This window comes from Adiantum capillus-veneris, chromosome 16 (assembly GCF_014529385.1).
Source record: "Adiantum capillus-veneris isolate H3 chromosome 16, ASM1452938v2, whole genome shotgun sequence".
Classification (NCBI taxonomy): domain Eukaryota; kingdom Viridiplantae; phylum Streptophyta; class Polypodiopsida; order Polypodiales; family Pteridaceae; genus Adiantum; species Adiantum capillus-veneris.
Genome location: NC_140946.1, coordinates 21,874,606 through 22,018,784, shown reverse-complemented (window position 1 = coordinate 22,018,784; position 144,179 = coordinate 21,874,606). Strand labels below are relative to the sequence as shown.

The window sequence follows — 144,179 nt, the reverse complement described above, 5'->3', positions numbered from 1 at the left end:
TATAAGTTGTATCATCTGCAAACAAAGCGTATTCTGGTTTCACGGGATGTAGTATTTGTGGAAGATTCGGTTCATTCCTTGTTGTCATGTACTAGAGACAGTAATGTAAGCTCACACGACATATATGACTCTTTGTTGCCTCTTTTTAGTGGTGGAAGTTTGAATGTAAATTCCAATGACGCAAATGTACAACCTATAGGGGTTTTCAAAAATGTTACAGATCAGCCTATTACTTGATGCATATGTACATGATATACTTGATGAGGAATAGGTTGAAAATGAGCAGGCTATGCCAAAATGGTTGGTGCATACATTGCGTGACACTAAATTGGATGCACCTTTGTCTAGTCATATTCGTTCAGGCTCTCACCATGCATCTTATGCATCAGATTGTTATGCTTTGGATGTGTCGAGCGTACATGATGTTGAGGAACCTCTCTCTTTTGATGAAGCACAAAATTCAAAAAATTGGATAGCTGGCATGCAATCAGAATATAATACACTTATGGAAAATGACACATGGACTTTATGTGATTTGCTTTCTGGCAAAAAGGCCATTGGTACAAAGTGGGTTTTCAAGTTGAAATGCAAGCCGGATGGTGAGGTTGATCGCCATAAGGCTCGACTTGTTGCAAAAGTCTATGTGTAGGAAAAAGGCATAGAATATGAAGAAACTTTTGCTCCCACTTGTCGTATGACTACTGTTCATTTTCTTTGTGCATTGGCAGCTCATTTTGGTTGGGATGTACATCAATTAGACATTATTACTGCCTTCTTGAATGGTGACATATTTGACGATGTTTATGTAATGCGGCCTCGTGATTCTGTCATGAAAGGACAAGAGGACAAAGTGTGAAAATGAAAGAAGGCTCTGTATGGGTTGAAGCAATCTCCTCATGCTTGGTATGAAAAAGCTGACACTCACTTGGTCAAACGAGGCTTGCGTAATAGTCCAACAGAAAGCACATTGTACGTAAAGCGTGAGGGTGATGTACTTCTCATTGTGGTTCTTTATGTAGATGATTCGTTAATCACTACACCAAATGAGAGACATATTGCTGAATTTAAGGCTGATTTGAATGCTACTTTCAAGATGAAAGATTTGGGGTTGTTGCATCATTACTTGGGTATACAGTTTAAGCAGTGTGATGGTGGTATTGCCTTGTGTCAGAAAAGTTACATAGAGACAGTGTTATGTAAGTTTGGACTTGAGGATTGCAAACCTATTGCCACTCCCATGGAAACAGGTTTGAAATTGAGTCTTCATGATGCTGGTGATCCTGCTGATGTCACTCTTTACCAAATTGTTGTTGGATGCCTCATTTATGTATGCAACACGAGGCCGGATATTCAGTTTGCAATCTCACAGGTCAGCAAATTTATTCATAGCCCAACGTCTAAGCATTGGCAGCGTGTCAAAAGTATTTTTTGCTACCTTAGTTGCACTTTACATCTTGGCTTGTTTTATCCCAAGGGGAGATCATTGCCGCCAGACTTACATTTTTGGACTCAAATTGGGCTGGTGGTTTTGACACCCAAGCATCCACAAGTGGTTTTTGTTTCATGCTTGGCAGTTCATGTGTATCATGCTTGAGCTACAAGCAACCTAGTGTGGCCACTTCGAGTTGTGAGGCTGAGTACAGGGCAGTCTTCACAACTACGGTTGAGTGTGTATGGCTCAGACGCCTTATGGCTTATTTGGGTGTTCTCAAGAGAACATTGCCAACACTATGTACACTGACAGTCAGAGCACATTGGCAGTTGCGAGGAACCCAGTTTTTCTTGCTCGCACAAAGCACATTGAGGTGTATTACCACTATGTCAGGGAGAGGCTCTCAGCAGGAGAGATCAGCTTGGCTTATGTACCAACACAGGACAACCTTGTAGATCTTTTCACAAAGGCATTGTCTTGTGAGAAGTTTGAAGCTTTTCGCAAAGCTTTGGGCTTACTCCCCTTTGTGGATTGATCATGTCCTCAGGCCATGGCACTTCCCTTTACTCATGTGCCAACTCTCGTTCACTGTATCACTCTAGGGGGTATTTGTTACCATATACATGTGGTAGTGATGTGTGTGAACACACTAGGACCGTCGGGGTATTTTTTCCCTCTTTAGGCCCTTCACTCTAGGGCTATCTATCTTTCCATTGCACACTAAGGAATACACTCTCGATTGTGTGCCTTGAGCTTCCTTCGTCTTCTCCAATCTGTGTATGTATTCCTGAAACCTAATTCCAACAGGGTCAGCTTCTTTGAAGACCTCCAAAGGTTAGTGCTAAAAGGTCCTTTGACCTTAGGGAAGCTAGGACTGATCTTGAGGTGGGAACCCGGCCCAAGCTTGAGGTGCTTGTCGTTCTTGATGCCTAAGGTGCTTGAGGTGCTTGTCATGCTTGATAAAGTGCTTAAGGTGCTTGTCGTGCTTGCTGAATAAGGTGCTTGAGGTGCTTGCCGACTAGGGAGATTGAAGTGCTTGCGGGAACATTACCCAAGCTTGAGGTGCTTTGTCATGCTTTCTGACTAAGGTGCTTGAGGGTAAGGTTTCCACAATAGTCAACAACTATCCCTACAAGGAGGGATAGGTGCTTGTCAACAATCTAAACACATTATATGTGTGTACGCACACACATTTTCAAACAAAGAAAAAATTGGAAAAAAAATGAATTTTGTTATTTTATGAATTTTATTATTTAAAAATCATCATTAACAAAGAAAGATAATGAAATTTGATCATTAGAAAAATATTTATTTTCATTTAGGTCATTTTATAATTAGTTTTGTTATTTTTATGCAAATTAATTTAAAAATTAATAAATTATGTTGTTTTTTTAAGTTATGACCTGTCGTGGGTGTTAAAAATGTCAATTAGAATGTGTTTAGTTAAGTTTTAGTGTTAGGTTTTAATTACCTTTGATTAACTTACTTATGGCAAATCGATGTTGTTATGTCAATCGGACGTAGTTGCCCGCTCTGGGTTAGCCACACGCTTAGGGTTGGCCGCTTAATTAGGGTTAGAGCTTAGGTATTCAGTCCCTTAGACGCTTAGGACGAGTTTGTATTTAGGCCGTTGAAGGCTAGCTGCTTAGGGCTAGCCGCTTAGGTATTCAATCGCTTAGCCATGCTGTTTTGGCCTACCCGCTTCGTTATTTAGTCACTTAGGGCTAGTCGCTTAGGGTTAATTGGTATTCAGATAGCTTAGGGATTGCCGCCTAGGGCTAGCCGCTTAAGTATTCAGCCACTTAGCATCGTCACTTAGGCCTACCTGCCTTGTTATGTAGCCTCTTAGGGCTAGTCCCTTAGGGCTAATCGATATTCAGACCGCTTAGGGCTTGCCACTTAGGTACTCAGTCACTTAACCGTGCCACTTAGGCCTACCCACTTTGTTATTTAGCCGCGTAGGTATATTTTAGTTGCTTAGCCGCTTAGGACTAGCCACTAAGGGCTAGTCGATATTCAAGACGCTTAGGGCTAGCCCCTTATGGTTAGCCGCTTAGGGTATGCTAGGATAAGCAGTTGGGTTGTTTTAGTCCACTTAGGGTTTAGGTCTTAGCTAGGGCTAGTCTCTTATGTGTTAGGTCTTCGCAATCTGGCTATTTCAGGTCGCTTTTGTAAAGCAACGTTAACTTTGTCCGCTCGTAGTTGGATACTTAGAGTCATGTAGACGTGGGTGTGTACTTATGACGCACCCTCGAATATAGGCATTGATCAATAAAGACGAAAGTATTACCCGGTGGTCCTGATCTCCGTGCACCTCTAGGCCAAGGTGTGTGGGGATCGCGCATGTCTAGAGAATGTGAGGTAGTTAGAGCTAGCGAAAAATGGTTATCACCGATCCATCTTTGGCCATACGAAGACGCTTAAGGTTTGGTTGCTATGATGTGGCTGTGTTTGGGCGGTTAAAGTAGAAAAACCACAAACGAAATTGAGAAACAGCTTGTACACTTCAGAATCGTAAACGGACTTTGACAAACGAAGTAAAATAACACAAATGGACTTCAATAATGCAAACAGGCTTCAAAAATGCAAACAGAATTCAATAACGCAACTTAAAAAACGCAAACCGATTCTAGAAACGCAAACGATCTTCAGAAATGGTAGTCTATATTAGATCGGTCCAATTGATCCATTTAAGTAATCCATATGTACTAGATTAGGGGTTGTATTGAATCTACATGCATTGTCATGTAGACATGGATGTGTACTTATGTCGAACCCTTGAATATAGACAATGACTAGTAAAGATGAGATTATTACCCGGTGGTCTTGATCTCCATGCACCTCTAGACCAAGGTCTAATGAAAAAAAACGGACTTTAGAAACACAAACAGGCTGCCTTCAAAAACGCAAGTCAGTTTGGCCGTTTTCTAGTCTGCTTAGGACTTCAAAAATAACGCAAACTGACTGCAAAAAATGCAGTTTTTGTTACCATATACATGTGGTAGTGATGTGTGTGAGCACACTAGGACCGCCGGGGCATTTTTTCCCTCTTTAGAAGGTTTTTTCCCCCGTGCATTGTATATACGCCCATCACTCTAGGGCTATCTATCTTTCCATTGCATACTAAGAAACACACTCTCTATTGTGTGCCTTGAGCTTCCTTCATCTTCTCCAAGCTGTGTGCATTTCTCTGCAACCCTAATTCCAACAATTGGTATCAGACCAGGTCACGTCCTCCCGGGCTTAGTCGCCAGCTGCTCCAGCACACGCCTGCTCACTTTCTCCGATTTCAGTGAGCTTTGGCGAGCGTTCGCAGGTCGACAAATACTTTAGGAAATCTCAAAGAGCTTGGTCTGCTCAGATTTTCAATTCGGGCTCATTTCGGCCTCCGTTCCCACTACAGGCAGTACTGCACAAGCTATTTCGTCATTTTGTGCAGAATTTCTGTCAGTGCCGTTTTCTGCATAATAGGTGCCTTATAGTCTTCTACGGTTTGTGCTATATAGCACGTGTCGTTCTCACTCCATTTCTCCTAGTTTCAAGAAGTTTTCACATCAGGTGAAGCATTTGCCATGGCTGACAACAACAACACGGATGTGTTCAAGATGTTTGCTGATGAGGACAGGTTGGATGGGGACAACTACCCTATGTGGGCTTATATGATGCAACATGTACTTGTGTCAAAGGGCATCTCGAACATTGTGCAGGGCATTGATGTACGTCCTGGTTCTGAGGATGTAGGCGATGTTGAGGATGTTGCAGGTCTTGCTGCAAGGATTGCTACTGTTAGAGTTGTTTTGCCTACGACAGAACAAGCTCATTGGGATGTTAAGGATGCGCAGGCTTAGGCATTGATTGTGTTGTCTGTGAAGCGCACCATTGTTCCTCACATCCGTTTAGCGAAATCTGCAAAACAGGCTTGGGATATTCTAGCAGGTCTTTATGCAAGCCACAATGAGGCTAAAATTGCTTTGCTGCGTAAAGAGCTGGAGTCAAAGATTATGCATGAGGAAGATGATATGGACACTTTCCTTGCTAGTTGTCAAGGATATCAATGAGCAACTTATATCTGCAGGTGAAGTTATTTCAGACAGTTCCCCTCTGCAGACTGTTCTTGATGCCTTACCAGATTCTTACCAGACTTTTGCTAGTACTTGGGACTTATGACCCAAGGAAATCCAGAAGTTGTCAAGTTTGATGCATTATGCACATTGTTGTTGCAAGAGTCACTTTCCAGAAAAAACAGGACTAGACAACATACAGTTGAACAGGCTTTTATTGCTTCGCAAAGAAAGGGTGGTAACAGCAATGCAACCACTTCTTATGGTTCTACTGCGAGTGGCAAAAATTTTGTTCCTAATGCTTCTGATGGCAGCAATTCGTCTGGAAATTCTGGTGATAAGGGAAAAAAGAAGATGCGTTGCCATTATTGTAAAGCTAATGATCACTTGATCAAGTCGTGTCCTAAGTTGAAGTCCAAAGAGGCTAAGAAGAAAGAGGGTGGTTCCACTGCAAATGCTGGTTCCACTACAAATGCATCCATTGTTGAGTCTGCTGTGAAAGGAGACTGTGTTGCTAATGTTGATGCAGAATGGGCTTTTAGCACAGAGTGCACTTACAATCCTGTTGTCCATGATGCATGCTTTTTAGTTGCTGCAGATTCACATGTGTGGTATTTTGACAGTGGTGCTACAAAGCACGTTACCTCACATCGTGAATTGTTTACCTCTCTCGAGTCTGTCCCTCATGGGAATTCAGTCACTTGTGCCAACAACGACTCTTATCCAATTCAGGGAGTTGGAAAGATTGTGCTCACTGCTGCTAATGGCAGTTCCTTCACACTTGTTGATGCACTTTATGTACCTGGGATCAAGAAGAATCTCTTGTCTGTATCCGCACTTGCTAGACTTGGACTTGTAATCAAATTTGTGGATGACAGATGTACAGTTCATGATCTCAGTTTTGGTGATCAAATTGTTGCATCTGGCCTTTTGTGTCGTGGGCTGTATAAGCTCACTTTGTATGACAAGTGTGGACAAAATTTTGCAAATGCTGTTGCAAATTCAAGGGCTATTTCAGATGCAAAACTTTGGCATGCACGTTTTGGTCATCTGAATTTTGCCAGTTTACTGCGTTTGGAGAAATCTGATATGGTTGCTTCTTTGCCGCCTCTTGAAGCACCTATCAAACACGTTTGTGAAGGATGTATTTTGGGTAAGATGCAGCGTTCTAAATTTCCAAAGGATGGTTCAGTTCGGGCCACATGCAGGTTGCAGCTTGTGCATAGTGATGTTTGTGGGCCCATGCAAACTCTCCCTGGGCAAATACCTATACTTCGTAACTTTCATTGATGATTATTCCAGGCATACATGGGTATTTCCGCTTAAAGCGAAGTCCGAAGTTTTTATGTGCTTCAAACAATTTCTGGCTATGGTTGAAAATGTCTCGAAATGTACTATGGGCACCCTCCATTCCGATCGAGGGGGGGAGTATATGTCTCATGAATTTAATGCATTTCTGGCTAGTCGTGGGATAAAACACCAATGTACAGTGCCTTATACTCCTCAGCAAAATGGTGTTGCTAAGAGGAAAAACAGGTCACTGACGGAAATGGCAAGATGTATGGTCAAAATTCAAGCTTTGCCGCATTCTTTTTGTCTTGAGGCCATCATGTGTGCCACTTATGTACTTAACAGGTGTCCTACGAAAGCTTTGCAGTCTATTACTCCATATGAAGCATGGCATGATAGAAAGCCTTCTATTGAGCACATGCGTGTTTTTGGTTGTTTGGCATATGCTTTGGTGCCACAAGTGCAACGCAGAAAATTGGATGATAAGGCTGTCAAATGTATTTTTGTTGGTTATAGTGCTGAAAGCAAAGGTTACAGGTTGTATCATCCGCAAACAAAACGTATTTTGGTTTCTCGGGATGTAGTGTTTGTGGAAGATTTTGTTCAGCCCTTGCTGTCATGTACTAGAGACAGTAATGTAAGCTCACAGGACATTTATGACACTTTGTTGCCTCTTTTCAGTGGTGGAAATACGAATGTAAGTTCCAATGAGGCAAATGTACAGCCTATGGGGGTTTCTGAAAATATTACAGATCAGCCTATTACTGATGCAGATGTACATGATGTACTTGATGAGGAAAGGGCTGAAAATGAGCAGGCTAGAGGTATGCCAAAATGGCTGGTGCACACTTTGCGTGACAGTAAATTGGATGCACCTTTGTCTTGTCGTACTCGTTCAGGCTCTCGCCATGCATATTATGCATCAGATTGTTATGCTTTGGCTGTGTCCAGCTTACATGATGTTGAGGAGCCTCTGTCTTTTGATGCAGCACAAAATTCAGAAAATTGGATGGCTGCCATGCAATCAGAATATGATGCACTTATAGAAAATGACACATGGACTTTATGTGATTTGCCTCCTGGCAAAAAGGCCATTGATACAAAGTGGGTTTACAAGTTAAAACGCAAGCCGGATGGTGAGATCGATCGCCATAAGGCTCAACTTGTTGCAAAGGGTTATGCACAGCAAAAAGACATTGATTATGAAGAGAGACTTTTGCTCCCACTTGTCGTATGACTACTGTGCATTTTTTATGTGCATTGGCATCTCATTTTGGTTGGGATGTACATCAATCATACATTGTTACTGCTTTCTTGAATGGTGACATATTTGAGGAAGTTTATGTAACACAACCTCGCGATTTTGTCATAAAAGGACAAGAGGACAAAGTGTGCAGATGTAACAAGTCTTTGTATGGGTTGAAGCAATCTCCTCGTGCTTGGTATGAGAAAGCTGACACTCATTTGGTGAAACGAGGCTTAACAGTCCAACAAAAAGCACATTGTATGTAAAGCAAGAGGATGATGTACTTCTCATTGTGGTTCTTTATGTCGATGATTTGCTGATCATTGGACCAAATGAGATACATATTGCTGAATTTAAGGTTGATTTGAATGCTACTTTCAAGATGAAAGATTTGGGACTGTTGCATCATTACTTGGGTATACAGTTTAAGCAGTGTGATGGTGGTATTGCTTTGTGTCAGAAAAGTTACATAGAAACATTGCTATGTAAGTTTGGACTTGAGGATTGCAAACCTATTGCCACTCCCATGGAAACACGTTTGAAGTTGAGTCTATATGATGCTGGCGATCTTGCTGATGTCACTCTTTACCAAAATGTTGTTGGCTGCCTCATTTATGTATGCAACACGAGGCCAGATATTCAGTTTGCAATCTCACAGGTCAGTAGATTTATGCATATCCCAGGGTCTAAGCATTGGCAGCCTGTCAAGAGGATTTTCCGCTACCTTAGTGGCACTTTACATCTTGGCTTTTTTTATCCCCAGGGGGGATCATTGCCGCCAGACTTACATGCTTTTTCGGACTGAGATTGGGCTGGTTGTTTTGACACGCGAGTGTCCACAAGTGGTTTTTGTTTCATGCTTGGCAGTTCATGTATATCATGGTTGAGCAAGAAGCAACCTACTGTGGCCAGTTCGAGTTGTGAGGCTGAGTACAGGGCAGTCTTCACAGCTACGGTTGAGTGTGTATGTCTCAGACGCCTTATGGCTGATTTGGGTGTTGGACAGGACACTGCCAACACTATCTACACTGACAATCAGAGCGCATTGGGAGTTGCGAGGAACCCAGTTTTTCATGCTCGCACAAAGCACATTGAGGTGCATTACCACTATGTCAGGGAGAGACTCTCAGAAGGAGAGATCAGCTTGGCTTATGTGCCAACACAGGACAACCTTGCAGATCTTTTCACAAAGGCATTGTCTCGTGAGAAGCTTGAAGCTTTCCGCAAAGCTTTGGGCTTACTCCCCTTTGTGGACTGACCATGTCCTCAGAGCATGGCACTTCCCTTTACTCATGTGCCAGCTCTCGTTCACCGCATCACTCCAGGGGGGATTTGTTACCATATACATGTGGTAGTGATGTGTGTGAACACACTAGGACCGCTGGGGCATTTTTCTCCTCTTTAGGAGGTTTTTCCCCCCGTGTATTGTATATACGCCCATGACTCTAGGGCTATCTATCTTTCCATTGCATACTAAGAAACACACTCTCTATTGTGTGCCTTGAGCTTCCTTCGTCTTCTCCAAGCTGTGTGCATTTCTCTGCAACCCTAATTCCAACAGTTTTTTGTCATTTTCTGGTCTACTTAGGGTTAACTTCTCTAGAGAGATGTTGCTTTAGTTAGAATCTAGGTGTGTTCTAAATTAGAGTGCTCTAAAATATAGCATTTTGAGTTAGGTCTTATGACAAGAGTGATTTGTTAATTTGTTGCATCATTGGCAGATTCATTATGCACGATAGGATGGTTTGTCCTTGTGTGCGATGCAAGCATCAGATCTTTCAAAAACAAAAAATTTGTGATCAATTTAAACACAATAACAGTCTCTTTTTCATAAACAAACTACAAGATCTTCATTATCGATCTCATGATCCGAAGGCCCCACAAATAGATATTTCTCCATTAGAAGGTGAATATCAAACGAACAGCCACCGGTGGAGTTTACCCACCAAGACTCGATGTCACATTCCAAGAAGTTGAGATGAAGAAAATGTTGGATGTGTTCTTTGACATGGACCCCATCATTGAAAACCAAGGTGGTGACAACATTCAAGGCAACATTGCGAATCAATCTTAGTCATTCCGTTCATATCGACGGCATGAGAGCAAAGATAAAGAAGGTAAGATAATGCAGACTTTTGCACGTATGCCACTTTACACTAATGCAAAAATCTCAGTTCTCCGTACCGCTTTGGTAATGCTTAATCTACAGTCTGTTTATGGGTGGTCTGACACTCCGAGTATCAGAGATATTTTTAGGTAAATATATTGTATCCTAAGTATCAACCTAAATTAAAGGTTAATAATATGATCGTTGTGTTCACTTGTTGGATTACCTAAATCCAAGACCTAACTCAATATGTGGACATGGACTCAGCATGGATTACCACAAAATACATGCATGCCCTAATGATTGTATACTCTTTTGCAATGAGTATGAAAATTTGGAACATTGTCCAAACAGGTATAGAGAGGATACACAAGGAAAATTTGTCCCTGTAAAGATCCTTCTTGACACTTTCCTATTATTCCAAGAATAGAGAGCATGTTCACTTGCAAGTTGTTCTTTTATAGATTTTTTTTTTATTTTTTTTGTATTTGTGTTATTTGTGTATATGTAGCCATGGCCAATAATGATGATACATACTCCCCTAGCTTTAGTTTTCTAGTCACTCCAGACATGTCATTAGAGCAGATGGGTTCGAAGCAGGTTGCTTACGCACAGAACCTTTGAGAAGTTGGACCTATGATAGCCAGCCCTACGCCTAGGACAAGTGTGCCTCCTACACCGACCGGCCCTACATCTCATTAGAGTGTGCTAGTTACACTCACAGCTTGTTCTTCTTTGAGACAAGATAGGCATCGTTCTGGAGGTGGTGATTGTTGTGGTAGCGGTTCTACCGATGCGTCCACACCACCGAGAGTGTCCACCACTCTCTTCAGTAGATAGTTCACCGATTGGCACACCACGTGCACCTTGGAAATCACATGAGCATGATCCTAGCAAAATGTACAAGACCAGGGATGGGACTGTTGTCATGGTGGGTAGGGTCGAAAAAACCATGTGACAGAGAATTCAATAGCTCTGTACAATTCAGTTTGGCCACTTTGTGATGGATATTTGGGATGATCAAGATGATGACAGAAGGAATTACATTGTCGAGGCCATTCAAAGAGAGTACATGCCAAGAGAGGGGTATGATCCATTCTCAAATGACTAGATCTTGAGCATAACAATTTCCACAATGTCACATTGTTGGTGAGAGGCGAGAGACAGGTACAAAGCCGATAGTCCAAAGCCAGCATGGTTGGATGCAAAGGAGTGGACGGGGATTGTACAAGAGACACAAGACAATCCTCAAAGATTTCAACAGCAGAGAGATGCAACTAGAGCACGTTTGGAATCTTCTGGAGCGTCACGTCTTGGGAGTGGGGGCTACGACACTCTTCGGTATGAGTTTGTAAGTATTATGCGTAAGTTTTAAATTGTCGAATATGTATGTGTTATCTTAATATTTATCTTATGGTTCATTGATTTTTTTGCAAGAAGTTGCCATGAAGCGCCCTCTGACACGTCAAGATGAGAAGTATAGGTACAAGCATCAACTTGTGGCTCTCTTGACCCAGCTTCAGGAGGAGGGAGAGGCCGTCAACTGGGAGGCATTACCATGAGGGTGAAATCCTCCATATATGCTTTTATATAGTTGTGGTGTCATAAAATCTAATATCTAACTAACCCAAATAATTTTCTCATATGAAACTGATCATTTAATGTGGGAGAATAAACGAGAACAAGAGTTAGAGTATAGATATGTGCTTGTGGATCTATCTCAGCACACGGGACCAAATTCAATGGGTCCAAATGAGAGATGGTCTGTCAAAGAGCAATGCTAGCTAATGGAGCTTTTGAAGACCTTAGGGTTAGATTCATTAAAGACCTCAAAAGGTTAAGGTTAGTGTTAAAAGTCCTTAGACCTAGGACCTTAGGCAAGCTAGGGCTAAGCTAGAGGTGGGAACCGTGCCCAAGCTCGAGGTGTTGTCATGCTTGATGACTAAGGTGCTTGAGTTGATTCTCATGCTTGATGACTAAGGTGCTTGCGGTACTTCTCATGCTTCATTATTAAGGTGCTTGAGGTGCTTCATTACTAAGGTGCTTAAGGGGCTTGTGGTGTTCCAAAGTCAACATGATCCCTACAAAGGATGGGGAGAGCCCTAAAGCTAGGGACATGAGAGAGAACACACACACACACACACACACACACATTCAAGGAAAGCCCAAGGCTCAAGAGGTAATAAGGACACATGTCAAGCACCTACACATGCTGCCCTCATGTAGTGCCTAAAGCCTACTGGTTGAACTCTAAAGGGGTCCAATGAGAATTTAGTTTATTTAATTAATTGTTTATAGCACTTTTCAAGCCCTCTCTCTTAAAGGGGAAAGGAGGACACTTGTCCAAATGCTACCATGGTTTTTTGATATGCACTACACATGTGATTGGCTAGTCTTGCAGGGGTCCAATCAAATTCAGGGATAAGCTACAGGGAGGGGTCGACCAAAGCAGGCTGGGGGTGTGCTTGGGAGTATACTCTCTCTCACACACACACTCACATGCTCTGATTCTCACTTGGTGAAAGTGCAAGAACTCCATCTCCTTCTCCAAGCTTGAGAAGTTGAGAGCCTACACAAACACTCTTGGCTATGGAATGCAAATCCAACCAAGAGCCATGCTTCAATGCTATGCTAGCCATCTTCTTCATATCCATTACTATGCTAATATGCTATGCTAATCTCTATGAATAATAGTATAAGAGGACACTATTTCTTTCTCGTAAGAATACTTCTTCTTCCTCTTCTAGCCTCATTCTCTGCTAGCTCTCTCCACCTTTGAAGGTGTTTGAGGTCTTGGGACTGAGGCCGGGGACAAGTTAATGCTTTCATTTAGCTAAGTTACAGGCATAATTGTGGTGCATGAAGCTCTCTATCTTCATTGCACCATCAAGGTCTCAAGGAACACAAAGCTTGTAATGTACCAAGTCTCTCTTTATGGGAAACGCTATAATACAAAAGCCTTTTGGAGGGGGGACCGGCTCCACATAAATTCGATCCACAGCTGTTGTCAATTTCTCTGATTCTCTCTCTTGCAAAGTATTGTTCATGCCAAGTTAATTAATTATAATGGTTATGTTGCTACCTGTAATCAAGTTCACCCTCTATTTTCTCAAAATATTCTCATAAAAATGCTCACTACAATTTTCTTAATTCCGTTATTCTCAATGTACATAGTCCATTTACATTACATATGGTCACCCTGATGATCATATTCATGTTTTAGTTTCCTCTTCCACTCCTCATTTGAATTTGAACTGTTTGAAAATCTCCAGGGCTACACTAGCCTAGTTGTTGAACTTTTCAGCTTACACTCTTAAGGGCAGGCGTGATTTGGCCATTATAGAATTTACTCTTTCCAGCTTCACTCTGGTGATGTTAAACTCTCTTTGGAGTGACGTTTCTGACTTCAATCTATGATTCTGCTTTGAAGCAACGTTTGCTCTTTTGTTGGGCACGAGCTTTTGTTTAATTGCAAAAATATCCAAGCCACCAGCCTGAGTCATTCAGGAAAAAAAGTAATTGTGGAGGGGCTCCAGAGTCCAAATAGGATGGGGACTCGGAAGGGAGATGGAGCATTAAGGGAGATGCACGTATGTAGATTGAAAACAATGTTGGATAAGTCAATGGACAAGAGACGAAACTTAGGCTGGGTTCAGGGGCAGGGCTAGAAAAACACATTTTTACTAACCATAAGAGCAAACTTGAAACTCTTACCGGTTTTAGGTCAAAATTTGAAGCTTTTGCTGGTAATTACACTAAAACTTGTGTAAATTTGCCAGTTTTCTTGAAGAGAAGCTCAAAATCTAACGGGGACTTTATAATTTCAGCCGGCTAGAATACAGTTCTTTTCTAACACTGTGAATCAGGGGTGTGGAATTCAACGCCTTTGCATGTGCATGATGGCTTGTCTGCATGTGAGGGGAGGTTGGTATTACTGTCCTCAGCCATCCTCCATGCCACTAGTTTGAGTTTCATCTCGATCAATTCATATTTGCATTGCCACAATATAATATGCCGGCTCTAACCCCGCTCTAACTAGCTATAGGTAAAGATGTGAAATGTCTTCTTTCAAATCATGCTTTTGCTTTGATATTGACCTGCGGCATTGAATCTTACGCTTCATGCTTTTGCTTTGATATTGACCTCCGGCACTAAATGTTATGCTTCATCCTTCTCTTTATGTCCCTCTGTACCACCTGCCCTACTCGCTTCTTCTCTGCGACACCCTCTCGCGTCCCAATCATCCTTTTATTCTCACGCTGCTCGTGCCCATCATGCTTAGATCTTTCATCGTGCTCATCGTCCGTCACTCTCGCTATCTTGGAGAGCATCACCACCTTCATCGAATCAGTTTAACCTCATTTCATCAACCCACTACAACTCTATCCATGGCCATAATTTCAAACATGCCTCATTCTTAGTCAAACGCCATCTTCCCCTCTGCGAGCCCTCTTACATACATGCTAACGCTATCCTCCTCAAATTTTCTCCCTTGCATGCAGAGACACACCCCTTAACTCCTACCTCCCCGCCATATTTGCTAACACCATCGACGTCAACCTTGTCCCCATCTTCTTTCCTTGCACCCTCCACCTTCAATTCAAGCAGTCATCTTATGCTTCCTCTAGTTTCGCCATCTCCACCTAGGCGCAACCCTAATGAACCGTAAATGATGTTGTCCAATGAAAATGGTTGGCTATAAACCGTAAATGATTTCACGGGTTCATTAGGGTTGCGCCTAGGTGGAGATGGTGAAACCAGAGAAAGCATAAGATGGGATGCTTGAATTGAAGGTGAAGGGAAAAAAGATGGGGACAAGGTTGATGTCGATGGTGTTAGAAAATATGGCAAGGAGGTAGCAGTAGAGGGGGGTGTCTCTGCGATCAAGGGGACAAATCTGAGGAGGACAGCGTTAACGGGTATGGCGTTGAGTAAGAATGAGGCGTGTCTAAAACCATAGATAGAGTTGTAGTGGGTTGATGAAATGAGGTTAAACTGATTCGACGAGGTGGTGATGCTCTCCAAGATAACGAGAATGGTGGATGATGAGCACGATGAAAGATCTAAGCACGTTGGGCACCAAGAGCGTAAGAATGAGAGGATGAATGGGACGCGAGAGGGTGTTGCAGAGAAGAAGGGACTAGGACGGGTGGTGTAAAAGGGACATGAAGATAAGGATGAAGCGTAGGACTCAGTGACGCAGGTCAACATCAAAGCAAAAGCATGGTTTTAGAGCCCACACAAGCGCTTCAAGAAAGAGGCGTCGATGATACCATGTAGAAATATAGAGAAGCACTTATATAGGCTTCGTATCCGCCATGGCCGTCATACACAGAGACACGAGCGTATAGTTAGAACGATATTATGTTTATTCACAAGTAGATAAAATTATTTATAATATTTGATAGTGTCTATTCCTGTGTCGTTTATGTATTGTTCACATGCACATGGAAGTGAATAATACCACTATAATACCAGTAGCCTCACCTGACTATGGGTTCGTGTGTTGACATGTTCACTCTGATACCATGTAGAAAAGTAAGATGCAGGTACAGATAAATAGACAAGACGATACACACAGAGCGCAGAGATAGGCAATCAGTTATGTCACTTCATTTCTTTGTGTTTGATTTATAGGACTGCAATCCGTGACCTTTTGGTTCACGCTGCTTCCTTTGCTTATATGTAAATATTATTTGTGAGATTTTTTAATGCACCTAGGGTTGTATAAAAGCAGTGCACAAGAAGTTTTGGACAAATTCTCACAATAATTCCCACATTGTGACTTACCTCAACATCATGAGCTTCTGTGAGGGAGGCACTGCATACCTAGCTAAGTACGATTGGGGGTAGGGGACCGCCAGCCCGGTGGAGGGGCCGGTGGTCCCCTGCCCCCAATCGTACCTAGCTAGGTATGCGGTGCCTCCCGAGCAGAAGCTCATGATGTTATTCATTATATGAAAAACACTCGAAAAGACTCCGTTTTTCTACATGAGAAAATTTATAAATCTTCTTGTGGTGTTTGGAACACTCGAGGTGGTTTTCGATACTAAAGCTCCCACAAATGTATTAGCATGGAATTTGTAACAGTCTACCTATCGTTCTGGGTAGTTATGGCTTTGGTGAATTGATTTACCAAAGTGGCACACTTAATCCCTGTGTAAAAGACCTTTTTAACAGCTGACACGATAGGATCTTCTTTAGAGAGATTTTTTCTTAGGAGGATAGTAAGTGACAGGGACACCAAATTCACCTCCAATTTCTTTTGACAGTATTGGAACTCAGCTGAACTTTGGTATTGCTTACCATCCAAAGACCGATGGCCAAACTGAGAGTGAATCAGGTCATATACAGATATATTGAAAATTGAATTGCCACCTTCTGGATGGAAAGCATTAGGCAGAGTCATCCTAGAGGGGAAGCTAAGACCAAAATGAGTATTCGGTGGCTCTGAAAACTAGAACTCTGTTTGAGGGCGTTTGTCAATAGGCTTGGTTATAGATAGCAAGCAACTAAGTAAATACTTCAAATTAATTAATTGCTTGTCAACCATTTATGAACATGGACTTAATGTGAACAATGGGAGTGATTTAGATCGGACAAAGTAGCTGATGAGGAATCTGAAATAGCAAATGATATATTGTTCAAATGCTGAAACAAGACCAAAAAAACAAAAAACAGAATTTGATTTAGGGCCTTCGGTACATCCTCGATCAATTCTACCTTGCATTTGTATGATTTCCACTGGCAGAAAGAAAGACCAACGTGCATAACAGGTTTCGTAGCACATGATAGCAAAACACTGACAGCTTAATTCTTTGTAAAGACATTGAAAGTAATAAGAATCAGTTTTGAATGTAAAGATCAGTTTAAATGTCTGTTAGGGGGGTTGGTTCTTGGTCAGCTGATTCTGTTCTAAAGAAAAACCCCCGGTAAGTAGATTTGGGTGGGGCATTGCAGACCTATGTTTGGGGACATGCAGGTAACATGCTTGGAATGCCTTCTTGCTCTGTGTGTCCAATAGTTGCAGGCTTTTGATCTTCCAAACAGTGCCTGTGGCTGTTTTTAAAACTCTTTCTTCATCCATGGATTCCTTCGCAAGTTACGTAGGCAACACTATGCTTTTTGAGTTGCATGCAAGGATTTTGGGGTTAAAACTCATTCTGCATCCATGGATTCCTTCACAAGTTACATAGGCAACACTATGATGGTTGAGTTGCATGCAAGGTTTATGGGGTTACAGATGCTCTACGTGTATTAGATTTCAATTGTCTGTAAATGGTTGCTACATTTTCCTCTATTTGACGGTTGTACGAGTTCAGTGCTTAGCATGCCTCTCTGTCCTGTTTGACGGTTGTACGAGTTTAGTGCCTAGTATACCTCTTTGTCCTGTTGATTATTCCTGTTGGTGAATACTTTCCAAGCGATTGTATGGTATGTAACATTTCAGCTCTAGGCTAGGGAGTGAGCAATGTGAGAGTTTCCCCTCATGATAGCAGGCCGTTCTCATACCATTCCTTTATGGTTGCCCGCAATGTATGATTAGGAATTAGATTTTTGTGGCTGAGTGTCAAATTTGTCATCGGGGAGGTGTCGTGTCCCTGAAGCCACGCCTTAACAGCATCGTGCTCATAAGTAAAACCATCAGCTGCCATGTGTGGGCTCTCCATGATTTCCTGTTTTAATGCCATATTGCACATTCAGAAACTTGTTTTTGTCAAATTTTCAGTAAATCAAGAGACAAAGACCTAGCATGTGGAAGCTCATTGCTGACAAGCGGAAGAGTAAAAGCACCTGTGAGATAGGGCAGAAGAAAAAACTTGGAATAATGGGCTTCTGCTTGGAGGAAGGTAGCCTTGTGAGCCCCATGCTTACTGCAGCCATGCCTGCAACACTTTGAATTCTTTCCAAGTCAGGAAGTATCTTGGTTTCTAGATTGGGTCGATGTCTTCTTCTCGGCTCAGCACACTGCATGCTCAAGCAAGCTAGAACCATTGCTTCTGATAGAGGCCAATCACCAGCTGACTTGTCAAGGACATCCTCAATATGTCCGCTATCCACTGCCTCTTCCACCAGATCAGCAACTCCAATGGCTGGCCTGCCCGTCAGTAGCTGCAACATGATAATACCCAGAGAGTAGACGTCAGTTTCACGGCTTACAACCCCTGTGCGTTGATAGTCTGGATCGATGTAGGCGATGGTTCCCACAAGTGTGCTTTCTTTGTACATTGCTAGACTGTTGGGTACTAGTTTAGCAAGACCCGCATCACCAATTTTACTGACAAAGTGGTGATCGAGTAATATGTTGCCAGGTTTGAGATTCCGATGGACTATAGGCTGAGGGCGTGAATGAATGAACAGCAATGCTGTGGCAACGTCCAAACAGATTCTGAACCTGACATACCAGGGCAAGGGAGGAGTTCCATCCTTGCAATTCAGACGGTCCTCAAGGCTACCATTCGCCATGTACTCATACACGATACAGCTTTTTTCAGGACAAGCCCCAAGCAACATTACCATATGTGGGTGATGAATACGACTCAGAAACTCTACCTGAAATGCATTAAACGCAGACAAGTTCAAAACTGTACTCCTTGATTCAGAAACATGCATGTGAGTGATGTAAATGTTTACCTCTTTTTGGAAATCGGCATGCCCTTCTGAGCCTTGTCTAGCTAAAACCTTGATTGCAACAGTAGTATTGTACAATTTTCCCTTATAAACTGGTCCATATCCGCCTTCTCCCAGTTTATTGTCCTCGGAAAAATGATTTGTAGCGGTCTGCAGCTCATGGAAGCTGTATTCTGAGAATTTCTGCTGTTCTTTCCGCAAGGCCATGACTGCATCCAGTTTTGCAATAGCCTCTTGGGAAGCCTTCTCCTCTGCTTCTTTTCTAAGTAAGCTTTCCGACTCCAGCTTTTTGGTTACCTCTTCAAGCTTCATAAGCGTTTCCTCAGATCTCCTCCTTTCTGCTTCTGCTTGCTGCTTTGCAAAGTTTGCCTCAACTGCATAGTTGTCAATCATCCTCTTCAGATTCTCAAGCTCTGCTCGAGTTTCTTGATTCTTTTGGGCCTCCTCATCTATCCTTTTTTGTAGTGTCTCTTGATCTTTGAGAACGGCTATTGCTTCCTCATACCGCTTCGATTCTGTTGCGGCTTTCTGGGTTGCAGCGCTTACTTCTTTCAAAGCTTCATCCCGCTCTGCAAGCTGCAGAAACAATATGTTAGTTTTATTGAAAGAAAGTTACTCAAAAAATTGGTTGAACAAGTTATGTACAAGCAGCACCATTTTCTTGGCAAAAGCAATCACTTCTTCAGTCTTCCTGAAATTGATTGCTTGCCTCTGTGCTTCTCTCTGTGCCAATCCTGCAGATTGCTTGGCTTCTTTCAACAAGAAATCAAAATCAGAAGCCAGTTGACCCTGCATTCACACCATGCCCCAATCAGAGCACGTCTAGACGCTTCCTTCTCTGCATATCATGTTGCCAAACGTTCAACAATGTTGAAATAGTCAAGTACGGGAATTCGAAAGGATTATACTTGCAAAGCAAGTGCATAGCTTTGCACTTGTGCTGCAAATACAGGGGTGCCAAGTCAGTGCTGCCTTTGGCAAGACAGGCTTTTGGTTGTCAACAATGGGCACCCTTGCTTTTTTGAAGCACAAGAAGTTTAAAATTGTCATCAAAGCTGTGGATTAGTTTGCACATTAAGTTTTTGAAATTCTACCAAAACATGTCGAGTTAGAAATTTATAAGGTTTTTGTTTGGCAAGCAACAGCTTGTAGAGGATCCATGAACATCAGGAAGGGGGGTAGGTTGGCTTAAACAATCTCTTCCTTGCATTGCATTTTTCGACGGGCTGGAAAAGCAGTAACTTAAATTTTGGCATTCAACACCATTCTGCCAACAACATGTGTATTGACAAAGTTCTTTGGAATCTTCTTTAAATGTAGAAGCTTTGCTTATGCTTATTTAGGCCTTTCTTGCAGGTTATATTGAACTTCCTTCTTGACCATCGCGAGCAATCCTTGGAACCTTCACCAGTACAAGGCGTAAAATTTTCCAAGTATCTGTAAGGTGAGGGAGCTAGCCTAAATCACTAACTGATGAAGCTAGCCTATGAAAGGGGTGTGACACATTTTTCCAGCATTTTAGAAATGCAGGCCTGCAGAAAATAGCATTCACATGTTTCATAAAAGTAGGCCGGCAAATACCGCCGACTTCGTCGACCTAATGCATGATTGGAGATCCTTTTAAACGACCTTCTTAAGTTTACATCCTCTTGAGTCATGCAAGATATGCAAGACAAAAATTTAACTTCAACCAGAGCCTAAGATGTGACCATTTTTACCTCATTGTTGGAAAATGCCATGGTTGAGCTAACATCCCTCTGTTCCGATGCTTGGAGTGGCCTTTGTCCTGATGATCCTTCACTGATGCTCAAACTAGTAGACCTTTCAATGTCAGTGTTAATTTGGGAAAGACCATCAAAATTCGGATACAAAGTTATTTCAGAGTCATCCATAGTCATGTAAATGCTAGCCACTGATGATAGCGAATCTCCAGAGCCCCTTGGATGCTCTGCTGGGGTGATGAATTCCTGCACTTCAGCACTAGCATCAGGGTTATTGTCGTTGGCAGATTGTGAGTCACGTGCCGGTGTGGATGCGTGGCTTCGATTGAAGCTGAGACTGAATTGAGTGTTGGTGTAATCGGGTGAACTCCAAGGTTGGCGATAGTTTGTGGCCGATTCAGATTCAGGTGACCTGCCTTGGCGGTAGCTTGTGGCTGATTCCGATTCAGGTGACCTGCCTTGGTGGTAGCTTGTGGCTGATTCTGATTCAGGTGACCTGCCTTGACGGTAGCTTGTGGCTGATTCCGATTCAGGTGACCTGCCTCGTGTCGGGCTTGAATGCGTCCTCAACATTGATGGGAAAGCCGGACTCTCATCTCCACAACCGTTACCATTCTGTGAAAGCAAAAATCTATTAGAGCCTTCTGAAAAATCCACTGATGAGCTTTGCGAATGTCTGACATTGCTGTCATCGTCCTTGACCACAGACCACAAGCTTCTCTCCTCCTCATCAATGTGTCCACTTGTTCTTGCTTCATCTGCAAAAAGCTCCCACTAATTCAATACACTCTTAAGGTACTTTCAAGGGACATTTGAAGATCGACTTGTCGAGATACCTTGATTTGTGTCAGCACTCGAAGCACTGGTCTCACTTATTTCTGAGGTACTGACATCAGTTGCGGCTGAATTAGACGAGCGTGTGCTGGAGGGCATTATGTGTGTTTGTGTCGCATCCTTTATAGAATACAGTTTTCCTTTGCATACAACCATCACCGTGCAAAACTTAGGAGCATGTTTGGATGTGGAAGTTGGAATATCCTTTTTTAGAGCTCTGCAAAGTCACACAAAAGCTTTTACTTAACTGTGAATTTCCATAAAATTACCCCTTTTCTTTCCAAATTGGATTTAAATACCCCTCATGTTAAGAAATTCCAGTGAATTTATGCACTTTATTTGTATTTCAAACCCCTGCTAATGAATGCACGTGGTATACTTACATATAGGGGGGTGGACTCCCCTGTTTGCTCTGATGCTTACCTCGTTAGAGCATTTTGTTGAGATTTTCCAAGAATCAGGTTTGTGATCCCAAGCTTATAGATTTGATCCACCAGTCCGTTCTGGACAGTACTGTGCTCTATGTAATAAGCTTCCGCCCTGATCTGTTGTCAAAATCGCAAAGTCACATTTTCACCGTCAGTCCATTCCGATGCCAGACATGCATAGTACGGAGTTCAACAGAATGAGTGACATTACTTAATCAGCATACCTTCCTTTTCTCACTTAAAAATTTGCATTCCTTCATGATCTTCTCCATCTCTTGAAAAAGCTGTTCTTTGTATTTTCTGACCGTCTCCGGACTCATGTTTTCTATTGGGTATTTGCCTCCAACTGAAAATGGAAACTAGGAGGCTTAACAAGATTTGAAACATCTGGTCTTCTTATGGTTGCTACTAATCACTCATGAGTAAGTTTTGAGGTCATTGCATTGAAAATACCATGACCTCGTGCAAAAATGTGTTGTAATTAATAGTAAGACCAGTAAGGTTGGTTGTGACTCATGCGATGAGGCACCAACTATAGATTAATAGACCTTATGCCGTTTGATGCAACTCTGTAGCGCTTGAGCAATGAATCAAAAAAGTAGATGTTGTCTCTATCTCCAGAGTATTGTCCTCCTCTTAACTCCATCTCTATCACATGATAATGATGATGATGTATTAATATAATGTCTTAATCACGTACTAAGACTACTTTTCGTCGATAATTAGGTATATACATACTTCATGTACATTTATCCAAGAAAGTTATGTATATTGCAAGCAATTTTTGAGACCATTCAGCATTTAGCAGACTTACTTCCATTGGGTATGGACCGCAGTGGTGTTTGCACATGCAGGAGGCACACCAATGCCTGCGGTGGTATCGCCTTGTCCAGAGCCCATTTTAGGGCTTGCCTTGCACTCTGGCCTTTGTTGATGGCAATGCCGAATCGAGGGGCTTCTGCCATGGTTGCATCTCCATCTACTTCCTCTTTAATTTCCGCCAATATCTGCATTGCTTCTCTTGTTTGGGGCTAAATGGGTTGCTCTTGCAATGAAGATTATTATGTGGGTGATTTGGGCAATGGGCTCATGAAACAGAATCTGTGCTATTTTATGTTAGCCTACTGAAAAGGGGAATGTGGGTACTATTTGGTACGTAAGAGACTTGTGTGGGTGTTTGGGCAAATGCATGTTTGATGATGATAAGTGGATTGAGTTTAGCTGCAGAGAGACCGGGAGAAGCGGCTTAACAACAAAGTGACGGGCTATTTGTTTACAAGGCGAAATCTGCAGAGACGAGCTTCGAATGCGGGTCATTGACAACGGAGGGCGGGCCCGTGTGTGTGTGTGTGTGATACTGTCTGTGTGTGAGTGAGCGCGTGTACATGTGTGTGCACGCACAACCCACCATCGCGGAAAGTCAAAGTGTCTCCAAAGGGCAGCTTCCCAGAATGAAGGTCCCTCTAGGCGCCGCTCCCGAACGACTCCAGCTTCCAAGTTCTAAAATTTGCAATTGTTGCTGTTTCCATGCAGAAAAGCTCATCTTTGTAGGGAACCAATCCTTCATGCAAAAAATAATAGATTTCGCTTACATTTTCCCTATAGTTTGGATTATTCCAAAGTTTCATTCTATGCTTTCAGCTGAATTTTTATTCCTTATTATTTTTGAAGCCTTGCATTTATGGATAATGGGACCGCCATGCTATTTTGAAGCCATGGGAGCACAAGGGATCATCCAAGCATCTTGCTTGGGTTCCATATGGCAATCAATCCTAAGAGCCCCTTTAGATGCCATAATCAGTGATCTTCTTTGTGACCTACATATATGACTTCTCAAGAAGACCAAACTAACTCATTGGAGAACCACATAACAAGAAGTGTAGGCCCTAGAAGCTCATTTCGACGCACACATCGAAGACACTCACATTGTCTATCTAAGCAGAGGGTGTCTAAAATTTTCACGTGCATTCGGTGCTAGAAGAAATTCATTTTCTTAACCATACACAATTCCAATGTATGATTTTTTTTCACAAGGAAATTTTAAAAGTTTGAGCTACTTTTAACTATTTCTACAATTTTCCTCAAAATCCGAGGTAGATTTTTTTCTTTAACTCTTGCTCTTCATCTTCCTTCATTCTTGAATCTTGGCACGATTGTAAGTTGAGACACACTTCTTCTTATGTAAAATTGGTATAATTTTACCGGTTTTCTTCAAGGCAAGCTTCGAGTCTAGCTAGAATTTTGCAATTTAGCCGATTAGAAGCACATTAAACCCCAGTTTTTTGCGATCACTGCAAGGTAGCATTCCTTTTAGCTAGGGGAAGTTTAAGGGACATTAGTATGGTCAGTCTGGTCTAGAGTTTTTGGCTAGCTAAAACATGTTGTTGTGTGCCAGCTTTGTTCGAGTGTCTTGGTTGAAATAATTGCATCACCTTTTTTGTGTTTAACATTTCTCTTTATTAATGAGATATTCTAGAGATTAAATTAGTGTGCCATGATTCCTTTGCAGGCAGCAGTTCAAAGTTCAACTCAATTCACAATTATTCATGAGCATAGTAATGGTATGCAAAGGTCACTTCCTTTGGAGAAATTATCTCATGCTGCATTTGCATAATATTCTAGAGCAAAGTGATCACCTTACCCTTTTAAATTTTGTTTCGTGGTCATAGCATTCCACATTTGCCATCGCACCTACTTCACGCCTCTCCTTTGCCCCCCATCGCTCGTGCATGACCTCCTTGAGCTCCTCGTTGATGTGTGTCGTTGTTGCCATATCTTGCCATGCAATGCGCCGTACTCGGTCCATTAGTTGTGCTACATCTTTGTTATGCCAAGCACCAGAGTATCTTTGCTTCAACCATTCCTCTATCCTCATTAGTACTACATAGTTTAACACTTGTTGGGCTCCACATGGAACACCCTTGTTTCAACGTTGTGGAAAATGGGTCATAGCAATCATGGTAAAAAATCTTTGTTGCCAACACTTCATACAACAACAAAGAAGTGGAAACCTAGAGTGAGCTCCACGAGGTGAAGGAAGGATAAGAAATAAAAATGGGATAGAATACTTGCAACATGGGTCTCGTCAAGGAAGCGGAAGAGGGAGGAATTCCTAATAAATCAAGCTTCTTTCCACTTCTACTCTCACTCTTGCATTCTTGTTTCCAATAGAGAAACAAGAACACTTGCAACATGGGTCTTGTCAAGGAAGCGGAAGAGGGAGGAATTCCTAATAAATCAAGCTTCTTTCCACTTCTACTCTCACTCTCGGATTCTTGTGTCCCTTCATCATCCTCGTGGTCAAAGTGTTGTCCCTGCAATCCCTCACAATGCATCTAAACTACTCCATCTTCTGACACAACTTGGCATTGAGCCCATCACTCAAGTACAATCATCGTTAATGTCTATTATCAGCTTACATCTCACCAAGCAACACCACAAGACCTCCACCACTCGTTCCCTCTATATCACCACATAATTTCACAAAGAGCTCCATATCGTTAGTTCAAGAGTACACCACCTACTCACATATATGCATGCCTACCTTGCCCTTGTGTCCACATCGCATGATGGGTGGTAGTATTCTCACACCAAATTCAAGCACGCCATGCAAAGACCCCAAGTTCAACAATCTAAGAGGCCTAAGAGAGACTATACTCTTGAGTTTTAGAGGGTGCAAATTTGCTAGCAATGTGGAGGACATGGGACATGGTGGCAAGGATATGGGTGAAGCAGGAGGAGGCAGCACCCCCAACTATTTCATATAGTCGCAGCCTTCCATACCTTTAAGCTTCAGATACTCCTACATCATAAGTTATCTCATACACAACAGGGCACACCGGGAAGGCATTTCTTCTAATAATGGGCACATAAATATGGACAACCACTGAAGATTCGTGAGAAATTATAGCCTATGCAAGCGTCTTAGATTGTTAAACAGATGAAGCAATCATCTTGGAGTGTGTGAAGATGTGCTATCCGATCCATGTCTTCCAAGAGATCCACATCACATAATCATCTTGGAGTGTGTGAAGATGCTCCATCTCATTCATGTCTTCCAAGAGATCCACATCTCGTAATATAAGGACATAAATATGGTCCATGCTACATAATCTTTCTGTTGCATTCCTAGGTCAACCAAGGATGAAATTCCAATTTTAGCCTCTCATAGACAGATACCTTTTCGTGCAGCCATCTCATAAAACATACTCAGCTTTGTCAATTCAACAATGTTATCCAAGTCCACTCGCTTTAATGGTCTATTGTGGGAATTGGATTCATCCACCCAATATTATTGCAGGCTGAGTTCCTTGAGATTTGTACAATGCACGAGGTTGAAATAGCATTCACTGCATGCATCCACTCAACACTATCAAAGCTTTCCCAAATCACGCACTCGCTGAGTCAAAATTGCCAATGAGGGTCTTAAGCTTGGGCAATCTAATACTGTCAATCTATTTAAGTTGAACAGCTAGAGCTTGAAATGTCCATCAAATCTAAACACCGCATAACTAAGAGGCATTCCAACATTTTGCAGTTGTCGAAGCCAATCAAGTTTGAAAAGCCTCTTGTAGTAGTGGCCATACAAAGACTAAAGACTAGGAAGAGACACATCAATGCATTACTGAATTATGCCATATTTTGATACAACTTGGCATTGAACCCCTAGTAGTTGTCATTCATGTTTGTTGCCAGCTTACACCTCACAAAGAAACACCACAAGGCCTTTGCCACTTGTTCCATGTGCATCACCACATAATTTCATGAAGAGCTCCATATCTCTCTTTCAAGCTATCAAATCCAATGTCAAGATTCACTCTCACCAGCTTTGCACACCACACCATATCAAGTTACTACATCATCACTCATCTCAATTGCGACCATTACAACAACAAGTCCTTCCCTAAAAAGGCTTATACTTTAATTTTCTCTAGCACACTGGTCTTGACCTCGCTATATTGCAGCTACCCCAATATTTAAAGGTTTTATGATTGCTTCAGTAACCCAAAAAGGCAAAATGTTTGTATTGTTCTTTCATGTGCTTCATCAAGGATGAAAATGGAATACCCTTTGAGGTTGTGTCAATTACAATCTTAAAATAGAACCACCATTTTAGCATAAAATGGCCATTCTTGTATTTGCAGCTACGCCTAGATAGGTATACTTTGCTTGATTTCATGACATCATATTCTCTCTATTTTTATTGCAAAAGCACACAAGTAATATTACAAACATGACACAGCATATGCAAAGGCTTTTATAATCCTTTTCTACAAAGATATACCTATTGGAGTAACAAACCGGAGCTCTATTACATATGTAAAATATAGGAAAATTTACCGAAATACCCCTAGAAATTGCAAAATTCCCAAAATATGCCTCAAATCTCAAAAATCCCCAACATACCCCTCATATTTTCCCAAAAAAGTCCAAAAATTCCCTTGAATTTTTCCAATATTCCCGAAATACCCCTTGTTAATCTCATAAACATCTTCAAAGATTTCTATTTTGGCAAGTCTTTATAGTAAGATTGGCTCTTAGCCAATAGAAGATGATAGAACTAGAGTTTTTTGTGGTATTATGGGCTCTCAAGATAGCTCATTATTGGTAGACAAAGTGCTTCTATTTGCAAGCTCATTAGTGTTTTTTTTTGTCTACGATAAATAAAAGAAAGATATTGATGGTAAAAACGAATAAACAATGAAAAACATGGGGCAATCCAACAAAAAGCAACACAAACGTATTTTTGAAACCTAAGAAAAATTTTGGAATTTTCATAATTTTTAGGGTTATTTTGGTAATTTTCCCTCAAAGAAATATATTTTAGTGTGGATAGCTTCTCCAGAGAGGAAAGAAAAATTGATTCGTTGGTATGTATGTATATATATGTATGTATGTATGTATGTATGTATGTATGTATGTATGTATGTATGTATATATATGTATGTATGTATATGTATGTATATATATGTGTGTGTGTGTGTGTGTGTATATATATATATATATATATATATATATATGTATATGTGTGTGTGTGTGTGTGTGTGTGTGTGTGTGTGTGTGTGTAATTATTTTTTTAATTTATTTATTTAGTTAGTTAGTTATTTAATTATTTATTTATATTTATATTTATATATATCTCCCTCCCTCTCTCTCTCTATACCCTCTCCCTCTCTCTCTCTAGATCATGGTCAAGTGAGATCTCTCTCTCTAGATTGTGAGAGAGAGAGGGTAGAGAGAGATAAAAAATATATATAAATGGTAAATAAATAAACGTATATATATATATATATATATATGAGAGAGGGGGGGGATGGAGAGAGAGAGAGAGAGAGAGAAGGGAGAAAGCTCTCTCCACGAGGGAGCTTTTTCTTAATTTGCTACTACAAGTAAAAATCAAGAAAAATGCAATCTCAAAAAGCTCTCTCCATACCTCTACTCGAGTGAGTTTTGCAAGTCTAAATGTGGATGATTACTCTTCTTTCAAAAGGGGATTATGTCAAAAATTGTTGATGTGGCAACCTCGAAAGATGGAGGGGTTAGGATTAATATCCTTTCCTTGACCAACTTTTAGGAGCTAAAGACAAAGAGGGTTAGTATTAAAATCCTTACCAGCTTATAGGAGCTGAAGACAAAGAGGATTAGCATTCTACCTTGCCAAGAAGCTGAGCAAAGTCCCAAAATTAAAGGTAATTTTGAAGTTCCAAGAGAAGATTTTGAAAATTAAAGCTAATTTTAACCAATTTAACACTACTTACCTCAAAATGTAGGCAGGATTTTGCATTTTTCATCTTCCTCTCAACAGGAGTTCTTGAATTTCAAAGCGGCACGATTGTTAGCTATGCCACATTTTTTCCCAACAGTGCCACCACTCCATATCTCTCATGTGGATTCTCTCTGTGTTTCCCTGTTAGTTGTTTTGAAGTGTCTTTGCAATTTATAATCATCTATGTTGCATCGTGATGTGTCAATCATAAATGTTCCAAATCGGGTGAAATTGCTTGGGTATGTGATCTTAGTGCGTCAAGACACCCCTTTAAAGATCAATGTGATCTGGGTGTGATGGCTAACTTTTCTCCAATACGAAATTGGAATATTGAATGACCCTTGAATTTTTCAACTAACTTGATTGATTTTTGCAAATCTAGACGTGGATGGTTACTCTTCTTTCAAGAGGGGGTTATGTCAGAAACTACTAATGTTGCAACCACTGAAGATGGAGGGGGTTGGGATTAATATCCTAACCTTGACCAACTTATGGGATCTGAAGACAAAAGCCTGAACCAGACCAACTTACAGAGCTGCCGAGGGGGCCTAAAACCCCAAAAGATAAGAAGAGACATAGATTTGTGTAAATATGCTATTGTGGTGGACTGCACAGACATGATCAAAATTTTTGTTGACTACTGTAAGAAACCCTGATATGTGCTGATTGCTTTTGGGGACCCAATTTCAGCATTTTAGCTTTTGGATGTGTTGCTTTTTATGTAACTGCTTTTGGGGAGGCCTTTCCCCTTTTTCTACACTGAGAGAAATAGCAAGAGCACATGCATTACACAGCCGTTAGAAAGTTTTTCCAAGCTTTCGTGGAGGATGGGGAGGCTCTTGGCCTTCCCCCTTTTATTGCACTAGGAGATAGCGAGAGCACATGCACTCACATGGCCACCATTAGATTTGTTTCAACCATTTGTGCATCCAATCAGCTAGTGGACATGTAGTCTGAGTGCATGTGCGCGTTACCCCCAAGTATTTCTAATTGGCAAGAGCCCCAGTTTCTTTCTAATAAGCATGTGAGTGCCTGTGTGCTCGTTGTCTCTCTTAGTGCAAAAAAAAGACGGAGGGCCAAGAGCCTTGAATGACCACATGTTCATCAAAAGCGAGCAATAAAAATTGTAAAAAATGAGCAAAAATGGTCCTTTTTTTTTTGTTTAAACATGGGCATCATAGCCTCCTCCATCGTATGTGTGCCTTGAATAACCTGATGTTCATCAGTAGTGGAAAACACATTTGCCAAAAAATTGGTAAAAATGGCAAAATATTTTTGAATTAAAAGGGGGCTAGAGCCCACCGGTCATCCATGTGCATGCGGATGATGGAGGTGAAGTCGCGGAGCGGAGCGTGGATCGACTCTCACACACACACACACAGATACACAGAGATCTTACACAGTACGTAGAGAATTCTGTTTGAAGGGTTATCTCCCAAAACCTTATTATCCACAAAAGTATAAGTGAGTATATACAAAGAGTTAGTAATAAGTGAGTTAGGCGGCCGGCCGGCCATATCCGTATAAGAGGCCACTTGGGCTTTAACCCCAACAACCTCCCACTTAAAGTCCAATGTGGCACTTTAAGTAACTGTAAATCTATGAACATAAATGTACAAAGATTTACATGGCTGCCATCTATCCAATGCCCAATAACTCACGACAATGCACAAAGCCCTCTCCTACAAGTCCTTTTGTGAGTAGATCAGTAGGATTGTCCTTGGTGTGGATCTTCAGCAGTTGTATCTGCTTGTCTTCAAGTACTTCCCTAATGAAGTGATATTTCACATCAATATGCTTAGTCTTCGAATGGAACACTGGATTTTTTGCCAATTGTATAGCACTTTGACTATCACAATATAACTCTGGCATATCTACTTTGATTCCCAAGTCTGCTACCAATCTCCCAAGCCAAATAGCTTCTTTGCATGCCTCATTTGTTGCAACATACTCAGCTTCTGTAGTAGACTGCGTAACACAATCTTGTAATCGAGATCGCCATGATATGGCACCTCCAGCCAATGTAAAGACATAGCCTGATGTAGATCTCCTCTTATCCAAGTCTCCTGCATAATCTGAGCCAGTGTATCCTCTGACACTCAAATCCTGACTACCATAGCATATGTGCATACTCTTTGTATGTTTTAAGTATCTGATGATACCTTTCACTGCCTCCCAATATTTCTTGCCGGAATTTGACATATATCTGCTAACCACTCCCACTGCAAATGCAATATCCGGACGTGTAGCAATCATTGCATACATCAAACTATCCACTGCAGACGCATATGGAATCTTATCCATTTCAGCCTTTTCTTCCTCAGACACAGGACAATCTTGTTTGCTAAGTTTCACATATGGTGGCAATGGAACACTCAATGCCTTTCCCTTCTCCATATTGAAATGTTGCAAAACCTTGTCAATATACTCTGTTTGAGATAACCAAATCAGCTTCTTTGATCTGTCTCTCTCAATACGCATACCAAGTATATGACTTGCCTCACCCATGTCTTTCATGTCAAGCGATTTTGTCATCTTTGACTTCAAAGCTGAAATTTCTTCCAAGTGTTTGCCAGCAATCAACATGTCATCCACATACAAAATAAGGATCAGCCAACTGCCATCCTTAGCCTTCTTTGTATATAGACAGTGATCGCACTCACTACGTTTGTAGCCTTGAGAAAGCATAAACTGGTGGAACTTATGGTACCATGCCCTCGGTGATTGTTTTAAGCCATAAAGACTCTTTAACAACTGGCATACCAAATCTTCCTTGCATTTCTCAACAAACCCTTTTGGCTGCTGCATGTAAATTTCCACATCTAAATCACCATGCAAGAACACTGTCTTGACATCCATTTGGTGCAACACCAAATCCAATATGGCAACCAATGCAAGAAAGCATCTCAATGTAGTCATCTTGACCGCTGAAGAGAAGACTTCAAAGTCAATGCCTTGTTCTTGCTTAAAGCCCTTGGCAACAAGCCTTGCTTTGTACTTTGGCTGACTATCATGAGCGGTGATCTTATATCTGTAAACCCATTTACAAGGTAGAGCCTTTTTGCCCTATGGTAATTTAACTAGCTTCCATGTCTGGTTTTTATGCAGAGCTGTCATCTCTGACTGATGGCCAACTACCATTTTTTCGAGTCAACCACTTGTAATGCTTCCTTGTAACAAGATGGTTCTCCGCAATCTGTGAGCATGACATAATTTAGAGATGGCACATAACAATCAGGTGGTTTGGAGACACGCTCAGAACGTCTCACCACAACTGATTCTCCCTCTATAGCCACTATAGGCTGTTCCTGAGCGTGACCATGCTATCTTGATGTGCTAGCACTAGGTCCATCTTCCTTGAAGACAACTCTTCTGATCTCCTCTGTCTTCTCTGGCTTAGCGTGAAACTTGGCTTCATTGAAATGCACATCATTGCTACGAATAAGCTTTCTGGACTCAGGATCCCAAAGCCGGTAACTCATCTCGCCCGATTCTCCGTAGCCAAGAAATATACACTTCTTGCTCTTTGGTTCTAACTTATTCATGAACTCCTTAGGAATATGGCTATAAGCTTCACAACCAAAGACTCTGAGATGCTTATACGAAGGTGCCTTGCCTGTCCATAGCATCTCGGCCACTGCACTCTTATCCAAAACCCTACTAGGAGACCTGTTGATCAAATGGATTGTTGTAGCCACTGCTTCTGCCCAAAATCCATCAGGCAACTCAGCATTTGACAACATGCTTCTAACCTTCTCTTGTATGGTCCTATTCATACGTTCTGCACTCCATTTTGTGAAGGATTGTATGGTGCAGTAAGTTCCCGCTTTATCCCTTTTGCTTCACAAAAGTCTTGAAAAGCTTTGGAAACGTACTCTCCACCATTGTCAGTTCTCAAGCACTTCAGCTTCTGACCACTCTGATTCTCCACAAGCTGCAAGAATGTCTTAAAGACCTTGAGCACCTCATGCTTGTGCTTCAATAAGTAAACCCATACTTTGCGAGAATAGTCATCTATGAATGTACAAAAGTATGGTGTTCCCCCTAGTGACAAACTATGCATTGGTCCGCATAGATCACCGTGCACAAGAGCTAATTGTTTGTCCCTACGATTCCTCTTTGATCTGTGCGGTTCCTGTGTTTTCTTACCATAAACACAATGCTCACAAAACTCGAAATCTTGAAATGAAAAGCCAGGCAAATAACCATAATGAGAAAGTATTTCCATTCCTCTTTTTGACATATGTCCCAGCCTACGATGCCACAGTGACACACTTGGCTACTCAATCACATTAATTACATGGTTTTTAACCTCTGAAACATGTAAAGTGTACAGAGTTCCTGACTTACTGCCATGTGCTACAGTCATCGAACCTTTGGAGATCTTCCAAGCGCTGTTCCCAAAAACTGTCACATAACCCGCATCATCCAACTTCCCTATACTGATCAAGCTCTTTCGGATTGCTGGAACATGTCTGACATTCTTGAGCCATAAAGAAGAGCCATTCTGAAACTTCAACTGCACATCTCCCACTCCAAGTATGTCACAAACCTGCTCATTGCCAAGTCTGACATAATCTTTAGTAGTCACATATGATGTAAACCACTCTTTGTGCGGAGAAACATGTAAAGATGCCCCTGGGTCAATAATCCAATCACTCATAGCATGTCCATCCTCTGCAGTCAAGAAAACAGAATCAAGATTGCTTGTGAGGAAGATGTCACCAGCTGCTACACCAGAATCACTGTGTGAACCAGATCTTGTGACATTCACCTCTTCAATCTTCACTGAACTCTTCTTTTCATCTTGCTCAGAACTCTTTGTTTTGCCTTTTTCTTGTTTCCACTTCGTATAGTCTCTCTTCATGTGACCCTTCTTGCCACAATGGTAGCATTCTATGTCATCCTTTGACTTCGAGTCACGAGACTTACTTCGGTTTTGTGCCTTCTTACCCTTCTTCTCTTTAGACTGTTGTCTCCCTCGAACGACCAAAGCACTATTGCCTTTGCCTTTGTCAATGTTCTTCCTGTTCACTTCCTCTGTGAGCAAGATGCCTTCTACATTGGCACTTGTAAGACCTTCTGGCGTGACAGAATTACTTAACGATGTACGAAAAGTATCCCAACTGTCTGGCAAAGTGATTAAGAGAAACATAGCCTTCACTGAATCTGGAAAGACTATCTCCTATGCTGTTAACTGGCTGAAAATTGTGTGAAATTCATTGAGATGATTTGACATGGTTGTCCCTTCCTTCATCTTCAAATCCACCAATTTCTTGAGCTAGTAAATCTGAGAAGCAGCACTTTGTTTCTCGTACATACCACATAGCTTTTTCCATACGCCATACGCTGTAGTCTCTTCTACTACGTTGAAGTAAACATTTTTTGCCAGTGTCAGCATGATTGTGGAACAAGCTAATTCGTCAAGCTCTTCCCACTCATCTTCAGCCATACCTTCTAGTCTCTCCCCTTTGAGCTTCAGTGGCTTCACTTGTTTTTTATACACCAAAACCTGCCAAATCTGCTTCTTCCATAATGGAAAGTTTGTACCATCCAGCTTCTTTATGTTGTAAAGAGTCTCACTCTGAGAAGATGCCATATCTACCAAACTGTTTACTTCTGGGAAAAATCCGACAGAGTTTCCCCTGTAAACTAGCCTCTGTACACAGTAAACAAGTTGTAAACAACAAGCTGAACACCTCTCCTCAGGAACTGTCAGTATTTTGAAAATTTTTTATAGAGTCTCCCCTGTAAACTGAGCTCTGGAAACCAAAAGATAGCTCAAAAAACAACCATAAATAGCTGACCAGTGACAAATCTGAAAATCTCTGTAATATGCTGTCCTGTAAGCATACACTGTCTCCTGTCTGGGCGATCACAGAACCTGTATCTGTCTCAAGACTGAACCCTAAACAATGCCTCAACGACCTGACGCATAAGATGCAATCCAGTGTCTACACAAAGTCATACATCCTATGGGATAAAAGTCGCCGAAGAGGATGCGTGTAGAGGGGAACTCCAGCAACCTAATCCACCTCACACTGGGTAACCCAGCCCCCAGTGCTCGGCTTCAAAAAACCTCACACACAACCCTCACAGATGGCTTAGCAAATTGTCCAGAACTAGCATACATCCTACAATAGACCAATCATTGTCCTATGACCGTTGCGGCGGTCTGTCAGCGTGACTCACAACTAGCATACCCACAATCACAGTACATCAATCTGCAATACATGCCAGTGGTGTCAAGCCGTCATATGGCCACACCTCCCCTGGAACCTGGCAAGCACAAGAAGTAGCAATGCAGACTGCAATATATATATCTGATGATATATATGTGTACCTAGTCTATAGATGATGCTTTGAAGACGAATGAGTGATGTGTGTCGATGCCGATATCGATGCCGACCACCTCCTGCTTGCCAATCTACACAAGACGGATTTCTTTGCGGCTGAAATCTATCTTCTGCCATAGTGCTCAGAACGAAATTCTGAGGGCATAAACGGCTTCAAAAGGGGGGTAAATCACAGGTTGCTTGCTGGAAATGCTCCCGGAACGTCGAGTGTGAATTTCAAGCTTCGGATCCAGAATCTGCCTGAAAAGTGCGTGCGCGCGCAATTACGCAAATACGCACTGAACTTGGCTCTGATACCCAATTGAAGTCGCGGAGCGGAGCGTGGATCGACTCTCACACACACATAGAGAGAGAGAGATCTTACACAGTACGCAGAGAATTCTATTTGAAGGGTTATCTCCCAAAACATTATTATCCACAAAAGTATAAGTAAGTATATACAAAGAGTTAGTAATAAGTGAGTTAGGCGGACGGCCAGCCATATCCGTATAAGAGGCCACTTGGGCTTTAATCCCACCAGGAGGTGCTTTAGTCTTCCTTTTTTTCAAAATAATATGTTCAATTTGACAAATTTTGTCCATTTTTACAATCTCAAAAAATGGAGACTGGAGCTTTTCTATCGTCCGCACGTGTGCGAAATATGGGGGTGCTCTAGCCCCCTTTTTTTCAAAAATTATTTGGCCATTTTCAATCATTTTTGCTCTTTTAGGCAATTTTCTCTAAGTGTAGCACCTAAAACATTATCCTTTCACTTTTTCCTCTGCACATCAAATTACTATGGAGCTGTTGATTTATGTAAATTTCACTAAAGTCCTTGATTAATCGGGGGACCCAGCTCTAAGCATCTGGAAAAAAAAAGTGAGGGGACACGAGCGGGCTCCATTCCCCTCCCTTTGTTTTTAAGATGCGTGAATGAAATCAGAAAGCCTACTTAGCAAAATCGACTGACGTAAACCCCTTGCCCATCAATGTGCGATGGCGAACCTCATCAAAAGCTACACACGAAGTTCTTCTTACGATTCGAGCTAGGAACCCTGTGCTTGGTAGTCATTGTATCTTCCATCTCGGCCACACCCATTTGATGATAGCATTTACAAAAAAGTAACTCATGTGCCGTGTCCACCGCCCTATGTGCCAGGCAGTGCGCCCAAATGGGTATTTTTTGCTTTGTCTCTAGAAACTGTTGCCAAGCCTTACATTTCCATATGTGGCCCTCCACGTACTCTGAGATCCAACTCAATACGTTGCGAGAATTCCAATCCGTGGGAATGATGGTGGCACCCCTCTTGGCTGCTCGGGTGTTCTTCAAGAATGTTGAGAGTGACAATCTCCAAAGTGTGCAATTTGTCTATCTTGCAATTGCTATCTTTGTAGTGTTTGAAAAAAGTGTGCCTCAGCTTAGCCGTGGCCGGTTGAAAAATCAAAATAGCCGATTGAAGGGAGGGGGAGAAGGAGAAAACCCGCTTTGAAAATTGAAGAAAGTAGTGTAATTGCAAAAAATGCCAATTATTTTGGAAAAATTCCTCTCTATTTGTGAAATTGATTTTTCTCGAACATTGTATCTTTGTCTTTAGCATGTCCAACGTGGGACATGTACCTCCAAAACACAATTGTCGTTGGGGTCAACTAGGCACTTCTGAAGGCAATCGGAGCTCGCACTTCAGCTTTACTCGAGGACGAGTCAAAAATCTAAAGCAAAGGGTTGAAAACAAAGTCTAATGCTCAGAAGAAAAAAAAGAGGAGTGGGCAGGGGGGGGGGGGGGGGGGGGGGGGGGGGCTTCCATCGTCCGCACATGTGCGCACAATGGGGGGGTTCCAGCCCCCCCTTTTTTCATATTTTTAGCAAGAAGCTCTGCACTATTTTTAACAGGTGACAAGTGAGGGCCGCTTGTTAACGGGGTGGGGGTGGGTGGCGGCCATTGCATGCAGATTGATGCACTAACTCATGCATCATCTTGCTAAAGAATGATGGGAAGCTCTGGGTTGTTTTTATCAGGTGACAAACGAGGGCATCTCTCAAGTGCAATCACTTATGCTACGACGGTGTGGAAGAAGTGGGGGGGGGGGATTTGCTTGTCGAGGCGGTCCAGCTGGTAGTGGCCATCGAGCGAGTCATTAATTTCCTTGATGTGCCCTTGCTACTAATTATAGACGAGCCTCCTAACTCCAACTTTCCTTCCAAGTTCCCACCCTTGTTGGCTATGTTCAACGATGGGGTGTGCCAAGCTTCATCAACCTCATTTTTGTTGGTGCGGGGGCGGCCGGATTAGTGCAGCCATCACTGGAGATGTACAACACGCAAACGCCTGACATATTATTCTAGCTCTAGTTCCAAAGGACGATGCTATCATCCTTTGAGCAGTTGAGTTTATTATATATAATACTCTATGGCATTAGGCAAGGTGTTGATATGGTCATAACAATTCAAGATGATATAGTTAGTTAGGGTTATGAGATGAAGAAGCTATGGGCCACTTTGCTAGGCGTTTTCAATGGATGCAAAATGAGGGCATCTCTCCAAATGCAATCACTGATCTTGCCTTGATAAAAATATTGTGCAGTAATCACATTCCAGGAGATTAATTCCCAAAGTATTGGAAGCTTACCAAGAAGTATCCTTTCATGAAGCCACCACCTAATTGGAGTATAACATGTCATGTAGCACTACCATGCTTTCACGGATGCGTGTTGCTATACTAATGCTATAAAATTGTTGCACCTACCTATTCCATTGAGGGGTTCTAGGTGGGGATTCTCTAGCATGCAGAATATGCAGGCTCGATCAGCTAAGACTATCTTAAGAGCAGAGCCGTTGTTGAGTTGCTAATCCTTAGTATTATTGGCTATTGATTTTCACAAGGATTAAGCGGGTGAAATTGACAAAAGGCTATCAATATAAGAGATCAGCAGAGCGAGGCAAAAGATAGGATGGAAGCCTAGCTATGGAGGTGAACGTTGGGAGATAGTTGGTAAAGGGTTCAGTTGCCAACTATGGTGGGCTTAGTGGGACAACGGATGCATTGGGAAGACCAATCAATGAATTATTTTTTGGGCTCTCTCTCTCTCTCTCTCTCTCTCTCTCTCTCTCTCTCTCTCTCTCTCTCTCTCTCTCTCTCTCTCTCTCTCTCTCTTAATTTGCAATCAAGAATTGTGTCATTGACCATGGACAATTGGCATTGCATTTGAACTATAGACATCGGCAAGGGTCTAAATAAATAATATACAACAGAGGAGACAGAAAAGAAGGGCAAAAATGTGTCTTTTGTCAACCTTAGTACAGAGAGGCAAAAATTTTCAACAAACAGTATGTAATGCAGCTTAGACATTGGTCGAAATGGTCTGATGGGGCAACAAGAAGCCAATGTAGTGGTTAACGTGGAGGCGGGGTAGGGGGTAGGCAATGTTGTAGAGAAGACAAATGCGCATGAAGGCAGCATCTCTCTCTCTCTCTCTCTCTCTCTCTCTCTCTCTCTCTCTCTCTCTCTCTCTCTCTCTCTCTCTCTCTCTCTCTCTCTCTCTCTCTCTCTCTCTCGGAGGTGTTGTTAGCAAGATTACACTTATTCATGCAGGTTGTGTGTTACTGCATGGCTAAGGTTCACGAGGTACTTATACAGCACCAATGAAAAATTTCAACAGTGCTTGCATCGTCAAAGCTATTGAAATTTTTCATTGGTGCTGTGTAAGTACCTCGTGAACCTTAGCCATGCAGTAACACACAACTTGCATAAATAAGTGTAATCTTGCTAACAACAACTCTAAGTGTGTGTGTGAGAGAGAGAGAGTTCGCAAGATTACACTTATTCATGCAGGTTGTGTGTTACTGAATGGCTAAGGTTCACGAGGTACTTACACAGCACCAATGAAAAATTTCAACAGCTCTTGCATCGAGAGAGAGAGAGAGAGAGAGAGAGAGAGAGAGAGAGAGAGAGAGAGAGAGCATCTTAGTAGATCCTAATGCGGGTTTTAGTTTTCAAAATTGTAGGCACATGTAGATTCTAATCCACGTTTTATTTTTCAAAATCGTAGGCAATACCTAGCACTACTCTAAAACAAATGCTTTGATATTGTGAAAGATTCTCTCGAGGGTCTAAGAATTGTGTGTTCCATAAGGTAAATAGAAAATGGAGTGGGCCTCTCCTGTGTTGATAACAATGCGACCAAGGTGAAGACCGAGACTCTATAGCATTTCCATCAACGACATCCAACTTTCAAAGTGGATCATAAGAAGCTCAGTCTAGCATTCAACAATGGAATCTAATAAGGCATCATGAGCATGCTTCTTTAATGCAATCATGGAGGCTTGGGGTAGCCTCAAGAGGGCTTGCCACAAAGTGGTTGTATGGTGGTACAACAACAGCAAAGAGGGCTCTAGGCGAGCTTCGATATGGCTCACAGGGTAGCACATATATACAAGGGTGAAGGCATAGATCTAAAGCCCCATCCTTTATGCTGAATACGAAGAGAGAGAAAGAGAGAGAGAGAGAGAGAGAGAGAGAGAGAGAGGAGTGGTGATGAAGGCAGTGCTTGTCTACAACACGTTAAGTTTAAGGTAAGTGTCATCAATATTATAGACAATGATAGTCTCCTTAAAGTTGAGCATGAATAGGTACATATTCTCTCTCTAGACATTTCATTTTGATGTTTTGATTTGCACGTTTTATGTACATGGTGCCGACATGACTTGGACATGGCATTAAGGTTGCTGTGTGACTTGATTGGAGGTTTGTTATGTGGTATAATATACATATCATATTGCTACTTGAAGTCTGGTTTGGTGTTGAGGTTTCTTGAGTTGAGTTGCTAAGTTATTTTGAAACTATGGCAAGTATGTTTAGGTAAGAGTCACACCGCCTTTACCCCAACATTCTCCCACTTAAAGGAGAATGTGTCGATAAGTGGTACTACTTTAGGACCTAGTAATATGTACAGGAGGTATAGGGAGGAATCTTATCTCAACCTATACCCACTGGCTCTCTCGAAGTCGATGCATGTCATCGTATAGGCTCAGTGAGGTGCAAAATCATATATTGTTGCTAGAATCAGTATGCATACCTTGCAAGTATCCTATAATGACCTGCACTACACCATGATGCATCATGCTAGTGTCATTCATTTCTCAATTGACAATCCCAACTACAAACGCTCCCAGTGAAATTGTTATGTCAGGTCTTGACACTAACAGGTCATACATGAGAATCCTGAAGGCTGATAACAAACATGTAATCTCTACCAACATATCCATGCCATTCCCATCAACGCCATGTGCAGTGATCTCTTCCAATCGATTTGCAGCAGGTATCTCAAGGGCCTCACTACATCACCATCGGAATTAGTCACGTATGGATGCATCAATCCTAACTCCAGGGTAGTCATCACTCCCTCACGATCCATAGGTACTGGATCCACATGTCTTGGCATCACCATTCATCCTCTAGCATGAGCATGTTAAAAAACTCTATATCGCTCATCTCTGTGGTAGGAGGTATATCTATCCTAAGAGGATCAATTTGTTGTTGTGTCTCGCTAGAGAATGGCCTCTCTAACTTTGCATCTACAGACATGTCATGCATAGCACTTTGGATCTTATCCGCAAAAGATGTGTTTATAGTCTCTCACTGACATGACTATAATGTAATCAAGACTATGATATCTTGCACCTGAGATACATGCATAGGGTAGACAAGCCAATCCTCTCTCCTCTCACAATGACTAGCAAACTGCAATGCATCTAAAAAGAGTGCTCTCTAAGAATTACATGACATCCACTATCTCTTTATTGTCTTATTGAGATCAAAGTGTGTCTCAGTTGAGGAACATATCGCACATGACAAAGTGTGTATGATGAACTACAAGGCAATGACAAACATACATCTCCCGCACCCTCTATGTCACACGCTGAAGCATCAGCAAGTTGCACACAACCAAGTCTCTCACAAGAGAAATACTTAACAACTCACGACATGATGTGACGTGGAAAGCAGCATCGCCATCTAGTAACCATTGTGAAGAAAGTGTGCATCACCGACATATGTTGCCACTGTAACTACCTCCTAACATGTGTCAAAGCTGCATCTACATCTTGTATACATATGTGTCGCTACCTCATGTACTTAAAGAGCTGTCCTTTGTTGTGCCCAGTGCGACCACAATGCCATTATCTCAAGTGTCGGCACAAACGAGATTGCTCTCTCACATGAGTCATCATAGTAGACTCAAAACTGTCACACATATCAACTACCATAAGTGAATGTCAAAGTGAGCGATCGAATGCCTTACCGATCACCTGCCTTAAGCATGAAATTAAAACAAAACAAAGGAGAAGGTCACTCTCCCCAAGGGTCTAAGAATCTTCTCTCGACATGGGTTCATCTATTGAACAAAGTTCGTGATTTTGCAAGTCCAGGGCCGGGAATATCTTCAGGTCGACTTTTGAATTTGAGCATAAAAAGTGTCTAGAAGCTAAGTGTGAATTGGTCGAACAGAAACTTGAGGAGGTGAAGAAGGCCAAAATCTTATCTAGAGAAACCTTCCTCTTGTCAAAGGAGGTTAATCAAGCTCACTTCTTCAGGGCCCTCAAAGTCGAGAGATCAAGGCCATATCCACTCACTCACCAATAGGGGAGGAAATGATATTAATAACCCAGATGAATGGCCCAATTGATGCTTGATCACCTACGACAAATCATAAGCCAGCAGTCTAAGTCCCGCTCCTTGGAGGTGGATCAAGCTAGAGCTACTCTTCGTGGAAGTGTTTTTTTTTTATAAAATAGTTTCCTTCTCAGACACCAACCGTTTGGAGAGGGTGTTCACCAAGGAAGAATGCGCTCTTGTGTTACAAGCTTTAGGTAAAGAAAAGTCCCCAAGGTGGGACAGTTTGACTTCCAAGTTTTTCAAAAAAAATTGGGGCGATCTTAAGTCCCCAATCACGAGATTGGCTAACCAAGCCCTAACCGAGGGAGCCCTTGACTCAAGCATTAAAAGGGGCCTCATCAAACCTATCCCCAAACAAGTTTGGTGCTCACAGCTAAAACATTGGCACCCCATTACCATTATGTCAGTGGCCTATAAAAATCATGAATACCCATGGTCAAAGATAGAACGAACGATTTGTATAGTGATTATGTCCCATCACAAAACACAATAGTATGAAGGAGATTATAGGAATAACGCCAGGTAATGCAAATAGATATACTAAATAGTGATAGCATATGAAAGCAACGTGTCTACAATTACACTATTCTGGGTAAATAGAGTAACATTATCTTTAAGAGGCAACATCTGTGTAAAGTACTACAATAATGCTTGTTAAAACTAATCAATGTTACAGTCTTATTTACTGATATATAACAATACAAAGGAGAAAGAAGGAAGAGAACCAAACATTCCAGTAAGAAATACAAAATGTTGACAGCAGAGATACCACTTTCTCAACTACACAATAGATCTGAGTGATGATACTAAATTGGAGAACTGATGTTTTTGAGCAATGAAACCAAGCAAAAGGAGGGATCTAGACTCTAACTAAACTAAAGCTTTATGTCATTCTAAGAACAATGAGAACCAAACAAAACTTGGAACCATGCCCTAAGCATGAACCTCCAAACTTTCGTGAATTGCTATGCCAAAAAAATCTGATCACGAACATGATACATTAGTAGATTGCTAATGAATATAAATATGAAAGATGGCATATAAAAAAAGTATTTAATCAGAACATGGGATGAAAACCTGAATTAGGAGTTGAAATTGAACTCACTTGCATTTCATCAAGATAGTGGATTGGATTTTCAATATGTATTGTTTTGGACCAAGCCTGAAGCGCTTCACATCACACATATGGGTTGTCCAAAACTCAAAGATGATGTCCCTCACATCATTTGAGAGTACATCACAACGCTGCCTTCTTCTAAACATAGCCAGAGAAACACATACCTCATCATCAACATTAACCAAAGTTTTCTTCGCTGCATACAAGTTTCACTTGTGCACATCCAACATCCTTGCACCTTTCGCAAACTAAGACCATCTTGGTCTATTGCATTTACCAACAATGCTAAGCTACTCCTTTTCATTACCAATAGGTCATCTGGTCTGGAATGTTTTACGCTGACAATGGAGCTCCAAAGTGTAGACACAAGGGAAGAATTTCACTTGTATATTCTTAGTGAACCTTACATTCTGAGGATGCTCCAAAACTCTCCATGATGATATTCATGTGCTCCTTATTGTAAAACTTGGCTATTTGTTACAAAAGCCCAACCACTGCTCGCTGAATTTTCCTCTCCTGAACTAGGCTGAGCTTGTTTCTCCTTCTTCCTAGCTCTCTAAGACCGTTCCTTCTCAACCTCATACCACCTGATTATCTATATCATTTGCTCAAGCACTGTTGCTTGAACAAATAGAACTTCAAGAGTCTTCTTTTTAATGACAACCATGTTCAAAATTGTCAAATGGGAAAAAAATGCTCATAATGAGAGAGAGAGAGAGAGAGAGAGAGAGAGAGAGAGAGAGAGAGAGTCGCTTGTGTGTGTGTGTGTCAGAGTCATTTGTGTGTGTTGAACGAGAGAGAGAGAGAGAGAGAGAGAGAGAGAGAGAGAGAGAGAGAGAGAGTCTCTAATCATGAGCGAGCCTGTCAAAGGGCCTAGTGGGATACATGTTGTGATGTAACTCCCGCGTGCCAAGAAAGAAAAACATGCACATGTTCAACCTCAAAAAAAAAAAGCGAGTTTTCAAACTATTTCACTTGAGCAATAGGGCCACCTAACCATGCTTCCACCCATTATGGTGTCCAAAGTTGCTCTCTTCCAATGTCATGTCATTTAATAGTTTGGAAGTCACAAATATTTACTCCTCTAACTTTTGGTGCCACTTGTCTATATTATTCATAGATTGGTTTGAAATTGTGAAGGTAAGTGGAATGAAAAACAGTTAAAGTTATGTGTGTATTGGTGGATTGTCCTAGTGTAGAGCAACCATCACATGTTTTAGAAACGTGAGAAGCATTCTTTGGGTCTGACATCTAGCATGTCATGGGATATCAAAGTGGAGTGTTATGGGCCTAAGACTGAAAATCATGCCATCACAAGGCCTCGGTGTAAAAATAGCCACTTTGGACGAATAGACCGTCACAATACATATCTATGAATAAAGGCAAATCTTTGACTACGCAAAACAAAAATCTACTCTTAGTGCAAGAGGCACACTGTTCTTCTAAGAAAGTTGGAAAAAAATGAACACTGTATTCTTGTCAGAGGCAGGGCCGGAGCCCAGAACAATCAAGATTCCTAATTTGTGTTTCTATGTTTGCAGTACAACCAGCCACATTAAAACAGAGCATTGCTTCAAATTGCATATCAAACACATACCTATATGACGAGTCAACTTCCGACCTTTTCAGGCATTAGTGCTATTCAAGGAAATATCAACAGCCTTCACAAGAATGTTGTACAAGCCAATAAGGAAATAAAGCATTGCCTCATTGCATATCCTTAAGTTCTCTCCCAAGGGAAGCACCATTGTTGTTTTGTAACGAGCACGTCTGATAGAGACAAGTGAATTGATCTCAACCAATTGTAGTCTCAAGTGATCAATTGCTGTTCACCTGGACATCACTTTATACGGCTCTTGCAGCAAACCGCATCCTAACTCCATACACTTTCATAAATCTATACGTCATTGACACAAATTTTTGCATACTTCTATCAAAACTGTTTTCGCTTCATTAGTCTGTCTTTAACATATGTGAAGAAGCATAATTATCCCCCTTGATGGTTCCAAGTGTAACAAAAATTGCCCCCGATATTAAAAACAAGATCTACCTGTGTCCTCAGACAAAGGTTTCATGTCTAGTAAATAGACAAAAATAGGCCAGAAACGTTTGGCCCTTCCTACGCTTTCATATCCTGTGTGTTTGTGAGACTTTCCCCTTTAGAGTCTTTACAGAGATGCTGTTAGTACCAATGCTCCATCCACCAATGCTCCATCCACCCGGCGCAGAATCAGGCTAGGCAAAAGGCTTCACATTTGGGGCTACTTAAAGTCAATTTTCCAATATCTATGAAGAAGCTTTCCAAGATCAATAAATTAATATGAAAAGGACCCTTACCTCCTTATCTGAGTTGGTAGCCCTGATGGAGACTTGAGTTGTGCCCTCGGCTTTCATTCCAACATGATCTGTACACAGCCAGGGGTCACTAGACATTATCATGCCAAATGGGTTGATACCACAACTTTATAATTGCCTGCTGTAAGAATCTAAGTGATCTAACCTGCAACTATTTGCATATCCGTTGCCCACTTAGCAAATTGACTAGATTGTTCCTGGGCACGAGTATCCCCTGTCCGGCCATGCTTGTGAAGCAAGCTACTCAAAACATTACGAACCTCATTTGAAAAACCAGAATTATTGTCGGCATAAGTTGCTGAACTGGGCTTGCTTCCAGCCTTGACCCTGTCTCTGTCGTATGTCGACAAAGAGCCCTCAGTAATGGAAATGGGCAGGCTAGCTTTTGGTTGTGGAGAATATACTGTTGACCATGAACGACCAGTCGAACCAGCCAACGCCATGATGGCTTCTGCCTGTCCCAAAGAGGAGAGAATGTAAAATAAAACATGTGCACATGCATTGAAGCGTTGAGCAAAGAAACTATAAACCTCCATTGCTATACCTTGTCAAGAGAGACATCTTCAAAAACATGAGCCTGCCCGCCATAAAAAATAGTCAGCTGCCGGGTGATAGGTGTTGTCTCCTGGCTGTAAAATGTATGCTTATATAAAGAACTCCCTCCTAAATCTTGCAAGATTGATAATAGATACAACTCACCTTGCCAAATAAGTAGACTCAGAACCAGCACCCCTTGACGATGACTTTGACTGACCAAGAGAGAGAACTGGACCAGCCATTGCACGATTGAGTAGACTACCTACACTCGAGCCCTTTAAACCAGTTCTCGAGCCTTCATCGGCAGGAGGAATAGTCAGCAGAGGTGCTGCAGTGCTCTCTCTCAAACTGTTCATTGCTGTATGATCTGTAAATAAGCCCTTTTGACTTGCCCTGCCAAGTCCAAACACCCCAGAAAGAGAGGGTGTATTGCAGTCTCGGTGTTTAGAAACGACTTTTGGAAAATCAAATTGTGTCGTCATTGAAGGATGCAAGTTGGAAGATAAAAGTCGAGGTGGCTGCATTGTCAAACTTAAGTCATCCATTGCTGCCTCTTCATGCCCTTTCTTATTTTCGTCTGATCTTTCCACTCGCAACTTCTTCAAATGTAACATTTAATCAGTTAGCAGAGCCAAGGAACAACAATCAACATGCCAGGTTGTAACCCTCACCTTGTAAAGCCGCGCACTATCCGACGCATCCGTATCCATCTCTAGCAACTTTGGTGAGGAGTCTCTGCTGTGACTATTTGGTGCACCCCTGCTCTCACTGAATACACTTGCATCTAGATTGTGTCCCACTTCCTCTGTTAATGACGAGCTTTTCACTAAATTCTCTGTATGCTGCTCCCGATTACTGTCATTTAGTGACTTGCCACTCTCAAAGAAATTGTAAAGTAGAGGTAACTCTTCTCTGGCCATAGAACATTCATGACAGAAACAAGCAGCATCGAAAGCAATCGATTAAATCAGATTTCCAGGATGCACACATACTGATCTGCATGGATCAGCTTTGCAGCCATAAATTACACTCTGAAACAGAAGAAATTCAAAAACAGATCAGGATGCACTCATTCTGATATGCATGGATCAGCTTTGCAGCCATAAATTACACTCTGAAACAGAAGAAATTTAAGAACAGATCAGACCTTAAAATCCCCTTAGCTTGCAACCAGCTTAGAGTCTCCTTAAGCCTTAGACAAACATCCACCGTTCACTTCTAAGCTTTATATAACACCCCCCCCCCCCCCCCCCCCCCCCCGTCTCAAAAAGCCAAAAAGATGTGAAACCCCTTCAATTTGATAACCAAATAATTCAAATGCAAGTTCAAAGGACCTAATCATTACTTACAGTTGCCAATGGCCCAACAAAAGGTTTGACCTTAATGCACAGGCCTAAGCCAAAGGAGTAAGGTGACTCAGCAAGATCCTGCAAACTCTCGGTGAGATGGGATTGCACTGTGATCTGCGTGGCCGGTCTTAGGAATAGGGTTTCTGAGTCGAGGTTAAATGCAACCGACAATTGCATATGTTTGGCCAGTCTCAAACTTTCTCTCTAGAAAGGTGGTCCATGCCAATCTCTTTCTCAAAGCCAGAATTATTTTGTGCCACGCACGGACGTCGATTCTCTCTTATGTCTCTAGAGAGAGATTTTCTTTATCTAAACCTGAATTCTGGATTTTCTCCCTCCTGGCAGATTTTCTCTCTTCTGGAGCAAAGTGTCATCTGCATACCCCTGAGTCTTGATCCAACAAATCTGGTGAGCCATCCAATGGCATTGCAAGACCTCACAACTGTGGAGTCCTGCCTCACAGATTGAACGACATGGCGTCAGCAAAAAACAGAAACAGTAAGGTGCCAAGGGGCATCCCTGCCGGAGAGAACGAGAGAGATGAAATCTCTGTCAAATGTGGCCTCTATTCGTTACAGCACTGGAAGCAGTACGATATAACGCAGAAACTCATGAAATCCATTGTAAGGGGAAACCCCAATCAACTCTACCATAAGCCTTCTCAAAGTCGAACAGCATTATAGCTACTAGCTGTCCCGACTGTCATTCCCACTCAATAAAAAGGTGAAGATGTTGCCAAAATGCATAGATCCTGCACAAAACCTGTGTGTGAAGCATGGATGAGATATCTTATACACAGAAACATAAGAGTGATCGGCATCCACGGTCGGAGGGATGATGCATCTCTGCCTTTCTCCAACAGAAATGAGCCCTGAAGCCATCGTGGGAGGCATCTCTCCTATAACGAGCATATGCTGCAATCCAGTACAAGAGGCACCATCAATACCAACCACTGCATCATGCATCTCTTGCATAGTGTAAGGAGCCAGTCAACTATGACGCATAGCCTCTGTAACAACTCGCTTAACAAGAGACCAAACGTCCTCTTTGGCAGACCTTACGCAAATTGAGAGGTGCTCTTGGGCGCCAGCTTTTGTATCCACGATTTTGGCCAGTGGCCTTAAATATGAGCCTTGGGGGAGGTTCCTCTCAGTCTAGCAATTGCAAATTGAAGAGAGGGCTCCTCCCGGCAGTCATACCTTCTGAAGATCGATATAAAAGAAAAACCGAAAGGGGCACCAAGGTTTTGGGGCCAAAGCATCTGGAAGTGGAACTCTGCCACTCTGTGTCTATTGTGTGGATTTTCTCTCTCTCAGCTTCAGTTGTGTTGGAGTGCTAAAATCTGTTCCAGTTCTATTCTTTTCAATTGGCACATGGTGTTCTCTACGGTTACACAACCCCCTTGTACTTCATCCACATTGTATCAATTCAATGATCATCAGAGCTTGCTAACGTTTGGGGTTTCTCTCTCTTTAACGTTTTCTTTCCTTAGCAGTTTCTCTCTCTAGCGTTTTGGCAAGATCGCCATCCCTCTCTGCAGTTCCTTTGTGTTTTTGCCAGTCCCACCTCCTTCTATGCCCTCTCTTGCCCTAGGCAACTCTCCCCCTCTGCGTACATTACATATCTATTAGATCATTGTGAAGGGATTGCTATCGGAGGTTGCTATTGTTCGTTGTAATAGACTTGGATGCTCCAAGTCAATGATCTAGTGCAACACACGTGAGAAACTGAAAGAACTGAAGAAAAATGAGAGAGAGAGAGAGAGAGAGAGAGAGAGAGAGAGAGAGAGAGACAACATGGCTCAGCTAAGTTCCGCACCCAGAGATACTAGCCCCAAAGATTGACGCCCCTTCTCGGTATTTCTTTATTATTATGCTTCACAAAGTACAATGTCCCAAGGTCCTCTTCTCTCCACAGTGCTCCCAAGGTAATCTGCCGAAAAAGAGGCCTGGCAATTCTTATAAAGGCCCTTGGCCCAAAAGCCGTATATGAAAAGCTACAAGACCAAAAGCCCGTATCTGAAAAGCTACAAGACCAAAAGCATCTTGCCCCAAAAGCTACCAGCGCGATTTAAGAAAATCCGTACAATTGCCACGTCATCAACATAAAGCGCAGGCATCTGTACAACCTACCACGGCATTAGCGCAAATGGCGGGCGTCTGTGCAATTGCCACGTAAGCACGTTTTGCGCAAGCTTCGAGTGAGTGTGTGAGTTGTCCTGCTTTATTTTAATGTGTCCCTAGGCCCCGTCGGGCAGGATCCCATAAGTTGGTGGGAACTGAACTTTAAAAATGGGCTTATATCAGGGGGGTTTTGACCCCTCTGTCTGGAGTCCGGTCTTTAGGTCATGCCACGTCATCACTTTGTGGTATACCCTCCTCTTGAAAGAACTGTAATCGCCCTCGATTATGCCTACAAAACAGACATCGGACAGAAACTAGTTCAGCCAATACTGACTCTATGTACCGACGCACTAGACCACAATCTTCACAAAAGTTGTTCCAAATGGTTTCAGCTTTTCACTATTAATATCAGCCTAAGATGCTTCAAGGGGTCATGGATCGCGATCCATGTTCCAAAGCTTCTGGTCATGCATCTTCACATGCCAATAGATTCCATGTAAGAACTACATCTTCAATTGGCATCACAGGTTTTTGACCATACATCAATTCAACATGCATATAGCTAGTGACTGAACTATGTGTCGTATTGTCAGCCCATAATGCAAACGACAGCAGCCTTGGCCACTCTCCAAGCTTATGTTCACAAGCCTAAGACAAAGCTTTAATTATTAGAAAATGCCCTCTTTCACTCTTGCCATTGCCCTCTGGGTTATATTCGCCACTTGCACAAAGACGACAGTCATTGAACATTCAAATCATTCACATCATTATCCCCGTCAAGATCTCAGATGAGAATCGTGGTCATTGTAACTTATTTCACAATCATACCCAGACCACACTGATCTTTGATGGATGTCTTGATTGACTAAATCTCCTTACTACCATATCCACATCACCCCTCAAGTGAACAAGACAGAAATGTTGTAGTCATTTCGTCAACAATACACACATGAGAGAGCACATGTAACAAATTCAAATTCCCATTTCAAAGTACTTCTTTACATAAAGTCATTCAGCAAAATATTGTCAGCCCGTCGATATCCCTGAAATCTCAAAAGAAATCAGTTACTTTATTCCATCGAGGTAGCCTGTGACAAAGGAGCGGAGTAACTCCCCTCTTGTGCAGTCGGCACTACACCAGATTCAACCTGCTGATTCATCAGTAACTCTTGAACTTGACTAAATACCGGCGTGTTAGCTTACCTTTCACTTTCCCTTCCTTGTGAGCCACGACCTGTTCTGGAATGAGAATCTCCTTTGTCTCTTCCACTTCGGGCTGCTCCTCTGGCTCCTTGTTCACTGACACTTCACCTTTGCAAGGTCTCAATAGACTCACATGAAATGCATTGTGAATCTTCCAAGTATCTGGTAACTTAAGTCTGAAGGATACATCATTGATCTTTTCCTGAATCTGGAAAGGGCCGTAGTATCGCATACTCAACTTTAGAAAAAGTTACTCCTTACCCTTCTGTTTTCGCAGGCGTGCCTTCTCAAATAGTAAAAGCACCCAATCATCCTCCTTCAACTGCCAGTCATGTCGATGCTTGTATGTTGCCTTCTTATGTTGTGCTTGAGACTTCTCAAGAGCCTCGCGCACCTTAGCAAAAGCATTGTCTAGATCCTGAGTGCATTGATCTGCTTCAAAAATCTTATCTTTGGTGCTTAGAATAGGTGGAACCTTGTTAACAACCTCAATAATCTCCAATGGTTCCTTCCCCGTAGACGTATGAACCGTATTATTATAGGAAAACTCCACCAAGGGCAAATACTTCTCCCATTGAGTCTTCTGTTCAAAGATATATGACTTTAGCAAAGTCCAAAACCATTGAATTCGCTATCTCTAATTGCCCATCTATCCGTGGGTGAAAAGAGGACAAGACTTGTAGCCATGTACCAATATTCTCCCAAATTGCGCTCAAATAAATTGGTTAATTGGGGATCTCTATCTGAAACTATAGACTCACGCATACCATGTCGTCAAAAAATCTGCGAGACAAACAGTTTAGGCAAATGATCGGGTTTAATTGTCTTCTATACTAGAATAAAGTCGGCCTGTTTGTTGTATCCGTCAATGATTGTATAAATGCCCACTCTGAGTCTTAGGAAGATCAAAAATGAAGTCCATTGCTATACTTTTCCACGGTCCGCTGGACATAAGTAAAGGTTGTAGAAGACTTGGTACCTTATGCCTGTCAAACTTCACCTTTTTGCATACTAAACAACTGCAAACAAATTCACCCACATCCTTTTCGAGCCTCGGTCAGGAAAAGAACCACTCCACACCTTTCAAGGTGGTGGCACTGGTGTCTATGCCGCATGGCCCGAAAAAGGTGGATAGTGGCACTCTGTCAAAACCTTATTCCGCAATGCTTGCGTAACATACAAGATATTTTTCCACATCAAATAGCCTTCTTTTAGGGACTAGCCTGCAACTACTTCCCCACTCTGTAATCATGTCTGCAAAATCTAGATCTGTGGCGTACTCATCTACCAAATCCTCGAAACTTGTCAGAGCGAATCCCCAAAATAGCCGAAATCAATGGCTTGCGAGACGATGCGTCTGCTACCATGTGTTTTTGTCCCTGAACATGGACGATTTGAAAGTGAAATTGCGACAAAATGTTTGCCCGCCCCATCTGTTTGTCTGAAAGTTATTTATAGACAAGAAGTATAGCAAACTAGAAAATGGCACCACTGAGTAAGAGCATGGATAACTGGCAAAAGCTCTTTCTCATAAACCTATGTAACCCGTTCTAGGCGTGAAAACATTCTCCTCTTGCATTAAGACCGCTCCCAGACTGCGACCACAGGCATCAGAGTAAACTTCAAATGGTTTTTGCAATTCTGGTAACACCAACATTGGACTAGTTGTCAACTTTTCTTTCAGAGTCTTGAAGGCAGCAATCTCAAATGGTCCCTAAGAAAAAGAAACCGATTTTTGTGTCAAAACATGCCAAGAAGAAGAAATCTCCACAAATTTTTAAGTGAACCGCCAATAATAAGAGCACAAACACAAAAAGCTTCCAACTTCATGTACACTCTTCAAATCTGGCCAATCTCGAATGGTATCAATGTAACAAACTTGGACACCCCAAGTCAAGATTCTACCGCGACACAGCAGAGATTCACTTCAAAACAGTTCACAAAAGACGACACAACCCGGCGTAGTTCCGTGCCAAGTAGTATTGGCCCCAAAGACTGACGCCCCTTTCGGTATTTATTTTTATATTAATTTGTGTGCAATGTACAAAGAGCACGCGAGTGCTCACTCTCAGTCTCCAGGTCCAAATGCCCTGAGAAGTGAGGCCCTTGGGCTTATTTATTCTTTTAAAAGATGCCCAAAAGCAAAGCCCAAAAATCAATTAACTCAAAAGCAAAACTGCCCAAACGTTGTCAGCACTAATTCCGTACAATAGTCCGTAAAAAGAGGAAATCTGTATTGTCAACGGAAATTGCGGAATTCCGTACGCTGTAGCCACGTCAACATGTCACCACGTTCTGCGGGTCCGAGTCCGTACGCTGCCACATCATCAGTCAGCGCACTTGGCGGGATCCATACGGTCAACCGTGTGTGTGTGTCCGGGGACCTGTCACACCACCAGTATGTCACATACCCCCCTTTTGTCACATACCCCCCTCTTGAAAGAATTGTAATCGCCCTCGATTGCACCTGCAAAACAAAGGCCATAAATTGTCTTAGTAGACATTGATTGTAGTATCGACGCACTAGACACGACACATCTAGCACTTGTACAAAACGACAGTCACATCACTTGACATCACATGACAAATCACAGACAACTTCATTCCAAATCTCAGACCATGACCATCGGCAACGTTATTTAGTAATCGCATCTAGATCCATTCCGAACCTCACGGATGTCCGATTAACTAATTACAATCATGTCTATAGAGATTTATGAGACCGAAATGCTGCAGACATTTCGTCTTTCAGTTCCTGCACTCCAACAAGTCGAGTACAAATCAATCATGTTCATTTTCGGGAATTCCTATTATAAAGTTATACAGCAGAATACTACTCAGCCCATTAGTATCCCTAAAACCCAAAGGGGGCATCAGCGACTACTCAAAATTGAGGTAATCTGTTGACAAAGGAGCTAAGTGACTCCCCTCTTGTGCAAACCCGTTGCACTAGATTCACCCTTGTCGAATTCGGGGTTCTATCGGAGTAGACTATGCTAAACCAAATGCTTCAAGGTAAAGTTCCAAAATCTAAGGAGTATCTACTAGGTCCTCCTCCTCCATCCACTTCGCATCCAATGCAGGATAGTTCTTGAATTTAACCAAGAACCGCCTAATCACTTTACTTTCTGTCCTTGTGTGCCAAAATTTATTCTGGAACCAATCTCTCCTCGCTTACGTCCACTTTGGGTTCCTCATCAAGCTCCCCATCATCGGGCACATCGCCTTTAAAAGGCTTCAATAGACTCACATGAAAGGCATTGTGAATCTTCCAAGTATTGGGCAGCTTGAGTCCAAAGGAGACCTCGTTTATCTTTTCTTTTATCTGGAAAGGGCCATAATACCTCATGCTGAACTTTGGAAAAAGCCGCTCCTTTCCCTTTTTCTTTCTTAGGCGTGCCTTCTCAAAACATAAGAGCACCCAATCGTCTTTGTAAGGATTCTAGTTGCTAATCCTTCATTAATTACTTGAACTCATGATTAAGACTTAAGAAACTTGAACTGAACTCAGAAACAAGACTCTGAAGACTCTGTGTTTGATTGATTGAATGATTGCCTGAAACTGAATACAATAGGCTCCTTATATAGGAGACGAAGAGAAACAAATGAAAAGACACATCTCCTGGTGAAGAGACATGTCTTTAGACGTAAAGACACATCCTTTCGGCGAAGAGTTGCAACCATTGGGCAAAGAGTTGCACCCGTAGAGCGAAGGGGTGTGACCAGTTGTCGAAGGAGTGTGGCTTTTGGCGAAGAGACACGTCTATTGGGCGAAGGGGTGTGATCATCCAAACGCGCGGGTTCTCCTTGGCATGGCACTTTGCGTATCTGCAACTAGAAGTGTATGTAATACTGCAACATAGTCACAATCGTAACATTCCCTCCCTCTTTAAATAAAACCCAAGGTTGTTAGGTGCAACGGAATGATTGTTTGCGCTTTGCTCAAGATGAGTGCTCCGAACTGTGCTCAAGGTTCCATTTAGTTCTTATGGAAGGGAGAGCCTTGCGTTCTTAATGGAAAGTGCTATGATCACAAACAAAGTGAATGGACACTATGCGGGCTAGTGTATGAGACTGAGAGATAGAGAGAGAAGAGAGATACGACACCAGAGACGTTGTAAAACCCTCCTCCGAAGGCCCCACTCTCGTCGGCGAGAGTGGTCTACTATTGATTGCACAAAGTGGTACAATGACAATGCAATGGACCGATGCAACCTGGCACTGTGTCGATGACGACGATGAGGACGACGACGACGATTTTAGGGCTGAAATCTGCGGTCTTCTATCTGCTGAATTTCAAGGCTGTTTCGGTGGCTGAAAATGACTGTTTTGGCTGCGTTTTCGAGGGCTGAAAATGGGGGTCTTCTGCAATGGCTAGGGCTGAATCTGCTACTGTTGTGGAATGCTGAAAACGCTGAACATCTGCAGCAACAATGGCTGAAAATGAAAAACGCTGATCTGCCCTCCTAGCGTTAGTGAAAAACGCTGGTGTTTCTGGGTCTGCTGGCGATCATGGGATGGCTGAAAACGCCAAGGCTGTGGGGGTGCTGAAGGTATGCAAAAAAGCCAAGGATGAGAGGAAAAACCAAAATGCTAGGGCTAGGTGTTGGTGCGAGAAGGTGCTTGAGAGATTCTTGCTGAGAAGATGCCTCTTGAGCGGGAAGCTCCTGCTGCCTCTTCTGCCAAATAGTGCTAGCTCTAGTTTGGTTATATACAAACTTAGCAAAATTGCCCTACCTACTTTTGTTGGAAAGTCACTTAAAAATAATAAGTGAAAAATGTCAAAATAGGGAAGATAGGCTAAATGCACTGGAAAAATCCCCTAACTGATTCTGATGGATTCTGATGGGCATATTGATGATCATGTTGTGTGCAACCAGAGGATATGCATCTATACTAAGTGTCTGGGGATGCACGGTCTACGAATAGACTCACAAAAGTGCCAGACCACTTCTAATCTAGACTGACTAGACTGATTGAACCCTGATCATGCTGTAGCTTGTCCACGGACACATGGGGTTGGATGTGTCATGTGACATCCCCTCCTTTTCAAAGTGAGGTACTGGTACCGAACTATATGGCGTCGAGGGAGATCGCCAATAGCATCCGGAAGCCTAGAAGTGACTCTTTGCCGGCCCACTCTGATGTGTGGGTCGTGCGGTACTTGAACTTCATAAAGGTCTGCAACGCCTGCTTCTTTGGGCCGCGCCGAAAGCGACACAAAGTCTTTTGTGGCTCCTTCGATGCTTCAACTTCGTCTAGAATCCTGCTTCCTCCATCTTCAAGAATCTCCATGGCTGAAAATTCCTGAAACCACCTCCAACACAAAAACATGAACATACCTATTCCATGTAAAGTGAGTGGAAAAAATCTTGTCTTCCTCAAAGACTGTGCATGCAATGTAGAGGAACAAATAGACGGAGTACTAAACCGTTCATCACATACACGCAAACAATGAGATCGAATCTTTCTCTTATGAGCTAGAGCAATCAACTGTGGCAATTCACAACGGAAATGCCCATGCTTCTCAACATACAATATGTCATGCCTAGGAAAGGGAGCACATAAAGACGCTGACTAAAATACAGGAAACGATCACGACTAAAACACTCGAACAATGCGTGCGTATCAATCATGCGAACACATAATACTTCCTGTGAGGGTTCTTTGGACCTAGGCTCGAGAGCCAAGATCAGTTCTTCTGAATCTATCGAATCTTCCTGTGGGGGTTCTTTGGACCTCGACTCGAAAGCCAAGATCGGTTCTTCGTAATTGATCGAATCTACAACGAGGTTAGCTTCGCTAGAAAAAGCATCCACTAACACATCATCCTTGTGAACAATCACATCATCTTCATGCAACTCATCATGCTTGTGAGAAATCACATCTTGATCATGCAAATCATCATGCTCGTGAGAAATCACATCTTGATCATGCAAATCATCATGCTTGTCATTGTCAATCAAATCATCATCATGCTTCACACGATCATGCAAATCCTATGTGTCATGCTTTAGAGAAGAAGAGACTGAGAGAGTCTCCTTTTCCCAAATCTCGTGCATCGGTGCCTACACTTGAGAAAAGAGTCGCAACATCTCTTGCATTCTTACTTTGTTCTCGCGATCAAATTCTACTTGTCTTGCTTTGTTCTCCCGATCAAATTTTGCTTCTCTTTCTTTGGCTTCCAAGCATGCTTGCTCGCTCTCACGCGCTATGGCTGCCATTCTTTCTTGGTATTTGCGCTCTATGGCTGCTATTCTTTCTTCACTTTCTAACTTCATGTCCATCATCCTCTTCTCGAAAGCCTCCATAGGAGTTAGTGCAATCCTTGTCGTAGATGGTGAAGGGGGAGGGTCGGAAAAACCTCTTGGTGGGGAAAATTCTTCTTCGCCTCTCTCATGCTCATCACCTCCAAGCGAAGTATCCATTCCGCTTCGAGTGATAAACCATTCTGAAGTCGTGGGTTCTTGTGGGTCTTGGGTTCTTAAGTTCACGAGGAACTTGGGTTCTTGGGGGTCGTGGTTCTTGAGGTTCTTGAGGGTCTTGAGGTTTTCTTTCGCTTGCAAACCGTGTTTGAGAAGGATCTTCTCTTCACCCGAGTTTTACTCCTTTCTACGGGCGCACCCCTTGGCGGCCTTGCGCTCACACCAAGGTTTCTTTTTCCCACCTCACGTCGATTGGCCGGCCGCTAAGTGCACGGTCCGCTCTCAATGAGGGAAAAGAGACACAAGGGGAGGCTGGACAAGCCCTTCTTTCTTGGGATTCCTATCACTCTTCAAAAAACACGACTAGGAATCGACACGCCCAAGCGAACTTGGGTTCGTGCGACCTCAACAAGCAAAAAAAAAATATGTGGTTCTTGTGGTTGTTTCCTTGAGTGATACAGAACACTGCCAAAGCTCTGATACCAATGTTAGGTGCAGCGGAATGATTGTTTGTGCTTTGCTCAAGATGAGTGCTCCGAACTATGCTCAAGGTTCCTTTTAGTTCTTATGGAAGGGAGAGCCTTCTGTTCTTAATAGAAAGTGCTATGATCACAAACAAAGTGAATGGACACTGTGCGAGCTAGTGTATGAGACTGAGAGATAGAGACTTGAGAGATACGACACCAGAGACGTTGTAAAACCCTCCTCCGAAGGCCCCACTCTCGTCGACGAGAGTGGTCTACTATTGATTGCACAAAGTGGTACAATGACGATGCAATGGACTGATGCAATCTGGGACTGTGTCGATGACTACGACGGGGACGACAACGACGACTTTAGGGCTGAAATCTGCGGTCTTCTATCTGCTGAATTTCGGGGCTGTTTCGGTGGCTGAAAATGACTGTTTTGGCTTCGTTTTCGAGGGCTGAAAATGGGAGTCTTCTGCAATGGCTAGGGCTGAATCTGCTACTGTTGTGGAATGCTGAAAACACTGAACATCTGCAGCAACAATGGCTGAAAATGAAAAACGCTGGATGAGAGGAAAAACCAAAACGCTAGGGCTAGGTGTTGGTGCGGGAAGGTGCTTGAGGGGTTCTTGCTGAGAAGATGCCTGTTGAGCGGGAAGCTCCTGCTGCCTCTTCTGCCAAATAGTGCTAGCTCTAGTTTGCTTATATACAAACTTAGCAAAATTGCCCTACCTACTTTTGTTGGGAAGTCACTTAAAAATAATAAGTGAAAAATGTCAAAAATAGGGAAAATAGGCTAAATGCACTGGAAAAATCCCCTAACTGATTCTAATGGATTCTGATGGGCATATTGATGATCATGTTGTGTGCAACCAGAGGATATGCATCTAGACTAAGTGTTTGGGCATGCACGGTCTACGAATAGACTCACAAAAGTGCCAGACCACTTCTAATCTAGACTGACTGGACTGACTGAACCCTGATCATGTTGTAGCTTGTCCACGGACACATGGGGTTGGATGTGTCACGTGACAAAGGTAGTTGTAGAAACTCCGAGAGAAGGAAATGTATTGTTGTTGTTCTTCTGCATCCAAAGCTCTTTCTGTTAAGTCCCATGTCATGGCACTGTTATTGACCATGACTATTTTGCCAAAGTGAAACCTGATCATATCTGCAACTTGATAAGTGTCTTTGTCAAAGTCTTTTGTAACTTCGAGCTTTGTCCAATAAAAGATTGAATCTGTATCTGCTTCGAGTGAAATTATTGGTAAACTCACTTGAGTTTTTTGTTGATTGATTGAATGAATGCCTGAAACTGAATATAATAGGCTCCTTATATAGGAGACGAAGAGACACAAATGAAAAGACACGTCTCCTGGTGAAGAGACATGACTTTAGACGTATAGACACATCCTTTCAGCGAAGAGCTGCAACCATTGGGCGAAGAGTCGCACCCGTAGAGTGAAGGGGTGTGACCAATCGTCGAAGGAGTGTGGCTTTTGGCGAAGAGAACCGTCTTTTGGACGAAGGGGTGTGACCATCCAAGCGCAGGGGTTCTCCTTGGCATGGCACTTTGCGTATCTACAACTAGGAGTGTATATAATACTGCAGAATAGTCACAATCGTATTCCATTGGTTTGTCTGGAACAGTAAAATCCTCCTGAAGGGATGTCGTACACTGAGACAGAGTAGTGTTTGGAGGTATATCCATTTGTAAAGGTTTATCAATAGAACAAGTTGTGTCCAAAGATTCATTTGCAGGGACTAAAGTTGTGCTGCAAGAGTCTGTATCTGCTTTATCCTTTGCATCGCTGAAGGCAAGGACTAGAATCTTCAAGTTTGAAGAACTATCATTCACCATAGTGTAAGGTGCAGCGGAATGAATGTTGTTTTTTCTCAAGATGAGTGCTCCATAATGTGCTAAGGTTCCTTTTTGTTCTTATGGAAGGGAGAGCCTTCCGCCTTTAATGAGAGAGTGCAATGATCACGAACAAAGTGAGTGGACACTGTGCGTGCAAGTATATGAGACTGAGAGATAGAGAGAGAAGAGAATACGACACCAGAGATTGTTGTACAACCCTCCTCCGAAGGCCCCACTCTTGTCGGTGAGAGTGGTCTACTATTGATTGCACAAACTGGTACAATGATGATGCATGTGACTGATGCAAGTCTATGCTATGTCGGTGATGACGACGGGGATGGTGAAACCAGTCTAAGGGCTGAAATCTGCAAGTGTGTATCTGCTGTCCAAAAACGCTTAAGGCTGAAATCTGCTGCGATTCAAACGCTGAATTCGGGGCTGATTTTATGCTGTTGAAAAACGCTGATTTGGCTGCTGAAAACGCTGATATGTCTGCTGCGTTTTGGTGCTGAAAACGCTGCCTTTCTGCTGCGTTTTGGTGATGAAAACGCCAAGGAACAGTGGGCGATGATGGCTCTGGAAAATTCTAGATGCAAGAGGCTAGGGGACCTTCTGTCTGCTGAAAAACGCCAAGGGGAAAGGCTGTTGGCGATGGTGAGGAAAACGCTATGCTGTCTCCAAGGACTTGGGAGTCTTGCTGAGAGAGAGGGAACCTGTCGCCGAAGCCTGCTCTTCTCCTTGCTCATCTGCCAAATAGTGCTAAGCTTGGTTTGCTTATATATTATCTTACCCAATTTGCCCTACCTACTTTCCAACAAAAGTAACTTAAATTAATAAGTGAAAAATGTCAAAAATAGGTAAAATTGGCTAAATGCACTGGAAAATTCCCCTGAAGGATTCTGATGGATTCTGATGGGAATGCTTATGATCATGTTGTGCGCAACTAGAGGATATGCATCTACACCAAGTGACTGGGCATGCATGGTCTACGAATAGACTCACAAAAGTGCCAGATCACTTCTAATCTAGATTGACTGGACTGACAGAACCCTTGTTATGCTGTAGCTTGTCCACGGACACATAGGGTTGGATGTGTCACACGACATCCCCTCCTTTTTAAAGTGAGGTACTGGTACCGAGCTGCATGGCTTCCTTGTAGTCTGCCAACAACTCTGGATAATCCTTGAAAAACTCGTCGTCGACCCACACCGCTTCGTGGGTTCCTCGATCCTTGAACTTCAAAAAATATTGTCTCACTTGCTTCTTCGAACCATGTCGGAATCGATGCAACAACACTTGCTCCGGCTCCATGACTTCAGCTTCATCGATGATCTCCGGTTCTTCTTCTTCCGAAATGTCCTTTGGAGGTGTTCCCTGAAACACTTTCAACCAAGAAACATGGAAAACATTGTGCATTGACCATGAGTTAGGCAACTGCAATTTCATTGAAACCTCATTTATCTTTTTGATGACTGGAAATGGACCATACATACAAAAAGACAACTTTGGACATTTCTTTCTGTCACAAACTGGAGCACATAACAATATAAAATACATTCTGATAAATAGAATTCACTTATTACTGAAGCCAAAGGATATAGAGAGAAATAGATAGAGAGTGAGAAGATCGACACAGTACTGGAGACCAGAAGATGGGCTAGTGCCCCCCCGTAATAGTATCTTTATTACTGAGGAGAAGTCTATACAAGCACTTGAACTGAATGTATTACCAAATTCGTTCTAGAATAAGACTTTATGGTTCCCGGAAGCCTCGGCTTCAGATTCCTAGGGCAAAACCCTATTCCAAGGAACTTCCGTTCCTTATTCCAAATGCTTGAGAACCAGGGTTCTCGCCTCGGGATCTAACCTTCAAGACTCAGGGCATGACATCCCTACAACTCTCTTTTCCAACTCTGTTTCCAGAGTCCTCTTCCCGCAGAACAACTTTGCTTTCCTGGACATGAAGTCCTTACTTGGGTATCCCAACTTCCGGATCACAACTCGAGAGACTACCTCTCTCCGATCCATGGATCTACTTCCTAAACTTGGGTACGAAACCCTTGGGTTGATCTGGCTCTAGTTTTTCAGAGCGCTTTCTCCTACAGAGGCTCATGCCTTCCTCTGCTCCTACTCCCTCACGAAGAGGAAGTACACCTGCAATCAAATACTCAGAGATCATCACATGAAAATCGTTACCTTCAAAGTCTGGACGCTAGAAACGCAACTCGGTTCTCGAAAAGCATTTCCCTGGAAGAGATCTCTGCATAGAAAATCCTCTCTTCCAATCCTACACACAAAAGAGGTGTGTTCTCGGGTTCCTTCTCGTAAATCGGTCCCGTCTACGACATTTATGGGCTGAAAACAGAGAAAAACAGCAGCTTGTCGCGATGGAAACAGGCTCCGTAGGCACTTCTTTGCAAGGGAACTCGCGCACTGGTTCTTGGCGACATCAGGTACACTTGGGACAGTCATGGGAATCACCGGCAAACGTCTTCTTTGTGGGTGAACTCTGCTACAGCATCTCCTTCTTGCAAAAACTGATCCTCCCCTCTAAGTGAGGGCATGTGATGCTTTTATAGCTCCTGGCCACGGGCACAAATAGCTGCTCGCGTAGAGAAACTTTTTTTCATTTTTTTTTCCCTGTTCTGCCAGAAAAAGAGAGAGAATGTTGCTAAATTGGCTTTATCTGATAATTCTAAGTGAATTATTAGATTTATAAGTGAGGGGGTTTTCTCGCTTGGAACAAAAGGAAAAATAATTCTAAATGAATTATTGGAATTTTAAGTGAGAGGGTTTTTCTCACTGGGGACATCCGAGTACAGAGTATTCCTAGTGCGTCCGCCGTCATTCAAAGTAATAACGGGAGCACTAAGAATGGGAATATCTGTAAGGCCACCAGGAACGGATACTTCTGATGCGTCACATCGGATGGGTGACAGGGAGCATCGGAAAGAAGTATCCGACCATCCGGGAACGGACATCTCTGATGCGTCATAGGATGGGTGACATAGAGCATCGTGAAGGAGATTGTAACGTTAGTTCGGTAGGAAAGGACTAGGTGATGGGTATTCCTGATGCGTCACAAGGTGGGTGACGGGTGCATCGAAAAGGGAATATTTCATAGTCGGCAAGAAATTCCGAACTGTGTTGGAATTGTGCACAAGGAAAAGCAAGCACTTGAATGAAGATGGGTTCAAAGGAAACTTTAAGGAAAAACAGATGCTTTTTGAGAAAGCGGGATTGCTTTTCGGGAAAGTAGATGCTTTCCCGCGAGGAAGTCTGCGTCTGCATTGCAACTGTGCATGTGATTGCATCCAGGGAGACCTGGGAAGTGCTATGAAAGCATTGTTTTTAACTAAGGTTTTATTGAGTTTTTGGGCAGATTCAGACTATTTTTAAAATAAGCCGGCCGCCCATTTAATAAGTGGGCAGCCATCTGATAAATAAGGCAACAAATCAACCAGCGTTTTCTCTCTCTCTCTTTTTCTAGCAGAACAGCGGGAAAAAAAAATTTGAAAAAAAAATTGGGAAAAAAAAAAACGGCCACGATCTCTACGCGAGCAGCTATTCGTGCCCGTGGCTAGGAGCTATAAAAGCATCACATGCCCTCACTCAAGAGGGGGGGGATCAGTTTTCACAAGGAGAAGATGTTGCTGCAGATTTCAGTCGTAAAGAAGACGTTGCCGGTGATGCCCATGGCTGGCCCAAGTGTACCCCATGTCGCCAAGACCCAATGCGCGAGTTCCCTCGCAAAGAAGTGCCTACGGAGCGTGTTTCCATCGCGACAAGCTGCTGTTTTCTATGTTTTCAGCCCATAAACGTCGTAGACGGGGCTGATTTACGAGAAGGAACCCGAGAACACACCTCTTTTGTGTGTAGGATTGGAAGAGAGGATTTTCTATGTAGAGATCTCTTCCGGGGAATTGCTTTTCGAGAACCGAGTTGCGTTTCGAGCGTTGTGATTTTGAAGGTAACGATTTTCATGTTATGATCTCTGAGTATCTGATTGCAGGTGTACTTCCTCTTCGTGAGGGAGTAGGAGCAGAGGAAGGCATGAGCCTCTGCAGGAGAAAAGCACTATGAGGAACTAGAGCCAGATCAGCCCAAGGGTTTCGTACCCAAGTTTGAGAAGTAGATCCATGGATCGGAGAGAGGTAGCCTCTCGAGTTGTAATCCGGAAGTTGAGATTCCCAAGTAAGGACTTCGCGTTCGAGAAAGCAGAGTTGTTCTGCGAGAAGAGGACTCTGGAAACATAGTTGGAAAGAGAGTTGCAGGGATGTCATGCCCTGAGTCTGGAAGGTGAGAGAGGATTTTCTATGTAGAGATCTCTTCCGGGGAATTGCTTTTCGAGAACCGAGTTGCGTTTCGAGCGTCGAGACTTTGAAGGTAACGATTTTCATGTTATGATCTCTGAGTATCTGATTGCAGGTGTACTTCCTCTTCGTGAGGGAGTAGGAGCACAAGAAGGCATGAGCCTCTGCAGGAGAAAAGCGCTATGAGGAACTAGAGCCAGATCAGCCCAAGGATTTCGTACCCAAGTTTGGGAAGTAGATCCATGGATCGGAGAGAGGTAGCCTCTCGAGTTGTAATCCGGAAGTCGGGATACCCAAGTAAGGACTTCGCGTTCGAGAAAGCAGAGTTGTTCTGCGAGAAGAGGACTCTGGAAACAGAGTTGGAAAGAGAGTTGCGGGGATGTCATGCCCTGAGTCTGGAAGGTGAGATCCAGAGGCGAGAACCTTGGTTCTCAAGGATTTGGAATAAGGAACGGAAGTTCCTTGGAATAGGGTTTTGCCCTAGGAATCGGAAGCTAAGGCTTCCAGGAACCATCAAGTCTTATTCTAGAACAAACGTGGTAATACGTTCGGTTCAAGTGCTTGTATAGACTTCTCCTTAGTAATAAAGATACTATTAGGGGGGGGGGGGACAGCCCATCTTCTGGTCCCAAGTACTATGTCGATCTTCTCACTCTCTATCTCTCTCCCTTTATCTATTTCTCTCTATATACTCTGGCTTCAGTATTAAGTGATAAATTCTATTTATCCGAATGTATTTTATAGTGTTATGCGCTCCCGTTTATGACAGTGGTATCAGAGCATGGTCTCCTCTCTTTCTCTGTAAAGAAGGACGACTCTGGGAAGATACGGGAAGAAGCCATGACAAGCCAAGAGAGAAGTAAGCAGGCGGAAACCTAAGTCCTACAGGAAAAGCTTGCAGAGTTGGAAAAAAAATTTCTCTTTGCAAGAAGTCGAGACAAGACTTGGGATTCTCTGAGAAGGCGACAAGAGCATGATGCTCAAGAACCTAGAGAATCCAAGGAGCGGAATGCTCAAGATCCTTCAGAATCCACAAAATATCCATGAACATCAATCTAGAACCATAGACAAGAAATCCCGTCATTCCGGGAAGGATATGAAGAAGGTCTTTAGTCCTCAGAACACTTCGGTTAAGTTTGATACTCTTGACGAAAGGGCAGATGTCCGAAAGCTACAACTTTCATTCAACAGTTTGAAGTTGCCTTTGCAAATGGCAATTTCTGAGAAGCGTCGCAGGTGAGGCATTGTAACCAAACACCTCGAGGGGATTGCAAGTACTTGGTGGTATACCAAAGCTCTGCTTGGAACTTACAACAAGACTTGGATTCAATTCAAGGCTGAATTTTTCGACAAATTGTTTTCCTATACGCTTTGAGGAAGGCATCCAAGAAGATTGGGATCGGTTTTCCCAGGAACACGAGCGAGTCAAAGCAAGTAGTGGTTCACTCTTGCCAAGGTAGCTCCATTCTTGATCCTCTTTGAGAAAGGAAAGATGAACAAATTTAACGAAGGACTTTTGCCCGAATTTTGTAAACCCATCTGCAAGATACTTTGCAGCAGATGGTGGAGTCAGCAATAAAAGCTGAAAGTGTACACCTTAGTGTACATAGAATACAATCCCCGCAGTGGGACGGGAACCATTGAACACAGAAACAACGAATTTTTGTTATATCTCCTCGAAGGATACGTTGCTATCCGGAGAAAGTTTGGAGTAAGGGAATTCAATCTAACTCCTGAGTTTTTGACCCTCAAACTTTAAGTGAGAGGGCAGGTCTTTGATCAAAGTTAAATCTTTGAGGAGCTCATAAAATGCGTATTGCTTTTATGCACGAGATATGCATGTGTCTAACCAGGATAATCACTCTCGAGTATTTATGAGAGTAGGATCAATTTGAAACATTGTTTTTTGAGATTAATTGGTTTGCTCAACTAGCCGAAAGGTCAACTATTGATCTGGTATCCGATAGTTCTCCAACAAAATACCTGCTATTGCGGGTAGGACGACAGAAAGAAAGGAATCATTCCGCGATTTCAAGCAAGAAAAGCTTTCACTAAGCTTGAGTACCTTATGAACCAACACTCCTTACAGGGAAGATATGGTAGTGCTTTTCGCACAAGTGAACGGGCACTCTCTTTATGAGTAAAGAAGCAAGAGACTGCTACAGCTTGTGCTCGAGGACTCCAAGGATTGAAATCCTACTTTATTTCATGATCGGGTTTTGCTCTAAGATCGAGCCAAGGGATCGTCAGGTGAGCGTCTTCGCTCTAAGGATCTTACGAAGGGAAGGCAATTTCTCAAGTTCACCAAAACTTTTAACACAACTTAAGTATTATGTACACTTTTGAGTACATGGATAACACACGAAGATGCAGACCTATGCCAAGGAACTGGCCGAGAGTTTGTTATACTCTCTTGAGCGCCTTTTTGCGCGCAAGGATATTCCGACACGAGAATCTCTATTTGAGATGTGTTCGGTAGAAGGAATTTGAGTTTCTCTACGGAGAAGAGGTTTTTTGATGGTCGTTGATCATTGAGTACGCTATGTGCCTTTACCATTACAGTAGCAACTTTTGGTTGCGGTATATGTTTCTCCATGAGCAGGTCAAGTAGCATTTACACGCTGCTGAAATAAATTCGAACTATTATGTTTGTAAGAATATAGTTCACCGACCGTTTCAAAATGGTAAGAATTACATATGGAAGAACATCCCTGAGAATCAAAGAGGTTCGCTCTATTGTGAATGAGGTTTGAACGTACGTTCAGAAAATGCTATGGCTAGAATCCTATCTGCCTGCAAGGCGTCATCGATGCTCGCAAGGTGAATCATTTTTTTTATGATTCTGTAAGAAAGAGACTCCAATGGGCGTCTAGAAAACACTGATGGTGGTAATAACTCGCAGGAGGAAAAGATTGGAAGGAAATGCCGCCATGCACAAGGAATCTTCGGATTGGAACCGTCCGCCTACGCTGAGCGACAGCCCGGAACAAGAACCTCTAGACTAACAGCGCAGGATTATGCGCAAGGACAGATACCTAGATTGATTTCTAGGAAGATTGTTCTTTTTGAATTTGAGAAGACAGAATCAAGTTAACAGAGTCTCGGATAAGGAAACTTTGGATCAGAACAATTGGCCTACCCAAAGCAAAGGCCCGGAATAAGAACTTACTTTAGTAAGGTGGCACACTTTGTCTGCCACAGGAAGATTCACGTGAGCTTAATGCTCTCGATATTCCCTATGTGGGAGGACACAAGAGGTTTAATACCCTCTGGACTAATAACGCAAGATTATGCGCCAGATACCTAAATTGATCTCTAAGAGGATTATTCTTGAGAAGGTGGAATTGAGTTAACACATTCTCGGATAAGGAAAACTTCCGATCTATTGAAAAGACGTGAAGGATGAGTTCTTACATGGCTCGTAAGTTTGATGATTGGTGAAGGATATCCTCGAGGTACTAGAGGAAGGACATGAATCGGAGGTAAGTATTGAATTCTTAAATTTTTGTTTAATTTAATTTTTAAGTTCTCTTTTGAGAAAGAACTAGCTCAACTCACCCTTAAGCAAGATTTGGAATCTTTTCGGTTTCTCCCCAGCAGACCAGTTGGACCTCTACAATTGAGGACAACTGTTTATAAGTGAGAGGGATGTTGCTAAATTGGCTTTATCTCATAATTCTAAGTGAATTATTGGATTTATAAGTGAGGGGGTTTTCTCGCTTGGAACAAAAAGAAAAATAATTCTAAATGAATTATTGGAATTTTAAGTGAGAGGGTTTTTCTCACTAGAGACATCCGAGTACAAAGTATTCCTAGTGCCTCATTCAAAGTAATGACAGGAGCACTGAGAACGGGAATATCTATAAGGCCACCAGGAACGGGTACTTTTGATGCGTCACATCGGATGGGTGACAGTGAGCATCGGAAAGAAGTATCCGACCATCCGGGAACGGACATCTCTGATGCGTCATAAGATGGGTGACATAGAGCATCGTGAAGGAGATTGTACCGTAAGTTCGGTAGGAAAGGACTAGGTGATGGGTATTCCTGATGCGTCACAAGGTGGGTGACAGGTGCATCGAAAAGGGAATATCCATAGTCGGCAGGAAATTCCGAACTGTGTTGAAATTGTGCACAAGGAAAAGCAAGCACTTGAATGAAGATGGATTCGTACGAAATTTTTGAGAAAAAACAGATGCTTTCTGAGAAAGCGGGATTGCTTTTCGGCAAAGCAAATGCTTTCCAGCAAGGAAGTCTATGTCTGCATTGCAACTGTGCATGTGATTGCATCCAGGGACGCCTGGGAAGTGCTATGAAAGCATTGTTTTTAACTTATAAGATTTTATTGAGTTTTTGGGCAGACTCATACTGTTTTTAAAATAAGCCGGCCGCCCATTTAATAAGTGGGCAGCCATCTGATAAATAAGGCAACAGATCAACCAGTGTTTTCTCTCTCTCTTTTTTCTCGCAGAACAGCGGGAAAAAAAATTTGGAAAAAAAAAATGGCCGCGATCTCTACGCGAGCAGCTATTCGTGCCCGTGGCTAGGAGCTATAAAAGCATCACATGCCCTCACTCAAGAGGGGGGGGATCAGTTTTCACAAGGAGAAGATGCTGCTGCAGATTTCAGCCGTAAAGAAGACGTTGCCGGTGATGCCCATGGCTGCCCCAAGTGTACCCGATGTCGCCAAGACCCAATGCGCGAGTTCCCTCGCGAAGAAGTGCCTACGGAGCGTGTTTCCATCGCGACAAGCTGCTGTTTTTCTCTGTTTTCAGCCCATAAACGTCATAGACGGGGCTAATTTACGAGAAGGAACCCGAGAACACACCTCTTTTGTGTGTAGGATTGGAAGAGAGGATTTTCTATGTAGAGATCTCTTCCGGGGAATTGCTTTTCGAGAACCGAGTTGCGTTTCGAGCGTCGAGACTTTGAAGATAACGATTTTCATGTTATGATCTCTGAGTATCTGATTGCAGGTATACTTCCTCTTCGTGAGTGAGTAGGAGCAGAGGAAGGCATGAGCCTCTGCAGGAGAAAAGCGCTATGAGGAACTAGAGCCAGATCAGCCCAAGGGTTTCGTACCCAAGTTTGGGAAGTAGATCCATGGATCGGAGAGAGGTAGTCTCTCGAGTTGTGATCCGGAAGTTGAGATTCCCAAGTAAGGACTTCGCGTTCGAGAAAGCAGAGTTGTTCTGCGGGAAGAGGACTCTGGAAACAGAGTTGGAAAAGAGAGTTGCAAGGATGTCATGTCCTGAGTCTGGAAGGTGAGATCCAGAGGCGAGAACCTTGGTTCTCAAGGATTTGGAATAAGGAACGGAAGTTCCTTGGAATAGGGTTTTGCCCTAGGAATCGGAAGCTAAGGCTTCCAGGAACCATCAAGTCTTATTCTAGAACGAACATGGTAATACGTTCAATTCAAGTGCTTGTATAGACTTCTCCTAGGTCCCCAGTACTGTGTCGATCTTCTCACTCTCTCTCTCTCTCCCTTTATCTATTTCTCTCTATATACTCTAGCTTCAGTATTAAGTGATAAATTCTATTTATCCGAATGTATTTTATATTGTTATGCGCTCCCGTTTGACAGAGAAAACGTTGGCTGATCTGTTGCCTTATTTATCAGATGGCTGCCCACTTATTAAATGGGCAGCCGCCATATTTTAAAAATAGTCTGAATCTGCCCAAAAACTCAATAAAACCTTATAAGTTAAAAACAATACTTTCACAACACTTCCCAAGCGTCCTTGGATACAATTACACGCACAGTTGCAATGCAGACATAGACTTCCTCGCGGAAAAGCATTTGCTTTCCCGAAAATCAATCCCGCTTTCTCAGAAAGCATCTGTTTTTCCTTAAAGTTCCCTCTGAATCCATCTTCATTCAAGTGCTTGCTTTTCCTTGTGCACAATTCTAACACAGTTCGGAATTTCCTCCCGACTATAGATATATTCCCTTTCCGATGCACCCGTCACGCACCTTGTGACGCATCAGGAATACCCATCACCTAGTCCTTTCCTACCGAACTTACGGTACAATCTCCTTCACGATGCTCTATGTCACCCATCCTATGACGCATCAGAGATGTCCATTCCCGGATGGTCGGATACTTCTTCCCGATGCTCCTATCACCCATCCGATGTGACGCATCAGAAGTACCCGTTCTTGGTGGCCTTACAGATATTCCCGTTGTCAGTGCTCCCGTCATTACTTTGAATGACGCGCTAGGAATACTCTGTACTCGGATGTCTCTAGTGAGAAAAACCCTCTCACTTAAAATTCCAATAATTCATTTTAGAATTATTTTTCTTGTTGTTCCAAGCGAGAAAACCCTCTCACTTATAAATCCAATAATTCATTCAGAATTATTTTTCTTTCAAATAAAGCCAATTTAGCAACACTTTCCAACATGATTAAGACGTTGCTTCATGATTCTTAAATACACCCAATCTCCTTCCTTGATCGAAACATCCTGACGATGCTTATTAGCCTGTCGTGAATAAGATTCCTGAGCCTTGCTTAGGCCAAGCTTCACACTCTCAGAAATCTCATCCAATGACTGACTTTCAGCATTGACATCAGGCATCTGACTGACCGAGCGAGTCAAAAGTGACTGGAACGGACGGCCAAAAGCTGCCTCATACGGAGTTCGACCGATAGCAGAAGAAAAAGAGTCATTCAAAATAGCCTGAACCAATGGGAGATAGAGCTCCCACTGAGACTGTTGATCATGCACATTTGACTTTAAAACATCAAAAGCCAATTGATTGTAAATTTCTGTTTGACCGTCTGACTGTGGATAAAAAGCCGATGAAAAATTCAACTTAGTGCCAAAATTTTCAAAGAGTGCGCGTCAAAAATTGGACGTGAACTTAACATCCCTATCTGAAACAATTGATTTTGGCAAACCACAGAGCGGGTACCAATGCTTAATGAACAACCGTGCTACATCTTGTGCAGTAATTGTGGCTCTACAAGGAATCGACATGCAAAACTTACTGAAACGATCAACAATTGTCAAACATTGAGTGTTCCTTGAATGTAAACTTGGTGGTAGGTTAGTCGCAAAATCCATAGAAATATCTTGAAAAGGTCCATCGGGAATAGGCAGCGGAAGCAAGAGGCCTTGCTGCTTACCTTGAGGAGCTTTTACTTTTTGACATATAGTGCATTGTGTGACATAACGAAACACATATTTTCGCATTTTAGGCCAATAAAAGAATCTTCCATTTTTTTCCAAAGTGGTGTTCATTCCCCTGTGCCCACCCGTGAGAGAATCATGTACATCATGCAATATGGATTGCCTTAAACTTGAGGGCTTGATGATCTGTGCGAACTGTAAACTTCTCTACCATAAAGAAAATGCTTCCAATACTTAAGAGAGTGAATGGCAGACAAAAGTTCTTTACATAAACTGAATAATTCTTTCCGCACTATTGAACTTCCAGCTAAGGAAAGCTACTGGACGACCATGCTGCTGAAGCACAGCGCCTATGACGACATTGCTCGCATCCGTCCATACCTCAAAGGAATCATCCCAAGAGGCAAGGATAAGACACAGTGTTTCTGTCACTGCAACCTTGAGAGCTGCGAAAGCCTCAATGGCTGCTTCAGCCAAGTCTACGCGCTGAGAGCGAGTCTTTATCCCTTTCAAAACATCAGTCATAGGTGAAGCAATGCGTGCAAAATTCTCTATGTGCGAATTATATGCTTGACATAAACTAAGAAAATAACGCACATCATATGCAGTTTTGGGCAAATCCCAATTACGAACCTGTTCCACCTTCGCGGGATCTAGCTTAACGCTCTCTGCAAAAATGATATAACCCAGATAAGTGACTTCAGTAAGAAAAAATTTATACTTCTTAGCTGCAATGTACAACTGACACTCATCCAAACGAGTTAATACCCTTTTGACATCTCTTTCATGTCGTTCCCACAAGGCAGAAAAAATGAGAATATCATCCAAAAAGATGAACACACAAACACCGACCATATCGCCGAAACGACCTACCATGAGACGATTAAATGTACCCACGGCACCTGTTAATCCAAAAGGCATAACAATATACTCCCATTGCCCTCGCTCGGTGCGAAAAGCGGTCTTGAAAATGTCGCCTTTGAATACCCGTACCTGATGGTATCCACTTTTGAGATCGACCTTGCTGAAAACCTTTGCCTCATTGAGCCTATCGAGGATATACTCGATGCGAGGCATCGGAAACTTGTTCTTTATGGTTATCTTGTTTAATGCCCTGTAATCAACACACAAACAAGACGAACCATCCTTCTTGCGAACAAACAAAATAGGAGCAGCAAAAGGACTTACACTAGGACGTATGAATCCTCTAGCCACCAACTCCCAGAGTTGTCGCTCTAACTCTTCCTCCTGTGTCTTGTTCAAACGATAGGGAGCCTTATTGACAGGTTGTGCCCCCTCCATAAGCTCGATGCGATGGTCCTCCGGCCGCTCGAGTGGGAGACGAGGTGGAAGATCATCCTGCAAAAAGAGATGTTTAAACTTCGTAAACAAATCTGAATACTTAGTTGGAGCCTGAATGCTCTGGGAAACTGGAGCAGCATAGATAAATGCCGCTTGTGCTCCTCGTCGTAATTCACGCTTTACCTACACATGAGAGATGATAGGCAAAGAATGCAAGCCCTCCTCAACAGGAATAATGAGGAGGGAGTCAGTTTTGGCATTTAATGTGAGAGTGTTAGCCTCCCAATCAATGAGAGGGTTGTGCTCACGAAACCATCGTATGCCCAAAATCATATCACATCCTGAGAGAGGAGACACAAGAAATTTCCGACAGAAAGCACCTTGTTGAACGGTAAACATCACATCAAGGCACTCTTTCGTGATGAGAGAGTCCATACCAAAAGCGAAGCCAGAAACCTCGAGAGGAGATTTTTGACTAATCTCTAGGCGGGCTCTCTCAACAAGAGAGAGACTGATCACATCATGCATACTACCTGGATCAAACAATATGATAAAACGCTGACCCTTTACATGACCATAATACTTCATGAGAGACTCATCAATGTGTGTTTCAGAGACATGAGAAGATTCAGCTTGATTCTGTAAGGTGCTTGTGGTTGTTGTGGATGCCTTTGGTTCTTTAGGTGGGGCTGTCTTAGGACAAGCCTTCTTAATGTGACCCTTGACGTGACATTGAAAACATCTACCTTTCTTAGCATAAATCACTTGTTCTTGAGCCGTGATGTATCCTCCTACAATTCCTTGTGCAGCTTTTTCATCTAGTGTTAGCTTAGGTTTTTGCAGGTGCTTTAGCTTTACCCTTAGATTCATTGCTAGAGTTCTTTTCCGAGGAATTAGAGGAAGAAGAGCTAGAAGAGTTACCATTCTTACCATTCTGTGTGTTCTGAAAATTCTGAGGGGTTCCTTGAGAAGTCTTGTTTTCCTTAGGCTTTCCCTTGTTGTGCTTCATCTCGTGTGCGAGAAGATTGCTACCGCCTTGTTGAGATCGATTGGATAAGTACCTCGACATCATACTTGATATACTCGTCCAATCAATAAAGGAATGCGCTCCGAAACCGATTTGCGTAATTGAGTGCCGAGCTGCAAAACACGATTAGAGAAAGACATAACCGGCATACCATTTTGCTTGAGAGCGCGCCAATCGTTCTTCAATCGTGCGAGGTACTGAGGTTGCATAAACCGTGCCTTGAGCTTCTCTTGGAAATCAGCCCAATTGAAGGAAAGGGGCGTGAATTCGTCGGCTTCCTCTAGGTGCGCGGCTAACTGTGCCTCTTGCCATGCGTGATACCAATTGATGGCATCACCGGCAAGGTACATAGCTGCCATCAAACCTTGCTATTCCCTGTCTTCTTAGTTGTCGCAAAATAAGCATTAAATTGATGCAACCAGGAATGAATAACCGTAGCATCCATCTTACCATCATACTTACTGAAAATCAACTTCTATGTGACTGGATTGTTGAAGTCTGCATCGTGGCTTGCGCCACTTGAGGAACTCCCACGATCTTTGGCTGGTTCTGGCTGGTTCAGACTTCGAGGCAAGTACTTGTCGAACCAATTCTTTAGTGCAGAGGTCTCTTTGAGCCTCACGCTCGACCTCCAAGGCCACTCTTTGAGCTTCCCGTTCCTCCTTTCTTTGTGCTTTTCTTTCATTTCATTCATCCCGCTCGTGTTCTAAAGCAATGCGATTTGCTTCTTGTTGTGCCAACGCAATTCGATTCGCTTCTTGTTGTGTCAGCGCAAGGCAAGTCGCTTCGAGATTGGCTTCTTGTTGTTGGGCCATCATGTCCAACATCGACTTGACCATCGCCTCCATGGAAGTTGATACAACTTGTGGCGTAGATGGAGAAGGGGGAGGGTCCGAAAAAACTCTTGGTGGGGAGAACTCTTCGTCGCCTCTCTCATGCTCATCACCTGTATGCGAAGTATCCATTCCTCTTCGAGTGATGACCATGCACTATGATCTTTGGTTCTTAAGTCCACGAGGAACTTGGGTTCTTGAGGTTCTTGAGGTTCTTGAGGGTTTTCTTTCACTTGCAATCTGTGTTTGAGAAGGATCTTCTCTTCACCCGAGTTCTACTCCTTTCCGCGGACGCACCCCTTGGCGGCCTTGCGCTCACACCAAGGTTGCTTTTTCCCACCTCACGTCGATTGGCCAGCCGCTAAGTGCACAGTCCGCTCTCAATGAGTGAAAAGAGACACAAGGGGAGGCTGGACAAGCCCTTCTTTCTTGGGATACCTGTCACTCTTCAAAAACACGATTAGGAATCAACACGCCCAAGCGAACTTGGGTTCGTGCGACCGCAACAAGCAAAAAAATTCTTGTGATTCTTGTGGTTCTTTCCTTGAGCGATACAGAACACTGTCAAAGCTCTAATACCAATGTAGGGTGCAGCAGAATGAATGTTGTTTTTTCTCAAGATGAGTGCTCCATAATGTGCTCAAGGTTCCTTTTTGTTCTTATGGAAGGGAGAGCCTTCCGCCTTTAATGAGAGAGTGCAATGATCACGAACAAAGTGAGTGGACACTGTGCGTGCAAGTGTATGAGACTGAGAGATAGAGAGAGAAGAGAATACGACACCAAAGATTGTTGTAAAACCCTCCTCTGAAGGCCCCACTCTCATCAGTGAGAGTGGTCTACTATTGATTGCACAAACTGGTACAATGATGATGCATGTGACTGATGCAAGTCTATGCTATGTCGGTGATGACGACGGGGATGGCGAAACCGGTCTAAGGGCTGAAATCTGCAAGTGTGTATCTGTTGTCCAAAAACGCTCAAGGCTGAAATCTGCTGCGATTCAAACGCTGAATTCGGGGCTGATTTTATGTTGTTGAAAAACGTCGATTTGGCTGCTGAAAACGCTGATATGTCTGCTGCGTTTTGGTGCTGAAAACGCTGCCTTTCTGCTGCGGGTTGGTGATGAAAACGCCAAGGAACAGTGGGCGATGATGGCTCTGGAAAACGCTAGATGCAAGAGGCTAGGGGACCTTGTGTCTGCAGAAAAACGCCAAGGGGAAAAGGCTGCTGGCGATGGTGAGGAAAACGCTATGCTGTCTGCACGATGGAAATCGCCCAAGGACTTGGGAGTCTTGCTGAGAGAGAGGGAACCTGTCGCCGAAGCCTGCAGTTCTCCTTGCTCATCTGCCAAATAGTGTTAAGCTTGGTTTGCTTATATATTATCTTACCCAATTTGCCCTACCTACTTTCCAACCAAAGTCACTTAAATTAATAAGTCAAAAATGTCAAAAATAGGTAAAATAGACAAAATGCACTAGAAAATTCCCCTGAAGGATTCTGATGGATTCTGATGGGAATGCTTATGATCATGCTGTGCAACCAGAGGATATGCATCTACACTAAGTGACTTGGCATGCACAGTCTACGAATAGACTCACAAAAGTGCCAGATCACTTCTAATCTAGACTGAATGGACTGACGGAACCCTTGTTATGTTGTAGCTTGTCCACGGACACATAGGGTTGGATGTCTCACGTGACGTGACGATCGTTTGGAAGCTTCATATTGCTGCTTTTGTTGCTGATGATTTTTGTGTCTAGTTTGTCTCTGAGCAACCATGCTTTGGGTGAGAAAATTTGAGTTCCGAAGGCTTTTGTTTGAGTGGTTCTTCCTAGTCAACCGCTGAAGCTTCGGAAAAAGATGGCGGAGAAGCAGCATTTGTAGTCCCAGAAGTAGTAGTATGACTCCGGGAAGAGCCAAGCGAGTGTGAAGTGATGCGAGGCTCGTGGAAAGTGCTGTCATCTGCTCTTTGAAAGCTGCTATCGGGTCCTCGCGTATAAAATTGTCGCCGCCATCTTGTGATCCAGTCATACTAACTGCTTAAAGGGAGTAAGATGTGTCACACACACACGGTATTCCTGCTGGGTGGGGACAGCATCTGGTAGTGGTAATGGGTCCTGAGGAGCCGACTCGGGAGGAAGGGAAAGGTTGTGAATACCAAGACGGGAATCGGTTGCTCGACAAGAAACTTTGACTAGGGTTTGATTATTCCACTTAACTCAGGTAGGGGATAAATATGAACCTTGCGGAATCAGCCATTGCACATACATCGCACCCGCTTTGAGGGAATCCCACGTGCGTGTGAATTAGAAAAAGCAAGTTGTTGAGCTGAATTTGGCCATGGGGAGAGGTTCATTTGACGTAAACTGGTTTACGCTGGCTGGAAAGGGGTTAAACATTTTTTAAAAAATTGAAGCATTTGGTGTGTCCACACTGCCTATTAATATCGAGCCAAAAATTTGGAAGTGGCCAGCCAATTTTGGATGTCTGCCAACCAAAATTGAATGCGTTGAGCCCAAATCATAAGTTGGCTTGCGTAAAAAAATGAAGTGGGCTGCCAGCGTAAGTGGGTTCTACGCAAAGTTACCGCGGAGCGCCACCCCATGGGCAGGGAACACCGGAACAGCGTTCGGGGGGGGGGGGGGGGGTACATGGTCCGGAACAGCCAGACATTCCGCAGTGACTTTTGATACCGGAACGGCAGGTCCGGAACAGCTGGGAATGGGCAGATTTTCAATTTTTGGTGATTTGTCTTGTGAGCCTTCCCCTTGTTAAATGTCCCTATCCCACCCCTTACCTTCACAATGCACACAAGCTTTCAAGGGCCAAAGCTAAAGCTCTACCCTCTCGAGTCTCGACTCTCAAGCTCTAGCCTCTTTCAAGCTTACAAGTCTAGACTCTAGAATCTACAAGGCTAAAAGCTCTCCCCCTCTCTCTCAAGCTCTCTCCCTCTCTCTCTCAACTTTCAAGCTCTCTCTCCCCCTCTCAAGCTCTCAAGTCTACACGACACACGTTTGCCATAGTAAGACTGAATGGTCTTCAAATCAAGTGTTTTGTGAGTGTTAAGAGTCAAAGGACTCTCATACTACTTCTATTCAATCACACAGAGCTTGAAATTGCATTATTTGGGTGTTTTTATGCCTCTCGTTCCGCGCCGTTCCCGTTCCGGACCCCTCCCCGTTCCGCGGGGGATCCAGTCGTTGTTCCCGATCCGCGTTCCGGGTAACTATGTTTCTACGTAATCTGCCTCTTTGAAACGGCTGCCTCTTGGAGATTGAAACGTTGCGCACAGTATTGAACGGCAGATGGATGCGACCCTAGGGGGGAAATGGTGCCACCAGAGCGGAGGGGTGCCTTACCTTGGTGCCCTTTCGCGAAGAGGTGCATTTTGATGTGCAACAGCCAGCAAAGAGAATTCAGCCACCAACAAAGAAAGAGCTACACCCGTTAAGAGACACACCGGTATGCGAAAGGTTGCAATCCAAGGAAGATGAAGCGACCACTTGCCGGGTCAGTGCCCTATCGCATGAAAGTGTGCGTGCACAAAGGGGCGAAAAGGTGCAACCCGATGAAAGGGTGCACAAGGTTCTTCAGGTACACCATACACACACATCACTCTTCTGTTTTTTATTTCAAAAAATCAAGTTACCTCATGTGTTGTGTGTGTGTGTACCACCGTTCCTCTGCTTCCATGCAACGCCGGGAGGGGGGGAGAGGGTAGCGGCGAGGGTGAGAGGCTCACAACCTTCACGGGAAAAAATTTGTTCTGATACCACTGTAAGGATAATCCTTCATTAATTACTTAAACTCATGACTAAGACTTAAGAAACTTGAACTGAACTCACAAACAAGACTCAGAAAACTCTGTGTTTGATTGATTGAATGATTGCTTGAAACTGAATACAATAGGCTCCTTATATAGGAGACGAAGAGACACAAATGAAAAGACACGTCTCCTGGTGAAGAGACATGACTTTTGTCACAAAGTGATGACGCGGCGGATAGCAAAAACCCTAATTGCTGGTAGAAACCCTAACATTCCTGCAAACCCTAATTTCTGCCAAAAACCCTAATTTCCGAAAATCCCGGAGGCTTCTTTTTTTTTTTTTAAATGATGAGCGACGCGAATTTTGCTTTTTCTCCATGCCATGAGAAAGAGAGAGAACTTGCTTTTTTTTTTTTTAAGACAATCTCTAAGAGAGAGAGAACTGATACTTTTTATTTTTAAAAGCTTTTGGGGCTCTGCTTTTGGGCATCCCTTGTACCTTTAAATACGTGGTGAGGGCTTCACTTCTCAGAGCATCTGGACGCAGAGTCTGAGAGTGAAACCCTAGCCACTCTCTTGTACTTTGATCTGATTAATATAAAAAGAAATACCGAAAGGGGCGCCAGTCTTTGGGACCAATATCTCTAGGCACGGAACTCCGCTGGGCCAGTGTACATCTATTGTGATCTGTGACTTGTTTTGAAGTGGTTATTTGGTGCTGTCGCGGTTGATTCTTGACTTGGAGTGTCCAAGTCTGTTACAGTTGTAACATTTAATGGCCTAATAACTTATGTGTAGCGGAAATTAGCATGAACATAGTGGGCATTTCATTAGAATAGATTACTAATGAGAATTACAAGAGTGCTTGGGTGGAGAGAGTAACAAAAAGCATAACACCTAGTTAGATAGCATCGACAATACTTTCAAAAGAGAGAGAAATTAAGCTATTGACAACAGTTGAGGACCGGATTTTCATGGAGCCGGTCCCCCCTCCAAAAGGCTTTGTATTATGGTTTCTCCCATCAAGAGAGACATTGTACAATACAATTCTTTGTGTTCCTTCAAGACTAGCTAGTGCAATGAAGATGGAAACTTCATGCACTAAGCAAAACACTTAACAAACACAACTTGAATTATCCCCGTTATCAGACCCAAGACCTCACACCTTCGAAGATGGTGAGAGCTAGCAAGGTATGAGAGTAGATTGAGAGGAAGAAGGAGTATCTTACGAGAAAGATGTACATCTCCTCACATAATCACTCATATGTAGCATAGCTTAGCTTAGTAATTAGCTTGGTAGAGGAGATGAGCATGCATTGAAGCTTGGCTCTTGGTTGGATTTGCATCCACATGCCAAGAGAGTGTTGATGTAGGCTTCTATCTCACAAGCTTGGAGTAGGTGATGAGTTCTCCATTAAAGCTTGGGAAGAGATAGTCTTCTCTTTCTTCACACATGAGCTTGTGTGAGTGTGTGTGTGATAATGCCTTGCAAAAATCAGCCCCCTCTCTCTCTTGGGCGAGCCCTCTTGCTAATTGCTCTTGCTGAAGCCTCATTGGACCTCCCCAAGTCAAGCCAATTACAATTAAGCAGCATAAGTGATAGCCTTCTGACATGTGTCCCCCTTTCCCCTTTTGTGAGAGCTTTAGGTAATTAAATAATTAAACTAAACTCTCATTGGACCCCTTTGCCTCCTGGCCAATAGGAATCAGGCAAGCCATGGGGCTCCTAAATGCTCATTGGACCCCTTGGGAGACTGCCCAATAGTCTTCTAGGAGACTTAATTCTCATTGGTTTCTTTTCTTAAATGTTTTTAAATTAATTAAACTAGATTTACTCTAGCTTAATTCTCATTGGTCCACTTCAAGGGTCATCCAATAGAAATTGGGCACACCTTGTGGGCATCTGGCCTAGGGAGCTGACATGTGTCCCTCATTCCCTTTGTGTAAAGGGAGCCTGTGTGTGTGTGTGTGTGGCTCTCTCTCTCTCATCCCCTACCTTTAGGGCTCGCCCCCTCCCATGTAGGGATGTGCAAAGACTTTTAGGGCACACACAAAGCATCCAATTTTCCCTAGGGTTGACCTTTGGACATAACCTTTGAATTTTGGAACCTTAGCATTTTGGAAGTCTTAATGGGCTGAACCTTAGGGTCTTTTTAGCCCATTGTTGCACATGGCTCTTTTGCAGATGGCCCTCCCTTTGGATCCCTATTTTCCCTCCTTTGGATCCCTACTGTGGCTGGTCTGCTAGCTTAACCAATATTCTAGCTTTTTCTCCCCTGGCCTTCCCCACATTAAATGATCAGTTTAATATGAGAAAATCATTTAGGAGAATTAGATATTGATTATTATGACACAGTGGTATCAGAGCACGGCCGATTTCTCTTTTACGAGAAATCCGATCCCCGAAATTTTTTTCCGCGGCACCTGTGGCTTCAGGCAATGATCAGTCGACTCCCTCTGCATCTGGAGATGCGGGCTGGGATCACAACGAAGATTCAGACAGAGAGTATGGCCCGCCTTGGGCTACTCAGGCGGAGCAAAGAGAGATGGAGCGTCGTCAATTGATTGGCAATGCAACAAAGATGATGCTCAGTTTTGCCAAGGACCCGAAGATGGCAAAATATATGAACCAGACCTCTTTGGAATAAGTACAGATGGAGTGGCAAAGAACCACAACACCACTCCCGAAACCCGCTCTCAAGAAACCTTCTGCCTCCAAGAAATATACGGAGAAGGAACTGGAGACGTGGTTGATGCACAGATTGCTCAGCTTTTCGACGTGCAAAAGAAAGACAAAAAGCACGGCAAAAAGCAAAAGAAAGGCACTGACTTCCCGAGATATTTGGGTCGTCGGTCGACATTTGACAAGGCAAAGAAATTGAAGAAGCGCGTCAAGTTTGAAGACCTACCCAGTTCTTCTTCTTCTTATTCTGACAGTTCTTCTAGCTCTTCAGACTAGAACGAAGAAGACAGGAAAAGCAAAAAGCGAAGCAAGAAACAACGCTTCGGAAAGGGCAAGAAAAAGGCAAGGAAGTCTAAGTCTCGCCCAGTGAGTGACACTTCTACAAAGGACTCGTCTACGGACAGTTCAGACTCTGACAACGGAAACTTTTATGCGAACAAGAAGAATTTTTACAAAGCCAACCAGTATGACTTTCTCGAAGATAAAAGCAAGAAAGTCCGAGAGTTTAAGGAAGGTGGCCACTCGATCAAGTTTGATACTTTTTCAGGATACTCAGATGCTTCGAAGGCTTTGTCTTTTATACAGCAGTTTGACATCGCTTTCGCGGGAGGACGCTATTCAGAGCACTCCAAGATTCGGAGAGTTGCCTCTTACTTTAAGAGGAATGCTCGTACTTGGTGGTCCACGCTTCTTTTAAACAAGACTGCACCAGTTAAATGGCTGAAATTTAAGAAGCTTTTTATTTCTTCTTGGTTGACGCAAGAATATGAACGAGATATACGAACTGCTTAGAAACATCTTCGGATGACCAAGAAAGATACAATCAATGCTTATTGTGAAAGATTCTAGAGCTCTTTTCTACCCGCCTCTTCATTCAAGAAGATCTCATTCAGAAAACAGATTGAGCGGTTTACCTTGGGTCTACCTACAGAGATCCGAGATCACTGCTTGGAACAGAAGTCAGCTTCTATTCAGAAGTTGATGAGTCATGCGAAGCGGGGCTTTGCCATTCACTCTGGCAGTCTGACCTACCCCACGATAAGGCCATGACACAACGAGCCGAACAGACTTCCGGGAATGAAAGTAGAAAGAAAAAGAGCAACCCAGAGAAAAAGGATGCACGACCCAAGCTTACTCCTGAGGAGAGAGCTCGCTTCATTAGAGAGGGGAAGTGCTTTGGATGCGGGGAACATAGACATATCTCCGCGAAGTGTCCTAAAAAGGCACAGAAAGAACAGAATGATAAAGACGACGACGGGCCTGAGAGTTCGAGAGCAGTTGAGGAACATGACAGAAAAGGCAGATAGAAAAGCAGAACTGGTACCACATGGCGTGGGACTTGCACCGAATCAAATGAATGAAGGTACAAACTTTGCCGTTTTTTGGGGCAAAGTGAAGGATAAAGGAGCTCTTTTGAAGGAGCCAAGGCCAAATTCTTTTCACTTGGAATTGGCGGCTTGATCTGGAATTACGCCCGACAGACTGACGCCACAGACGGAGGTAGTTCGACTGGCACCCGGATGGGATGTTGCCATTACACCGAGCATTGCAAACGAAGTTTGCAATGACAGGGGTGTTCAGGGCACGCGAGTGACGTTCTACTCATGACCCCTTGGTACCACAAGAACTACGCTGTGGTTGACTACCGGGCCGAGAAAGCGACTTTGATAAATGAAGGGCTTAGAGATTGTACTTGATGAACTTCAATTTCTTACTCGTTCTTTTGGGAGAGAACTGAACGATGGATAAAGGTTGAATATGTTTTGACCTGATCAAAAGAACGCCAAGATTTTTTTCTCCACACTCATGCCGATTGCTTTTCAGAGGGCCTGAAGATCATACCATTGATCTGATACCTGGAAGCACATCACCGAACCGGCCACCCTACCGTGTGAGCCGAGCACAGAATGAAGAGATTATGAACCAAGTGAAAGACCTCTTGGAAAAGGGTCTTGTCCAGCCTAGTACTTCACCGTATTGCTCTCCAATGTTGTTGGTTTTGAAGAAAGACGTATCTTGGAGAATGTGCATCGATTATAGCACTCTCAACGAAATCACCATGAAGAACAGATTTCCGATTCCTAGGATCGATGATATACTCCACAGGTTACAAGGATCCTCGTGCTTCACCAGGATTGACTTGAAGAGTGGATATCATCAGATCAGGATAGCGCCGAGAGATGTCTACAAGACAGCTTTTCGGAAGACTTTTGGGTTATTTGAGTTTTTGGTGATGCCTTTTGGCTTAACCAATGCTCCTGCGACATTTAACCGGATGATGGACAGGATTTTTTTAAAGTACAGGCTATTTGTTGGCACTTTCTTTGACGACATCATTGTTTTCTCCAAGAATGAGGCAGAACACTGAGATCATCTGCTTCAAGTCTTTCAGGCATTACGAGATCACAAGTTAGTGATTAATGCAAAGAAAAGTGAATTTTTCCTACCAGAGATACACTTTTTGGGACACAGTGTGTCAGCAGCAGCAGGAGTGCAAAATGGACCCGGCCAAGATAGAGACTATCCGTGATTGGCCCGATTTGAGGAATGTCCATGAAGTTAGAAGCTTCTTGGGATTGTGTTCGTACTACAGGCGGTTCATACGAAAGTTTGCAGAGGTTGCTTCCCCTTTGCATATCTTGACACAGAAAGGAGTACCTTTCTCGTGGGGACCCACAGAGGTGACTGCCTTTCAGACATTGAAAGAGAAATTGACTGCAGGACCAGATTTGACTTTGCCGGACTTGCAGAAGTCATTTGAAGTATTTTGTGATGCTTGTGGCCGTAGTCTGGATGCGGTCTTGATGCAAGAAGGCCATGTCATTGCTTACGAGAGCCAATTGTTCTCTAGGCCGGAGATGACAGCACAGATATATGAGAAAGAGCTTTTGGCAGTGATCCATGCTCTTACTCAGTGGCAGCACTACCTACTCGAAGCAGATTTTAGTGTCTTTACAAACCATCAAAGTTTGCGCTACTTCTTGTCACAGAAGCAGCTTTCGGAAAAGCAGATGCGGTGGGCGAACATCTTGTCACAATTTCACTTCCAGGTTGTCCATGAGCGAGGACAGAAGAATGTGGTGGCAGAAGCTTTGTCTCGGAAGCCATTGGATGTGGCTATTTCCGCGATACATCATAGGAGCTTCGAGGATATGGTCGATCAGTATGCCACAGATACAGATTTTGCAAATATTTTCACACGGATACGGGATGGGGAGACAGTAGCTGGATACTCCATTCGGGAAGGCTACTTGATGAAAAAGACTATGTTGTGCGTTACACAACCGTTGAGGGAAAAGGTTATGACTGAATGCCACTGTCCACCTTTTACGAGTCACCGCGACATTGCTACCACCATGAAGGGGGTAGAGAGATACTTCTTTGGGCCGAGACTCAAAAAGGATGTGGAAGAGTTTGTGCGCAGTTGCTTAGTATGCCACAAGGTCAATTTTGACAGGCATAAGGCACAGGGATTGTTAAATCCTTTACCCATACCCACCCGCCCCTAGAAAAGTATTGAAATGGATTTCATTTTTGATCTCCCGAGAACACAGAATGATCACGATGATTTTTCGATTACATGGCGCGTCTAAGACAATTGTCTCCGACAGAGACCCCAGATTTATGAGTTTGTTTTGGAAGGCAATTTGGGAGAACATTGGCACGCGGTTCCAATTCTCGTCATCATTTCACTTGCAGACTGACGGGCAATTTGAGATTGCCAATTCAGTGATTTTAGATTTATTGAAGTCTCGTATCTCGTATCAGAGACTCAATGGAAAAAGAACTTACCTTTGGTGGAATTTGCCTACAATAACACGATACACTCTTCGACGGGGAAGACGCCATGTGAGATTGTTGAAAGTGCTGCAAAGGTTCCATCCTTCCTGAGCACGAAGATTAGATATTTGAAGCGGATGAATATTCGCGAGATTTGGATACGGCTTTTGCCAAGGTTCGCGAGACTTTGCAGGAGTCTCAAGAACGACAGAAAAAGGCAGTGGATCGCCATCGTCGCGACTTGAAACTAAAGGAGGATGATTGGGTGCTCTTACTTTTGAGAAGGCACGCCTAAGAAAGAAAAAGGGAAAGGAGAGGCTTTTTCCAAAGCTTAGTATGCGATACTACGGACCTTTCCAGATAACTGAAAAGATAAATGATGTCTCCTTCTGATTGAAACTGCCAGATACTTGGAGGATTCACAATGCATTGCATGTGAGTCTCTTGAAACTTGTTAAGGGTGATGTGCCTGATGATGGGGAGCCTGATGAGCAACCCGCAGTGGAAGAAAACGAGGAGACCCTTGTTCCTGAACAGATTTTGGCACATACGGATACGAAGAAAGGTAAAGTCCGAAGGCGGTTCTTCGTTAAGTTCAAGAACTTTCCTGCACTTGATGCGAAGTGGATGGAGGAGGAGGACCTAGCAGATACTCCTCGGATTGTGAAACTTTACCTCGATGCTTTTGGTTTAGCATAGTCTACTCCAAATGGAACCCAGAATTTAGCTTGGCCGGAGATCTGGTGCAGTGGGATGCACAAGAGGGGAGTCGCTCCGCTCCTTTGTCAACAGATGCCTTGATTTTGATACTAAAGTCACTAATGTCTCTTTGAGCTTCAGGGATACTGAGAGATGACAGTATTCTGTTGGATGACTTTATGAAACAGAATTCCTGATAATGATACTGATTTGTTTTGACTTCTTGTGAGTGCAGGAACTGATAGACGAAATGACAGTAGCATTTTGGTCTGATTGATCTTGAATAGACATGGTTGCAATAGGGGTTAGTCAATCGGACATCGTTGAGGTCCCGATTGGACCTAGATGTGATTGCTAGCTACATTGCTGATAGATCATGGTCTAAGATCCGAATGAATGTTAAATGTCATGTGATGTCCTGTGATGTCTGGCGATGTCCTGTGATGTCGTGTGATGCGACTGTCGATTTTGTACATGTGCTTGATGTGTGTTCCTAGTACGTAGGTACTAATAGTCGGTGTCTGCTAAGACGGTTTATGGCTTTTGTCGGTTTGCTGGCGTAATCGCGGTCGATTACAATGCTTTCAAGAGGGGGATATGTCACAAAGTGATGACGTGGCGGATAGCAAAAACCCTAATTTCTGCCATAAACCCTAAAATTCCTGCAAACCCTAATTTCTACCAAAAACCCTAATTTCCGGAAATCCTGGAGGCTTTGAAGTTTTTATTTTTATTTTCATTTTTTATTTTTTTTAATGATGAGCGACGCGAATCTTGCTTTTTCTCCATGCCATGAGAAAGAGAACTTGCTTTTTTTTTTAAAAGAGACTCTCTAAGAGAGAGAGAACTGATGCTTTTTATTTTTAAAAGCTTCTGGGGCTCTGCTTTTGGGCATCCCTTGTACCTTTAAATACGTGGTGAGGGCTTCACTTCTCAGAGCATCTGGACGCAGAGTCTGAGAGTGAAACCCTAGCCACTCTCTTGTACTTTGATCTAATTAATATAAAAAGAAATACCGAAAGGGGCGCCAGTCTTTGGGGCCAATATCTCTAGGCACGGAACTCCGCCGGGCCAGTGTACATCTATTGTGATCTGTGACTTGTTTTGAAGTGGTTATTTCGTGCTGTCGCGGTTGATTCTTGACTTGGAGTGTCCAAGTCTGTTACAACTTTAGACGTAAAGACATATCCTTTCGGCGAAGAGTTGCAACCATTGGGCGAAGAGTCGCACCCGTAGAGCGTAGGGGTATGACCAGTCATCGAAGGAGTGTGGCTTTTGACGAAGAGACGCGTCTTTTGGGCGAAGGGGTGTGACCATCCAAGCGCAGGGGTTCTCCTTTGCATGGCACTTTTCCGTATCCGCAACTAGGAGTGTATGTAATACTGCAACATAGTCACAATCGTGACAGTCTTCCTTTAATTTCAAATCTCGTCGATGTTGATCCGTTGCCTTCTGTGTCGTTTCTAAGATTTCGCTAAAGCCTCACGGACCTTGGCTTGTTTTCCAGCCAACAAGAACTGTCACTGTTTTTGGCATCTTCCTCCCCTAGCATTTTCAGCAGCAGATACAGCATAGCGTTTTTCATCAACAGCACATTCCATCTGGCGTTTTTGCACTTGAAGATTCCTAGCGTTTTGCAGTTTCCGATGTCAGATCAGTCCCAATGCATCAACGTTTTCAGTTTCAGCACATAAGACACAACAGATCCAGTCCCTAGCCTCGCAGATCTCACCTACCCGCAGCAGATCCTCGCCATACCATCAGATTCAGTCAACATTTTCAGATTCAACCTGCTGTTCGCAGCTTTTAGCATCTGCGTTTTCAACGCATCATCATCGCGTCGTCGCCATCGCCGTCCCTCGTCGACACAATGTCAGAATTTAGCAAAAGTCAACGTTTTGCAAATTTCAGCCCTAGCGTTTTCAAATCTCAGTGAGTCATCGTCATCATTGTCGTCGACCTTGTTGGCAAGTCCATTGCATCTAGACCATTGTACCAGATTTGTGCAATCAATAGCATAGACCTCTCTCGCCATAGAGAGGGGCCCTTGGAGAAGGGTTTGAGAACTGTCTAGTGTCGTATTCTTCTCTCTCTCTCTCTCTCTCTCTCTCTCTCTCTCTCTCTCTCTCTCTCTCTCTCTCTCTCTCTCTCAACACCTTCATTCATAGTAGCATTCACTTTGTTTGTGATCATTGCACTCTCTCACTAAAGGAACGGAAGGCTCTCCCTTCCGTAAGTAAAAGAAACCCTTGAGCACAGTTCGGAGCACTCATCTTGAGCAAAGTTCAACATTCACTTCCGCTGCACCTTACATGTTGTCACAGTTCTTTGCCTACTTGTAGATGTCCGTCAAAGAGTTCACCAAGTCTACAACTTCCTTTTGCTTGTGCGATGGTTTGAAGCCCTCCCATATGCTTTTCCCTAGAGTATGATTTGAAAAAGACATTGGAGCAGAATCTTGACCCCTTGAGCTTTATAATATTTGATGGGCGCCTTATCGAGAGGATGGGTGGAGAGGATTCGAACAAGGGATACTTCATGGTCTTCAAGTCTCATGAGAGGTAAAAATGTGGGGATAAAAACAGTGAGAGGGGAGGGGAATGGGGTAAAACATGGGTGAAAAGTAGAGATTCTATTTAAGAGCAAGACTTTAGAGGCCACAAGGCCCCAAAAATGAGTTTGAAAAGTGGAGATTCTATTGAAGAGCAAGGCTAGGCCCCAAAAAGCAAAAATATTACCTACAAAAACCTTTAAAAATGAATGGTTGGCCACTTAAACTTGCAATCAAAAACTTGAGCATCATTCATAAAAAATTGATTATTCCAGATCCACCAATGGCAATGACTGCACATAAATAAGGCCCAGCAGTTATCATACGCTTTGATAGCTGCTTTCTGCCCAAAAGGCTTAAATATTACCTACAAAAACCTTTAAAAATGAATGGTTGGCCACTTAAACTTGCAATCAAAAACTTGAGCATCATTCATAAAAAATTGATTATTCCAGATCCACCAATGGCAATGACTGCACATAAATAAGGCCCAGCAGTTATTATACGCTTTGATAGCTGCTTTCTGCCCAAAAGGCTTAAGAATCATCTCATAGAAAAGCTTGGAATTAGAAGATCATCAAAGCCTGAATTGATGAACCAAATTAGCATAGCATGAAAATGCTAGACACAACCCCAACACTGTCTGCTTTTAGCACTTTCGTCCTCCAAATCTTGAGATTACAAAGTAGGAAGCCTTAAAGGTTTGAAACATCGCAGATACTTAACGATTGGTCCATGTGCAAAACGGCAAGAGCTAGACCTGTGGGGTAGTACAGGAACCAAAGTTTGTCTGTGGGAAGTGATACATTATGTTTTGAAAGCCACTCATTAGAACACTTCAAAAGCAGTAGAGGTGTCAACACGGTGGACAACACTCGATTGGAACAAGTTTCTGTGTATGGAAGTGTGCACGTATGAGTGCATGCAAGCTAGAAAACATACCGCAGAAAAAACACCTTCATTTCGAAATGAATGATGCCCGAAAGAACTCTAGAAAGAAGCGTACATTTTGGTTCCTCAGCAACGGAAGAATGGAGCTGTGGGCGCCCTAGAGAGGCTGCTTTCGGGCAAAAAGATCTGCAACAGGAAGACTTTAGGTGGCTACGACAACGGATGGATGCGATCGCAGGGTGATAGGAGCCCTGCTTTTCCAAAGCGAGTCGACTTCTTCAGCTCACCATTTTTCAACCTGCCGTTTTGTCCAGACGCGAGAAGAAGAGTAGATGAAAAGCAATCAGCCACAAATGTCAGTTAGAGCTGCTTCCTACGAGCCAACCTCAACTCATTGTAGGGCCTAGAGTGTGGGTGTACCCACGTATAGTTTTTTTTTTTTTTTTTTTTTTGGGTGGGGGGGTAGGGGGGGGTATATAAAAGGTTGTTTGAGACATTACATTTAATACGATTTAATAAACTAAAACAGACATTATGATGATTGAATGGATAATTGAGGACACATATAATGATTGACATCGAACATCTACTAGCGATGAAAACTTGTAGCTAAACTAAACTAAAAGAAGCATCTGACGAACCCTAAAAATTGAAGTGCACTACTAACCTGCCAATCGTATACGAGCATTTTTTGATTGTTCAACGGAGAAGGCGGTGTTTGTGTCAAGCCACAAAAAAGCAATGTGAATAGTTAAAACATTTCATCTTGCAGTGAGGCAAGAGTAAAAATACTAAATATATAGTGTACATCATGTAGAAGTGCCATACAAAAGTATAATGGAGAGTCGACAATATGGTCTCTCCATAAATCATAAGGAACAAAAGTCATGCCCTGCCTTGTAGTCTGTATGTGTCGACCAACCAAACGCATAGGCATGGGGAATCGGAGACAGATAACAAACCTTGTAGTTTTGTCGAGGTGGAGTGCTTGTGTACTTGAAACATCTACTGTTGCAAATATATATGCTTTCTATGACACACATCACAGGAGTTAACACAAGTATAAAATATGTAGAGACGTTTAAAGTGAACGTAATGAGGAGGAAAGTTTTTTTGTTTTTGTGAGAATTGAGTCAGAATAAATTAGATTTTTTGTGAGAATTGAATCAGAATAATTTATAGTATGAGGAGGAGAGTATTGTTTTGTTTTTGTGAGAACTGAGTCACAATGAATTAGAATACGATGAGGAGGAGAGTATTTTTAATGCGGAAGTTTTTATTTCACAAGCTCCAAATCAAGATTAAATTTTCATCATAAGTCATTATATACATTCAAAACCATTAATTTTGGAGGGCCAACAATATAGTCTATTTTTTTAAACTTTTGTTAGAGATTTGACTAAAAGGGACTTGTGTTTTCTAGGATGAAGGTTTTTCTTAACACTAGGTCTGTGTCCTAGTAACCAAGACTCTGTGAGACTGTGTCCTAATATACCAAGACTCGTGTAGCTCTCAACTTTCAAGGCAAGCGTGGTGATTATTCATCACTTGTTTTATTGCAAAGTTAATGGGAAATGGTAAATGAGACGCATGGTTAGCATAGCAAAAGCCATGGAAGCTTGACATCTATTGCCTATAATGGTTGCATTTGCCTCTTTGTTACAAGCCTCTCTACATCTATTTCAAGCTTGCCATGCCTAGTTAATAGTTAAAAGCATCAAATGGTTCCACTTTTGCTAGAAAAAAGTTGCTCTTTTTTTGTCGGCATGTGCCTGTAGAAAATGTTATGTGAAAATGATATGGCAATGATGGTTAAAATATCTTCCCTACAACTAAGGTCCTTGATAGCAAGTAGAATTTTCATAAAGGAGGTTCCAAAATAACTCGGCCATCTTCATTCTCAACTTTGTCGAAAGCCCTACCTCATTCAGGGCTCCTAAACTATAGAGAAGTTCCATGGCCGATATTGGATCCTCTGAAGGTAAAATTGAAGGCCAATAGATCGTCGATGCCCATAGCCTTCGATTGCAAAGTTGTATTATCCATATTTATTCTCTTAATTTCAGGGACAATTATTGTTAACATTTCATTCATGTATGCAGTCTCCGTGTACACACGATATCACTTTCCTAGTTATGTTCTGCCTGCTCCCTTGCTCTTTGCTTTGCAAAAGATTGAGAAATGGGCGTGATGAAAAGTGAGTCTAACTCGAGCTTAGGACTATAGCACTAGAAATAAGGAGTATAATCAATTATAGATATTGGGACCCAACCCCTTCATTCTCTCATACAAGATCTGACACGTTGTATCAATTTCATGTCCTATAAAATAGAGAAGATATTACCTTTTGTCTTAATAAATGTATCTGCATAATAGAAATACATGTAGCATCTAGATAGCGATTCTCTAGTTGCTTTGCATACAAAATTTTGACAAGAAACCTTCATCTAGAATAATGAAAATGTTACATTCATAAAAGTACCCAGAAAACTTGTCAACATCAAGTGTAGTTGCGGGACTATAAGACACTTCATCAAGCACGATAACCAAATATATTGAGAGTCCTCCGTAATCTCCTTGCAAGTATTGTAATGGAAATGGCCTATGAACTTTGAGAGTATTGGAATTAGGATAAAGCACTTTTGTGAGATTACTTTGTGAGCATAGCGGGTGAACTTAATTGATGGTAGCAACATACACATGGTACTTAGTCAACTTGGCATGAACAATACTTTTGCAATAGAGAGAGTTTAGAGCAACATAAACATGGTACTTAGTCAACTTGGCATGAGCAATACTTTTACAATAGAGAGAGTTGAGAGAACATGACAACCGTTTGACGACTGGATTTATGTGGAGCTAGAGGTCCTCCTCCAATAGGCATTTGTAGTATAGTTTCTCCCATCAAGAGAGACTTGGTACAATACAATCTTTGTGTTCCTTGTGACCTAGGTGATGCAATGAAGATGGAAAGCTTCATGCATCACGAGCATAACATAAACTTTGTAGAAAGCATTAACTATCCCAAGCCTCAATCCCAAGGCCTCAAACACCTTTGAAGGTGGAGAGAGCTAGCGGGGAATGAGGGTAGGGAAGAGGAAGAAGAAACATTCCATAGGAGAAAGAAATAGTTTCTCACTTGTCATCACTCTTCTTGCTAACAAGCTTGGAGAAGGAGATGAAGTTCCTCTACTTTCACCAAGTGAGAATACTTGAAAAAAAATGAGTGTGTGAGAGGTGTATAACCCCCCAAGCATACCCCTTGCTTGCTTTGGGCGAGCCCTTCTTTTTGCTCAAGTCTCAAGCTCATTGAACCCCTCTCCCCCTAGAGAATCATATGCACCATGCATTTCAAGTACATGGGCAGTCTTTGGACAAGTGTCTTCCTTACCCCGTAGAGAGAGAGAGAGCTTGAAAATATATAGATATTTGTTGAAATGAACTAGAAGCTCATTGGACCCCTCTTTAGCCCAGCCAATAGGATTCAAGCACACCATGTGGCTAAGCATAGGGAGAGTCTTACATGTGTCCATGTGCCCCTTGAGAAATGGGGTGCCCTTTGGGTGAGTGGGAGGTTAAGTCAAAGATTCCCCTAACTTTGGGGCTTTCCCCCTCCTTTGTAGGGTCTCTTTTTTACTCAAGCACCTTACCGCGCATGCATGGGAAGCTTCTCAAGAACCTTCCCCATCAAGAATGACAAGCACCTTAGTCATCAAGCACGACAAGCACCTTAGTCAGCAAGCATGACAAGCACCTCAAGCACCTTAGTCAGCAAGCACGACAAGCACCTCAAACTTAAGTCAGGTTCCCACCTCAAGCTCAGCCCTAGCTTGCTAAGGTCAAAGGGATTTTAACACTAGCCATTGGATGTCTTTAACGAAGCTAACCCTAAGGTCTTTTAAGCTCCATTAACTAGCCGTGCTCTTTGACAGACCAGCTCTCATTTGGACCCCTTTACCATTGGCCCCGTGTTGAGATAGATCCGTAAGTACATGTCTATATTCTAGCCCTTGTTCCCGTTTATTATCCCACGTTAAATGAGCAGTTTAATATGAGAAAATCATTTGGGTTGGTTAGATATTAGATTTTATGACATTACCTCTCTCTTGAAATCATAGTTGTCCTTGACTATGAGATAGAAGAGATAAAGTCTTAGTAATTAGTCAATTTTTCTTAGCGGGTAGAGGATCCCTTTTTACGCTATGACATCATTCCAAGATGGATGACTAATCCATTTGGTGCTCGGGAGACATAGCTACCGCAAGCATGTCTGCTCTTTGGTCCATTTCATTCTGCCAAATAGAGTGGCAAATTCTACTTGGTGTTTGAGAGACGTCGTCATCACAAACATGATTCTAAGTATGCATACTACTTAAATTTGTGCACAATAAAAAGAGAATTAGTCTTATAAGACAAAAACATTGATCATTTAAAAGAAACATGTACATTTGCTTACTCTAATGTAGCATTGTAAGCATTGACAAGGTTCATACTATCCTTAAGTTGTATTCCTTACATCCATCTAGCATCTTCAAAAGGATAATTTTTAAACTTAATAAGATACCACCGAATAATCTTACCATGTCGTAGTACCTTGTCTTCATGCTGAAGTATAGCTTCGGGTTGTAGCACCTCTTCTTGGTCTTCGATTTTGGGAGGGTCTTCAATAATTTGTTCACTTGGTGGCTCTCCTTTGTAGGGCTTAAGTAGGCTCACATGGAAAGCATTGTGTATGAGCCAATGGCAGCTTGAGTTGATAAGCCACCTCATTGATTGGCTTCAAGATTTGAAAAGGACTATAGTATCTTTTTGCTAGTTTAGCATATTACTTTTGATGGCTTGTAGGATCTTTGTCCGTCGTTTGCCTCAATCAAGCCTTGGGAAACTTAGGTAAGACCCAATCATTTTTTTTGAACTTTAAGGCCCTTCTGTGCTTATCAACAACAGTTGTTTGTCTTTGTTGAAAGATGGATATAGCCTCCTTAATCTTTTGAAAAGATTATTATAGATCATGGCTATACTCATCTGCAACGAAGATACATATACTTTAAGTAGCAAGGACTTTTAGGTCTTCCCTCTATGAATTCAAAAGGTGCTTTTCCCATAGAAGTGTGGACAATATTATTGTACGCATACTCTATAAGAGGTAAGTAAATTCCCATTGTGAGCATTGATCTGCTTCTGTAACATAGGTCTTTAGTAGATCAAGAATCGTAAGATTGGCTATCTCACTTTGGCCATCCGTTTGTGGGTGATAGGCCGAAGAGAAATTCAATCTTGTACCTAGATTTTCAAAGAGACCTTTCTAGAAGTTACTGGTCATTCTAGGATCTCTATCTGACATGATGGATGTTGGCAATCCATGCTGTTTGAAATTCTAGAATATGGAGAGTTGCCATTTGGTGTGTCTTAATAGTCTTTTTGACAGGAATAAAGTGTGCTTGCTTGCTAAACTTGTCAACTATTGTCCATATTCATGTATTCCCATGGATAGACTTGGGTAATCCAAAGATAAAATCCATGGATATACTCTCCCATGGTGAATTAGGGATTGGCAATGGCTAGAATAATCCAGGTTGCTTCCCTCTATCATACTTAGTCTTTTGGCATACCACACATTTGGAAGCATGCTCTTGTATGTCCACTTTCATGGTAGGCCAATAAAAGCACGTCTTTACTCCTCGAAGAGTAGGTTGAATGCCTCTATGCCCCGCACAGGGAGGAGCATGGGATTCATATATAACTTTCTCGCGAAGGGAGTGGGCAACGCGCCTATTGCCATCGAGAATATAACTATCTTACAAGATGAATGGTTCCTCTTTCTTTCCCAAAGCAAGGGCTCTCATGATGTCTTTAAAGTCAGGGTCGGTAGCATACTCATCTATCATATAAGATAGATCATTGTGCATTGCTATAGACACAACATTAATGTAATGGAAGTGGCCTATGAACTTTGAAAATAGCGGAATTACGAAAATTAGAGTGAGCCTTAGATTACTTTGAGAACATAGAGGGTGAACTTAATTGATGGTAGCAACATGAACATAGTACTCAATTAATTGGCATGAACATAGTACTTAATTAACTTGGCATGAACATAGCACTTGATTGATGGTAGCAACATGAACATAGTACTTAATTAACTTGGTATGAACAATACTTTTGCAAGAGAGAGAGTATTAGAGAACATGATAATAGTTGAGGACCAGATTTACTTGGAGCCGGTCCCCCCTCCGGAAGGCGTTTGTATTATAGATTCTCCTATCAAGAGAGACTTGGTACAATACAATCTTTGTGTTCCTTGTGACTTGGTGATGCTATGAAGATGGAAAGCTTCATGCATCACGAGCATAACATAAACTTTGCAAAAAGCATTAACTATCCCAAGCCTCAGTCCCAAGGCCTCAAACACCTTCGAAGCTGGAGAGAGCTAGCATGGAATGAGGGTAGGGAAGAGGAAGAAGATTCATTCATAGGAGAAAGAAATAGTGCCTCACTTATCATCACTCTTCTTCCTTAGCATATCATAATAGCATAGTAATGAAGATGAAGAAGATGGCAAGCTTAAGCATTGAAGCGCGGCTCTTGGTTGGATTTGCATTCCATAGCCAAGATTGTTGGTGTAGGCTCTCAACTTCTCAACAAGCTTGGAGAAGGAGATGGAGCTCTTGCACTTTGCACTCCACACCATGAGAGAATGTGTGTGTGTGTGGGAGAGTGTACCCCCTCTCAAGCTTGGTCCATCTCTCTCTCTCTCTCTCTCTCTCTCTCTCTCTTTGGACATGTGTCATCTTTTTTCTCTTTGAGAGAAAGAACTTAATTATTTATTTTTATGCATCTAAATTCTCATTGGACCCCTTTAAAGCCTATCCAATAGGATTCAAACACATCATGAGGGCCACATGTGGAGAATTTTGACATGTGTTTTTTATGCTTCTTAAGTCATTTGGTTTGAATTGAACACTTCAAGCACTTAGCCAATTAAGGATGGAAACCATTTATGCCTCTTGAGAGTTTATCTTTGAATTGAACACTTCAAGAACCTTAGTCATTTAAGCATGACAATCACCTCAAGCTTGGGCAAGGTTCCCACAAACACTTTAAGCACTTTAGTTAGCAAGCCGACAAGCACCTCATTCTTGGGTAGGACTCCCATCTCAAGGTCATCCCTAGCTTGCCTAAGGTCAAATGACTTTTTAACACTACCTTTTGAAAGTCTTTAATGAAGCTAACCCTAAGGTCTTTTAAGCTCTATTAGATGCATGTTGCTCTTTGATAGACTACCTTCTTTTGGATCCCTATTGAGATGTAACCATATCTCCTCTTGGTCCCTTGTTGAGGTAAATTTAGAAGAACTTATTGCACATTGCTCTTTTGGTAGACCATCTCCTTTTGGACCCTTATTGAGATGCAACCATTTCTCCTTTTGGTCCCCTGTTGAGATAGGTCTAGAATCACATATCTATATCCTAACTCTTGTTCCCCTTTTCTCTTCCCATATTAAATGATCACTTTATTATGAGAAAATCTCTTGGTAAAGTTAGATATTATATTTTATGACATTACCTCTCTCTTGAAATCATAGTTGTCCTTGACTATGAGATAGAGAAGATAAAACCTAGTCATTAGTCCATGTTTCTTAGCGGGTAGAAGACCCCTTTTTACCCTATGACATCATTCCAGAATGAATGATTAATCTATTTGGTGCTTGGGAGACTTAGCTGCCACAAGCATGTCTGCTCTTTAGTCCATATCATACTTCCAAAGTAGAGTGACAAGTTCTACTTGGTGTTTGGGAGATGTCGTCACCACAAACATGATCCTAAGCATGCATACTTCTTAAATTTTGTGCACCATAAAAAGAAGAGAATGAGTTTTATAAGACAAAAACATTGTTCGTTTAAAATGCATTTTCATTTGCTTACTCTAGTGTAGCATTGTAAGCATTGACAAGGTTCATATTATCCTCAAGCTAGGTTCTTGCACCCATCTAGCATCTTTAAAAGGATAATTCTTAAACTTAACAAGATATTATTGGGTAACGTTACCGTTTCTTAGTACCTTGTCTTTGTGTCAAAGAATCGGTTCGGGCTGCAATGCCTCTTCTTGATCTTTGATCTTTGGCGGGTCCTCCATTACTGGTTCTTTTTGTGGCTCTCCTTTGTAAGGCTTGAGAAGGCTCACATGGTTAGCATTGTGAACGAGCCAATGATTGGGCAACTTTAACTAATAAGCCATCTCATTCATTGACTTAAGAATTTTAAAAGAAAGGACCATAGTATCTTTTTGCTAGTTTAGCATAATACTCTTGGTGGCTCATAGGATTCTTGCCCGTAGTATGCCTTAGACGAGCCTTGAGAAACTTTAGCAAGACCCAATCATTTTCCTTAAAGGCTAAGGCTCTTCTGTGCTTATTAGCAACATCCCTTTTTGCCTTTGCTTTGAGATGGATATAACTTCTTTAATATTTGGAAAAGATTCTTGTGAGTCTCGGCTATATTCATTAGCAGCAAAGATCTTCCCATGTACTTTAAGTAGTAAGGGACTTTTGGATCTTCCCTCTTTAACCTCAAAAGGTGCTTTCCCCATAGAAGTATGTACAATGTCATTGTATGCATACTCTATAAGAGGTAGGTACTTCTCTCATTGAGAACGTTGATCTACTTCCATACATAGGCTTTCAGTAGATTCAAGAATCGTTAGGTTAGTTATTTCACTTTGGTCATCCGTTTATGGATGATAGGCCAAAAGAAAAAATTAATCTACTTCCTAGATTCTCAAAGAGACCCTTCTAGAAATGTTGTTAACCAAATTTGTGTGTTTACTTAGTGTATTCTTTGGCAATTCAAAACCTTAGTTGCTACTCCTCATAGCCTTTTGAAATCAGTACTTAAGCATCTACTACACCCACGGCTTGAATTGATTAATTAGAGAGTAGTGGATTGGGTCTAACATAGCAGAGTTGCCGAGGGATAGCTCCTTTCGGACTTCTTATGGCTCAATAATAGTAAAGCTGTAGGAAAGTCTAAAAAGACTCCATTATTGAGACCAAAATTCCCAAGATGTGCACTAAATCACACATAATGGGCTAAACAAAATCGATAATAGATCCCAGTCCCACTTACCCTAATAGAATTAACAAAATCAACCATCAATAGGCTACTTAAGGACCTTAAGCAAGAAAAGAGAAACCAAATGCTTTGATACCAGTGTAATGGAAATAGCCTATGAACTTTGAGAGTAGCGGAATTAGGAAATTAGATAAAGCACTTTTGTGAGAGTACTTTGTGAGCATAGCGGATCAACTTAATTGATGGTAGCAACATAACATGGTACTTAGTTAACTTGACATGAATAATACTTTTGCAAGAGAGAGTTTAGAGAACATGACAACCGTTTATGACCAGATTTATGCGGAGCCGGTCCCACCTCCAATAGGCATTTGTATTATAGTTTCTCCCAACAAGAGAGACTTGGTACAATATAATCTTTGTGTTCCTTGTGACCTAGGTGTTGCAATGAATATGGAAAGCTTCATGCATCACGAGCATAACATAAAATTTGTAGAAAGCATTGACTATCCCAAGCCTCAATCCCAAGGCCTCAAACACCTTCGAAGGTGGAGAGAGCTAGCGCGAAATGAGGGTAGGGAAGAGGAAGAAGAAACATTCCATAGGAGAAAGAAATAGTTCCTCACTTATCATCACTCATCTTGCTAGCATACATAATAGCATAGTAATGAAGGTGGAGAAGATGGCAAGCTTAAGCATTGAAGCATGGCTCATGGTTGGATTTGCATTCCATAGTCAAGAGTGTTGGTGTAGGCTCTCAACTTCTCAACAAGCTTAAAGAAGGAGATGGAGTTCCTCTACTTTCACCAAGTGAGAATACTTGAAAAAAATGAGTGTATGAGAAATGTATATCCCCCAAGAATGCCCCTTGCTTGCTTTGGGAGATCCCTCCTTTTTGCTCGAGTCTCAAGCTCATTGGACCCCTCTCCCCCTAGCCAATCATATGCACCATGCATTTCATGTATATGGGTAGTCTTTGGACAAGTGTCCTCCTTACCCCTTAGAAAGAGAGAGCTTGAAAATATCTAGATATTTGTTGAAATGAACTAGAAGCTCATTGGACCCCTCTTTAGCCCAGTCAATAGGATTCAAGCACACCATGTGGCTAAGCATAGGGAGAGTCTGACATGTGTCCATGTGCCCCTTGAGAAAGGGGGTGCCCTTTGGGTGAGTGAGAGGTTAAGTCAAATATATCCCCTAACTTTGGGGCTTTCCCCCTCCTTTGTAGGGTCTCTTTTTGACTCAAGCACCTTACCCCCCATGCATGGGAAGATTCTCAATCACCTTCCTCATCAAGCATGACAAGCACCTTAGTGAGCAAGCACGACAAGCACCTCAAACTTAAGTTGGGTTTCCACCTCAAGCTCAATCCTAGCTTGCCTAAGGTCAAAGAACTTTTAACATTAACCATTGGAGGTCTTTAATGAAGCTAACCCTAAGGTCTTTTAAGCTCCATTACCTAGCCATGCTCTTTGACATACCATCTCTCATTTGGACCCCTTTACCATCGACCCCATGGTGAGATAGATCCGTAAGCACATGTTTATATTCTAACCCTTGTTCAGGTTAATTATCCCACATTAAATGATCAATTTAATATGAGAAAGTCATTTGGGTTGGTTAGATATTAGATTTTATGACAAATATAATAACAAGGAAGGACTTGGAGGCTACAACAATGACTTGGTACGTGAGTCGTGTCAAAAGCCTCCATGGCAAGGCATGCAAAGTACATAAGTCGAGGAAGAAGATGGGCAAGCATTTAGTACGTTGCGCTCTCATGAGAACACAACCATGCCTCTCCACCTCAAATTAGCAATTGTGCCCTGCTTGATCACAACTTTTGTTATGACGAGCAAAGCTATGCTCTCATCTTTGAAGACAAGCTATGCTCCACCAAGCTTCATGAAAAACTACATGGTCGCTTCCACCTCATCCAACCACTGTTGTTGCACCTGGTGCAAGGTGGCTCTCAAAACACAAAGCACGAACATCTTCGTGAACAATTGGAGAGTTGAATAAAGAAGTAGGATATGCAGCTCTATTTATAAGACCTATGCAAGAGAGCATCAATGTTTTTTATCTTGTATAAAGTGCATGCAAGAGAGGCGACAAGAAAAGTAGTCAATCAAAGTAGGCAACGAGCTTTTAATGTAGTTGACAGTCAATGCAAATCTTTGATTCTCTAATAGAGTCTCATTTCATCCACAAGCATCCGATAGTGCATGGGTGATGGCACACAATAGAGAAGGGATTTTCGGTTTGCAAAATCCACAGAGAGTAAGAACGATAGATCTATGGGGTCATTCAGAACAATAGGGCAAGGTGGTTCTAAGACATAGTAGCGACATACATTGTTGCTTTGCTGGATCCCCCAAGCACTAGCTTGGAGGATGTGCTAGGCACTTGAATGACTTATAAGTGGTGCCAAGCTGCCAGCTTGTATTTACTATGTTGCACTTACATCAGTGCCTTGATGTCCTTGGTTCACTGCTCTCGCTCCTCATCATCTCATGATCTCTTCCTGATGAGAGTGTCACAACTTTGCCCTCTTCCCGAATCCCTGCCTCCTATAGATCTGTACCAACATACCAAACTCTACATCTTATTGCTTTTGTTTAATTTATGTTCAACTGAGATGCACTATATTAAGAGATTTAATAATTTCTCGATTAAATGCACTGTATCATTTCACCTTATAACCCATCTTTGCATAAGTAAGGGGTTCTACATAGACCCTCATGCACCATAAGATTTTCTTGCTCTTTTGAAACCAAAAAAATCAAAATGAAAGCAATGGTAAGTGCATTGTGTTTAAGATTGTCCCAAAAGAATTTGCCAAATAGGAAGAAAGTTGAGAAGTTAGACCTATTGCACTTTGTGGGTCTATGCCTATTAGATCACTGTGTGGTGTTGTGTATTTCGTTACTTTTATAGATGAAGTGACTTGTAAAGTTTGGGCATGAGGATCATACCACACTCTCTCTTTGATCAAGGTGTTGAAGAGAGTGAAATAAGAGGAACAAGAATCCCTCTCTAATTATGGATGGTCTATAGTACAAAGAGGAGATGTTTTCTCATTTCTTGTTTGACCAATCTTTGATCAGGATGTGTCACCAAATTTGATTTTGGTTACTTAAATTATTTTCTCTCTCTAGCATTGACCATTCCAAAGAGAGAAAATAAAGAGTGGAAGGACTAAGATTACGAAGATGGTTGTAATGTGCGTTTCAAAACCTTAGTGTGAAAAAAGGGTGAAACAACCTTCAAAAATACCAATGCAATTAGTCCAATGTGCATCTCAAGACCTTAGGGTGTCAAAAGGACGATCCAACCTTTAGAAGTGCCAATGCAATTCCATCCGGAACAAAATGTGCTTTACGGGAGCAAAATGAATTAAAAACAGGTCTCGAATGCCTCCGCAAGTGTGCGGGAATGTTAGCTCAAACGGACATGTGGGTTAGATTGAACATGGCTCCAGTACCCTTATTTATCCTTTCGCACACACCTCTTAAGGAAGAGTGGTGCATACTCCTTAAGAGAAAAGTAGTGGGTAAAGAACTAAAGGAAAGGTTGAAAAGTGGCTAAATTCTCAAAAGGAAACTCAGTGAGACGTTTTTCCAAATATCTCACAATAGAGAGCCGATCTCAAAAAATGACCTACATTTTGGGCTAAAAATGATGAGATCTACAATAGTGTTGGAACACATTTTGAATGGAGATGCTGAAAAGGATGCAAAATGGGAAATATTGCTACATAGAAACTTAATCGCAACCTGCAAAGCAAGGCTTCTCTCTCTCAAAAATCTCACTCTCCTCTCTCTCTCTCTCTCTCTCTCTCTCTCTCTCTCCCCACCCCGTCGAGCTCTACCTGCGGTCCATGAGTGCCTTTATAGGCTACTAGCATTCTTGATGATATCTTGGGTCAAGACATTCACTAATCCTCTTAGCAAGAAAATTTATTGGCATCTAGCTTTTAACATTTTTTTAAAGCCTTAGTCCTCAAGAGGTTAATAGGATATGGGCAAAATTTCTCTTTGTATGATATTTCTTGGTGCAAATTATTTTATATGATAAAAAATTTAGTGGGCATCAAGTTTAGGGCCTTGTTATCCAATGGATGTTACACAAAAGACAATCAAATTAAGCTATTTTTATAGCTTTGAAGATCATGATTGGATATTGAGCAACAAAATATTCATGACCCTGCAAAGAAGGTGGGTTGTCTATTTGATTAACCAAACCAAAATACTTATCATCCTTACCACCCATGTCAAGGACAAAATCTTGGTTGTTTTTCTATGTCTCTAAGAGTTATGATAGCAAAATAAAATTTTCTTAAGCATGTTCTTTACGTACCCCTAGTTATTATGAAAGTGTATGTGCATAAGTACACAATTCCACCTTGTTAGAGATAAACACAATGGCCTTACAAAGTGCTTGCAATAAGACCATCTCTAAACTTCTATATACACAATATGATATGATGTTGTACCTATGTTGTGATCTCTTTGTAAGCAAGTTGTGAGCCCTATCCGAATAGGTGGGATTGCGCGAGAATGTCAAGCATGTTCTAAGAGTAGGTGGAGTGTCATCAACGACCCATGAGCAGGTCAAACAGGGAGAGGAGGGAAACTATTTCTTGATGTCAATCATGTAGTAACCTAATCGTGCACATATCCCTTTCCCTTGTTTTCAATTTGGCCTCCTATGCAACTTTTTTTTATCATGGTAGTAGTGTGCATGATAGTGTTTGCTGTTCAAAATAAAAATCATTTTCCAAACCTGAAAAAATGAATTGTACTTTCAAATAGGAATTTTTATGAAAATTTAATTAATATGATTTTAAAAATCACACTAATTTTCACTAAGTATAAATGGATTTTTCCTTTTCATGAGGTTACCAAGCATTCTAAGAGGGAGCATATTAAGTCGAGACACATTCGTTTTTTTGTAGTATTGGAGGTGGGCCAATGAGCTCTTAATCCTATGATGTATACACTTTATTGTGATAGAGAATCTGATCTAGAAATGTCCTTATATGAGGCACATATTTCAAGGTACCAAGATATGCAATGCTCTTTTTTAGTAATCGGGGACAAGCATGCATTATAAACTATTCTTACACATTTTCATATGCAAACAATATGAAGATATAATGACAATAGTGGTGTTAGAGAAAAGTATCTAAGGTTGGTGATCGATTTATCTTCTCAAGATAACAGATGTTAAGCCCACCTCTCACATCCCCCCTCCCCCCCAAACCCCCCTTGTACACTTACATATTACCATAGGAAAATACACAGTGATCTGCTAAGGCTCATAAACTACTCACTTAAAAGGTTTTACGAGAGGAACAACATGAAAGTCACATCATAAAGATACAAATTTACATTTACACAATAAACTTATAGTGAATAGATACATAAGTGGTATCAACACCTACATACATGACCTTTTGTGACCTAACTCTTGAAGGAAACTTGCACCTTGCCGACGTACATGGCCTTTTGTGACCCAATTCTTGGTTGCCTAAGATGCCAACTTTGATGCCCTATGTTAAGCAGAAACACCACACACACACTTGTTAAGTTCACTCAAAGCAAGTATAGGCTACTTTGGACATGTGGCTTAGTTAAGCTTAGTAAACCAAGACTAGAGTCAACTTACTGAATGAGGAAGGGCTGATCTAACCTTAGTCTTTAGCTTTTCCATTTCATTTAATATAAACCATCAACTAACCCTTTTATTAATTAGCTCGGGTGCAAGACCTTCGCATAAACCTTAGAGGCTTATGAGGCTGACTCGGAGCTCCAACCTACCTGCTAATTTAGGACCTATTAAATTAACATAATATTTGGCAAAAATAAAACTCACCCTTTGGGCTTTAAAACTTTCATCTCCTATCCAAACCTTAGCACAGTTATTTGGAGGTGCTGCCAAGCTGCTCCCAAAACTTACTAAATTTAGAAATTTTGTGGTAAGTTAGAAATTCACTCTAAGGCTTCTCAGACTTCATACTTAGATTCTAAAGAGTTAATCTAATGACTTGAGCTTAGCATTTTCACTTTATATTTTTAAACTCCTATAATTGCTCTCGAGCATCTCATGTGTCATGTACCTTTGATCAAGGCTCCTTGGGATATATTTATCCTTCCTTGATGTGTACCTATGACTGAGATAAATATATAGCAATTACCCTTGCTCTTTTATGGATTTTCCCCTTTTGGTCCCAAGCCTTGACTTGTTAGTTCATTAGCACTTAATCAAATTTCACTTGTTATTTTTCTTAGACTCAAGTGGCCAATTTAAGTTGAAAAATACTTTCATAAGGTTAGAAATTAATATTCATGACATGGAGGCCTTTTTAAACTTGCTTTGTACCATCCATGTACGGAGCCTCACTCCTTGAAACTCGAACAATGATTTGCATGCCTTGTGTACCTTGATCCTCATGCCTTGATATGGACTTTGCACATGCGTAACTCCTTGAATTTGAGCTTCTCCTCTATGCATGGATTTGCATAGACTTTGCATGAAACTTTGGTAATATCGATCTTCTTCGTCAAAATTCTAAAAGGCCAAAATTGCATTATTTGACCAATCTATGCAGAATAACTCAAAATCAACGAGAAATCTACAAAAACTTTGCTCTAAAGTTGGGGATCACGATGATTTTAGTAAGGCACGCTGGTAGTATATATAAACTTCTATACTTATGTATTCAAAAAATAGAAAGTGCCTGGTTTAGAATCCTGAGAGGAACTATGAAGTACAGAGAGAGAGACCTTCTCCTCCTTCCTCTACCATAGCTTTGATACCAATGTGAAACAAAGGGTTATGGCCTAGAACTCTCCACCCATCAAACACATATATAGTAGGGTACGGGGATACCATCCAGAACTATGGTCTTACTAATGGAGTTTTTTGGGGCTTGCCTCTGGCTTAACCATTATTGAGCTATTAGCAAGCTCGATAGGAACCGATGCTAGCCTCGCACTGTTAAACCCACTCCACTACTCTTTGCAATTAACAATATTCTAAACCACGAGTGTAGTTACTGAAGTATTAATTTTCAAGGAATAAGAGGAGTGGTAGTTAAAGTTTTGGAAGTGCCAAGGAAAGAGTTAGCATACACATATAAAGAAATTTAATCATGGCCCAATATAATCAAGAGATGTAATTAATATTGACAACTTGGATCTGGCTTGTGGTATAACATTTGATGATCATTGCAGAGTCATCAACTACCTTGTTGACAAGTTACAAGAAGCAATGGGAAACCCTATTTTGCAAGTGGAGGTTCAAAGCCAAATTCAATCCCTTCCAGCTCAAGTTCCCCCAATTGCCCAAGAAGAGAGAATTCCTCCTAGGCCTCCTAGTGAGATCTCCAAAGAGGAATCTCTTTGGGTAATGAGGAGGAGATGTTGAAGGGACCTCCAAGGCAAACTGTTTGAGAAGAAGAAGTGCACCTTGAACTTTCAAGATAGATGTATCAAAGTGACACTCCATTTACCTTTGAAAGTGATGCGGACCAAAGAAGACGGCGGTCATCTACTCATCCCAAAAAAGAGAGGAAGTCATCAAGCACTCCCTCCCATGCTAACTCAAAGAAGGGAGAAAGAAATCCAAGCAAGATGAAGAAAAAAAAGGGGTCATCATCTTTGCCTTCCTCCTCCCCTTTTTCTTCATCATCATCACCATTTTCTGACTCGGAGAACAGTAACTTTCCACCCACCAAGAGAGAGAGAAGAGAATGGTAAATGGAGGAGCTATACAGCATGGAAGAGGTCATGTAAATTGAAGAACTTCAAAGAGGGAGAAAAGAACATCAGCTTTCTTACCTATGATGGAACCTTCGGAGCAACTCACAAAGTACTGGCCTTTATCCACAATTTGACATGGCTTTTGGAGATGAATATTTTTTGGAATCTTCAAAGCTTTGAAATGTTTCTATGAATTTTCAAAAGTCTGGTGGGCAAGCCTACATAATCAAGGTGAAGAGGTGCAAGGACTTGGAAAGCTTTGAAGATTTCTATACAAAGCATTTTCTTCCAAGTGATGCCAAAGACAAATTCCTCATGGAATAACAAAGCTTGAAGATGGCCCCATATGACTGTGTCCAAAAGTTTGTGGAATCTACAAAAAGATATACTTTGCAGAACAAAAGCAGCAATTTTGTGATGGCCTATATGAGGAGATGAGTGAGTATGTCAACTCATAGAGACCTAAAACTATTATAGAGGTCATACATCATACTATGGTCGCTTCGAGGATTCATTTTCAACAAGAGACCAAGAAGGTCTCAAAGCCAACGAAAGTCAAACAATCAAGTGAGCCAAAGGGGAAGAACAATACAATGCAAAATTATCGAGAAATTATCCCAAGGTTAACTACGACGACGACAACAACAACAAAGGAAAGGCGAAAGAAAAGGGCCACAAATGTAAAAATAAACTTTCTCCTAAAGAGGTTGAATGTTATCATAAAGATGAAAAGTGTTTCAAGTGTGGAGAGCAAGGTCATGTTTCTCGAGCATGTCCTAAGAGAAGTGAACGTAATGACCCTCCTAGAGCCACCATGGTGGAAGCTCTAAAAGAGGAAGACCGTTGCAAAGGAGCACCACTCTCTTATGCTCAGGGAAAAGTAAGAGAGCATGATGCTTTCATATTGTTTGACCCTGGCTCTATCCACAACTTCATTTCTATTGAGCTAGCCACCAAGCTAATAATTTGTAACATTTAATGGTCTAGTAACTTGTGTGTAGCGGGAAATAACATAGACATAGTGAGCATTTCATTAAGACTACATTCCTAATGAGCATAGCAAGAGTGCTTGGATATGGAGAGAGCAACAAAAGCATAACACCTAGTTAGATAGGCATGAACAATACTTCAAAAAGAGTGAGAAATTAAGCTATTGACAACAATTGAGGACCGATTTACATGGAGCCGGTCCCCCCCAAAAGGCTTTGTATTATACGTTTCCCCCATCAAGGGAGACATTTTACAATACAATACTTTGTGTTCCTTCAATAACTTGTTGGTACAATGAAGATGGAAGCTTCAAGCACCAAGCTTACACTTGAAAACACAACATCAATTCCCTCACGGTCTCAGACCCAAGACCTCACACACCATGAAGATGGTGAGAGCTAACAAGGTATGAGAGTAGATTGAGAGGAAGAAGGAGTATTCTTATGAGAAAGAACTATGTCTCCTCACATAATCACTCTTAATAGCTTAGCATAGCTTATTAATTAGCATGGTAGAGGAGATGAGCATGCATTGGAGATTGGATCTTGGTTGGATTTGCATCACAAAGCCTAGAGTTGTTGGTGTAGGCCTCCCTTCTCAATCACAAGCTTGGAGTAGATGATGAGCTTTCCATTAAAGCTTGAGAAGGGGATAGTCTTCTTTACTTCACACATGATATTGTGTGAGTGTGTGAGTGATAACACCTTGCAAAATTCAGCCCCCCCTCTCTCTTGGTCGACCCCTCTTGCTATTTGCTCATGTTGGCATCCTATTGGCACCTGCAAAGCTTAGTCAATGATAATTAAGAAGCATAAGTGATAGCCTTGTGACATGTGTCCCCCATTCCCCTTTTGTGAGAGCTAGGTATTTAAATAATGAAATTAAACTCTCATTGGACCCCTTAGTCTTCTGGCCAATAAGAATCAGGCAAGCGAGGGAGACTATCCAATAGTCTTCTAGAGAGCTTAATTTCTATTGGTTCTTTTATCAAGTGTTTTTAAATGAAAGAAACTAAATTTACTCTAGCCTAATTCTCATGGTCCACCTCTATGGCCATCCAATAGGATTTGAATGCACCTTGGGGGCAACTGGGCTAGGGAGCTGACATGTGTCCACTATGCCCTTTGTGTAAAGGGAGCTTGGAAGAGTGTGTGTGTGTGTGTGCGTTTCCTCTCTCATCCCCTACTAATATGGCTCGCCCCCTCCTAGATAAGGATGTGGGAAGACTTCTTAGTCTTCCCCATGACCTTCCAATTCCCCCACACTTTGGCCATTGGACATTACCTTTGAATTTTGGAACCTTAGCATTTTGGAAGTCTTAATGGGCTGAACCTTAGGGTCTTTGAAGCCCATTGATGCACACTGCTCTTTTGTAGATGCCCCCCCCTTTGGATCCCTAATCTCTCTCTCTCTCTCTCTCTCTCTCTCTCTCTCTCTCTCTTATGGGAGCTCTAGAGATAGACTCTATGCTCAAGCTCTTGGCTATGGATGCAAATCCACGTTAATGAAATTTTTTTCTTCTTCATCTCTACTATTCTATTATGCTATGATAAGAGCTTGTTTATCCTAAAATATGTGACAACATATGCATCTACATCAAAGAATCTTGATGGATCATTTTCCTCAAGCAATTCTAGCTTTTGAGTGTCTCAGTCAATTGCTAAACCAAACAAAATGGAGCAACACAAGAAAACAAAGGTATATCAGCCCAAGTACTTATTAAAGCAAGAGAAAGTAAAAAAAAAGTGTTTGTCCCGAGTAGTTTTGTACAAGCTAGCGATCCTGTACCGATTAATGGAAAATCAACATAGAAAGACAAACACATGGGATGGATAGCTTCACAGTACAATGAATAAGAATAGCAGTACTACAAAGGTGATAGACAAGTATAGCTATCAAAGCCAAAGATCACAACATATGAAGTTCAATCAAGACCCTCCCAAGGAAGAAGTCCAAATGAGTGTCAACCTCACACATTCTAGGACATCTAGAAAGATACAATACAGAAGAACAACATTGAGTACTGCTAAAGCCTTCTGCCATCCTCAAGAAGATACAAACCAAAGATGGATTCCAAAGAATATTATTCTTGCACAAGGATTTTATACAGGACATAAAAGAATTTGGCTACCAGTAAAAAGAATACCAACGACAATTACAAACAAGCTGCATGAAGATCTTAAGAGCTCAACAAGACATTGCTCCAAACAAAGTCATCAAAGAAGCTACAAAGATAATAGGAGGATTTGGATTCCTAACTCTTCCAATGATCCCTGCCAAAAGTGAAATGTTGATAATCAAGAGAGGCCTACAACAACATCAAAGGCTCCTTATAGCAGGACTAATTGGAGAATCACATAGATAATGCAATCTTCACAGTCAAAGAAGGGAAACTCAACCAAAATAGCTATGGATTTATAGGTGATTAAACATGTACGGCAAAAGAAACCTTCAATGCTAATTTGGTCCTTCAATAGTCCACTCTTTGGGGATTCAAGCTTATTTGTACCAGAAGAAATTTTTGTGGTAAGCACAACAATGTAAAAATTCAAGTCATCGGGGTGCAAATAAACACTATTTATCATAGTCAGAGTCAGGCTACTGAGCCATAAAATGAGCAAAGCATTAGACCCAAAAGATTCAAGTCTTGATAAAATTTGTGTTAAGAGGCATAGTATTAGGCTTACACTCAAGCTAGAAGAGTGAGCTTATCTAAGTCATGTTGCTCATGCCCGAAGAGATGAGCATAAGATTCGAAGTCTATCGACTTAAAAAAAGATTAGTGGCATAGAGTCCTACACTCATGCACAGTGTGAGTAAGATGAGAGCACATCTCCTCAACAACAAAAACCCTTCTTAAAGGGGTGCCAGCTTGTAAAGCTATGTCATATGCTTTTATAGCTACACCTTTCTTTTTGAAGAACCCCTCAACTTTCTTGCACGTCATATTGTTTTCCATGCATTTATGTGTATGCATATAGGAGGTTTCATCATTGGACATATGCATTTGACACTCTTTTTCTTCCATCTATGCACCTTGAGTGGACTACAACAGGCAAACAAACTTCCCGTATTGCTACCCTTATATTTGTTGCCACCTTATTTCTATGTACATAAGCAAATAATCCATTTAGTACTTTGCTCATATTTCCCATGCTAATTTAGTACTCCATTAATGTGCGTATCTCAAAGGCACTTTTTTCTCAATGGGCTTTTTCCCTTTGGTTATCTCGGTATTATATCGTAATCTAGAATCTCATATGTCTACTTCTCTTGTACATATTTCTGATAAAAAATGAGCTAACCTAGCCATTATACTGCTATAACAGACAGTGAAACAACATCAATCACACCAGAGATCTCCACAAATTTGGAACTTCAAGATACTATAGCAGAAAGAACCTTGCCAACAAATTCATTGAGCAATGAAGACAATACAACCCATCGACAACCAATCAACAACCTTCCAACCTCCATGGATACTTCTCAATAGTGCCTACAAACAGACACTAAAATTGGAAGGGGAAATGTAAATGAGCTAATGTTAGTTACCATATTTATGCTAAAGGCCCAAGCCTAGCGACTGCACATTTAGGCCGAATACAAAGAAACAGTAAAGATTAGAGTTACATATTTTTCCAATATGGCCATGTATTTTAATTTCTCAGTTTATTTCAAGCCATTGTAATAATTATGATGTATTATAAGCTCAATAGTTCCACGCTATAATGAAGATGCCAATTAGTGTGCCTAGGTAGAAGATATAGTAAATGTGGAGCCTTAACGGCCTTGGGCACACGAACAATGCACATTTTAACCCTATGTATATAAAAAAGTGTGTAAATGGGATTAGTGTTCCGAGCCTCATTTGTTGAGAGCACCTCTAGTGAGAGCTCAATTCAGCGTATAGCTATGGATTTGTTGAGCTTCTTTACGCTCATGTGACTTGATTAACACTAATCAATGCTCTTAATTCTCTTTCACTATGCCTCTCTCACTCTCTATTGATGGCCTTTGATGCCTTGATTAACTAGATCACAACTGATTAGTGGTTAATTACTCTCTAATCTTGTGTATTGCCCTCTATTCTTTGTGTGTGTGCATGTAGATTTGATTGAAGCTTGGATGCTTGGTAGATCTATGTGTGTGATCTTGTGATTAGCAATGGTGTGCATCAATGGAATCAGTAGTGTGTTTGATTGAGTTGATTTAAGTGAGGAGAAGTGGAATTGGTGATTGCCAATCTTGTGGCTTAGCTCCTCCATAGGCCAAGGTCACCTCATAGAGTTAATTGTTTGTGTTGCCTTGATTAGCTCACTAATCTTATGTGAGTGTTTCCATGCCCTAGCTAGGTAGATCATCTCTTTGGATTGACATTTATATGTTGGTCATTGGAGCTATGCTATGATGGACTCTCAACACAACCCTAAGTGGCTTTACATGGCCAACTCTTAGTGGCCAAACCACAAGCCATTAACCCTAACCTACTAGCTCTAGGTGGACTGAAACGGCCAAACTAATGCAAACCTAAGCTGGTTTGGAGCGTCCAACTCTAAGCGGCTTTAAATGTCCAACCCTAAGTGGCTTTAACTAGCCAACTCCTGGTGGCTTTAAACCAAAAGCTGCTAACCCTAAGTAGCTATCTCTAAGTGGACTAAAACGGCTAAACCAAAGTGTCCCTAAGCCGATTTAAAGTGGCCAACCCTAAGCGGTTTTAAATGGCCAACCCTAAGAGGATTTACATGGCTAAACCAAAAGCCACTAATCCTAAACCCTAAGCAATCTCAAACTGCAAAACCATCGTAACCCTAAGTCGGTTTAGAGCATCAACTCTAAGCGACTTTAAAGGGCCAACTCCTAACTAGCAGCCAAACCAAAAAGACACTAACCCTAAGCGGCTACCCTAAGCGAATTGAAACAGACAAATCAACGTGGCCCTAAGAAAATTTAGAGCACCAACTCTAAGTGGCTTTACATAGACAACCTTAAATGGCCCAGACTGGAACAACCAACCCAGTGCAGCCCTAAGCTGGTTTAAGGTGGCAAAACCTAAGCGGCTGATCTTAAGTGGCCAAACCAAAAGCTAATAATCTTACGTGGCTAGTCCTAAGCAGGCTAAAATGGCCAAACCAACAAGGTCCTAAGCTGGTTTAGAGCGGCCAATTAACCTAAGTGGCTATACACGGCCAACCTTAAGCAACTAAACCAAAAGCCGCTAAACATAGACGGCTAGCCTTAAGAGGACTGAAACAACCAAATGAATGCAGATAGCTTCAAGCAAACTATTTAGAGTGGGTACCTCCAAATCATAAACCCTAAACTCTAAGTGGAGAGTCAACGAGGGCAATAGAGGCTAACAAAGACCAGAGATGTCGAAGGAGAGTATACCACCACATATGGGGGGGACCTAGGACTCCATCACCGACTGAGTGAGAGCCGAGGAGGGTGGGGGTGCCACCATGGTCCCACCTAAAAGGAATCACTCCCCCCATCTCCAATGCAAGCAAAATGAATGAATCTCCAAATTAAATGAAAACCTAAATCTAACCCAAATGTTGATCCTAAACTAAACTTATTCATAGATGCATTACCACAACGCAAATTCCAACACCTATATTTAAATAAAATATAAATAAACCCTAAAGTTAACATCAATTTTTAAGCTTGATACAAGTTGATAACAAATTGAAAATCTAAATTTTACATTTTAAACATGAAAAACCATAAATCCTAAAAATCATAATTTAGACTTACATTAAAATTTCAATTCTAAATCAATATCCAAAACAACTACAATCAATTAACAAAAAAATCATTGAAATTTTTTACATTTTGACTAATTTCTAAGTTCATATTTAATTTAAAAATATTTTTCTCTACATTTCTTTGAATTTAGTGTGCATACGTATTTGTGTTCGATTGTGTGTATGCAGATCTACACTATATATGTGATGTATGTGCGTATCTTTTTTGTACAAAACCGCGGGGGGGGGGGGGGGGGGAGAGAGAGAGAGAGAGATTCGAAGCTTACCTGCAGCACAAAGGGGAGGTGGATCTACAATTCTTGTAGTGAATAAGCTCAAAATGTGCTCACAACCAAGTTGAAATTTTTTTGCCCTTGCAGAATGTCAATATCATAGTTAGTATGTGCGTCGATATCGATGCCATAAGAACTCCAAAAAGCATCGCTCTTTTTGCATCAATATCATCATGAAGGACCGTTACTAGTGAAGCTAGGAACAAAAGCAAAACACCAATTATAAACCTTTCATGCTATGAAAGTGTTATAAAATAGTGAAGAAGGGAGATATTCCATAGACTTAGTGAGTGCCCTACATGGTGAGTTGGGGCATCATCTCTCCAAAGTGTATATGAATGAAGGCATGCCTACTTTATTGTCCAATTCCTTATACATCCACATGTGACTAAAGAAAGAAAAAAAAAATGTTGACAATTTGATGATGTGCACTTTCTTTGCTCACTCTGCTTCATTGCCCTCATTTCCATTTGAAATTTGGTGTAGCATACAAGAAGATTGCTTTTCTAACGTCATTTTTATTTTGTGTTAGCTGCCATATTTTTGCAGTTTGATTCCCCCAAGAAGTTGGATATAGAAATGTGTAGAGCTATGCTTCTTTACTCTACATTCCTTGAGCTTTAGACAATAATAAAAAACACCTCATAAGTGAATGGAAGTTTTTAGAAATTAGCTCACAAGTTAGGTTCAAGAGATTCAACACAATTGAACATGGAACTTATGTTTTAAAGGCCTAGTTTGCTTTGGTCAAAAGATAATATATGGAGAAAACACTCCTTTATATATGTTGAAAACACCCAATAGCATTCTGGTGCTAACCTTGTTGGGCATATTATGTAATCAATGCACTCAAAGAGATTGAATCCTAGTGTAAATTTTGGCCAAAGCATTGCAAAGCATGACATTTGTTTTCAACTGCCATCGATTAACAATCTTAGCTGTCTCATGCCTTTGAAGCTATAAGCATTGAAAATACAACCTTAGGTGACTGCATATAGAGAGAAAGCCCCACCAAGCATACTCTCCACTCAATCTAAGAGGCAACATCCAAGACAATAAGCTCGTCAAAGAAATTCTTGTGCTTTCAAAAGTACACCACATTTGCAATCATGTTGACCAAAGCATTATTAACCTTGAGGGTATATCTTGCAATCACTACATTCCTATAGAACAAATACCAAATGGGAAACTTGTCAAAGAGGAAGCTTGTTGGAACTTGCTATTCTTTCAAAAGCACATAACATTCAATGTACATGCTGACCAAAGTGTAGGCAAGCTTGACCTTTTTTTCCAACAGCCCCTAACTAGAAATCTTATCACAAACTTCTTTTCCAATGCTATCAAAGGCCTACATAATTCCACAAGCCAACAAAATGCAAGCATATGAAACTGCATAGGGAGTGAAGCCCTTGCTTGCATGTGTTAAAGAAGCATATAGCTTCCTCTATAACCTTAGTTTTGTCCATTAGCTTTTCTAGTGAAGTCACTACTCTAGATTGGCTATGTGAGACATGAGTGTCCACAATTGTTATTTTTTATTCCGTGCATGGCAACTCATGTATATCTTGGTTGAGCACAAACAAACCTACAATGGCCGCTTCTAGCTGTGAGGTTGAGTACAAGGCATTTTTCACAAATACCATTAAGTGTGTTTGGCTTAGATGCCTTGTGACTCACTTGGGTGTTGGATAGCAATTACCCCCTACCTTCAATGATATTTAGAGCATGGTGGGGCAAGTGGTAGGAAACTAGTGTGCCTATGCATAACAACTCTATTGATCTTTTCACAAAGGCTTTGCCTCGTGAGAAGTTTGAAGATTTCCACAAAACTTTGGACTTGCTCTCCCTTTGTGGATTGACTTTGTGGATTGATTACATAGAGATTGGCACTTTTGTAAACATGACTCATGTTCACTACATCACTATCATGAGGATTTGTTACCATGTTTGAAGTATAAAGCTATGGGGGATTGTGCAAAGTCCCATTCATAATGAACATAACCATGGGCAATTGCACAATATAGAAATGAAAGAAAATCTTGATTATTGAATTAGGAAAAAACCCATACAAAAGAGCTCAATTTATAGCCTATAGTCTGACATATTAGTATTTACATCTAGTGTAGGTAGCATCTCATGTTGAGAGAGAGAGAGAGAGAGAGAGAGAGAGAGAGAGAGAGAGAGATTTTATTATCGTCCTCGAAGGTCAACTATGACCTATTGGACCAAAGTTACATGTGATGTAGTATGTGTATGGATGATGAGTGACTCTTGATGCTCCAAAATTGTGGTGATGACAGTCACATTGGAGAGCCCACACTGTGGCTGGGAAAGGAACGTGTGTAGATCTAAGTCATGGCTAAAAATGTGAGAGAAGCAAGTTTGGATACGACCAAAATCTGAGCACTCTAATAGTGTGTGGTACTGAAACTCTCAAGCTTGTAGTGAGCATAATGTGCACAATTGATTTGAATCTTCTCCATTGCCCCAATGCCCTATCTCGCATCGAAGGAAATGGGAGCTAAGCCGAATGGCTACAATAGTGCGTATCACCGACAAGGGGATATACTCAAGCATGCAAGTGTGAGTATGGTTTCCTCTTTCAGTGAAGAACATGGTTTTGTAGTTGGGGGAAATATGGGTGGTGTAATGTATGAAGCGTGACCCACTGGATTTCTCCCAAGCCGTAATACATTGGTGCTATAGAAAAGCTTCATTCACTTGGGAGTCAATTGAAGCATTATGTAGCAAGTGTAATGCATCCCATCTCCCAAACCACTTCTTTATGTCTTGCATCCATCTCGTGCTCAACATCTTGCTTTTATGTGTTGTTTGAACTTTTTTGCTTGCTTCCCATGACATTGTAGGAAGTCAATGTGAGGGGTTTTGACGCATCTCTATCATGTGCTCCACAACCCTTTCCATGCCCATAACCTCAATTGGAAGAGATCCCGACTCAAAAAGTAGGTGCATATATGGTGTTTGTGTCTTAGCTTGGAGAAAGTTTGTAAGAAAATTCTTTTGGACATTCTCAAACTCTTTCCAAGTAGACTTTGAGATGCTCCCCCCCCACCCTTCAACTCCATAAAGAAGAACCGATGTCACCAATGCATCAAGAAGGTACTTCTCATGCCACTTGTGATTGGATGGAACCTCAAAGCCTAGGTACTTAAAGATCTCAACAACTTCAAGTGTCTCATTGTTGTACACAATGCATGGCTTCTACTTATGGTTGGTTTTCACAAGCATAACCTTTGTTTTGTATTCATTCACAATCAGCCAACTATGCAAGCAAAAGTTCTCAAGGACAACCATAAGCTTTTGTGCATCTTCTGAAGTGTGTGCTAGAAGCACTACATCATCCGGATACAACAAAAGCATGATTATCGCATTGCAAATAGTGACCTCTTCAACACCTTCTTCTTGCATAAAGTCAAGTACCATTTGTTCCAATTGATCGATGCATAGACCAAAGAGATTTGGTGACCACGAACATCCTTGTTTAACCCCAATAGTTCTTACAAAAACTTTTGAAATTCCTTCTCCACAATTGTTACGTGGAATCATATCAAAGGCATTCTTAAAGTCCACAAAACAACAATACAATCACTTGCCTTTCAATCGACTTTCCTCCATGAGAACACGAAGAGTGACAAGATAATCAATGGTGCTGTGGCATCGACAAAAACCCGCTTGTCCTTTTGCACATTTGTCATTCTCTTCAACCCAATCACTCAAATTCATCTCCATTATGCGCCTAAACAACTTTTCCATATGAGACGCAATCATTATAGTCCCGTAGTTGTTTACATTCTTTACATCCCCTCCTTTATGCAAAGGCTTGACCCAATTAGAACTCCAATCATAAGGCATATTGTGGCTACCGAAGGTGCTCTGGTTTTCACTTTGTCTTTATCATCGTTTTTGTGTAGTAGCCATAATTTTTTCTCTAGGGCAGGTGGTAGCCAATAGCATGATAGGCTATCCATGTTAGTACTTCTAGAGCTCCCAAAAAGGTTATGTTATCTAGATTTTCTACATGGGTTTGGGTTGTAAAGACATATTGGGCATGATTCATCTTTCTTAATTTGATGTCTGAGTGAATGTAGAAGCCACTGCATGATTTGGAACCATGTATCTGGGAGGCCGCTTTGCAGTGAAATGAAAATGCTGGTGATAGAGCCAAAGTGCCCGCTCTATTTCTTTTTGCTTTAGATCAAAGAATAAAGTAGATCTATTGGTGAAAATGCTGGTTGTGGATAGCTGCCTGTCTCTCATTGGTTTTCCTCCTTTTTGCAGATTTAGGGCACGTGCAACTTGATCCTCTGTGATGTTTACTTCTATCGGGGAGTCATTCAAATTCATTCAAATCTAAAATGGATGCCCTCCCTTCTTCTGCAATGTTGTGTAGGAGCTCATAGGCCCTCTTGTAATCCACATCGTAGGCCTCCAGCTCTATGTAGTTCTTGAGGCTGATCTTCACCCAAAGTGGCATGACTGCATCTTCTTTGGCAAGGCCTTGAGATTCCTTTGGCATCATCTAAACTTTTACTCTGGATCATGGTAGACGGTGACATGTTGCCTCTCTAGATTTTCTTTGGCAAGCCATGTGACATTTGCTTCTTTTAGTGAGTCTTCCTTTGTCTAGTATGGAGGAAGCTCGGCCAACTTTTCTTTCATGGTCTTTTTCTTTGGAACTCCCAAAGTGGATGAGATTGAACCTGATAGAATATCATCAAATTTCGTGGTCAGACCAGTTCCAAAAATTCCCAACAAGTAGAAAAGCTATTAAAGCAAAGAAGATCACTAAAAAGTACCATTCTTGCAAACTTTATGTTAGGTGCGCCTAAGATGCAGATGTGCATAAATGCATGCAAATTGGTGCCATATTGAATGGATATGATGTGTATGTGTTGCAGGCAATGTGCATGAACTTTGATGGCTTTTGGACACTTGTGGTGAGAGTTATGGACAATTTTGTGTCCGCTTTTCCGCTTTCAAAGCTTTTGGTGAATGATGGAGTTATATTAGGCCAAACTTGATGAAATTTGGCAAGGTACTTTATTTGAGCCCTGTGAACATATTTGTGTCCAAAAATGACAAGTCGGGTCCCCCTGGTGACATTTTTATCTTAGGCACGTCTAAGATAGATTTGGCTGATTTTGGATCATTTTGGCGTTAACAGACAACTACTTCAAGACATTGCCCTTTTGCTCTTCCAAATTTATATGCTTGGGTCCACATTCAAAATGTCTCCCCTCCTCCTTGCTCAAGTCCTCCGGGATGACAAAGTACCGTTCGGATTGTGCAGTGCATGGGTTATAAAGTCGTGTCTATGCATGACCCTAATTAGCCTTATAATGCCATTAATGTCAATTCATGTAAACACACTATGTTGTGCAAGAGGTGGGTCTTGAGTATTGTAAGACTGCAGGGAAGAATTCTTTAGTGAAGTAGTAGTTGCAATTGTGTCTAAAGACTCCTGCTTCTTTGATTGGAAATCATTGAGAGCTTCTTTCCATTCCTCTTTGTTGTATGAAAAAGGTATCTGAAGCTATCCTCCTTTAAGTGTAAGCTCCAAAATTTTGGTATCCCAATCTTAAATTGCTTTATAGATCCGCATCCATGGAATTCCCAAGATTAAGTCTTCATTCATGTGCTCATCTGCTATACATATGAAAGTATGCGTGCAAGAGAATCCATCAACCATAACATTCAAGTTGATTTTCCCTAGAGTTGGAGTGACCTTTTTGTTGCATCCTTTGACAGTCGTCGACAATACTCAAGTGGTTGAGTAGTCGCTTTGTGATAAGTAGAATAGCTGACCGTATTGACTCAGGCTCCTCTATCTGCTAAAGCCTTTACTTCATAATCCTCTTTCAGATTCACGATGATTCACATATCAAGACCATCCATCCACTCATAACCAGTCTTGACTTCATCCTTTGCTAGGGGTTGAATTTGGAGAGTATTGAGTGGTATAGATTGAGGAGTGGTTGTCTTGCGGCTTCCCTCTTCAAAACACAAATGCACGCTTCCTCTTGGGCTTCGTTGATTACCTACTGCCGTTTAAGTTTTCTTTCCTTTGCTTTATGCATTCTTTGCAAAAGATCATTAGTAAAGGGAAGGTTGTATTTGCAGAGTCAAAATCTACTAATCTAAATTTTCATGGTTTCCCCATCTAAGGTGGCTAGTTTGACTGCGCCACTCGGTGAAAACTTTTCAATGACAAAAGGACCATGTCCTTTTTTCTTGAACTTGGGTATATGCTACTTCAAGGAGTACACTAGAACCAAATCCCCTGTTTTGAAAACTTTAGTCAGCAAATGTGAGGCAAAAGATTATTTTTGGTTTTGTTTCTGTGCATCTATATGGGCAATGGCGGCTAATCGTTGTTCATCTAGTCGTTCTAAAGTCCTTGAGTCGTTCTAACAACTTGTGCCCTTTCCATTCCAACTCACGTGCAACTCTGAGAGTGAGTAATAAGAACTCCATTGGCAATATTGCATCCAAGCCATAGACCAAGTTAAAAGGAGTTGTGTTCAAGGTTGTTTTGAATGAAGCCCATAAGGTTCTCCCTGAACTAACAATCTTAGTTAGTACAAAGCTCAAGATTTTATTTGTATGTTCAGCTTGACCATTTGCTTGAAGATGATAGGGTGTGGATTTGTTATGGATAACCATAAACTCATTTAGCAAGTGTTTTATCACCTCATTAAGGAAATGCCATCGGTGATCACTCACAAGCTCAATAGGAAGTCCATACCTAGTGAATATGCATTTGTACAGGAACACAACATTAGTTTTAGCATCGTTCTTCCTAGTGGCTTGTGCCTCGACCCATTTGGTCAAGTAATTTATGGCCACAATAATATATTGCACCTACATTTTGTATGGTTGTATCGAACCCACAAAGTCCATACCCCACTTAGCAAATGCGCGTGCTCCCATCATAGGTCGCAGTGACATATTATCAATTCTTATCAGCATTTTTGCTCATTGACATGAATCACATCGTCGAACAAATTCTTTCGCATCGGTAAACAAAGTTGGCCACCAGATGCCTACCACCATCAGTATAGCTTTGGTTGTGGTTTCATGAGAGAAGTGACCCCTTGCTAGGCCTGCGTGAGAATTTTGCCTTGTCTAACCATAAAAACATATTTTCAAGATCTAAACAAATCCTATATAGATGGCATTTCTCAAATACACATTGTAAATGTTCAAAGTAACTCTCTTGTTTTGTGGAGTGCACACAAAGATCATCCATGTATACTTCCATGAAATTTCACAGATATTCCTTAAAAGCATAGCTCATTAGCCTCTGGAATGTTGTTGGTGCACTGGTTAAACCAAAGGCATGACTTGATAAGCAAAAATTCCCCATTCCATGGTGAAAGTTGTTTTATGTTGATCTTTGGGATCTATAGTCAATTAGTTGTAACCAGAGAAGCCATTCAAAAAGTTGTATGCCTCTTTGTGTGCTACTTGTTATAGCACATGATCTGTGATAGAAAGAGAATAGTTATCTTTTGTAGTGGCGTGTTCACCTTCTTGAGATTTACACACACTCTTAGTTTGCCATTCTTTTTAGGCACCACGACAATTGGTGATACCCAATCAGTGTGTTTGATTTCATAGATGACCTTGGCCTCTTTGAGTTTCTCAATTTCTTCCTTGATCTTTTTGGCAAATGTCTCATTATAGGTGTATGGTCTTTGTCTGCTTGGCTTAGCATCATCTCTCATAGGGATAGTGTGCTGGCAGATGGCATGATCCACCCCCTTGAGATCTTTGTATTACCATACAAAAACATCCCTATATTTCGTTAACGTTCTTATGAGAAACTCTTCTTCCTCTTGTGACACATCCATAGCTATGTATGTGGGCCTTGACTCTTCTCCAGGCTTTGCAAGGTTAATTTGCTTGGTGTTCTCAGGCCCCTCATAGGATTTCCACGGTTCTTTTGGTTGTTGCAAGGGTTGCTCCACAATGATCCTGCGATCTTGCAAAGTGTATTTTTTATAATGAGATGGAACATTGATTTCTCTCGGTTTGTCACAGTTCGATTCAATCTCCATGGTCCACACTTCTTTCAAAGTCCATTTCAGCTCTTTGTATTTTGCTTTACGTTCAACTTTTGTCATTAGAGGTTCTTTCCCTTTGGTCTTCTTATACTTGCATGACTTTTGTTTTGTTGCTCTAAAGGTTTCATGTCTGGATATCTTCCAGTCATCTTGTCCTTTATGCAATCCGTTGCATCTACTTTCATCAAGAATTGAGTTTTGTTTCCTAATGTGGGTTTTCGCATTTTCTTTCTTAAGTTATTGTCGTTTCTTGCTATATCTTTGTTGGCGTCTTTGATGTTGGTTTGGAAATTGAAAAAACCTTTCTTCTCCTCCCCTGAGTAAAAGTTTGGCTCTTACGTGCTCTTTTTCCGAGTTTGTTTTTTTTGTTGTAATCATTTCTTCTTCCAACTCATCAATGGCATCATAGTAGTGATCTTAGAAGACATGTTGATCCTCGATCATACCATTTGGATCGGGACTATATCATAGTCCTCTTTGTCACAAAATGCATAGGTGTAGATTCATTAATGCACACATCTATTGTGGCCAGAATTTGGGTCCACTCAAGAGGTTCGAACAAATGTTCAGGGAATGGTTTAGGTATGTAACTTGCATCATTCGCTTCTTTGTTTAAAATGTAGTCTTTCCTTCGTAAACTACCCAATCTCAAAATCCCCACACATCCAAATTGGAGTGTCTTTATGTATCCACAATGGTAGTCTAGTCTCTACTGAGGTTTTAAAGTCTAATTTCTGTATAGGTGTCCTCAGGACATCCTCCTTATAGGAATGGTCTTTTAATTCACTCAAGTTATCTCCCCTACTTGTTTCAAGTAGAGATAATCATTACCCCAATCTTGGATTACTTGTATCTATCTCATGAACGGTCTTCCCAAGATGATTTCATAGTTGATTTTTTTTTCTAAATCTACAATGATAAAAGTGTGTTGATAATCGATCCCATAGGAGTTGACTATAAAATTCTCTAGTAATCCCATTGGTTTCTCTATGTGTCCATCTGCCAATTGTAGTTTCACCCTTGTTTGCTTGATTGCTGGCTTTCCCCAGGCTTCCCAGATAGCTTTGGTTGCTATAATAATGCTTGCTCACTATCTAAGATAGCCATGGTTGTTATATTTGTATTGTACTGGAAGGGTAGTGTTTCCCTCGTTCCCTTCACATTGGTCTCCTACTTTGTTCACGGGCACTGAATTGACAAGTTTAGTCCGTGCCTCTTTGTTTTGCAAATTTTCCAGGTTCATTTGAAATACTCCCCATAATCCCATCTTTTCCATGGTGGTTTGCAAATCTCCCCATAGGTGTGGTCGTAAGTTCAGCAGCTCACCCAAAGTGAGTGTGCACTAAATTGGTGTTGACATAATGGATTGCAAATTAGCCACATCCAAAGTTTGTTCTGGCCTATTTAGTTTTGTGTTTTTGCACACCATCTATTTCTCTTCATTCTCACCTAGGTAAGAAGGTAGTGTCTGTAGTGTTCCAGCTTTTGTAGAGTCTTACTCCTCTGATCCCCAATCTCTTCCATACAAAGATTGTTCATCTAGTTCCAGGGTGGTATGTCTAGCCAAACTTCTTCAGTTGATTTCAAATTCAAGCTCCCGTCTTTTGCTTCCCTAGCTCATTCCCATAGGTGGTTTGGCCAATCTTCTTTGCCTATTAGCACTCCATCCCATCCTTCCTCACTATCAAGAACTGTCAGTTTAGGTGATTGTGTGTTACCGTTCTCCGACGTTTCCAACTCATAATTTTCTTGAGCTTTTTCTCTAATGATTTTGGTCTCAAGTTTTGCTGGTTTTCCTATGACTTCCAACTAAGGCCTTTTGTTTTTCAAGCATGATTTGTGTGATTTGCACCAAGTTTTTGTAAGCTTCTAATTTAGTTGCTTCCATAGCAAGTGCTGGTGGATAGTTTCCATTTGTTTTCCAATATTTGATTGACTTTCAATTTATCTTGGAAAACTTCCAACGCCATCTTGATTAGTTTGTAAATTTTATCGACTAGCACTAATCCAATTGATTTTGGTTCAGGTTCCTTAAACTCTGTTGAAAGAGTGTGCATCTTTTCCTCTACCTCCTTTCGTACCTTCCCTTCAATCTCCTTTCATAGTTTTTGTCTCTTGAGTTCCTATCATTTGCGCCTTTCTTTTTTGGAGTTTTCGAAAAAATTGTTGGATTTGTCAGACCCACTTGCACTTTTTTGCTTATTCCCCTTGGCTTGTGCCCTTGTAACTACCCAAACAAGAATTGTCGGTTCCCCTACGAACTACTTGGCACGACTTGAACTACATTATGGTAGTCTTCACTTTGTTTGCTGGATTCATAGGGAAGTCTTTAGGAGATTCTCCACCCTTGCGTCCACATGCTCCACAATATGCCTCTATAGGTCTCACATTCTTGTCTGGTTTAGGACAATCATTTTTCCAATGGTCGTCCACTCCACAGTTATGGCAATTTTTTATTTTTGGTTTGGGCATTGGCTTGATCATAGGTGGTCTCGCTCCTTGGTTTGCAATGAAGAAAATAGGTGCCGTATCCGTAGGTGCATTGGCTCTATAGGGACTAGAGTCAATTGATTATACCACTTCTCTTCTATCTCCATTGTTACTGAACTTGTTTTAGAGTATGGAGTAACGGGTACTAGAGCCTGCTCATCCATTTGCCCCTCAAGCAACATATACTTGAGTGGTATAGCATTATTCCCGGGGAGTGGTGGTTGTTGGCCTAATAATGGTTGTGGTCTCTCCATATTCATAGGTGATCTTTGCATTGGTGCCACATTTGGCAGGTATCTATACATGGGTTGTCCTTGTGGCTTCATTGGCACGTACTGGACATCTCCATCATATTTGGGGTTCTAGTAGCACTCGTTTGCCTCATGATTTGTCCATTTTCCTTCAATGGCACACCATTTCAATTGTCTTTGTTGTCCCATAGGTTGTCCCTGATTTGGTCCCTGTCTTGAGCCGCTCATAGGCATCCTTTGCATGTTGGTCATCATATCGTTCATGCATTTAAGCATGTCCTCTATAGCATTGGCAGGAGCTGCAATAGCTGGTCCTACTCGTCCTTGTATGGAGGATGTAGTTCACTTGCTTTGTGTGTCTTTAGCACCGTTCTCGTCATTGAAGATCTCACAATCATCGTCAAGTCAATCGCATCTAGACTGCATGCTTCCCAAGTCATGTGTTTCTTGCTATACAAAAAAGCATGAAAATCTTTGTTTAGTAATCCCTCTAAAAACAGCGAGACAAGTCTTTCTTCGATTGGAATTTCCAACTCTGGACATCTATCTATATATTATCTCATCGGACTCACACAATCTTTGATGATTTCTCCTTGTTTTTGTTTGAAACTATAGATTTGTGCCATCGTACTATGCTTTATTTCCATTTTAGAAGAAGCAACAACAAATTTCATTGCCAAAGTTGGTAAATTGATTATTGACCCAAGAGGTATGGTATGGAACCAAGTTAAAGCTTTATCCTCCAAGGTCATTCCAGATCCTTCAAACTGTGTATGGAAGTCGATTATGTGCTCAACTCTTAAAACCTTTCTGAAGCTCGCCAAATGGTCATACGGATCCCCTAACCCGGTGTATTTTTTGACCCATTTTTGGAAGTTTACTGGTTTGACTGTACGGTTATGCTCAGTGCCCGCTCTCTATCTTCTAGTCGGTGTTTCTCCCATTAAACCTTCAAACCAGCTGTTTAGTAGATGTGACTCACGTGAACCTCTCCTTGTCCTAGTGTCACCCATTCTTTCCCTATTGTAGGTGGTTTTTGCATTTCTACCCTTGGTTCCATCATTGAGATGGATGCTCCCGGTTGTGCTTCCTCTTTGATTGGACATGCTATTATAGGCTCCATCATTTGGACCTACATTCTATTCAGTTTCATGTATTGTTGTCGTAATCACTTCTCGACTTGAATGTCCCTGGTATTTAGTTTGCTCAATATCCTTCGAAGTCATCATAACAAAATCATTGTCATAACAATCCCTAAAGAGATGGACCGGTAGTTATGCTAAGCCCTTCTAATTGATCTTGAAAATATACACTATCTTCAAGGGTGTCAATTGTCCTAATTTGGCATGGGTAGTCCAGATCAAATCTGTGACATTGTTGGCTTCCCAACAATAGACTCCAAGCCTAGGATTGTCTATGGGTATGCATTTCAAAGGTTTGGTATCTACCAAGTCATATCCTTCTAACTTGAGCACATGAGGTCCTTCTTTCATAGTCTTATTAGAAATTAGGGTATCAACCTCCAATCCCCATTTGTCTACAAAATCAAGATCCTGTATCTTGAGGTATTGCACCCTGTTTTAATCCATATAGAAGTTGTCTTGTTTGTTTGTCATAATATCTTCTTCAAACTCGACGGTATGGTCATTTATCTTCACTACAAACTCCTTGTTAAGGTCCAGGTAAATTTGGGCCTCGTACTTGTTGGTTTTGAAGAAGATCAAGATATGTTTGAACTTGAGAGAGGTTCCACCTCCTGATTGAGTTGAAAAGGAAGACATCTCGAAGCTTGAGTCAGAATAAGCGTTAGACACTTCTTTCGCAATAGTTTCGAACGGTCTACCTTGGTTTACACTCTCTTTCGTGGAAGCTCTTCTTCTATTCTCCTCAAATGTACCCAAAATTCCCAAAACTCTACCAGATATTAAGTTCATATGTGGGCTCACACAACTTAATTGAACAGATACTTCAAACGTGGAAAGTTGTACTTGATTTTAGACAAAATGCTTCTACTCCTTGTAAGCCCTTTTTCGCAAATTTGTAATTCCATGCACACCAACACTTCAAACCGTATGTGATTCCACAATTGTGAATCTGAAGTCACAAAATATCTAAAAATCCCTTTTTCCAAGCAATGGGCACACCCAGTATTCCCCAACTATGGAAACTTGCTATGGCTATCTTAGGTGCGTCTAAGATGTCTTCACCTTTCTGTGGAGGTAATTTCAACTTTTATCACTTGGATGTGATCCCCACAACCTTACCAAGATAACCCTGGTGTCAAAATGACAAAATCGTCTTTGTGGTGAGAGATTTATCTTCAGCGCACCGAAGATAAAACTTCCCTATTTTAAAATATTTTTTGCCAATGTGACTTGGGTTAGTTTCTACATGTGATTTCAAGCCTGTACAATGAGTTTCACAAAGTTTGGACAATTTATCAGTGTTTTGTCACCCTTTTTGATATCGTAGTCAGGGTTTTCAATTTTCTTGGTGTTTTTACCCTTGCATAGTTCCAAATTTGATGAAACTTGCTTAGGAGCTGTATTATGGTCTAAATTAACCATATGAGTTGAAAATTTGGTAAAAGACACTTTTTGGAGAGACTTATATCTTCGGTGCACCTAAGATAAAACTCTCTCAGATTTTGACATTTTTAAAATTTTTCTTCACAGATTGATTTTCCCACAAGTTTTAGGATTTATTCACACCGTGGTTTCAAGTTGACTTTTCCTTGTTAATTTTCTCTAAAGTCTATGGTTTTTCTAACTTTGGGCTTGACCAAGGGTCTTAGTGATCCAAATGTTTCCAAAATCAAAGGCAGTAGTCTACTCAAGTTGGTCTACCACTTTGCAAGTCAAGTTTGTTAGTATCAACCTCAGAAACCCCCTATCTATCTTGGGCGCGCCTAAGATAGACTTGGAAGGTTTTCTCAGTGCACCTCAAATCAGATGCAATCCCAATGGTTTTCTTCTTACCCTCCTACTGAACATGAAAAAGCAGTATAGAAGGTGAAAACTTTAACCTTCAGTCTGAAATCCCTACTCTCTACTTAGGTGATGCCCTTACCTCGTCTCAAGGACCCTCTTCCTAGTTCATCCTACTAACTAAAGCTCTCAAGGTCCTTACGGAGTATCCCTACTCTCAAGCACCTATCAGCCGTGATAAAGTCAACAAATGTGTTGCTCTAGCCAAAATTAGAGGAAGTAATGGAATTTCATGTGAATGCTTTGGGTTTTTCTCTAGTCTAGGTTGCCTCGTCCCCGGCAACGGTGCCAAAATTTTGGCTGATTGCCAAGCCTCACCATATCTATGCTAGCAAAGCGAGAACCACAGACATAAAAATTGTCAATCTGTGGGAGTAGCTGACCGACTAGTGCATGGAGGCTACAAGAGATGGCTAATCTTTCAAAAAACCCAAGTCTAAGTGGCTTATACCTAATTTGGTATCCACACATCAAAAGCTACTTTCCTTACCGCAAGCTTATCCGGACAAATTTGTGTAGCTATGAGCCTCCAAATGCAACAAAACTTAATGCCTAGCATGAGTAGAGTATCCTCAACACTCTCATGTGCTCAAATGTCATTTCTGACACTTGGACAAAATTGTGCATAAGATAAATAGCCTATTTTACGTCAGTTGGTTTCGGCCTCCAACGCACTCTATAGATTCCTCTAGACGTGCTCTATCTATTCCTAAGGTCAAAAACCAATTTTTGTGCATATATTTTGCATAGGGAGCGAAAACAGCTCGTAGGCGGGCACAACTAAAATCACATCTTCATGGTGAGAAACTTATATTAAGTGAAAGAGCTTCCACTTGCGAACGCGTTGATATGCTCTGAATAGCAATGCAACACCGTACAAGAGAGACACAAAGTGTTGAAGAAGCAGTAAACTCATAGTAAGCTTCTACAACGTACACTCACTTTCATTATCCAAATACTTAGGTTCAAAATCACAAAAGTTGGCTTTTATACTTAGCCAAGGTTTAAGAATGGATTCCTAGCTAATTGGGCTCAATGAGAAGGCTTAAGAACTGCATAAAGTTACAAATTTGGAAGCCCTTGGCCCCTTTACACTCATTGGCAATCAATACTATTACAACGGCTTTGGACTTTCTCATTAACACAAAGGGTTTTGATACAATCAATCGGAATAAAATTGAGATGCTCTTTTTTTGGCTTTAGTATCTGAGCAACTAACAATACTCAACAATTGCCAGAACTAGTTCAGACTCGAGACTTGGCAGAACCAATACTACCTCAGCCCTTTATTGGTTAAGGGAAACACTTAGTCCAAATTCAGACAACTAGACCAGTCCAGTACCATAAGGAAAAGCCAGTTAAGCAGGTATCACATATCGGTCATTAGAAGTAAATAAATGCCACAAGCATAAAGAGAATCTTGTCAATGATAATGATCAAAATGGGCCACTACATGAATGACACGTCACAAATGGTGCATACAATCCCAAGAAAGGAAAGAGTGGAGCATGTATGGTGCATGTGTGTATAATTATGCAAAGGGTGTGCCCATCCTCACTTTACTCACCCCATCCCTTGCCACTCGCACCACGACCTGCAGAGCTCCCTTTGCCCTTGCAACAACAAACTTCTTCTCTACCAACACCTACTCCATCGACAATTGCTGCAACTCTACCAGAGACACCTTGGTGCTCTTTCTTCGGATCACTTACTACTACAAGTGAGTATTCTACCTCTACACAGGAATGTTCACCTGCATCATGCATGGGAAGGAAGAAAATGTCAGAATAAATGAAAGACACCATGGACACCATGTTTGCACAGAACGAGACATTGATGCCAAAGTAGTAGGTTCTGTTGCATACAACAAGATTGGTAAATATGTATTTCAAGAGCGTGATTAGGCCCTCATTAAGCTATGGCATTTAGAAGTGGTGGCGAAGACTACGAGAATACTTTTTGATGCAGAATTACTTAAAAAGTGTTGAACACCTTTCACACAAATAAAGGAGCAACATCGGTCATTGGGGTATCTTTGGAGTTGACAACTAGAGAACTTGCCCATGTTCTCAAAATCCCAGATACAGCGGAACCCGCACTAGCCACTGTTGAGGTAGTCAGTAAATTTTTGGAAGAGAATAAATAGGAAAAGAAGAAAAGGAAAGATGGTGCCCAGGGCATTCCAGTAGCCACACCGCAATGTACCTGAGTATACAGATTCATTGTAGAAGCAATAAAATTGAAAAAACAGCCCAACATACCTCTTTGAGAAGTTGTTCTCCATTCTATGGTCAAAAACCTCGATCTAAATGCCAATATCAACATAAGTCAGTTTTTGTGTACCAGTGTTGTATAACAGACTGCCAAGGCCAAGTCCCAAAACCTTTTCAAGGCTTGGTATGTCTACCAGTTTCTCTACTGGGTAAACTTAGCCCCAGCCCACTTCAACGTTCAGATTGCCCAGGATAAGGTAGCATAGTATAGAGAACCCAAGATCACTTAGTCATCTTTCAAAGATATTGAAACAGAGAAATTGGTAGAGTACAAGGTGGAAAAACAAAAGTATAGCAACAGAACCACCAGTAGAAGACAAGGAAAAAGAAACAACACAAACAATGCAAACAGCTATTAAGCAATCATCAACCCAAGATGAGATAGGATAATCAAGCAAAAATCCCAAGACGGTTGAGTTACTAAAGAAATTCTAGATAAGGATACAAAAACCATTTGTCTCGCCAGTTGATCTTGCTAAAAGTCAAACCAGTGCATAACAAGAGCCCAAGGAGACCACTGGTAGAGATATAACTCAGACAACTAGTGCTGCTCAAACCCAAAATAGTGCCAAATTAGACATTGAGAAAAAGCAAGCATCTTATAGTATTTTAGAACCAGCTCTAGATACAACTCAAATGCCTATAGCTAAATTGGACAGGCTTCAACGCCTCTGGAAGCAACTACTGAAGGGTGACTAGTAATGGAGAAACCCAACAAAGCCCCACTACCCTATGCATTTCCTATGACAGTCTATGAGACTAATCAAACTGACCTTGAAATCATTACACAAGGATGTGTTGTAGCTATACAGTCTAGTTGGAATATAATTGTCAACTCATAGGCCAAATGATGGAGGCTCAGGCATCTGTGTCTAGCATAGAATTGAATAATCTCAAGAATGAACTACAACATACTAAAGCACAGCCCGAAACTCTCAAGAAAGGACAAGCTAACTGGATTAAAAAAACACTACATTATCATCTAGAACAACAACACAATAGGGGAGTGGCCACTCTTCAAAAGAAAATTGATAGATTAATCAATGAAAACAATATCAATGAAGAGAAGAAGATCGCTCAAGAGGCAGCATAAGCTTCAAATCAATGTTGAATGCAAAGCCAGAGGATTACAAACGACTTTGTCAGAAACATCATGTATTTTGGAAAAATACATAAATCACTCTCTGGTACAGATAGTAGACAAAGATGACAATCTAATGCTGAACTTGAATGACTTGAAAACAATCATCAAGTAAATCCAGCCCGACCTATAGGACAAAGCTACCGATCACACCCTGGCACTCGTTAACGAGGCCATCTTTGAATACTTTTAGATAACAAGAAGAATAAGGATGAAAATTATGATAAGGAAGATGAAGCAGCAAGCCTATAGAGTGCACGTGCGTGCGGATGCATGTGTGCGTAGGTGCAGTGTGTAAGGAAGAATTGGGGAAGAAGGAGAATCACAGACAGCCTGCTTGGGTTAGTGGAGTAGAAAGTGAGAGTGCTAGTCAACTCTCACTTTCTCTCCCTATATTTCATTATAGAGAGAATGAAGTTTGGGGTGGTTCCCATGGCCACCTGGCCTACACCCCAACAAGCTCCCACTTGAAGGTTAGGGTGGCCAATAGTGGCGTCAGTATAGTTAAGTTATACAAAGTCAATGAAGCATCATCTAGGCTTCATCCTACATCCATAAGCTCTATGCAATGTGTAAACCGCTCCAAGGCTAGGCTCTTCGTGAGAGCATCTATGGCGTTGTCGTCAATGAGAACCTTGACAAGCTCAATGCAATTGCTAGCTGGTATCTGACCTCTATATGTTTTGATTTTGAGTAAAACACAGGATTCTTTGCCAAAGCAATGGCACTTTGACTATCACAATGCAGTAATGGAACCTCGTGAATGCCCAAATCTTCCACTAGACGAGCTAACCATATGGCTTCCTTGTTGGTGTCAAACACAGCAATGTACTCTGCCTCAATGGTAGATGAAGACGTGCAGTCTTGGAGACACGATCTCCAAGAGATAGCCACTCCAGCAAACATGAACTTAGAGCCAGGTGTGGATCTTTTACTATCCACACAACCCGCATAATCCGCAATCATGTAACCTACAATAGATTGAAGCATAAACACTTGCTAGATGAACCCTTTAGGTGTCTGAGGATTTTCTTCACTGCTTACCAATGCTTCTTTGCTGAAGAATATGGCACTTTCACCATTTTCTCTTTCTCATCATTTGTATTGGGAAAATCTTCCTTGCTAAGTTTCAAGTATGCTTGCATTGGGGTACTCAATGACTTCCCCCATGCATACTAAAACGTTGCAAGACCTTGTCCATCTACTTTTCTTGAGACAATTCAAGAATTCCACGTTGCCTATCTCTCTTGATGTGCATACCAAGAAAATGATTGGCATTTCCCAAGTCTTTCATGGAAAACTGAGTGCTTAGCATCTTTTTCAACTGATTGATCTCATCAATTGATTTCCCTCTACGGTAAGCATATCATCTACATACAAGATCAAGCTGATTAAAGAACCATCAATTAGCTTTCTTGTGTATAAGCAATGATCCTCTTAACTCCTTATGTAACCTTAAGACTGCATGAATTTGTCAAACTTTTGGTACCATTGCCTTGAACCTTGCTTGAGGCCATAGAGTAACTTTTTTAGTCTACAAACCAATTCTGCCCTCATTGACTTTTGAGTTTCACATACACAACCCTCTAGTTGCTTCATGTAGACATCTTCATGTAGATCCCCGTGGAGAAATGTTGTTTTTATGTCCATTTGGACAAGTTCCATGTCCTAAGCCAACCACGGTGCAAAGTGTAATCATCTTGACTATTGGAGAGAAAATCTCGTCAAAATCCACACCTTTTTGCTACTTGAAACCCTTGGCAACTAGACGAGTCTTGTACCTAGGCTCGGGATCTTCCGCTGTATACTTCTTCTTGTATACCCACTTTTGCAAGGTAAAGCATGTTTGCCCTATGGTAGTTCAACCAAATCCCATGTCTCATTAGCCACAATCAAATTGTATTTTGAATGCATAGCCTACTCCCACTTAACACTATCATCTATTTGTACAGCTTCTTTGTAGTAGGTTAGCTCTCCACCATCAGTGGTGTACACCTGGCTCAAATTGCTTGAGCGCACGTGATACTCTCGTAGAGAATCTCGATGTCTGACTATTGGACTCTGCTCTCTCTGGAGCAATAGTAATATCTTGCACTTGAGGATTAGGTGCATCACTACTAGATTGAGTTGGTTCGGAGGCTACGTCCTCAAATCAAACACGTCTGTACTCAATTTCTTTAATGGTCTTCTTGTACATCTTTGATTCATTGAAAATGACATGTGAGATGCGAATGACTTTGCAAGATTCTGGGTGCCATCGATGATAGCCCATCTATCAATCTGCACCATAGCCAATAAAAATGCATTTATGTGACATGGGATTTAGCTTGTGACGAAGTTCTTTGGGCACATGTACATATGCCTCACATCCAAACACACATAAATGCTCTGGAATCTTGAAATTCAAAGGAGAGCTAAGTGACCTATTGATAATATGCATTGCTGTTAGAACAGCTTCCCCTCAAGACTCTGGAGTAAATTTTGCCATAGAAATCATAGAGATAACTCGCTCTTGAATTGTGGGATTTATTCTTTCATCTATCCCATTATGAGCAGGCGTGTAAGGAGAAATAAACTGCCTATGTATGCCTTTTCAATTGCATAAATCCTTGAACTTCGTGGAGACATATTCTCCACCATTGTCCGTGCGAAAAGCTTTGAGCTTTTTCCCTGATTGGTTCTCAACAATGGCAAGGAATTTCTAGAATGTAGAAAAGACTTCTTTTTTAAACTTAAGGAGATACAACCACACCTTTCTAGTAGAATTATCTATGAATATGAGAAAGTAGTTTGCCCCCCCAGAGTCTTATGTGGCATTGGACCACACAAATCAATGTGCACTAAGTCTAGTGGTTCGCCTAGTTTCTTGTTCAATGGTGAAGATGTCACCTAGTTTGTTTGCCATATAGACAATGCTCACACAATGGAAAATTCGTGTAATCTAACACAAGTAAGTGGCCAAAATGTTGAAGTGTTTTCATTCCTTTTTGGCTAATACGCCCTAGCTGACTATGCCACAACTCAGTAGACGGCAACTCGGCAACATAGATAGAGTGTTCGTTGACACTCGATACAAACATAGAGTACAAGGATCCATTTTTACGACCTTTCATCATGACAATGTTGTCCTTGTGGATTAGCCAAGAACAATTACCAAATACTGTAGTGTAACCAAGGTTATCCAATTGCCCTATAGAAAGCAAGTATTTATAAACTTGGGCACATGTTTGACATTCTGCAATACAAAAGTAGTCCCATTATGCATCTCAAGCTTCACATCACCAATGCCAATATGTCAAGCTCATAGGGATCACCAAGTTTGACTATGCCTTGTATGAATGCATAAGAGGAGAACCATCTCTATGTGGTGTGACATGAAAACTTGCACCAGAATCTAGAATCCAATTTTGAACATAACCCTCATCTTGTGCAACCAAAGCATCTGGAATGGTGAGATCCAAAGTGAACATGAGAACATCTGAGGGATCTGTTGTCACCTCTGCATGAATCATTGATGGCATAACATTCATCACTGAAGGAGGACCATTCCCTACTACAATGGTAGGTACGGGATACTCAACCAAGTTGATCTTCTCAATCTTTACAGTATGTTTGCCTTTTCCAAAATTATCTTTTTGCATGTTTTTTTGCTCTCTTAGGAAACTGGGACAATCCTTTTTGAAATGGCTCTTTTTGTGGCAATGGTAACACTCAACATTTCTAGCATTGCATTCTCTACTAGAATTCCTATTTTTGCTTGGACTACAAGGATCTTGCTCTCTACTTTTGCTTTTGTTCTTGTTCTTGTCATCACGACCTCTTTGCTTTGTTGAGCTACCGGCCATATATGCATCTCCATGACTAGCATCTTCAAGAGATTTATGTCGAATCTCTTCAGTGAGCAATGCATTTGTGACATCATTAAACACTAACTTGCCATTTGGAGCTGAATTGCTAATGGCTGTGCAAAATATGTCCCACAAACTGGGTAGATAGCATAACAGCAATATAGACTTGAGTTTGTGGTCAAACTCATAAAAGCCCTGAGATGTCAACTGAATGAACAAGGAGTTGAACTCCTTTAAGTGTTCAAAACTTATGCTACCTTCTTTCATGTTGAGCTTCTTAAGCTTTTTCATGAGAAAAACTTTGTTGGATGCATTTTTGCTCTCCCATGCTGAACATAAGCTATCCCATAGATCCTTGGCTATCATCTTCCCTATGATAGTGAAGAACACTGACTTGACTACATGTAAATGTATCGTAGCCATGGCTTTCGCATCCAAAATCTCCCACTAAGCTTGCTTATAGCCATCACCCTCTGCCCACTCTTTTAACGGTTCTGATAGAACTTTGTTAGTCAAAACATCCTTCATGCACCCTTTCCACATGGTGAAGTTGATGCCATCAAACTTGCGGATGAAATACTCCTCCTTTTTTGAAGAAGAAGCCATCACTGACAAGAGGGTTTGAGAGGTGCCAAACTATGGTGAGAATTTGCAAAAATTTGGGCAGAGTAACCTCAAAAGTGCCAACAATGAAAGTCACGACTCGCGAGAAAAATCCAATAGAATCTCCTTTATATGAGGAGTCAAAACTCAACTATAAAAAAACGCATAAAATGTGCCAACTACACTAACTGGGCATCAAAAAACTGACATTGTCACTACCAATAGACTGCCATACACCCGCCATACACGACGTCAAGCATAAAATTTGACCAGATACATATCCTATGATGAGGGTATTGTAATGGGGAACTCCAGCTACTTGTATCACCAAAGGTATCTCAACATTCAAGAATACCCCAACTCAAAGAAAACCTCACGATGGTCCCTGCAATAGGTTGTGCGGATTCAAAGACTCTAGCCACACTCTCAAAAAGGGCTCTTGCAGAACCGACTCTCATAAACGGCTAGGATAAACTACCAAGACTAGTCAAATATGGCTCCATAAAAGACGTGCATAGGTAGGATCTATAACATGTGTACATGGAATCTGCAAGTGACAAAATCCCTACTGGGATCAGGCTCTCAAAAGAGCGATCAACATAAAAATGTAAACACTATGAAGACACCACCTATATGACCGTAGCCCAAGTCTACACCTCAACCGAAAAATGTCCGTCGATCGGGTCTCCAATGCGTACACCACCTGTAGTGTCGATGCTGACAACTTTGCCTTCGAGCAGTGTGCTTGGGAAAAGCGTCTCTCAATAGAGCACAAAAAAAGAGGCTATGAGTTCTCTCTCTATGTCAAAAAATTGGTCGAGACCACCTGTAATGTCGATGTTGACAACTCCGCCTCCGAGTAGTGTGCTTGGGAAAAGCGTCTCTCAATAGAGCACAAAAAAAGAGGCTATGAGTTCTCTCTCTATGTCGGAAAATTGGTCGATGTTGCCTTCCATTGCCAGATGGAAGTATGCTAGTTGAATAGCCACCAAAATGCTCAAAGCGGATGTCAGGTGTCACTCCTCTATGGTAGAGGCACCTCACTTGTACAGGTCATGAGCGATGGCGTCTACGGGAAAGTGGTCATCCACGAAAAAAATTGAAATTGGGTATGTTGAGAATCCATCGGGTAATGAGAGGTGTCAAAAAGAACGTCGATGTCAAGAAAACTGCCAAAATCGGTGTCAAAACCGATGCCGAACCGTCAACACAAAGCTATAGAGGAGGATTACCGAGAGAAGCATTCTCAACAGGGAAAATAGTCGCCAAAATCAAGGAACCATTATCGAAAGACGTAGGGTTGTTGCCGAGGAAAACTCGGGTCTACTCACCTGTGCCCACACACGCCGTTTGGATATGTGTGTGTGTGCCCATGCCAAGAGCGTACGCATCCACTCTCTTTTCCGCACCATTACACACAATATAAAAAAAGACAGCTCTCTGTTCTACTTTTTGAACGACCTCTAACAATTGTGTGTGTGTGTGTGTGCCTCACACACACAATCTTTGCTTTGTCTCTACCTTGCAGCGCTACACCCCGGCTTGCTTTGCTTGATTATACCAAGCTGCTGCACACCTTGCCTTCAATTTGAGCTACCCGAATTCCAATGCTGTTGACTTTTGATTTTGATTGCACTATGAGACTCGACTGCTCTCAATTTACTACCCTCCGAGCCTTGCACAATTGCCCCATTGCTCACATGCTCTCATGTCCTGCTCGTATTTCAGATTTCAGTGCTGCTTTGTAGCATCAATTCTATGCATCAATGCCCAAATTTGTTGCTCGTTACCTTGCTTGGCTCAATTTGCAATGTGTGTGTGCTCTTGATTCTCTCCGAGACTACTGCTCGACCCAAGGCTTGCTCAATTCTACCCTCCTGCCTTACTCGATTACACACACAATTTTTGGCTTTAGATCGACTTTGTAGCTATCAATTAAATGCTTACAATTGCCTTGCTTACATGCTCCAATTTATGCTTTTCACAATTCTCAACTTCCTTGGCTTCGATTTCTTTGCTACAGATTCAAGATCGATTGAAATCCACAATTTCCATGCTTAGATTTTTTTTTGAATCTCAAGCTCAATTCTCTTTCAAGATCCCTCTTCGTGAGAGGGGTTGCGCATGTCGGGGAAGCCGAGGTCCGCCCGATCTCCTCCGAGTGCACCTTCCCCCTCACAGGATCCGTTCTGAACTGTTTCAATCCGGTGTTGCAAAGTGATAAGCTTCGTTGTTGTCATCTCACAGCCGTAGCTCTGATACAATTGTAGAGTGCACGTGTGTGCATATGTGTGTGCGCATAGGTGCAATGTGTAAGCGGGAACTGGGGAAGAAGAAGAAGACAAACTGCTTGGGTTAGTGTAGTAGAAAATGAGAGTGCTAGTCAACTCTCACTTTCTCTCCCTATAGTTCATTATAGAGAAAATGAAGTTAGGGGTGGTTCCCATGGCCACCCGCCACCACAAGGACAATGCTGATGATGATGCTTCAAGGTCAGCTGCAAGAGGATCAACACTTCATGGAGGTCAAAGCTCAAACCAAGCAAGGTATGGCCACAAAAAAGATCAAGAGCCACCTGAAGGTGTTGACTTCTAGCAGCAGGATCCACCTACCAACTAGTAGCAGGTCGGGCAATAGACAGCTCAGAGCCAGCAGGTAGATACCAAAGGAAAGAATATTATTATAGAATCTGACTTTGTTTGACCACACACACTCTACTAACATGCTAGTGCTAAACAAAGCACCGAGGAAGCAAAGGCATCTGCAGATCCAGGAATTCCTAAATGTTTGGATCTAGAGAGATTTCAGATGTTGTATGTGGGTGCAAAGTGGATGGTACTAGATTGCAAAGCAATGAGTTATCATAGTTGTAAATTACCCCAGCACCCAAGCTGTATACAAGTACTGGAGAGAGTTCCAAAGTGGTGTTTAACCACTGATGATGAGGCAGTAAACCCAATTCTGACGAACTTTTCCACGAAAAACTTGAAGTTCTTGGGTTTGCAATTGGAAATGATACTTAGCACTAAATCCACGCACCAATGCATGAAAGACATCAGAATTTAGATCAAAGTGGTCTTAATCCAGATGCAGAGTGCCAGAGAAGTGTTGGATCAATGACTAACCCTCAGAGAGTAGGAAATCAACCTAAAGTGTATATTCCACCTGGTTTGAATTACAAGAAAGATGATGCAACAAGAAAATCAGATGGTTCTTAATTTATTGGAGTTTGTTCCAGACTCTTCAGTGTTACTATATGCCATCCCAACTAAGGAAGCAAAGGTTCCGTGATTTTTCCTAGCACTCTACCCCACACATCCTGAACCAACATACCAACAACGCTATATCATGATATTGGACGAGCTTAGGGAGTGGTATGAAGACGCCACTACTACTGAGTGGCTTGCTTGGAATCAAATTCTACAAGACGCTCTAAAGAAAAACCAAGAAAATGAGCTGATCAATGACCTTTAGAACTTTCAGTTTTCAAGATGGGCCAGTGGAAGATGCAGCTCTAACAACTGATAAAGATTACAAACCAACTACTACATCTAACTGTGGAAGCTCCTACGATTCTTGAGAAGGAACCGCCAACAAAGCATCCTCTGAACCCCTGTTCAAAGAGATGGCATAAATCTTGTTTGAGACTAGAATCTAATTCAATCATCCACACTGCCTCAAGGATGGATACACACGGGATCCTATTGTCACAAGCTGGCTAGGGCCAAACTTACCAGGGGTAAATGCACACTTTACAACCCTAACACTAAAACCTGGAACTCACTGCCACCATATGAAGTTTAAATGAAGACATCCAGAAAAGACTAGCTAGAGCAAGAGGCACTATACTATTTAATTCAAAAGGAGAACACTAGTCCTGGTCCAAGCGCTTTAGAACCATTCGAAGTTTTGCATAAACCTCCAAAGGAGAAGGCACCAGACAACAAAAAGAGTGTTTGATGGACTGACACTAGTTGACTGTTCCTCACTGGCAGATTTTGGTATACACCAAAATCTAAGAAAAGGGAAGAAGGAATGTAAATGGTGGGAACGGCTTCCAGACTGGGGCACCTCGATTGGGAATTACCAAAATCGGTTACTGAGGTAGCCGTAATAGGGAACAATCAGTCAGAGAGCCAGTTAAGAGCTATAAATATGGCTCATTACTTCATTTTCAGGGACAAAATATCGGATCCCTGATTCCCTAATCCTAAGCCTAGTGTTATTGCACACACTTAGCCAAGAGTTGTTCATGCTTTGTAATTCTCATTAAGTCAAAGGCTTACTTGTCTCACGGACTACACTTGTATAAAATTGTCTGATTTGAATAATATAACTCCAACTTCAATTCTCAATTTCAGTGTCAATCTCTTTTCAACTCCAGTCTTATCTTTCTGTTATTACTGTCTTGTCTGATATAAAGTCTTATGTTTGGTCTGAACTAACTCTAACTACCAAATCTCCTTGGCAAGAGGGATGACATTGAGAAAGGAGATTTGCTATTGTTACGTCTTAGAGGCAACCCTAAGCAATGGTTTTGGTGTATGTCTTCTCAGATTGAAGATGGATGTACTCAAATTTCTAAAGCTTTGAAGATCAGATTCTCCAAAGTGCCAACAATGGAGCAAGCATGGGCTTCATTGAAGATGCTTCAACAAAATGGTGAAGATTACTTTGTGTATGAGGATGATTTTTCTCTTCAATGGGCAAGATGTGGATTTGATTCTACTTTTCTAGATTATGTAAAGATGGATCAATTTATTTTGGGGTTGTCTCCTTCTCTAAAGACAAAGGTTACTTGTACTGAACAATCTACTTTTGAAGAAGCAATCTCTATTGCCCGAAGAATGTTTCATAAGTACTTCTACATAAAAAATGGTTTCCATCATGCTGGAAGAACCAACCATGAGGAAAGTGTTTCAATCAAGGAATCATCTCCTTTGCCATATTTCTTTCCTTCTACTCCAACAAATGTTAAAGATGATGTTTATATTCCAACTAATGATCCAAGTGTTAAAGTCTACAAGAGAGATTCTAATGTGGTATCTCTTTCTCCTACATTCACCACAAACCTACAATAGCCAACACAAGAGGATGATTGAACAATGGATACATCCAAACTTTTGGAGGACCAAATTCTTGTTAGAGCAAAGGAAGCTTTTGTGCGATGTGACTCTATCGAGAATGAAGACCTTAAAGGTAACTTGTGCCCTATGAAATTTTTTGAGAGTGCTTCTTGTTTAAAAGAGGAGAGTAAAGAAGAAGAGGAAATCACAGGTGGGGAGATCATAAAATACATTGATCATAGAGAAATGACTGTGGATATGGACTACCTACTCCAAAAGAAAGCGAAAAAGTGTAAATTGGATTCATGTGAGGATGATCCTTAAGAAGTGTACAAGAGTGTTAAAAAGCTTTTGTATGATCCATGTATGCTAAGCATGGGAGAACATAACATACAAGAAGTCGAGGATTTTACAAAATTAGAAAGTAACCCATCAACTTTTGAGGTGGTACAAAGTGAGGAGTTTCAACTTTTCCAAGGGGGGGAGGGGCTTAGAAGTGGATGAAGAACATGGGAGAGTAGCAGAAAACAGATTCATAAAAGGGAACTATCAAAATGGTATCATTCTCTACAATGGTGTATTAGTGGGCGTCTTTCATCCATGAAACAATCTCCTAGAGAGAAAACTTAAGTTCCAATTAGCTTCACATTTGGTTTCACCTCTTCAAGGTCAACCTCTCCTCTCTTCACATATACCTTTCATCTTGGGCACCATACCCTCTTAAGTTTTGGAGAACATGAACTCTCGGTGACTAATAGATGTTTCCAAACTTTCTACTTTTGGTTCTTTGGTGTATGGAGGTCTCACATTGTGATGCTTTTGTTCTTCTTCATAGATGGAAAACTTACAAATTGCTACATGTGGGTCTTGTGCCGATCCTTACCAAAATATATTCTCTTCCAATGTGTTGGAAGAAATAGAAATTTTGGTCTATTGTCTACTTATGTAGTGAACATTTGGCAACAACTTCTGATACCAATTGGAGGCATGGATCAAAATTTCCTAGATCATGAAGGTAGTAGAATGTTGGACTTGATGAGCCTACCTACCAAGTTCAATGACTTTTATGACCTAGAGTTTAGAGTTTTGCTCATACAAGCTCTTGAAGATCATAGCAGATACATCAATCTTGCACATGAGGAAGAGCAACCTATCTTTTACATCATGTTCATAGTGGTGGAAGCAATGATGGATAAAAATAAGAGCTGCAATTTTTTTCAACTAGATTTGGTAAGTGATGCCACACCATATATTTCTCATTGGGAAAGAAACTTCAAGATCTTTGATCCTAGGGGTTGCTTATGGAAACTTTGTCTAATGAAGGGGGTTTACTCAGCCACTTCATTGCATCATACTATTGGCTCTAGAGAGAATATTTCATAGCACACTAGGTTTTCTAATCATGCCGTAGAGGTGCTTCAAGAAAGATGAAAGCAGACAAAGACAGACGTCACAAGCTCTACAAGTTATAGCTGTGTGAATAAATCAATTGGATAATTGGTACATGAATGTACCATTATCTGGGGGGGGCTAATGATAGCCATTTTTTGGCTATCTGTATTTGCCATAGTGAGCTAGCTCACCCAAACAAAATCACTTAAACACTATGACTATCCTGACCCATTCATTGTACATAGGCATGTGTGCCTTAGGAGACTTTACCCACATCTCCTTGAAAACCCTCAACTAGCTAGTCACTGAGTTAGTTGAGCCAAAATAAAAAATATAAAATATAAAAAATATATTATGATCCATTTGTGTGTAAATATTTCATTGAATAGAGGGCCTAAATATAGATCTTATTCTTATTATTATATTTATACCCAAGTGTGTGTTATTTACCTAAGTATGCTATGCACATTGACTCACCATTACCATAATTTCTTATCATTGTGCATAGTCTTGATTCTATAAATAAATCTTTTCATCCAAACCTCTCTAAATTTTGGTGTGAAACCACCCCAAGGAAAACTCACAAAATAATCTTGCATCCAGTCATTCCTTTTTACTAAATTAGTATTTTCTACATGCATTCTCTTACTTCATCTAAATAAAGTTACATCACTTAATACAAATGAATATCCCCCTCATTTTATTCTCTTATATTTCATATATCTATACATGTGACACTATTTTAGATTTCATGAATTTTTTGGCATCCACCTCCACTTTGATTTTGAAGAACTAGTCAAAATACAAAATGTAGCTCATTATCTGAATAATTTTCTTAAATTATTCTATAATTTTTGGAGCTACCACCAGTGAGGTATGATTTTTTTGGTGGACCCCATTCTGCCCACTTTTTCTCACAACTCACCTCTACTCTTCTCTCACCTTCCTTTGCACTTCCATATACATGCGCTCATTCATCTCTATCCCTCACTCAAACATGCACCTTCCATGGCCTCTCTCACCCTCTTCACCATTATCCTCCCCTGTCACCTCCATAGCTCTTATATGAACCTCTACATGTATATACACCATCTCTATGCTTCTCTCTATCACTTCGAAGTTACAATTCTATCTTACCTCTTCTTAAAATATATAAAATTCAGCATGTAAACCATGCTTAACCGTGAAAACTGGGGGTTCTCATCAACCAAATCCTCGTTTTTATCGCGGTGAAAAATCGCAGTGGTGGCCGCATAAAAAAAGAAGAAGAAGAAGAGGATCGGCGGTCATTTTTGTCAATATAAACAAGGGTGAGTCCAGCTTCTTCAAAGCTTCACCATCACTTCATTCATCTATCTTCTTGAAACTATTCAACTCATTACATACATTGTAAATGTCTCTTTATCTTTTTTTAATGATTATTAACACTAACTATTAACCTACTAACCTACTAACACAAATATCCATTGACCTAACCTAAAAGGCACCTCACCTCAAGACATGTACATATAGTAAAAAAAATTATCTCTCTCTCTCTCTCTCTCTCTCTCTCTCTCACTCTCAAAACTCTAATTTCACCTTATCTACCATCAATAATACTTTCTCTTGAGTCCACATCCATGACTCAAGCGCATACAAAGAAGACCCGCAATATTTTGACATTAAAACAAAAACATAACCTTGATTTGTTAGCTTGTAAAATAGGATTACAAATAACCTTAATGAGGAGTCTCCAACATATAAATAGGTCCTCTCCTTCTTGTTAATATCTCTCATCTCTGTTCTCCAATATGTGATCTCTAATCTCTCACACAACACCCCAATGCTCTATGTGTGACTTTGTGAGCTTCACACTCGGTGTGAGGAAAGCTTGACACAACACATTGCAAGTGAAAGAGTGTGAATGCCATACTCCAAACCACTATTGTACATGCTCTTCCATTATCAACAAGCTAATTTTTTGGTGCTTCAAAGGTATTTTTTGGCTTCAAATCTTCGTCTTTTCATTTGTGCAATGCGATTCGGTGAATGCAAGGTGACTCATATCTTTTAAGTTTTGTGGTTTGAGCTTGTTTGAGAAAGTGGTTAGTGTGTTTTCATTGCCTAATTCTTGTCCATTGTAAGAGGGTATGGTGGTGGGAGGTGTCCCATAGCCCTAAGACAATGTGTGTGTGATGGCAATGGTTACCATTCACTAAGAATCGGTTTAGTTGTGTACAAGCTCTATGAAAGCATCTTAACAAACAAAATTTTCTTGCATGTTTGCAAACTAGGTATTACATAAAGTCCATTCCTCTCTCTCTCTCTCTCTCTCTCTCTCTCTCTCTCTCTCTCTCTTCCCTTGCTCTATATCATCCTTGCTCCACTTGGTGTGTGTCTTTGTGTGGGATTGTGTGTTTTGTTGTGCCTCTTTTGGTTGTGACAAAACTCGCTTGCATCCTAGTTTACATCCCATATAACTAGGTGGTGCCCCATTTCTTGTTTGGGTTTGGCTATGGGTTTGTTGTTGTGTTTTGTGCTCGTGGTTTTCCCAACCCCAATTGAGCAGCACGAGAGCCTTGAGGAGTATTTAGAGGTCGCTTCGATTATTGCCTGCTCTAGATCGCCTCAATGGGCAGACCTACCCATAGTAGATCTACCAAGCACATCTACTGAGGGAGGACTACATATGATTTTGAAGATACAGAGGAGATCCCTGATGCGGGAGAGGAGATCAAGTGTTGGTTTGCGGAAATTTTGGATCCCTTTCACAAAGAATATATGCAGTACGAACTCAAGGTATTGCAATCAGCAGCCCTGCTAATGGTAAAGCGAGATGAAGTTGTGCATATTTTCGGCCATGACATGAATTTTCTACCTCTCATGAAGCAAGAAGCAATCCTTTGGAAAATGAAGCTTATGCCAGCTCTAGAACCAAAAGAGAGAAGGGACTAGAAAGACGTGCCTATGACAACGGAGCAAGTGCTAACTATTTTAGAGAATCAACTCCTCTAATGCAAGAAGTGGTTCGAAAAGAGACCACATGATGAGACACTCTACCGCAACGTGCCACGACATCTTCGGATCGACCCAACCTTTTGTCCAATCAATAGAAGGTGACGTTGGGATACCTATTACACATGGTACAACAGAAGGCCATCGGTGCTCAATTAGACAGTCTTATCAAAGCCCAACAACAACTTTTCACCAATAGAACCATAAATGGTGCATACTCTGTAGGCAATAATCACGCACATGAGGGTGTCCCAGATCTTACATGCCAAATGCTAGCGAAGATTGTAAAGATGATTATCACTTGCATCATAGCATTCGAGGACATTTAGGAATCATAGTATCCAAGGCAGGTGTTCCTTAAGGGAACCTGGGGCATTGTGTGGAGTTTAGAGACAAAGACCCTAACAGAAACATAACAATGGGAATGTTTTCCAGAGTCATGTTCTTGCCCTCCCACTACCTGCAAACCTTTGAGGAAGCATTCATGACAGGATTCTTTGGGATGGATTCAACCATCTTCAGTCCACTCACAAAGGACCTACCACCACACCATATTGCGTATCAGAGCATAGTAATGAACAAACCTTTCAAAGAATTGGCAATGCAAGCAGACATGGTGGCCCACGTAGAGAAATTCCAAAGAATCACAAAAACTTTGGAGAAACGAACATTCGCCTATTGAAGATTCAAGTGCAGCTCAACCGAAAGACAAAACTTCACAAGGACGTGCAATGTCTAGGAAGGGGGAATGTTGGTAGATGGACCAAACGGGCACCCTCCTACTCGACCACCTCGTCATGAAGCCACACATTTTTTATGTCACATTATTATTTTTCCATAAGAGTTTGTAAATATGAGAGACTCTAATTTTTTGCCAAGTGATCTTTGAGCCAGTTTCTGTAAAATTTGAGTTGTAAAGTCTAGTCTGAGTTTGAGTCTTGTAAGCCGGCCATTGGTCAAGGACATTGGTCAAAAGAAGCCCTAGGTTTAAAGCCTAATGTTGTAAGTTTGAATACAAGCTTCATTATCAAGGTTGTGGAGTTTTTGAACCGTACAACTGAGAGCGCCTACTCTCATGTGAATCGTAATCCATTTTTCTTGAGCTTTGGTAATCCAAATTCATTTTTGATAATTGCATTTTGTTGCTTCTCTACTGCTCTTTAATTTAAGTGTAACCATTGTAATTTTTCGTTGTGGTTTGCGACGACGAATTGTTTGCAAGCTAAATCTGTTATTTTGAGTG

The 144,179-nt window shown here is 41.6% G+C and overlaps 2 protein-coding genes and 1 pseudogene across 6 annotated transcripts; all 3 read right to left on the bottom strand.

The window, feature by feature from the left end:
* Positions 1 to 16,993: 16,993 nt before the first annotated feature.
* LOC147438702 (U-box domain-containing protein 52-like) lies at positions 16,994 to 23,262 on the bottom strand. 2 transcript variants are annotated; one of them, XM_086484181.1, is made up of 9 exons: positions 22,565 to 23,262; positions 21,975 to 22,096; positions 21,746 to 21,867; positions 21,325 to 21,539; positions 20,486 to 21,246; positions 19,422 to 19,556; positions 18,771 to 19,343; positions 17,931 to 18,689; positions 16,994 to 17,812 (listed from the first exon to the last, which is right to left on the bottom strand). In XM_086484181.1, the coding sequence occupies exons 1-9, from the start codon at positions 22,761 to 22,763 to the stop codon at positions 17,624 to 17,626; spliced, it is 3,075 nt and encodes a 1,024-aa protein (XP_086340307.1). In that variant the 5' UTR covers positions 22,764 to 23,262; the 3' UTR covers positions 16,994 to 17,623. The 2 variants fall into 2 exon arrangements, with proteins under 2 accessions (XP_086340307.1, XP_086340306.1); XM_086484180.1 differs by lacking the exon at positions 19,422 to 19,556 and having other exon boundaries at positions 17,805 to 18,689.
* Positions 23,263 to 44,241: 20,979 nt separating this feature from the next.
* LOC147438701 (uncharacterized) lies at positions 44,242 to 88,276 on the bottom strand. Of its 4 annotated transcripts, none has more exons than XM_086484707.1 (7): positions 87,992 to 88,273; positions 46,203 to 46,562; positions 45,694 to 46,127; positions 45,539 to 45,623; positions 45,140 to 45,449; positions 44,977 to 45,044; positions 44,242 to 44,886 (listed from the first exon to the last, which is right to left on the bottom strand). In XM_086484707.1, exons 2-7 carry the CDS (start codon positions 46,449 to 46,451, stop codon positions 44,875 to 44,877), a joined length of 1,158 nt encoding a protein of 385 aa, XP_086340833.1. In that variant the 5' UTR covers positions 46,452 to 46,562; positions 87,992 to 88,273; the 3' UTR covers positions 44,242 to 44,874. The 4 variants fall into 4 exon arrangements, 3 of the variants coding, with proteins under 3 accessions (XP_086340833.1, XP_086340831.1, XP_086340832.1); XM_086484705.1 differs by having other exon boundaries at positions 45,694 to 46,130; positions 87,992 to 88,272; XM_086484706.1 differs by having other exon boundaries at positions 45,694 to 46,130; positions 88,056 to 88,272.
* A 1,346-nt stretch (positions 88,277 to 89,622) lies between these two features.
* Positions 89,623 to 132,674, bottom strand: LOC147438700 (putative pre-mRNA-splicing factor ATP-dependent RNA helicase DEAH5; annotated as a pseudogene).
* Between the last annotated feature and the right edge of the window lie 11,505 nt (positions 132,675 to 144,179).

What these genes read in the sequence shown, in the direction of transcription:
- LOC147438702 (XM_086484181.1), bottom strand. Translation starts at nt 22,763, where the DNA reads ATGCAGATATTGGCGGAAATTAAAGAGGAAGTAGATGGAGATGCAACC. An exon ending in TTGCTTTTGCCAAGAAAATG is followed by an intron (nt 19,344 to 19,421) that starts GTGCTGCTTGTA and finishes TTGTTTCTGCAG; the next exon opens with CTTGCAGAGCGGGATGAAGC. An exon ending in TCTTCTGCCCTATCTCACAG is followed by an intron (nt 17,813 to 17,930) that starts GTGCTTTTACTC and finishes GCATTAAAACAG; the next exon opens with GAAATCATGGAGAGCCCACA.
- LOC147438701 (XM_086484705.1), bottom strand. Translation starts at nt 46,451, where the DNA reads ATGGCCAGAGAAGAGTTACCTCTACTTTACAATTTCTTTGAGAGTGGC. An exon ending in GAGTCTACTTATTTGGCAAG is followed by an intron (nt 45,624 to 45,693) that starts GTGAGTTGTATC and finishes TACATTTTACAG; the next exon opens with CCAGGAGACAACACCTATCA. An exon ending in GGATATGCAAATAGTTGCAG is followed by an intron (nt 45,045 to 45,139) that starts GTTAGATCACTT and finishes GGCTGTGTACAG; the next exon opens with ATCATGTTGGAATGAAAGCC.